The 144179-nt window shown below is 37.9% G+C and overlaps 2 protein-coding genes across 2 annotated transcripts; both read left to right on the top strand.

The window, feature by feature from the left end:
* Positions 1–403: 403 nt before the first annotated feature.
* LOC118844109 (tRNA wybutosine-synthesizing protein 2 homolog) lies at positions 404–2362 on the top strand. Its single transcript, XM_036751938.1, has one exon. The coding sequence runs from the start codon at positions 554–556 to the stop codon at positions 1898–1900; it is 1347 nt and encodes a 448-aa protein (XP_036607833.1). The 5' UTR covers positions 404–553; the 3' UTR covers positions 1901–2362.
* Positions 2363–43236: 40874 nt separating this feature from the next.
* On the top strand, positions 43237–128240 carry ZC3H6 (zinc finger CCCH-type containing 6). Its single transcript, XM_036749263.1, has 12 exons — positions 43237–43807; positions 62849–63032; positions 68126–68248; positions 88457–88709; positions 89763–89896; positions 100121–100237; positions 100661–100772; positions 101910–102019; positions 110263–110516; positions 113788–114299; positions 122488–122721; positions 125105–128240. The coding sequence occupies exons 1-12, from the start codon at positions 43722–43724 to the stop codon at positions 126607–126609; spliced, it is 3624 nt and encodes a 1207-aa protein (XP_036605158.1). The 5' UTR covers positions 43237–43721; the 3' UTR covers positions 126610–128240.
* Positions 128241–144179: the final 15939 nt, after the last annotated feature.

The raw sequence follows: 144179 nt of genomic DNA, 5'->3' as shown, positions 1-144179 counted from the left end.
GGCCACCTGACCAGAAGGGGGCGCAGCGAGGCACGGGCACAGCTGGCGGAGCAGAGGGGCCGCCCCTCCGGGAGGGGAAGGCCCGGGCCGGAACGGCGCTCGCCCGGTCTCCTCCCCGCCCACCCACACCCCCGCCCCCGAGCCTGGCCCGGTGCGAGCGCCGTTGTCCCGGTGTCAGTCGTGGCCCGAGGAGGCGCTTGACGGAGGGCTGCCTGGCGGGCCAGCGAACGAGCGAACACATGCCTCGGCTGCCGCCCAGCCGGGCCCTCTTCCTGCTTCCCAAAGCTTCTCTCGGCCTGGCTGCCTCTGGAGCAATCTGGGAAGCCGCAGCCCAGGGCTAGACGGGCCTCCGGATAGCCAGGCGCAGGGAGGCTTCAGGCAGAGAACAGGCGTGCATACAGTCAACAAGCACTTATTAAGTGCTTCCTGTATGCCAGCCATTGTGCTAAACACTGAGGATCCAGAGAGAGGCCAATTCCCAGTTTCTGACCCCAGGAAGCTCCCAGCCTAATGGGGGAGACAGCATGCAAACAACTGAGTATATACAAGATACATGCAAAGCTCTAGCACAATGGAGGCTGAAGGTGCAAAGTCTGAGGTTATTGTGGCTGTTGTGACAGAGCCTCAGTTTACACAGCGTTGCAGGGAATATCTTGAGGAGCACCAACTCCTGGATAGGCATCACCGTGTGAAGCAGCTGCCTGACGGCACCATGGCGCTACCTGTTCTGGGAGAGACTGTCAGTGAGCAGCACCTAGAAGCGTTGCAGCAGCGAGGGGGCCCTGAGAGCACCTGCAGGCTGGCACAGATCCTGAATCCTGTTCCCTCCAAGAAAGCTCAGAGCTGTTCTCCTGCCCAGAAGCTACGTCAGGAGCTACAGTGTCTGGTGGAAGGCCAGGGGCACACTTGGTCAGCTGAGCTAGAGAAGGATCTTCCCCACTCCTGGCAACGTCATGGTGACCTCCTCCTCTTCAATGAGGACAGCTTCAAAGCCGCCCTCTGGAAAAAACTGGAACCAGGTCTCTGGAAGACTGTTGCCTCTGCCCTGGGAGGCCAGCGTTTGGCAAAGCGAGGGCGCGTGTCACCAGGTGGTACGCGAGCTCCCAAAGTAATCCTGCTGCTGGGTGCCCATGGTTGGGTGGAGCACGTGGATAATGGCATCAGGTACACGTTTGATGTGACCCAAAGCATGTTCTCCTTCGGAAACATCACTGAGAAGCTGCGGGTAGCATCAATGGCCTGTGCTGGAGAAGTGCTGGTGGATCTCTATGCAGGAATTGGTTACTTCACCTTGCCATTCCTGATTCATGCAAATGCTGCTTTCGTCCATGCCTGTGAGTGGGATCCTCATGCTGCAGCAGCCCTGAGAAAGAACCTGGAGCTCAATGGTGTCGTGGATAGGTGCTGTATCCACCTCGGCGATAACAGGAAGCTGAAGTTATGGAGCATTGCTGACAGGGTGAACTTGGGGCTCATTCCTAGCTCTGAAGAGGGCTGGCCCACTGCCTGCCGGGTGCTGCGTCAGGACACAGGGGGCATCCTGCATATCCACCACAATGTGGAGTCCTTCCCAGGGAAGGAGCTTCAGCTCTCCAGCAGCATTGAGGCAGGGCAGAAGGAGCAGAGAGCTGCCAGAAGTTCGGGAAGGCAGACACTGGCAAAGATGACCAAGCTAGAATGGCAAAGGTGGGCTGAGGCTGTGGCTGCTCGCATTGGAGCCTTGCTTCTGCAACTGCACGGGAAGCCATGGGAGACCCGAATCCTGCATGTTCAGCGAGTGAAATCTTATGCTCCCCATGTGGATCACGTAGTCTTGGATCTGGACTGTCGCCCCCTCTCCTGCCCTAGCGAGGGTTTTGGTAAAGCTGAGAGGAGCTGTGGCCAGGGGCCTAAGGTCTGAGGTCTGGGGTCCAGGTGGCTGGGAGTTCTGAAGTCAGCAACTTTCTTCTACTTCTTGCCCCCTGACCCCCTAACAATGAATCTTTTACATTTTTATAAGGAATTTTTAGAGTGACTGGTTATTAGAATATCTCATTCAAGGGCTTGGTGTAAATCTGAGATTGAGCGCTCTAGCCACCAGAGTCTTGTCTTCTGCTCTTCTCTTCCACTAATTGTGATGAATCGTCTTATTCATAAACCTAGCAAAGGCAAAATAGCTTGTTGACCTGAATGTGATCTGCGGAGCCGTGCAGTTTGGCCTTAGCTCCATCTGTGTGGCTGTAGACAAGCTGCTGCTCTATTGGACTGTTGGCTTTGAGTCTCCTCATCTCAAAGATGGGGTTATCTCTGAACTACCTCATGTAGCTGTTTGTCTAAGGAGTGTGAGTTTTTAATGAATTTCTCAGAAACAAAAAAATATATATTTTTGTGCATATGGATCCTTTTCCCCCTTGTATGATCTCTTTGGGATACAGCCTTAAAAATGGTATTGCTGGATCAAAGGGTATGCATATTTTTATAGCACTTTGGATAGAGTTCCAAATTGTTCTCTAGAATGGTTGGATCAGTTCACAACTCCACCGACAATGCAATAGTGTTCCAATTTCCCATGTCTTCTCCAGCATTTATCATTTTTCTGTTTTGACAGGTTGCCAATCTGACAGGAGAGGTGTGGTACCTGAGAGTTGTTTTGATTTGCATTTCTCTAATTAATAGTGATTTAGAGCATTTTTTCATATGACTAGATATCTTTAATTTCGTATTCTGAAAACTGCCTGTTCATATCCCTTGACCATTTATCAATTGGGGAATGACTTGTGTTCTTATAAATTTGACTCAGTTCCCTGTATATTTTAGAGATGAGGCCTTTGTCAGACACACTAGTTGTAAAAATTCTTTCCCAATTTTCTGTTTCCCTCCTAAGAAAAGAAAAAGAAATTGAAGGAATTAGAATAAGCAAAAAAGAAATTAAGTTATCACTCTTTGCAGATGATATGATGATATACTTAGAGAATCAACTAAACTACTTGAAATAATAACTTTAGCAAAGTTGCAGGATATAAAATAAATCCACATAAATCCGTGGCATTCCTATATAATACTACCAAAGCCCAACAGCAAGAGATAGAAAGAGAAATTCCATTTAAAGTTACTGTAGAGAATATAAAATATTTGGGAGTCTACCTGCCAAGACAAAGCCAGGGCCTATATGAACATAATTATGTAACACTTCTCACAAAAATAAAGTCAGATCTAAATAAATGGAAAAATAGGTTGAGCTAAGGTTAAGCTAATATAATAAAAATGACAATTTTACCTAAATTAATTTACTTGTTTAATGCCGTACTAGTCAAACTACCAAAAATTATTTTATAGAGCTAGATAAAATAATAACAGAATTCATCTGGAAGAACAAAAGATCCAAAATATCAAGGGAATTAAAGAAAAGAAATGCAAGGGAAGGAAGCCTAGCCATACCAGACATTGAACTGTATTATAAAGCAGCAATCATCAAAATTACTTGATACTGGCTAAGAAATAGAGTGGTGAATCAGTGGAATAGGTCAGGTACATAAGATGCAGTAGTCAGTGAATATAGTAATCTACTCTTTGATAAACCCAAAGAGTCCAGCTTCTGGGATAAGAACTCACTATTTCACAAAAACTGCTGGGAAAACTCGAAAACAGTATGACAGAAATTGGGCATAGACCAATATTTTATTCCATATATCAAAACAAAGTCAAAATGGGTTCATGACTTAGATATAAAAGCTGATACTATAAGCAATTTGGGAGAGAGGGGAATAGTTTATCTGTCAGACTTATGGAAAAGGGAAGAATTCATGGCTAAACAAGAGATAGAGAGCATTACAAAATGCAAAATGCGTAATTTTGATTACATTAAATTGAAAAGTTTTTGTACAAACAAAGCCAACGAGCTAACTCTTGAAAGAAGCCAACATTCCAAATATGAGGCAGCCAATGTAAAAGCTTAGACTAGAAATGGAGTGTCTTATTTGAGGATAGCAAGTGGTTAGTGTAGCTGGATCGTGGAATACATGGAGGGAAATCAATTTTAAGACTGAAAAGTCAGGAAGGGACCAGAAGGTAAAAGTCTTTAAAAGTCATTTTAAAAGAATGTTAGGTTTGATCCTTGATGTAAGAACAATGGACACTATTCATACTCTTTTGAATAGTTATAGATCTCATTTAGGAGAGTCTACCATGTCCCAGGGCTTGATATCGTTAGCAGAATGCCATCTGCAAAGAGGAGCACTTAATGGACCTCACAATGAATAGGTAATGCCTCTTTCATTTGAATTCTGCATTAAACATCTTCCATGAGAGTAGTAAACACCTTTGATATGCATATTTCTTCCTCCTTTATGTTTTAATTGATATAAATATATAGAACACAAAGTTATCTCTGTTGTTACATCTTTCAAGGAATCTTGCATAATTTTAAAATATGCATGAAAAACACCTTATTGAAGAAGAAACTTGAAGACAGCATTTTTCTCTACTAAATCAAATGTGTCTTTATACAGCAAACCATAAATAAGTCCAGTAGAATTGTGTATTCTCTGTAACTTTCAGTCAATTGAGAGACTGAAAATTATGTGCTCCACTCTAGAATACCATTTGGGAAAGCCTGCCTCTTTCCTTCTCAAACCTTCATCAAAGATATCCTTGATTTTGTAGACATGGGAAAGTTGTCATATAACTCAGAAGATGCTGAAATTTTCTAGGCTGACTTTGATTAAATCCAAACTTCACAGAACAAATCCCCTTAATAAAAGGGTTGTTATGTAATACTTGAAGGTCAAATGTGGCCTCAAGGCCCCAGGTTCCCCACCCCTGGGGCTACACAGAGCTTTCCAGCACTGCAACACTAAAGAGTGGCAAGGGACTGATGGGGTTTAGACTGTGGGAGTCCCTTTGAACTCCCCTTGAATCTTGCCACTAGATGAGGCCTGAGGCCATAAGCCTTTCATTATTGCTAGGCCCAAATCTCTAGGCTAGGTTACTCTAACCTAGCCTAGCCCTCCATTGTCTGGCTAGTTTCCACCCTTGATCTTGTCAAGGTGTCTATGCCCAAATCTGTCACCCTTAAACTAGCCGAGCCCTACATTGTCTGTTGTCTCCAGGTAGCCTTTAGCTACTTCCCACCCTTAATCCCATTCTCTTTCATTCCTGATCTCATCTCAGTCCCATCAAGCTCCTCCTTAGACTCTCCATCAAGACCCTCCCTAAACCCCTCCTCGCATCACCCCAGGACCATCCTAGATCCCTCCTACAATCTTTGTGTATATGTTTCATCTTGCCTCCATGAAGGTGCTCAGATTCAATCTAGCTCATCTCAGATTGATCTGGCCCACTGGCATTAGCATCACAAATGCTCAGGTTCCTTAAGAGTCTACCCAATATGGCAAATCCTTAATAAACTTTGTCTTTTTCCTTGGCTGAGAAGGCTTGAGTCAAATTCATTCAGCAGGATCTGGCGTGTTGGTAGTTTGGGGTCTCGAGAACCCTTCAACCCCAAATCTCGTCAGGACTGTGTACCAGGGCAAGAAGAGGTTATGGTTTCAACATAGAGGTGCCTAATACAGGTCAGAGAGCAGGCATAGGTGCCAAAAGGCAGCTCTATTGTTCTCCCCCCCCCCCCCCCCCCCAGCATGGACTGAGAAGAGAGACTGTGACTAAAAGAAACTGGAGCAGAGTAGGGCAAAGAGTGGCCCTGGGCCTTACACGGTGTGCTAGGCAAAGAGTAGAAAGAAAAGCAAGCAGCTCTATGTCTCTGAATGGGGTCTCAGACCCAGCCCCAAGCCTGGTCTGAAGTTGCAACTGAATAACCAAGGTGGAAAGAAACCTCACTGCTAGCTTAACAGTATTGCTTTGTATTATATATATATATATATATATATATATATATGTATATATATATATATATATATATATATATATATATATATATATATATAAATTTGAAGACAAATGTACTTGAGCAAACAGCATAAAAATTTATATGGACCTTAAAATACTAAGTTGCCTTTGAAATTAAAAATCACTAAGAGTCATTACCTGTTCATGAACCTTCAGTGATCCCGTATTGCTTCTACTATAACATTTAAACCCCATTTGGTTGTAATTTAAAGCCTTTTACAAGTCAGCTCCAACCTATGCTGGCTGCAGCCTACACTTCCAGGTTTATTGCACACTGCTCTTCATTTACTCTATCTTGTAACCAAACTGCCCTGCTCACTGTTCTACAGACTTAGCTATCTGTCTCCCGTCCTCTGTGCCTTTACATACATCCTTACCTATACCTGGAATATTCCTCATTCCACTTGAACCCATTAAAATAAAATAAAATTAATAGTAAAAATAAAGTTAAAAACCTAGCTTTCTTCAAGGTTCAGCTCCTGTGTTACCTTCTAGAGGAAGACTCTGGATCTTAGCATTCTCTCCTTTCTCAGCTATTCATCTATATGTTTCAGTGAAAAACCCCTACCCTCCCAGTAGATTGTGAACTCCTATAGGGCAAGGATTTTTCCTAACCAAATATATATGTAGAATGCACTTGTTGGATTGAAATTGGAAGTAATTTGTCAAAGGTCACAATATTATGATGATGTCAGAGCACCTTTTATTATGGGCTATTTCCTATTAAAATCAGGGCCATCACATAAAATATCGACTCTTCAATATATGTTAGCAATTCATTGTTCTTTTTATTTGCAAGGAATGCTGAAGTGATTACTGTGGCTTCTTTATCTGTACTTTCCACACAAAATATAATATGAATAATTTACTAATAGGATGAATGAAAATCCTATATTATGTTTCCTTTTTCTCCACTATCTTGGCTCCCTTCAGTATGATTTCTAATAGGAACATAGGATTTAGACCAGGAAGGAACCTTAGAGGTCATCTAGTCCAATTCCCTCAATTTACAGATGAGGAAACTTAATGGTGATGCCTTGAATATCTGGTCTCATATTGTGGGGCTTTAGGAGCTAGGAAACACATACTGGGAAGTACAGATTTTACAAAGGATACAGTATTTCAAACATAGCATAACCAATTAGGTGACAAAAAAGCACTCCTAATATATTTGTGATATACTCTCCCACACATTATCATACCAATGAGACAGGGTACAAATGTGACCAAGGAATACGCATGCACATATCAGCACCCATGGAACCTACATAAAGAAGCATATGCCAGAAACTCATATGGCCAGGGTATATATGTGGAAGCTACATGCTTGACACTAGATGTCACACATGGCCAGAGCAACTCACAACTTTCAGTGCTACAATGTTGCGAATATCCTCTGGTCAACACAGCTCTGTTGTTATTTAAATGAAATAGTCTGTTACTATCCTTTATATCTTATTTCTGCAGATGCTCCTTTTGGCAGTCTTGGCTCCCATATGCTAAGGTGCTATGGGATAGGAATACTAGAGAGTATTTCTCTACTATGACAAACTACTGAGAGCTTTAATCATCACTGATGCCTGGCTAAGGACTGAAAAAAGTCATTTTCAGAAAAGATAGATGGAGTCCAGAAGAGTGGGAAAGATGGAGAATAGAACCTCCTAAGGTGGTCAAGCAGTGTCCTAGTAGTTGTATGTCATCTGGTCCCTCTCACCCTCTCAAGTTTGAAGCCTGAATGGGATAGGCAAGTCACATACTCTCTACACCTCAGTTTCTTCTTTTGTAAAATAAACATGCCCCAAAATGGGTATTATGAAGATCAAATGTGATAATTTAGGTAAAAACACCATGGCAGACTTCAAAGTTCTACATAAATGTTGATTTTTTTCTTATATGGCCTTATAAATATAAAATAGTAATGCTACTCCAAGCCACTGCTGTCACTGGGATTAGTCTATAATTCTGGGGAATTCCAAGATTTCTTGAAATTACCACATATACTGCTTTGCCAGTCAGAAACTATAATAGACAACTGAGAATTGAAGGGAGGGAATGGCAATGAAATTGAATGGCATATATGTTCTTGCATCCTTCTAGTAATGGACTGTATATTATCAGTAAACCCTGTATTTATATTTAATACTGTTTGGCTATCTTTCTATTCCCTTGAGCTCTAAAACAACAGTAGTTTTAAAAAACTGTTGATGTTGCTTTTAAATTTTATACTCCTTTGTATGACTGTTCACATGTAATCCTGTGTCCAGCCCTGAGTCAGGGTAACCATGAAGACAGATATTTTCCAAGAATCCTACTAGCTATTGAGGTCATAAACTGTGTGCAATGGTATTGTTTTCAGAGTTCAAAGAGAAACACCAGAAGAGGGAAGAGGAAGCAGAGTTCAAGGATTCAGAGCATGTTCCCCATTTTGAGAATATGTGCAGAGATACTTGTGCCCAGACTTGTCCACCCCACTTATTTCATGATGACTAGCTGATTGCCATTCACCATGACTGATTCTATGGGGCAAGGACAATGAGGTACTGTGGTTCTAAATGGACCTGGTTTGGTGAGGCTGCCCCATCAAAGATGTGTTCCCTCCCTCCATGATTCTAAACTGAAGAGGAAGCTATTGTGTTAATTCCTCTTCTTCCACCATCCCAAGTGTCTACACAGGAAAATAATTTCCTGCCCTTGCAGTCAGAAACTTAGCACTGGATACTATTTCCAAAGTACTAAACACTTCATCCTCTTTTCAGCTATGCTTTCTGTCCACCCTTTCATGCCATGATTTATCCCATGGATAGATTAAAACAAACAAAAAAAAACCTTAGTAAACTAAACTTGGTTTATGTGATGTTATTTAGGCAATGGGATTGGAAGAAAATGAGCCTGGAATAAGAATAGGCTTCTAGTTTCCCTTCCCCTTAAGTGAGAAGTGTAGGAGCAGCAGTGAAAAAGGACACTCCTCCAAAGTCACAAACCCTGAGGAACTGCCTGTGACTATTCTCTAAATCAGCCCAAGGCTATCATAGGAGAAATAAAAACCGAGACAGATTTGTAACCTGAAGCTATCATTTCCTAAATTAGTGTTATTTGTGAGCTAGCAGCCCAGGACAAAGGAGTGAAAGAAGGAGAGCAGTTCCTTGGATGGGCTCTTTGGGGTTCCTCCATCCCCTCACCATGTTGCTATGTGTGAGTATTCATTGTTACAAGTAGAGTTACCCTTCCACAGCAACATATGCTACATGGTGTAAATATTCATTACGTATGGGGAGTATACCCCAAAACTGTCCCCATCTGTTTGGCACATACCACAGCTATACCTGCGATAAACATAATTACTAGATCTTAGAACTTTAGAACTAATAGTGACTAAGGCATCCTGTTCAGACTAGGCCTCTTCCTCAAGAAGTATGACTAGGGTTAGGTAGACAGAAATAGCTAGAATTACTGATGATAAATGCAGAAGGTAACACCTGAATGGCAACCCCTGTGTACATCCTTATCTGACTTGCCAATGATAGGTGCATTCAAAGGAAACTGAGGTTTGCTTACACAAGTATTATAAAGGGTGCCAGGTCTCTTTATCTTCCTGAGGATAAAACAGATTAGTTTCCAAAATTCAGGAACCATTTAGGTCAGCCCTGGCCAAGTTGCCTAACACCTAAATAGATGAAAGAGAACAGGGAAGTTATCATAAATTGACAAATTCTTTATTTTAAGATCAATGAACTTATTGAATAAGCTATTGAGAAATTTCCTGTGAGCATGAACTGTGTCTTTCTTATTTAGTTGCAAATGATCCATTATAATGATCTTAGAAACCTTTTTTTTATCTTTTTTTGATCTTAGAAATCTTAAAAAACCCATTATCTTCATTTTAGAGAAGAAGTATGTTAACTAGGAATAGAGCCAAATCCTTTGATCTAGTAATACCATTATAAGGCATATGGTCAATTAGTCAATAGGCATTTATTCAGCATTGTTCAATGCCTCTGACTTTACCTCCTAGGGCTGCAAATTGCCTGAAATAAGAACTAATAAAACCAACTTTAAAAAAGAAGAGACCAAATGTCACCACTCCCTGGTCTCCTTCAGCCTTCTCTATCGGCTTTCAGTTGTTATGCAAAACAACTTATATCACTGCTTCTAGAGACTGTGCCTCCCAGTAGCTCTTCCCAGTTGAAATGTATTTAACACGGCCTTCCTTCTGTGGCCCTTTGGGCATTGCTGTATTCTGGTGTTTCATGGTGGCCCCAGTTGGAAATTCCCTTGCCTCAGTGAAAATGATGAGGTTTGGGGTTGAGGGGTGCTCGAGACCCCAAAATACCAACACACCGGGTCACGCCAAAAGAATTCAACCCAAGACTTCTCAGCCAAGGAAAAAGACAAAGTTCATTAAGGGTTTGCCCTAATATGGGTTATCTTAAGAAATCCCACCCTTCCTGATGCCTGTTTTCACAAGTGGGCCAGATACAACCTGAGCTGAGCTAGATTGAATCTGAGCACCTTCATGGAGACAGGATGAGACTTATATACACAAAGATTGTAGGAGGGATCTAGGATGGTCCTGGGGTGATGGGAGGGTCTTGAGGAGGAGTCTAAGGAGGAGCTTGGTGGGACTGGGATGAGATCAGACTCTAGGAACCAAGAGAATGGGATTAAGGGTGGGAAGTAGCTGAAGGCTACCAGGAGATAACAAGAAAATGTAGGGCTAGGCTAGTTTAAGGGTAACAGATCTGGGCAGACACTTTGACAAGATCAAGGGTGGAAACTAGCCAGATCAAGTGGGAAGATTCAAAGAGAGTTCAAGGGGGTTCCCAGAGACTGTACTCCAGGTTCAAGGGGGTTCCCAGAGACTGTACCCTCACCAAAAGGACCCTAGTTTTTCATGGTTTTGACAGTCTTCTTTAATTCAGGTTGACATATCTGCTGTCAGAAGTGGGATTCAAAGACTCCTACTGGACCAAACACTGCTTTCAACCTCAGATGCCCAGTACCAGTGATGAGGGTACAGTCTCTGGGAACCCCCTTGAACTCTCCTTGAACCTTCCCACTAGATCTGGCCTCAGGCAAGGACATAAGCCTTTAATTATCTAGGCCCAAATCTCTACCTAGCCTAGCCTTCCATTGTCTGGCTACCTCTGGACTGCCTTCTGGCTGTTTCCCACCCTTGATCCTGATCAAAATATCTATACCCTAGCTCTCTTATTGTCTGTCATCTCCAGGTAGCCTTCAGCTATTTCCCACACTGGAGTCTGACCTCACCGCAGTCACCCCAGTCCACTCTAAACCCCTCCTCTAGTCATCCCAGACTACTCAAGACCACCCCTCAATCCCTCTCATAATCTTTCTGTATATAAGTCTCATCTTGCCTCCACAGAGGCACTCAGATTCAATCTAGCAGATTGAATCTAGCCTGCTTGTAAAAACAAGCATCACAAATGGTAAGATTTCTTAAGACAACCCAATATGGTGAATCCTTAATAAATTTTGTCTTTTTCCTTGGCTGAGAAGGCTTGAGTTGATTTCTTTCCTGAGGACCCGGCATGTCAGTGTTCTGGGCTCTTGAGCACCCCTAGTAACCTATGGTTCCCAACATCATCATTTTTCTTTAACCTCATCACCAGTAGGGACCTCTTGTGTTCCAGTCCTGATTTGACTCAGCAATTTCCTTAACTCCCACCTCTTTTTGGTCAAGATCTTGGCTCTTTAACAAAGGGTTTGTTAAAGGTCCATGGGCAATTTTGGGTCCATTCTGACAGGTTCTTCTGGAAGGGGATAGTTGCTGGGTTTGGAATTATGGACTATATGTTGCCACTCTGACAGTTCCCTCTAAAAGGACAGCCGTCAAGCATATGTTTTGTATTTGTGTCTGTCTTTGGAGTGACACTTGTGTTAAGTGTGGTATGTGTTGTCAACCTGAAAGTTTGGTTAAAGGAGTAAACAAGCTAGTTAATAGAAAATTTTATATTAGTTATTCATTTATTCCCTTAAAGCTAGCAGATACATGCATGTATGGAGCCAGACAAAATCTGACTGCCTGAACAAAAAAATGAGAAGGTTTAAATGCATTTTTAGAATAGTCGCAACTCAGCATGTCTGTGTTACTCAATTTTATGATCTCCACGTATGTTTAACCAGGATACAAGAAAAGGACTTTTCTAAATTGAATAGGTTGTAAATACAATAAGATAAGAGAGTTGGCAAGGGTCAATTGAAACTACAACCCAGCATTTCTGTGTTTAATTTACCATTAACATTCCATAACATAGTATATGCCCATAAAATATTAAGCAAAATAGTTTCTTGGGTTAAGGGTCTCATCCTTAATGGCTAAAAGACAGAGGAAAGAATGCTCTTAGGTCAGCCAAATCTGGCCTTTTTGACATAGGAAGAGGTATTATCTGAGTTTACTCAGAGAACAAAGAGGTTGTTAGGTTCAGGTTCTTCTTCTGCTTAATCAGTTTAAGCTCTTCCTCTAGTTAATCAGTTTGGGGCTCTACCTCTGGTTAATCAGTTCAGGTTCTGACCCTTATTGAAGTTACTACATTGATATTAAATGATTATCTGTGTGTGTGTGTGTGTGTGTGTGTGTGTCTGTGTGTCTGTGTGTGTGTCAATGAGTAAAAAGCAGTTTGAGATGGATTTTTCTCCAGGTGCTCTCTTTCCCCTCCCCAACAAACTAATCTGAATAAGCCTCTTTCTTTTGATAATGTTGCTTACTGAGCTATGCAGATCTCTCTTCCACACAAAACAGAACTGTCAGAAATGCAATTCACACTGGGAGGCAGTTAAAGGGTGACTAGGGCTTTATTTTTACCTACTTTTAAGTAATTTGTTTCTAACTAACTAAAACTTTCATTGAGAATTGATCTTGAATATTAGAAATTATACATTCAGATTTAATTGAACTACAAAAACAAGGTTTGTAGATTATGTTCAATTTTAGTCTGGGGAACTGTCTGGCTTCTCCACTGTGAGAAATGGGAGGAGGAGTTTTGTTTCCACAGAACTAAAAGCTGTACTCCCCCCTCCCCCACCCCAGCTTTAGCAGAAACCAGGCCTCAAGGTCGGTCAGGTAAGAGGTCAGAGACTTGTACCCATGCTTTTTGAGAAGGCAGTCAGGGGAATTAGAGAGGCCAAACCGCTTGAACCAGTTCAAACTTATCTAGGCTCTGGTCTTGGTCAAGAATCCAAGCCTATTGATTTGCATAATTTGCATATGTTAAAGAGGGAAAGTAGGGGAAGTGAAAGAATGTAGTTTAATCCCAAACTAAGACAAGGAAAATCTAATTAACTTCACTTTTGCTTCTGTATCCTTATTATCCTATTTATATAAACTGTATAACCTAGGAAAACTATGTAAAAAAACAAAGATTGTAAACTAACCATGACTCTAGCAGGAGTGGAGGGAATGGTTACCCCTGCTCCTGCAGCTGCATCAGTGTGAGTGTTCCAGCAAGCACTACACCCGGTCTCTCAAGGAGTGTAAAAAATGCCTTCCTCTGCCCACTCTGGTCCTGAGTTCTTTAGGTAAGAATGGGCATATTACATGGATTTTCCCAAGGTTAAGGAAAGGAAAGCAATGAGCAGCAGAAGCTCATCTCGGGCTTACTTTCTGTTCCTGCCTTGGGGAGTCCTGTGATCCCCACTGTGATGTTAAGAGGGCAACCACTTGGGATTTCCATGGGGAACCCTGTAGTCTGCACAGCCTTCTTAAGGGGACATCACTTGGGACTGCTGGCCCTGTCTCGGGAGCCTTGTGATCTTACTGCCATTCTAAGGGGCCATCACTTGGGTCCTCCTTAGGGTCTGATCCCTAGGAGCCCTGTGATCACCACCGATTAAGGGGGCTACCACTTGGCCTTCCTCTGGGAGTCCTGTGGTCTGCACAGCCTTCCTTAGGGATTATCACAGCGTTCTTCCTCAGGACTTTGGCCCTGCCTAGGAAGTCAGTGATCCCCAAAACTGCGTTTTCTCACAATTTGGGAAAGTCCAGTGATCCCCAAAGCCACATTTCTCACATCCACCACCAGAGTTTTAAGTGTCAACTTATGGAAAAGAGAAAAGTGTGTGTGAATCAAGGACCAACCAACCCACACCCCACACCCCACCCCACCCATATAGGTCCACCTACCCCACCCTCACCATTGCCTGAGCCCAGACTGGTTGTAGATAATCAGGATTGATATTCACAATGAAGAGGAAGGAAAGATGACTAGGAATTTTTGGGAAGCCTGGAGTAGAACTTCCAACACTTTTAAAAATGAAAAAGGACACTCTCTCTCCTTTCCCTTTTCTGACTGTGGCCAAAGTTAGAGACACAGATGAGAAAAAGATGGATAAGGGAAATATTAGAAATCAGTGGAGTAAGGATTAGTTCTAGAGATAATCTGGAATGTGTTTGGTAAGGGTTGTTTCCAATCAGGATGTGAAAGGAACAAAATGGGTGCAGGTGATGAGGGTACAGTCTCTGGGAGCCCCCTTGAACTCTCCTTGAATCTTCCCAGTAGATCTGGCCTTCCCCTAAGGCCATAAGCCTTTCATTATTGCTAGCCCCAAATCTTTACCTAGCCTTGCCTTTTATTGTCCAGCTACTTCCCATCCTTCCCATCCTACTATCAATATTCATGCCTTCAGCTACTTCCTAACCTTAATCACATTCTCTTGGTTCCTAGAGTCTGACCTCATCCCAGTCCCACCAAGCTCCTCCTTAGACTCCTCCTCAAGACCCTCCTTAAACCCCTCTTCCCATCACCCCAGGACCATCCTAGATCCCTCCTACAATCTTTGTGTATATAAGTTTCATCTTGCCTCCATGAAGATGCTCAGATTCAATCTAGCTTAGATTGAATCTGGCCCACTTGTGAAAACAAGCATCACGAAGGGTGGGATTTCTTAACACAACCCAGCATGGTGAATCCTTAATAAACTTTGTCTTCTTCCTTGGCTGAGAAGGCTTGATTTGAATTCATTCAGCAGGACCTGGCATGTCAGTGTTTTGGGGTCTTGAGCACCCCTAAAAACCTATGGTTCCCTACTATCATAATTTTTCCTTAACCTCATCACAGGCGTTTTTTTGGTTTTTAGCTAAGTTTAAAAGAAAGCATAAGATATTTAAGAGTTAGAGAGAAGAGGAAATGAGTAGAAAATTAAGTTGTATAGTCTGAATAAAGGATTTTGGAGATTTGGAAAGAGACAAGTGAAAAAGGGTTTTGATCTCATTTGGATGAGGATATGGGAAACTTTATGTGGTTGTTCTTTGTGATATGGATCTTAGAATTCCCAGGCTCCAAAGCTGGGGAATGGGATAGGTAAATGAGACTAGAGACTAAGAATTGATCCAGCTTTTTTGAAGAAATAGGTGAAAAAATTAGAGAGAACTGGGAATTATCACCATGTCTTTAAAAATTAATTCATTTATAACAATGAGCTCTCTTTTGAAATACTAACAGTAGATGGGCCTTAGATAATTTAAAGTTTAAATGTTACTACTATATTATATGACCCTGATCTGATTTGGTCAAAATAGGTCCTGAATCTAATGTAGAATGTGGTCTTAAGGGTACCCCCTTATTAGAAATTATGGTAGATAGTGCCTAAACTGAAGGATTGCCACCTTAAATTTTTAACCTTAGATTAGCTGAAAATTATAGACCTTGTGAAGTGCTTGAAATAATTGGCCTTGGAAAAATAATGCTGAATAATTGAAATTATTACTTAAATATTCTGTATGATGCCATTTGGGAATATAGATCCAGGCATAGTTATCTGTCTCTTCTAGTAAGACACTTTTGATAAGTCAGAACTTATTGTACTATTTGGCATTAAGATGAAGCATTAAAAAATGTGTGGATCTGGAGATTTATTATTTGTATGATCCTAAAACAAATTACCTCAGTTTGCTGATCTGTAATATGGATAAAGATAATACCTCACACTGATTTGATAATTCATTGCATTAGAACTATTGGTAAAATGGTAAATTCTTTTTAGATCAGCATAGTTTGGGTTATAGATTAAATTGTTAAAAGAATGCTGTTATAATGCTTTATTTTAGTTTAGTTGAGAACTAGAAGTTATAAAAGGAAAAGATTCTGAAGCTTTGACTTTCTAGTCATCCAGTAGCCCTGCCCACCCACCTTTCAGGATGGTTTGTAAGAAGCTTTTGTTTATAGAGTACTTAACATCAGGCCTTGCCCATTTTATACATCAAGTACCATATAAATATTGACTATTGTGACTTTCAATGATCCACTCATTGTATTAACTCTCTGTGACAACTCTCTAGAACTTGAGATGGGGCAAGAACTGCCAACATCAAACCAAACTCCATAGTTTTTGCCTGGGCTGAAAATCAGCCCTCCACCTAGAATAATTCTGACAGCAATAACTTACAATACTAGGTCTAACATAGCTAACCTAATAATAAGAATTATAGGGCTAAACTGATAAAGCTTTGTATGTATTTCCTAGTACTCCTAATGTAAAAATTAGTTACGTGCTTATAGTGTAAAATTTGGTAACACTGACATAGTTAGAAGAATAGCATCTCTTATAATTTAGATATAAACTCAGTTGTTGAAGAGTTGTCTCAAAGCTGCTAAATATTTTTGTTGAATGTATTCAAAAATCTCTTCATTGTTTTATCTGCTAAGACGTGTGAGACTTGCTATTTGACATGGTTCTAAGTCTCGTGCAGTTCCATTGGCAACATGTAATGCTCAAAACTAAGTATCTGCTCTTCCTGTCATTGTGGAGCAGAATTCACCAAGTTCACCCACTAATCTTTGGGGTTTTAAGCAAGAGGTGTCAGAAAAGTTACCACAGGAAATACCTGACTTGTGGCAGCCAACGGTTCATAGTGACCTCATTTTCTAAAAGAAGTAAGTTCCACCTAAATCTGTTCAGCTACTAAAGAAGGGTTATTATAAATCAGGTATATTTTTAAAAGGGAAGACTAATACTTGCTGACTTTATGAATGTGTGGTGCAGTTGACAAATTGAAATCAGAGGCATCTTAGGTAGAAAGTAGAAAGGAAATTTTATTACGATCCCGTGGGAAAAGGCAACTCAGGCACAGGGGTTTTTATAGGTCCCTAACTGAAACTCCCCCTCCCAACCTCCTTCCTCTGGGCTTGTTAGACAAGATGAATGTAGAGGAGTATACATATGTGTTTCCACAATCCGGCTAGCAGCTTCTGTGGGGGTGTAAGATCCACCCACAGCCAGCACCCAGAAAGCTGCCAATAGCACAGGTTCTTTTGATCTGCTTAACTACGGAAAGCAAGGTTAAGGGGTTGGCAAGCTTACTTTAATTCAGCATACAAATATCATTCACTTAGTTCAGGGAAAAAAGCCAGCACCCTGAACTTCAGAGCAAATTACAAAGTACAAACATCAACAGACAGACCCAATACAGATTCATAGTTACCAACATCTAGGTTCAGCCCGGGAGCTCAGAACAAGGGCTGGCCCAGAGTCACAAGTGCCACCACTGCTGCGGCAAAGAGCTCCAAAGAACAGACAGCCAACCCCCGGTTTTTATATCTTTTTCAGCATCAGGGGTGAGTCACACATGCAACTCACCCACGTGATCTAGAATCATCACAAAGAGGTGGACTTAAACCCATGTGGTCTAAAAGCCTCTGCTCTCCCAGACATGTAAACTAGGCCTACCCTGGAGTTGGCCCCACCTTGGGCCCCACCTTAGGTGCCAATCCACACCCATTTGGGCCTGGGGCTTAGTACCTAGTAAGGCTCAATGAATTACTCAAAGGGAACAAAAGCCAAACTATTCAAGGGCACTTGTTGAACTAAGTGCTAAGGAGCCCATTTTTGCTTACCAACACAATATGTCTGGGTCTAGCATGCACCTGATAGGCCAATGAGTAGTAATTATCTTTAAGACCCAATACACAGCCAGTTCAGCATGTACACAGGGAGTCCAAACTAATAAATTCTATAGGTGCACCTGGCCATAGTATCAGGACGAGACATAAGTGTTTTGCTAGGGCATGCTGTTCTGTTTTGCTAAAGAGAAACTGCTAGGGATAGTGTATATGTCTTCACATTAAATTCATTTACACAATAGTCAAGTTGTAAAGAAGAATTATAACCAATGGAATGAATCATGAGAAAGAAGAAACAAAACCAAAAAAGAAGGAAAAAAAAGAGCAAATAGTTTGCTTCAATCTGCATTCAGAGTCCATAATTCTTACTCTGGATGTGGATAACTTTTTCCATCATGAATCTTTTGGAGCTGTCCTTGAACCTTATATTGCTGAGAAGAGCCAAGTCTATCAAAGTTAGTCATCAGAGATACTGTGTGTTTGTAATAGTGTATAATATTCTCCTGGTTCTGCTCCCCTCACTCAGCATCAGATCACATAAGTCTTTCCAGGTTATTATGAAGTCCATCTGCTCCTCATTTCTTATAGCACAATAGTATTCCATTACATTCATATACCACAACTTATTTAGCTATTCCCCAGTTGACGGGCATCCCCTTGATTTTTGATTCATTGCCACCACAAAAAAAGCTGCTATAATTATTATTGTACAGAGGGGTCCCTTTCCCACTTGTGTGAACTCTTTGGGATACAGCCCTAGAAGTGGTATTGCTGGGTCAAAGGATATGCGCTTTTTTATAGACTTTTAGGCATAGTTCCAAATGAGCATATCTAATCTACTATAATAAGATACAGGTGTGTAAGATCTAAACTATTCAGCCTGAAATTGTAATCCTTTCTATATCCTAAACAATTAAGTAGTTGAGTATTTGGGCTTCTCATTTGCCTGTTACTAGTTATTCATGTATAAGATAACGGTATGGGAATAATTAGACAATGTAAGACTTTGTGAAACCAGGATATAATTCTATTATTTAGTGAGATTAATATCATAAATATTTTCTGTCCTGTGTTAAAGAAAAGAATTTCAGTGCAATTAGTTATCTTAGAGGAGAGTGAGTTGTCTTGTGTTACCTCAAAGAGATATACAATTTTACTCAGACTTATTATTTAATATGAGATTAACACTTGCATATAGGCCATGCTCTGAAATGCAAGCAAATTATACAAAGGTTTAAAGAAGATTTGAGAGAAGTGGTCTATATGGATGTAACACCCAGTTCATTTGAGTATGGTTATAGACAATTCATTTTATACAATCTAGAATTATTTACTTATTCTATTCAGACACCCTACCACAGACCTTTGTTAAAATGAGCATCTTTTGAGTGAATTCATTTGTGTGCACAGAAGTCACCTACTTACAAAAGGTGTTGTCATTAGATCCTTAGCAGCATCTCATGCTCCTGAAGGGAGAAATGAGCTGTCCTTTAATGAGTTAACATTTCGTTTTCACGCTCTTGGCATTCAAATATTATGATGACTCTGTGTATTTATTTGATATTTTTTCATTGATATGTCTTCGAGCAAGCACTTCAGCAAAACAAAATATCGTTCTTTAAAAAATAAAATTTTAAAGCAATACACACAGAAGAGTATTACAACTTAAGTATCTTGGGTTCTGTTCTTTGAATGGCAGAAAGTGTGTGTAGGAAGATTGTTTTGTTTCATAATAGGATATTTGACTAGAATTTGTTTTATTACTCTCTGCTATTTTTGTTTTAAATCACATTTATACTATTTTAACCTTCCTGCTTACATTAATATTATTTTTTTCATTGCCAGGTTCTATTTTTAGCTTTTGTCTATCTACTTTTTAAGTATCATCTTAACTATGTCACTATTATGGTATTTTTAGGCAAACTGCATTTTCATATCATGTGTAACATGTCAGATTCAACCTTAATAAGGTATCTTCTTATCTTTATTTTTTCTTTCCTCTCTAAAAGGTAATTAAGTGCCCCTAAGTCTTCCCAGTAACTGAAATACTTAAAAGCAGCCCTGGTAGTATGCATACCTGCTCAAGAAATTAATGATGATTAAATTTAATTAAATCAAGATGGCTAATGAGATGAATTTTCATCACTGCTCTATGGACCAATGCCAAATGATTTAAAGGCCATCGAGACATTTCAACTGGTTCAGTCATGCTACATGCCTATTGTTATTGACAGCATGGATCAGTAAGCACTTCATTGAGTGCCTTTCAATAATTTAAAATCAAGCACATGTAAGGTTGTAATGGCAACCACATTAGCATACCCAGGATGGCTGCTAGGGCAGGTTATTTTATCTGTTTTACTAAGGAAAGATAGCTGTTTCAGGGGTCAACAATCTTTCTTTTTAATCACATAAAATACAAACACAGGAAATACAGAGAAGAGAAATAAAGACTAACAGACAGGGCTCTACTGCCTGAATCAAAACTTTACATCCACCACTGAATAGAGAGTCTTTACCTCTGAGGAGTCGGGGAGCTCTGTACATACAGCCACTCAGAGCCTCAACCAGGGAATCATAACATCTTTCTCATAAGCGAGCCCCCAAAGCAAAAGCTCACCTCTTAGAATATATACATACTCTTTCAGCTAATAGGCTCAGTGCCTAATTAGAAATTAACAAAAAGTACATAGGCCTTTATACAAGCAAGCAAGCAAGCTTCCTTTAATGGGCTCCACATTGGGCCTATTGATGGGTGGAAAAGATCTTATTCCCCATTAACCTTACAAAGGTACTGTATTAGAGAGTGGAGTTCAATTTTTCATGTGTATATGTGTGTTGGTAACCAAAAATGGGCTCCTTAGCACTTAGTCAACAAGTGCCCTTGACTAGTTTGGCTTTTTCCCCTGAACTGAATGCTGTTTGTATGTCGGATTGGAGTAAGCTTGTCGGCCCCTTCACCTTGCTTCCCTTGCTTAAGCAGATTGAAAGAACCTGTGCTTTCCCCGGCGTACCTTACACTGCCCCCTTCCCCCCCCCCCCCCCCCCCCCCCCCCCCCCCCCCCCGCAGAAGCCGGATGGTTAAAAACAGCTTCCGTTGGAGCCAGAGGCTGCCACAGCCACAGCCACAGCCGAAGCAGGAGCTGCCGGTAGCAGAGTTGACCTACGGGAGGAAGCTGAACAAGGACTTGAGGCCAGTGGGTAATCTTTTTACCATAAAGGGGAAGCATGTATATGATTTTGCTGTACACCATCATGCTTCTCTGTGGCCTCCTGGTTACTCTTGTGCGGCATACTTATTGGGCCTGGAAGCTTTTGATCAATATGTCAAAATGGGGATGCTGGTTCATGGGTTGGTTACTGTGGAGCCTAAATATATGCTTTAATTCTTCTGCCTCCTACTTTGAGAGTTTCTTATATCCAGCGGTTCTGAACCTTTCAGACATATATATGATCCTCTTTGAGATTATAAACTCTGCCCTCCTAATACAATATGTGTGTGTATGTGTGTGTGTGTGTGTATGTGTGTGTGTATGTGTGTATGAAGACCTAGAGTCATATATTGCTTTTGAGAATTTGGTTACAAATTTACCACCCTGAGAAATTATACATACATTTTGCAACTATTCATTGTCACATAGATATGTAACAGTCTTGCTAAATCATTCAAATGTTTTCGTGGAAGAAGCTGCTCTGAGAACTCACCTCTTCCAGAATGCCCAGGAGAAGAGATTTCCAGAAGACCAGATGACTGCAACAGATGTTCTTAGAAACCAAACTGCTGCAAGGGATGTCTGAGCCCTAAGATATGAAGGACTGATGAAATAGACAGTGGGAGTGGGTTACCCTTACCTTTCACTTCTTCCCCTTTTACTTGTTCTTTATAAGGCCTACTTGCCAAAGGGAACTTCCCCAATGGCTCTTGTCAATATGGTTCCTATCAAGCAGTGAAAAGAAAACTATTGAAACCAGTTAAAAAAAAGAAAAGAAACCAGTTAAAAAAGAGCCCCCCAAAGAGACTCCCCCAGCCTTCCCTAAGGACTTTGGGTTGTTACGTAAAACAACTTGCCTTAAGTCCTCTAGGAGCCTAGCTCCCAGTTGAAATGCATTTAACCCTTCCCCCCTTCTGTTCCTCTTTGGGCATTCCTGCATCCTTGGTGCTATGTGGTGGTCCTGGATGCATTTCCCTTGGTTAAAAGACTCTAGTTTTTGCTGTTTTGTCATTCTTCTTTATTTCAGGTTGAGAGCACCTATTATGTGATAATTACTGTGTTGATCACTGAAGATACAAAGAAAGGCAAAAGATAGACCTTGCCCTTAAGGAACTAACAATCTAATGAGGAAAGACCATACATAAAAAGAAGCTAAAAGGGGGGAAGACAGGGAGGACATTATCCAGGTTTGGGGATGGACAGGGGAAATAAAGAAGGTCAAAGGAATGCAGCCATATAAAAAAATGATAAGATGGCTTCCTCTGAGCCCCTTCATTAAATGGGGATATGAGAAATAATTGTCTTCCCAAGAATTCTCCCTGGCTTTAGTGAATTTAGAAAAAAAAGATTTTTATTTCACTTCATATCTGACAAGTGAGCTGGCCTTTAACCCCTTGTGAAAAAGGGTCACTTCATAGGTGCAAGCACCCCTCAAGACAATTACAAAACTCTTTTATAATCATCCTGATTTGAATTTCCTGCCTTGAATCCCATTGGTCAGCATTCCGGGGTGCACTAAACCCCACCCCCTGATTACATCTCCTCATTTTCACATTTCGATCCCCACGCTTCATCCTATATACTTTATTCTTTATTTAATAAAGAAAATACCAAGCCAAAAAAATACTTTTAGTCTCCTCTCTGTTTGTCTGCATCAGATAGCTTGAGAAAGGAATTTTCTCAATTGCTAAGAGAATTAACAAAAGCTGTGAGTTTGAAGATTTGAACCCAGGAAGTCCATGATAAAAAGTCCCATTATCTAAGACAGTGTCTGGGTTAATGTGTTATACCATAAGCGAGTGAGACACACCACAGAGTATAAGTTTTAAGTGGAGAATTTATTAGCCGGCAGCCATTGGGGAACTGCACCACAAATCAATGGCCACGGTTGAAGTGACAGGGTAGTTTATATAGGGAATTTACATGCCAGGTCACAGGGTGGTCTGGGGGTACAGGAACAAAGGCCCTGACAGATCACAGATTCTGACAGGTTATCATTAAGTGGGGTAACCTTATCTATTGACATTCCTTGGAGGAGTCACGGAGCCCAGGGATGTTTGCTAGACTCCAAAAGGTCTGAGTCCACTCTTTAGTATGCAAAACTGGGGTTTGTAGTTAGGGGCTTGGGGGCAGGGTTTTTCTAGCAATAGCTGGCTACTCAAGTATCACAAATGGACCTCATCCTTGGTGAGTGACACCTGGCCCAGCAGTTCTTCTACTATACAGGAAGAAGCCCTCCTCAGAACAAAGAAAAAGAGCTGGCTTTTAGATATTCTGATTATCAGGTGACCAACATTCCCCACTGCCCCTCCACACACAAGCAGTTTTATCTCTTACATTAGCCACCAGTATGACTTCAAGTCATGTTTCATATAATTTCTGTGAAAACAATTCAATCATCCCTTACAGGGGAATCTGAGAGGAGCCTGTCACCATCTACCCTCCACTTTCTTCTATCAAAGAGAGAGGTACCCCAGGGGCAGAGAGTATTGAGGTGAAAAGAAGTGGGATAAAACCCCCATGCACAAAAAACCTTTATATTAGCACTTTTTTACTATAGCAAAAACATTGTAAACAAAGTGGATGCTCATGAAATGAGGAATGGCTAAATTAAGTGTGGCATATAAATGTAATGGAGTATTATTACTACAGCATAATAAATGATGAAAGGGATGGGTTCAGAGAAGGCTGAACAGACTTTTATGAAGTGATGTAGAATGAACCAGGTAAAACAAAAAGAAAAATATATATATGACAATTATAGTATGGTAAAAGGGGGGCGAAAATCTATGAAAGACTTAAGATTTATGGTCACTATAATAACCAACTGTGATTTCTGAGACTGGTGATGAATTAGGCTGACCACCTTTTGGCAGAGAAGTGATAGACTAGATGTAATGATGGGGTTTAGACTATGGGATTCCCATTGAACTCCCCTTGAATCTTCCCACTAGGTGAGGCATTTGCCTGAGGCCATAAACCTTTCTTTATTGCTAGGCCCAAATCTCTAGCCTAGGTTACTCTAACCTAGCCTAGCCCTCCATTGTCTCACTAGTTTCTACCCTTGATCTTGTCAAAGTATCTATGCCCAAATCTGTTACCCTTAAATTAACCTAGCCCTACATTGTCTGTTATCTCCAGGTAGCCTCCAGCTACATCCCACCCTTAATCCCATTCTCTAGGTTCCTGGAGTCTGACCTTATCCCAGTCCCATCAAGCTCCTCCTTAGACTCCTCCTCAAGACCCTCCCTAAACCCCTCCTCCCATCACCCCAGGACCACCCTACAATCTTTGTGTATATAAGTCTCATCTGGCCTCCATGAAGGCACTCAAATTAAATCTAGCTCAGATTGAATCTGGCCAGCTTGTGAAAAAACGGCAGTACCTGGTGCGACGGTGTTCTGGGGTCTTGAGCACCCCTAGCATCAGTATGAAAGATATTCGTTCTGAGACAAGGTTAGGGATTTGTTTGTTTGTTTTGTTTTGCTTTAATTTGTTTTGCTTTGCTTTACTATTCCAGGAAAGATTTTTAGAGGGAGAGGGGAAATTATAAATAGATTTGGTGGCTAGGGAGAATGATACCAAAAAAGGGGGGGGAAGATATTAAAGAAAGTCAATGAAACATTGGAAAAAATTAACAAAACAGAAGGAAGTTCACCAGAGAACAGAGACAAGGAGAGGACTGTTTGAAGTACTTGTGTTGAATTTAATATATACTGATGAGATTCAAATAGAATGTTCAATGAGAAGTCCGTTGTCTGAAGTACCACTTAAAGTCACTTTAGGAGACAATGAGATTCCAGTAGGCTGGACAATGAAACACCAAAACTAAGTGGGCCCCCCCCCACCCCTCTCCCCTCTGCCCTGGGCCAGATAATAGGATAATAATAATAGTCCATGGCCTGAAACTCTGAAACTACAGTCCTTGGTTACCTCATCTCCACACCTATGGCAGGTTTTACTCTATAAGAATCCTTAGCCTTTTCTTGCTAGTGGGCATCGTCCTTAATCTAAGGGTATTCCCCTTAAGTGGGGGGAGTCCTCCTTACTCGAGCATCTCCCATTAGTGGGTGTCTCCCTTTATCAGGAGGCAATTCTCTGAAGTGGCCATCTCCCTTGGGGGTGGAGCTGACCCCTCTCCTTAAGCTGGGGTTTCCCTTAAGCTTTGTCTCCCTTCAGGGGCAAAGGAGCCTTCTTGGTGTTGTAGATACTTCCCCAGACCATTTTGAAACCCCAAGACTTGAGAAAGGCCTAAAACCTGGATTGGCCAATCAGGAGAGACATTATTGCCCACTCTGAGCTCAACCTACCATAATGCTTTTCCTGCTCCAGCATAACAGACATGCTTTGCTCTCTGAGTGAACTCAAAATGTCCCTTCCTGTGTCAACACTATAGAGCCAGATGAAGCTGACCAGGAGCATTCTTCTGTTTATGACACAAGGTGCCTTTACCCAGACACTATCTTGAATAATGGGACTTTTCTTATCTTAGAATTTTATGGACATATACTATGTTATGTCATGTTAATGGTAAAAGAAACACAGATATCCTGGATCTATAATTTCAATTGACGCTTTAACACTTCTCCTATCTTATTGTAATTACAATCTATTCACTTAAGAAATTCCTTTCTCATATCATGGTTAACCATATGGAGACCATAATTTTAGCTGACATAGGCATCCAGAGCCAGGAAGGGAGGGAGGGATGAGAGGGAATTGCTCTGAAGATATAAAGTTTGCTTTGTCTGTACATCTTTGAGTTCATTGTCTTGCAATGAGCTCAAATGCATATTTCCATATGCAAGTTCTGCAAGCTTTGGGAGAAATAGACACTCATATTCAGCCTAATTTTGTCTTTCTAAGAACAAACTTAGTGATGGTTGACAGTGTGTTGCATTACTCCCAATAAATGCCTATACTTGATTTTGAGACAGCCTGAGCAAAATCTTTTGAGATGACCTTGTACCCCAACATTTTGGGGTGTACCCTGAACCTCATCATATAAATTTTTTTAAAAACAACATAAAGTGGAATTTCACAATGTCTCACAATCCTCTTTTCCTGTTCTTTGTATAAGAAAAGGTTTGTGTTTGTTGATATTTGTCAAATTCAGAATTTTTCAGAAATAGACTAAATGCTGGGCTTGGAGTTGGGAGTGGCCTGGGGTTGAATCCTGACTCTGACACATTTTAGATGTCTGGCCTTAGTAGGCAAGTTGCTTATCTTCCCTGAGTCTTCATTTTCTTGACTTTGCCTTTCTTTGTATTCCCAGAACTTAATACAGTACCTGATACATTAACAAATGTTTGTTGACTTGTTGATTTTTTTACTTGTCTGTAAAATGGAGATGATAATGCTTTTGTAACTTGTGACTTAGAAACAAAGATCTAGGTTACATGGACCGAGTTCAATCTTGAGAGGGAGGGTACCTCTCAAAAACCTCTCATTTGACTTGTGTTCCCACCCAGGGTTTCCCCTGTGTTATGGTAATGTTTTGTTTTATTTTAATTATTTTATTATTAAATAGGACTTAGGTACATTTCACCAAGTTTTGGTTAACTCAAAGTCTTTCTTAATATTAACCTCACCTGACCAAAACTTGTCCCATGGAATGTTAAAATTTACTTAAGAGCCTTAGACATTCTTCAGATAAAAAGTCAGAAGAAGAATCTCAAGCGTCTTTGACTCCTTGGCAACGTATCCTCCTCCATGTGTGGGGTTGCAAGACCACCCAAGTACCCCAATAATTCACAGAGTCTTCTCAGGTAGGGACAGAAAAGGAATTAATTTTATTTTACAAATCTCGTGAGATTTGGGCATCACTTCCACTAGGACAGACTAGGCAAAGCACCAACATATATCCTATAGCAAAAGAACTCCCACCCACCACTATCCCTCCTCTCCACTGGCTGAGAGGCAGGCTTACAATCTAGGCTTGAAAAGCTAGACAAAGAACCAAGAAATCGAGTATAGTCAATCTGAAACATATCTCCTTATTTAGTAAGTAGTTGCTGATGTGGCAATAATATGGATAAGGTAAAGAGGAGGAATGAGGAAAGAGGGAGGGGGCTTCCTGGAGCAGGGAATGAAAAGCCTGTAGGCACTTATTGCCCCTGGCAATTCCTGAGAGTTAGGTAATCATATTCATACAAGGTTAAATCCCAAATCCATTCCATCCTCTCATTGCCCCTGCTCATTCCAGAAATAAAAAAAGGAATTTTTATATTTTCTCCTCTGTGAAGTCTTCACAAGAATTATCTCCCACTTGTCTGCAATCAGTCTGAGAATCCTGATATAGTTTGCCTTATTGTTTGATGGGGTTTGTTTCCTTAGGGGTTATATGAGATTATGACTCGGTTAAACTAAGCATTGAAGGAAGTTTGTGATTATGTATCTTTCTCTTTAACTTTTATGGCCTAAGAGGAATGTACAAGATTGTAATATGTAAATGAATTATTTCTCTGTTGTTGTGATATAATTTTTTCTATGAGAAATGTTGTTAGAATCCTAATGATGGGTCAGATTTTTTCTGAGGCCTGAACCTATGCTTGAGCATAATAACACCTAGGTTTTTTACCTCCATAATCTCTGTGTTGTGGTAAATATACATTTGGTAGCAGTTACCTACCACATGAACTCAAGAGAAGATATTTCGTATAATACCTGGGACCACCAGAATTTGCATCATTGTTAGTACTCAGGCTAATAATACATCCAATATAGGAGATACTTTTTGTTTCCTCTCAAAAAAATGCTAAACATTGGCACCTAAGAAGATGAGACAATTTTTCTTCCCTCTCTAGCGAGTTTTACCTCCCTAGGGACCTTATGCATTCCTTTAGGCTTACAATACTGATCTAGGGTGAGGTTCCCCCTCAAGGGAAAAGTTCTTTGGGTCACTAGACAACTTTCTCCCTGGACCTGCACACCCCACATAGAGTAATCCCTTCCACATCAAGACTTTCTCTATTGTGGTTTCGATATAGTAAGTCAGCATTAGAAATTAAATGGGAATTTAGGGGGAGTTTTGTGGAAGTCACAGATGACACACGAAGGCCAGCAGATGACATAGAAGTTTAGAAACTCAGAAATGTATAAAATATGTTTATAGTATTATATATTATCAATATATTTTATCTCTTATTACCATAATAGACTTCTCTAGTATGGAGGGTCAAAAAATTTTATGTGGATTTTATGTGGATGGTGGGGGCACCATACCCCCCCAAGGTATGGAAGGGATAACTGTAGTTCTCAGTATCAGTGAAAGACAAGGGCAAGGTTTATTCTTCCCCATCATAACTCTGCCCCTTGCTGCTGCTCTTCATCTCTGGCTCCTGCCTGGTCCTGAATTCTTCCACTATCTTTTGCCATTTCTAAAGCCACTGGTTTCCACCTCTTCTGGGAATTCCTTAAATGGGCAGGACGAAACTGTATATTATTGTCTATGTCTCAAACTTCCTAAATTATGACAGATTTTAAGTGGCAATCCAGATACCCAAACCAAAAATGTTTACAAATAGAATTTGCAATGAAATTAAACTTAGACATAGCTTTATCAAATGAAGAACTTTAAATATAATATACTTTACTATTCTTGGGTCCCCCTCAATAAATTGTGCTTTACCTAAAAAATACTTCTTTGAGGAAAATTAATTTTAAAATGCTAGAGAGGCAACCCCTCACATTCTAATGAGTTCCATCTTTACCATAAGCCTTGTAGTATTACCTTAAGGGCTCAGACTCCTTCCAGGAAGGAGACAAGATGAAGACTGATACAGAGGCAAACCCTTTCTTATTGGATGTGCACTAAATGCCTCACAGGAAGAGTGAAGGGCAAAGTCCAGGGTTTTGCTTCTTCCTATCATAATTCAGGCCTTTATTGCTCCTCCAGCTCCTTGGCCATGTTTTAGATCTCAATCAAAGAATTCTTAACTCTTTTTAGAAGGCCAAAATTCATAAACTCCAGTCACTCAGCCCAGCTGATATTCATCTCTCCACAGCTGCCACTTCAGTGACAGATTAATAGGTACCTGAAGTGGAGGTGAAACACACCAGAAAGGGGAGAATTATATCAGCTGTTCATGAGCTTCTTGGAGTCCTTTAAGTTGTTTTGGAATTTTCTGTGGAGTGAAAGAAAGGCTGTCCTATACTTAATATATATTTATAACCTAAGGGCTTAACTAGGAACTGGAAACCCATTCACTCCTACCTTTGGATATTTAGATAGAGGTTATGGTATTGTCTTTCCATGGCAGATCTACTAATTGAAAATCCAAGAATTTTCCTGCAGCCAAAGTCCTATTGCTGTGCAGGCATGCACATGCGAAACTACAATGTGCTTCTGCCCTAAAAGTACCATTAGTAGCTCCCAGAAGGAACATTGTGAGACTATGCAGGTTTCTCCTCACCTCCACACCAAAACCCAGATCTTAGGTCTTTGGTTTTGGGTGTGTATTTAGCTCTCACTTTGAACTTCCCTAAAAAGATAGTTGCGATTTTCTCAATTCCATTTTGTAGGCCCAGCACAAAAGGTTATTTCTGACCCTTACCAGCCCAATTATCAAATTATTCCCAGTGTCTGAGATGTAATTATTCATCCTAAAGGAGATATGAATGATTTGACAAGTATTCAGGACTAGAGCATGTTCTTAACTCTCTCTTTAAGAAATGCCAATGGGCATGTCCACATCCTCCACAGAGACTTACATTCAAAGACTCAAATGAAAGATCATCTTCCCCCAAACCCATCAAAACTTTGTCAATCTATCTATCTATATCTTTATTTGAATTGAAAAAAAATCTTAACACATTTTATAGTAAATATGTGATAATTGTGCACAAATATTTTTTCAGTGTATACCTATATAACACCCCTTCTGGACTACATGCCCAAAAGTAGTGACCACTACTTTGGGATTCTAGGGTTGACCTAGAATCACATCCCATTCTCCAGCAGTATGCCTCCCATTAGCAATCGGTAGACACAATTAACTCATAGCAAAGACAGTTACTAAAATGCCCTAGGAGCTGTAGTAGTTACAAAAATTCCCTCCATAAACCCGGGATGCACTCTCCACAATTACACATAGCAACTGCAAGAAGAGCAGACCCAAGTTTAGAGTACAAGTCGCATAACTCATACCATGGAGAACACAGGTGGCCAATACTATTCACTATTCCACTACTGTGAAGCCTGGAGGTTCTTTACCTCCTATCAAGCCCTTACAAAGCTTCCCATAATGTGCAATATCTTTGCTGAGCAAGTTGCTCAGGTAGGCCCTCAGGGTCTGCTCCTCTTCACAGCTTGACTATGGATTGCCCGGAGCTACCCTTTTCTGAATCCATACATGACTCCCTGCTGTATTGCCTGAAGTCAAACTCTCAGCTGCTTCCTCCCTCAAGTGACTACCTCTTTGTAGTTGTTTCTTTGAGAGCATATGTCTGCTCCTTGCTGAATGCACATTGAGATTTTATTTCAAAATGACATTTATTGGGGGGTGGGGTGGAATGTATGAGAGAGATCCTTTCTTTCCTCTATCAAGAGTGATTCCCCCTCAGAGGCTGGGTTTCAGGGTTTCTTCATTTCTGGCTCCAATTTGGACTTGCCCATCCTGGAAAACTCATTATATAAAACTATGCAATATGTTCAATTTTTGCTTATCCGATGGTTTCATTTAATCAGAGTAAGGCATTTGAAAGGGAAGGAAAGTGTAAGCACTTGTTAATGTATTAATGTCATATTTCCTTTTATGTACTTTGCTTTCTGTGACTACAACTATGGGAGGGAGGATGAATACCTCCTTCTTCCTCATCTCCTCAACATCTGTATTTTCAAAGGCATGTCATTTTAGGGATCTGACCTGCATTTAGACCAGTGTAGTGGCCCTAAGGCCTCAGTTTTTTCATCTTTAAAATAAAGAGGTTGCGATGAGGATATAAACAGTGCCTTAAGGGTTAAGACTTGCTTTTCCCTAGTTAATCCTCTAACCTGAAAGCCTCCTAAAGTCTCTTCCCCTTATTTTGAAATACCATAAAACTTCCATAAAACTGAACCATAAAATTCTTTGTCTCCCCCCCCATCCTGGGTCATAAAATTTCCCCTGTCTCCCTTATCTTGTGTTATCCATCTTCCTCACCCTGTCCCTAATCTTCAACCCCCATAAAACCTCTAAAATTACTTAACCATTCTGAAGTCTCTACATAAGCATAACTCCCCCAAATATTGGAGTCTCACTTAGCTTTCTTGCTAGGAGACCCATACTGCTTTTGCATCAATGAAGCTCCCAGTGGCTACAGAGAAGGTCTAAGTGAATTCTTTCACACCAGAACCAGCTCCACCAACTCTAAACCTCATCAGTTGGACTAGGTGACCCCTAAGGTCCCTTTTATTTCTAAAATTCTTCCTTCTAAAAATGGTAAGGTAATTTCAATCCCTAACAAAATGCCTTGGAAAATTGTTTTCCTTGTGAGCAATCACGTTTTGACAGTAAAAATTTTAGATAACTAACTTTTTAAAAAGCCAAATGCTGCCAAAAATTGTAACTGGGTCTAGCAGATCAATGAAAAGATCTATTATTTAATGCTACATTAGAAAATGCAGAATTATAACAACCCTAGTGGGACCTGTCTTAGAAGATAAGTGTTTGATTTACCTCAATAAGAATTTATATTCTGGTATCAAAGGAAAATCTCCTCAGCCTATTGAATCCAATGGGATATTTCCTTGAAATTATAGAGGATGAGAAACTGGCCCCTACTGAATAAGTTTATTTTATTCAAAGTCACTGTCTACAACAATAACAAGCAACTTAGTTGAATCATTTATGATATGTAGAAGGAACAGGCAATAACTGGTTTTCAAATTTATTTATATGAGTGACATTGATTTAACACTAATTATATTTACAATTGCATATATTTACATATATATGCACACATACATATAATCTGTAACTCATGAAAAATAATACAATTTACAACATTCTCTAGCATCAGGGAGAAAAAGAGTTCAGGAAATTTTGAGTCTTTTGAACACAGGGAAATTTAATCTTTTTGCAACTTAATTCTATTGTAATTATAATAATACCTCATTTTGATATAGAATTTAAAATTGACAATTGATAACTTTGTCTTTACATCATCTTCATTTCCAATTATTCCCTTCTCCCACTGCTTCCCCAGAAAGCCACTCCTTATAAAAAAGAATAAAAAAGATAGAAAGAAAAAAAGCAGCTCAGCAACCAGATCTTACATATGAAATGTTGCACACCCATAGTACCCCACTCATGCAAAGAAGGGAGGGAAGTACATTTCTCTTCTCTTCTCTTTTCCAGGGCCAAACTTGATCATTATGTGATCATTATGTTTACACGGTATGAATATTACTTTTTGTTTCTATTTTTTCTTATTATAGTCATTGTGGATATCATTTTCTGGTTTTGCTTACTCCATATCAATTCATGTATTTTCCCATCTAATATCTGTATTTTTCGTTCTTAATGTTTGTTGTTTCATACAACCAGTAACACTCCATTCCAATCATGCAACACAGTTTGTTTAGCCATCCATTAACAGCAAAAAATAAATTAAATTAAGTTTAAAAACCCCAGAATTAAAATGTATGTCCTTTAACTGGGAGATGGGCTGAACAAACTTTGTATAGAAATTTACAGCTCCCATGCAAACATCAAATTAACCAGACATGGAATACAGAATAGTTCATTCACACTTGAGTGCATAAACAATCACAAAAATGTCCTTTTACTTTCCAGAAAGCATCACCTTCCCTCAGGACCTATACAATCCTTCAGACTTACACACTACCCTAAATTTAAGTCTCCTCTTAAAGGAGAAAGTAGGCTTTAAACTGTGATGAATGAGAGATACTTTCTGGGTAATTGATAATCAGTTTCTTAATTAGGCTAGCTAATAATCAACAAATTGATGGTTAGTGGTTTTTCTCCATAACCAAAGACACCTTAATGGAGACACTAAATGCCTTAAATATTTTTTTGAAAGGGAATACCCCTGACCAGAAAAATCAACCCTGATTGGGAGACATTTAAATGAAGCCATGGGTGAGAAGCCTTCAGTTCCTCCTACTAAGATAATGAAACTAAGCCACCTCCAGCAATCTGGCCAGAGGAATCCATCTCCACCAGCCCACTCTGGTTGCTTTTCTCCTTCATAAGTTGGGTCACCTTAAACTCCAGTGGAGGGGTGCAATGACATGGGCTTATTTCCTAAGAGAAAAATTCACCTCGATTAGATTCCCTTTACAATAATAAACAGAAGCAGGGTCTCCTGGTTGGGTGGAGTACTGCCCAAAACAGAGGAGCATGTACCCCAAGAAGTAGGGTAATCTCCTCTTTGTCCTTCAGAGACTGGCTAACTGACCTACAGGAGCTGGTCTTTGAATGAAGAAATAAAGGGAAAAAGACTCCTAATTTAATATTTGGGATCAATAAATAGTGGATCTCTCACCTTTTTGATGTCTTAAAGTTGCCTTCAAATTTACAGTACTACTTTAAGACTGAAGCTCCCCAAAAGGGGAATTTTTACATTCAGGTTTTCAAGAGAGTCAATCCCTTTCTCAGTGGCCCTGCATGGTTCAAGTAGTAGTCAAGGTGTAGATTTATTTTTTTTAATTCATATTTAATTTATTTAATATATTTAGTTTTCAGCATTGATTTTCACAAGAGTTTGAATAACAAATTTTCTCCCCATTTCTACCCTCTCCCCCACTCCAAGATGGCAAATATTCTGGTTGCCCCGTTCCCCAGTCAGCCCTCCCATCTATCACCCCACTCCCCTCCCAACCCCCTTTCCCTTCTTCTCTTGTAGGGCAAGATAAATTTCTACACCCCGTTGCCTGTGTATCTTATTTTCTAGTTGCATGCAAAAACTTTTTTTTGTTTGTTTTTGAACATCTGTTTTTAAAACTTTAAGTTCCAAATTCTCTCCCCTCTTCCCTTCCCACCCACCCTCCCCAAGAAGTCAAGCAATTCAACATAGCCCACATGCGTATCATTATGTAAAACCCTTCCACAATACTCATGTTGTGAAAGACTAACTATATTTTGCTCCTTCCTAACCTATCCCCCTTTATCCAGTTTTCTCCCTTGACCCTGTCCCTTTTCGAAAGTGTTTGTTTTTGATTACCTCCTCCGCCATCTGCCCTCTCTTCTATCATCCCCCCTTTTTTATCTTCTTCCTCCTTCTTTCCTGTGGGGTAAGATACCCAATTGAGTGTGTATAGTATTCCCTCCTCAGGTCAAATCTGATGAGAGCAAGATTCACTCATTCCCCCCTCATCTGCCTTCTCTTCTCTTCCTACAGAACTGCTTTTTCTTGCCATTTTTATGTGAGATAATTTACCTCACTCTATCTCTCCCTATCTCCCTCTCTCAATATATTCCTCTCTCATCCCTTAATTTGATTTTATTTCTTTTAGATATCATCCCTTCATCTTCAACTCACCCTGTGCCCTCTCTCTCTCTCTCTCTCTCTCTCTGTTTGTGTATATATATATATATATACATATATATATATAAATATATATATATAGACATATATATGTATATATATATATATATACACACACATACATACACACACACACACACACACACACACACACACACACACACATATATATATATATATATATATATATATATATATATATATATATTCATACACATATATATGTATGCATATTCCCTTCAGCTACCCTAATACTGAGGTCTCATGAATCATACACATCATCTTTCCATGTAGGAATGTAAACAAAACAGTTCAACTTAGTAAGTCCCTTGCGATTTCTTTTTCTTGTTCTTTTTCTTGATTACCTTTTCATGCTTCTGTTGATTCTTGTGTATGAAAGTCAAATTTTCTATTCAGCTCTGGTCTTTTCACTGAGAAAGCTTGAAAGTCCTCTATTTTCTTGAAAATCCATATTTTGCCTTGGAGCATGATACTCAGTTTTGCTGGGTAGGTGATTCTTGGTTTTAATCCTAGCTCCACTGACCTCTGGAACATCGTATTCCAAGCCCTTCGATCTCTTAATGTAGAAGCTGCTAGATCTTGGGTTATTCTGATTATGTTTCCACAATACTCAAATTGTTTCTTTCTGGTACTTACAGTATTTTCTCCTTGATCTGGGAGCTCTGGAATTTGGCGATAATATTCCTAGGAGATTTCTTTTTGGGATCTATCTGAGGAGGTGATCTGTGGATTCTTTCAATTTCTATTTTACCCTCTGGCTCTAGAATATCAGGGCAGTTCTCCTTGATAATTTCTTGAAAGATGATATCTAGGCTCTTTTTTTGATCATGGCTTTCAGGTAGTCCAGTAATTTTTAAATTATCTCTCCTGGATCTATTTTCCAGGTCAGTGGTTTTTCCAATGAGATATTTGACATTGTCTTCTACTTTTTCATTCCTTTGGTTCTGTTTTATAATATCTTGAAGTCTGGTAACTGCCACAGCTCACTGATTCAGGGTGCTAGGGCCCACTCCACCCGGCTCCTGGTCTGGTTGGTCCGCACGGCCCATGCAGGGCTCTGCTCCACTCCACTCCCAGCTCCGTGTGGGATAGACCTCACCCAGCAACCATCCAGGCTGTCCTGGGCTGGAGCCCTGCTTCCCTCTGCTATTTTGTGGGTTCTGCAGTTCTAGAATTGGTTCAGAGCCATTTTTTATAGGTTTTTGGAGGGACTTGGCGGGGAGCTCACGCTAGTCCCTGCTTTCCAGGCGCCATCTGGGGAATCCCATTTTCAAGAGAATATTCCTTATTTGTCCAATCCAGGGGCTTCACAAGATCCAGTTTATACTCAGACACTTGAATGAGATTGTTTAAACAGCAATCTGTATTAGCATAGAAAATTATATTTTATATGCTGAATGTACTTGCATAATAATGCTTTGAGATCTCTTATAAAATCACTATGAACAAAATAAAATGAGTATAAATGTAGAACTCAGAGAATGGTGAAATATTAAATTATTATGGCAGTGGTGTTGTATTTACTCAGAATTTATTAAGTGCCTACAAAGGGCAACTGCTAGGTATACTGCACTATGCTATTAGTAAGCATATGGTAATTGTTTGCAAATAGTGTATGGAGTGCTCAGGGAAGACTGACACTTCTAGTATGATGGCTTCCTGAGCCCTTTTGTTTAGGGCTGCTCACCTCTACTCTCGCCTGTGGCTCCAAGAAACTAGTATGCACAGTAGCCACACTTCAGTAAAACCATCTAAGCAGATGGGCTAAACTTGGCATACATTAGGTGCTATATAAATTAGGTGCTATTATTATCATTATTATAATCATGGCATTGACTGGAATGAGTTTTGTCCTTTATTATTTCATTCAACAAAAAATTATTAATAGTCTACTGTGTGCAAAAAGAACACCATGTGAAACACTAGGAGGGGCAGGGCAGAGATAATACATTTATGTAAGACAAAGTCCTTATGGTACAGTAGAAAAGGCACTGGCTCTGAAGTCAGAGGATCTGAGTTCAAATCCCTCTTCTGGTGCTTATTGACTGTGAGTCTCTGGGCAAATTACTTAATCTCCCTGGACCTTGGTTTCCTCATCTGAAAAGTGAGGGGATTGAACTCAACAGCCTCTTAAGTCCCTTCCAGACATTTAGGTTTTAAGGTTACATGTCCTTTACCCTCCACATGGACATGAGGGGAAACAGTTCAGGCTCCTAACCCCATTGACCCAGAAATAGCAATGCCCACCCCCTACCTAACCACTAACCCTGCCTGTTTCCAGCCCAGGCACCACAGTCACCATGCAAGGAAGCAATTCTTGTGGAGGTATGACCCAGCAACTGTCTCTGCCAATGTTATAGTCCCTACCTCCTAAGGAGTTACTGCTACTGAAGACTGGGAAAAGAGAGGTTCTTACCTGTAGAGTCCTTGGTATAGTAAAATGGTCCAACTTCAAAGGCAGATGTGATTTTTATCAATGTGTATAATACTAAAGAAGAGGCAATCCCACTTGTTTTGCTGCTGTACTCTAAGGACCAAATGGGCTAAACCAGGTTGAGGGTAGCCAACAGATTTCAAACCTATCGGTGACTTAAGAGAATGCATACCCTATGCATGTTCCAATGGCCATGAAAATGGCTGAAGCTTGGTCAGATATCAAAAATGCCAAGGTCATGCACTACATTGGTAGTCATCTTGACTTTTGTCCTGCCACTGGACTCCGATGACTCTGGAAGAGAGAGTGAGGCTGACAACTTTTTGCTACTCTACATCACTTACATCCAATTCACACAAAAGTCAAGACTTCACTCAACATGATATCATTGGACCTCTTTGAAAACAAAGGATTAACAACAATAGTACGCATCTAAGTATCTACCGTGTACCAGGCAGTAGGTACACAAATACAAAAGTGAAACAATATCTGCCCTCAAGGAGCTTACATCCATCTGGTGGAGACATGTGTATAGTAAATATATAACATATATACCTGTTGTATACACAAAAACATATATTCAAGACAGATACAAGATGATTTTGGAAGGATGGATGGCTGCAGAAGCTGGGGAATAAGAAAAGCCTGATGTAGATATTGGAGCTGAAATTGAGTCTTGAAAAAGATTAGAGATTTTAAGAGGTAGTAGTGAGGAAGGAGTAATAATAATCATAGCTAACATTTACATAATGCTTACTATGTGCCAGGAACTATGCTAAACACTTTACAATTATTATCTCATTTGGTCCTCACAACAACCCTGCAAGGTAGGCGCTATTATAACCCTAATTTTACAGATGAGGAAACTGAGGTTAAGTGACCTGCTCAGTATCATACAGCTGGTAAGAATCTGAGGCCACATCTGAACTCAGGTTTTCCTGACTCTAGTGCTCTATCAGCTCTGCCACCTAGCTGTTCCAGATATTCTAGATCCAGAGAGCAGCTTTTACCAAGGCATGGAAAGTGCCCTGTATGAAGAATACTAAGAAGGCCAGTTTTACTGCAACACAGGTGACACAAAGAAGACTAAATATGAAACAAAGCTGGAAAGTATAGTAGCAATTTGACTTTGAAGATCTTTTCCACCCATTAATAGGCCATTTGGCCTGCTTACATCACAGGAAACCTGAGTCACATGTGGTAGGAAGAGCTTCCTGACAGGAAAAGGAAGTTCTGTCACAAGAAACATACACGCAGAGAGAAAGAGAGAGAGAGAGAGAGAGAGAGAGAGAGAGAGAGCGAGCAGTTATGGCTGCTAATGGCCACCCTCATGATTGTTACAACTGAACAGGCTGATTTAGCTGTACCGTGAGTTTGTTTTGGGGAAGACCCCAGCAGGGGGTCAGAGAGGTTTTGGGATGGCCAGGCTCCAGGTTGTTATATTGTGTATGGAATGTTTTACTGCTATGATAGACTGGATAAATGGCTTGTGGGATATGGTTCTCTGGTGCCTGAATAAATGGCTTACTTCTTCTACCTTCCATGTGGAGAATCTCATATACTTTGCGATGCAGAATTACGTAGGCATTTTGACAATTGTCATCTGCATTGTTATTATTGCCTTACTGGTACAGAAAGATGGATTGAGACTGAGTTGTGAAGGACTTTAAATATCAGAAGAATTTATAGTCCATACTAGAGGGAGCCACAGTGTTAACTAAATAGTCAAGTAACAAAGTCTGACTTGCACTTTATGAAACTCACTCGTACAGTGGCTATGTGGAGGTTGGACTGGAATGAGGGGAGCAGTGAAACAGAAAGGTCAATAAGGAAATTATTCCTATAGTCCAGCCCAGAAATGGTAACAGCCTGAACTAGGATGGTGAGTGTGTGAATGGTGTCTGACTGGGTGAAAAGATGTAAAGATTAGAAATGACAACTGATTGTATATATGGAGAGACAGCTGAATAAAGGATGACAGGTTGCAAACCTGGCTGGAAAGCACCTGTGGTGCCTTCAACAGGAAAAGTGAGGTTCAGAAGGGGAATGAGTTTGAGGGAAAAGACAATGAGTTCTATTTTGGATGAATGATAGGTGAAGAGAGGCTATGTATACAGTGGCTGGAGAGTAGGCTACTGAGGAAGTAGGCAAGAAATGAGGAAGTGACTGGGGCTTTTCTGAAATAAGGTTCCAGGAGAAGCAGTCATCAATCAGAAGAGGGCCTCGAGGAGGACTTTCCCACAGGGGTTGGAATCTGATGGGGCAAGGTGATTGGTTAGGAGACTGAGGTAGCCCTAGAGAATAGTAATAACTAACATGGTTAGTTAATACCTAAGAGGCTAGGTTTGCAAAGCACTTTACAAATATTACCTCAAGTGGCAAAGAATGGGAAACTGAGGGGGTGTCCATAAATTGGAGAATGAACAAGTTATAGTACATAAATGTGATGGAGGGGCAGCTAGGTAGAACAGTGAGCAGAGCACTTGGCCTGGAGGCAGGAGGACCTCAGTTCAAATCCGGCCTGGGACACTTGACACATGTACTAGCTGTGTGACCTTGGGCAAGTCACTTAACCCCAATTACCCTGCCTTCCCCCCCAAAAAATGTTATTAAAAAATGTGATGGAATACTATCATCCTGAATGCTTAGCAACCAACACTAATGAAAAACACATGTTACATACATACATACATGCATACACCGCCCCCCCCAAATATTCAAAATAGACACAAAATTATTTTGGAGGGATGAATAGCAATGGAAACTGGGGGATCAGAAAGGCCTTATGTAGATGGTGGTGCTAAAGCTGAATCTTAAAGAAGATTAAAGACTTTAAGAGATGGTGCTAAGGAAGGCGTAATAATAACAATAGTAGCTAATGATAATGACAACAATAATAGGTAATAGTGCTTACTACAGTGCCTCCTGATACAGGTGAAGGACTCAGAAAGTAGAATTTTTTGACATGGTCAAATTTTTTAAAATATCTCATTTTGTTCTCACAACAATCCAGGAAGATAGGTGCTACCATCCACATTTTGCAAATGGAGAAACAAAAGCAAACAGGTATTGAGTTTGCCCGGGGTCATACAATTAGTGCCAATCTGAGGGAGAATTTAAAATCAAGTCTTTCTAACTCCAGGTCTAGTGCTCTCTACCACCTAGCTGCATGCATAGAATGAGCTAAGTTTGAGATGTGACACAGACCCTGTTCCATGAACAAGACGCTCCATCTCTCAGTTCCAGGCACTATCTCTGGCTATCTACCCCAGGCCTGGAACACTCTTGCTATTCCAGCTACTGACCTCCCTGACTTTTAAGTTCCAACTAAAATCCCACTTTCTATAAGAAGCCTTCTCCAACCTCCTCTTATTCCAGTGCCTTCCCTCTTTTAATTATTTCCTGTTTATTTTGTATGTAGCTTGCTTTTTTTTTATGTTTGCATGTTGTCTCACCCATTAGATTGTAAGCTCCTTGGGGCAGGGACTTTTTGCCTCTTTTTTATATCCCCAGCTCTTAGTATAGTGCCTGGCACATAGTAGGTGCTTAATGTTTATTTATTGATTTTTTTCCTCCAAGTATTCATAATCTGTTGGGGGAAGGGAGGAGATATGTAATATCTTTACTTTTCAGTAGGGTTAAGGAATAAGGAGACCTGACCTGTGATTTAATTTTAAGGGAATCCCCAATGAGAAGACTCCTTTTTCTAATGATCAGCAATTGCTCTTCACTTTACATTCTTAAGAGTTTCCTAGAGCACTGTGAGTTAAAGTGACTTGCCTAGAGTGACACAGCCAGTATGTGTCAGTAGTAGGGCTTGAATTCAAGTCAACTTCAAGTCACAAAGCTTTGAGTCTGAGTTTTTTGTGAGGAGCACAATCTCCAAATATATCATTGTTCCAGTAGGAAAATTAAATCCTCTGAAAGAACATTGTACCAAAATATGGGGACCATCTTTATAATTTGCATTCAAGAATAAAGGTTCTAACAAGAGAAAACACTGAACTAATAAATATCTCCTGATATTTACCAGTTTTTAATAGTAACCTGGAAGGAGCATAGTAATGGTTGTGTTAGTCATAATCCAATTAACAAAAAAGCATTTATTAGACTCCTCTAATTGCCAAGCATTCCCCTAGATACTTTGTGTCCTTCGCAAAGACAAAAGTGAAAGTCACCGTATTCTGATTATTTACTTATCGTATCTCTGATGAAATACATATTGCAACCTATTCGTCTGTTAACTGTATCATGATGAAACAAAAAAGAAACAAGTAGCTTGGGCTAAGAGGTAGAGGAATCAATGAGGCTTATCAGTTTAAAGTAGCAAAGGGTTACAATAGAAATTCTAAGATCATGTAGTTTAGTGAAGCCCTTTGCAAATCTGGAGGCTTATGCAGGGGTCAGTTTTATTATTTTATGAAACAAGGAAGTTGCCCTATAAAGTGTTAAATATGAAACTTATGAAAATACACAACTTAAATACATAAATGCCAGCTGTCATTATTATTCTAAGGAACAAGCCACTAGACTTCAATATTAAAGTGTTAAGTATGAACCAGATACAAATTAGAAGTAGTTTGAGGGCCTGTTTACTTATTCTAAAATCAAAAGCTAAATTCCACACCAGTACACATAAAGGTCAGACAGGACTGAAAAAAAAAAACGACTGAACAACAACAAAAATACATAAAGGAACGTGTGCTGCTTTCATTTATAAAGATTTCATCAGCTGCGGAACATCTTATAAAGATTGCCTCAGATGCAGAACATATTCTTGAGAGCTGCAGGAAAAAAAAAAATCATCACCTAGGAGCTAACCAGATGGGCAGTACAAGTACAGCTTCGTTATGCAGGTATAATTTCTTCGTACTCCATCTCTCACAATCAATCCAGATACGACCCAGGTAAAGCACTTTGCAAGTCTTGAAGCGTTAAATAAATGCTGGTTATTATGAGTAAGTACCTAATTGTGCAGGGTCCTCTGGATGGTATTCTTACACCAAAAAAGGGAGCCACATGTCACCTTTCAGAAAGACCAGGGCTTGGGTTGTTTTCCTTGGAAAGATAAGTGCTGAGGATACTTTGTTTTTCTTGGAAAGACCAGTGTTTAGGATACTTTGTTTTCCTACAAAGACCCGTGCTTAGAATACTTTGTTTTCCTTGGAAAGACCAGTGTCTGGGATACTTTGTTTTTGTTAAGTATTAAAAAGGTAACAGTAACTTCCAAGGAGAAAGTGAGGCCTTTTCTCAGGCAAAACAAAAGACAAATAATGAAACATCGTATCTGCCGGGGGCGGCTACTTAACAAGAGGAAATTGGAGTCGGAGTGCTGTGTAGGCGTGTGTGTGTGTGTGTGTGTGTGTGTGCGCGCGCGCGCGCAGAAGCTTCCTTTGGGCTGCCCCCCCCTGCTCCCCCACCTCGCCTCCACTTCCTAGGCCTCAGGCCTAACTCAGGCCTAGTATTGCAGTCACACCAGAAAGTGAATGAGGCAGCGCCACATTCCCTAGGCCCGGTTAGATTCCCCAGGTCCTACGGCCAGGTGAAGCCCCGGGACGCGAAAGGGGAAAGCGGCCTACAACCTTCTCTCTCCTTCGTCCCCTAAGCAGGCTGCGGAGAGGCAGCGGTTTGCAGGAAGAAAGGTAGCCCGCCCATGAGACCTAGTACGGGAGAGGCGGCGGGGGGAGGGGAGGGGGTGATCATCGCTCGGCAGCGACCATGCCCCTCCTCTCCGCCTCCTCCGGCTCAGCCGCAGCCTCAAGAGGCACGTGACACGGCCCACTCTCATCTCCACCCGGAGATATCCCTGCGCCATCGCTACCTCAGCGGAGGGGGCAACCACTTTCTCTTTCCTCTTCTTCTCCTCCCTCCATCCCCTCCCTTTCCACCCCCCCCCCGACCCCGCCCAGGGTGACAGAGCCTCCATCGCCGCCATGTTGACGTCCCTCCTCTTCTATCCCCGCCGCTACCGAGGGAAGGAAAAGAGGCCCCGCCCCTAGGGGATGATTGGCAGGGAGATTTCCCCAATGGTCAATACTCTTAGCAGAACACCCCCCCCCCGGCCCCCCCCCCGCCCGCCGGGGCCGCTTCCCAGCGGAGCCCGGGCCCGGGCTTATGTGTATGTGCGTGTGTGTGTGTGTGCGTGCGTGTGCGCGCGCGCGTGTGTGCATGTATGTGTGCCTGCGCAGCGGCGGAGCGGAGGCGCCAGAGCGAGGGCCGCCCGCGGAAGAATCCTCTCTCCCCTCCCCCCACCCCACCCCTCCTCCCTGAGTCCGGGGGAAAGGCATTTCGGCCGGCGCCGTCGCCATTTTGTCGAGCTGCCTATCTCGGGCGCCGCCATGTTGGTGAGAAGAAATCACCGCCACGGCCACTATCCAAATCCCCGTGTTCCTCCACGCCACCCGCTCGCTCCCAAGCCTCGGCCAGCAGCGGCGGATAGAGACTAAAGCAGCAGCGCCAGCAGCGCCCGGCAGCGAGGGGGGCCATTGCCCTGTGTTTGCAGTTAGAGCCCCATCTTTCTGCTGTGATTGTTAATAGACTGGAAAAGTCTCTGTGTCTCTCTGTGTCGCTCACTAAGTAACCGTGAGTTTTTACCAATTCATCATCTCTCACCACCGAGTCCCAGCGGCGGCCGAGAGCAGGTGGTGATCACCGAGTCCAAGTGTGTGTGTCTCTCTCTCTGTCAGGCAGCAGCAGCAGCAGGGCGTGTGCGCGCTAGGGTCTCTGGTCGGTGGCCACAGGGCAGTTTCCTCCTCGCCACCTCCTGCTGCTCATCCCTCCACCACCACCTCCACCATCACCACCTCCACCTCCTCCACCAGCCTCATGGCCTTTGAGAGCCTTTTCTCCAAATCCCCCAACCCCGTTCTTGACAAAAACATGACAGACTCTGAACATGCAGGGGACGAAAGGTCGAGTAACCCTAATTCTTCTCTCTCTCTTTCTTTTCTCTCTCTTTCTGTCCGATAATAATAATAATGTGTCTGTGGTTCAATAATAATAGTCCTCATCCTCATGTGCCTAGTACTGGAATGTTTGCTGCGTTTTCTTCAGCCTATGTTGGGTGGGGGTGGGGGAGGGGATGGGGGGAGTAGTTGGAGGGTAAGGGGGTAAACAAAAAAAATCACCTTCATCTTCGGTGTGTAAAAATGGGGGTGGTTTTGGATTGGTGTGGGGCGGGAAGCTGGGGAAAGATTGCAGTTACATTTTGCATGATTTAAACATTTTTTTTTGTTTTGTTCCATCAATTCCATTACATGCACTCCTCTCCTCTCCTCTCCCCCCGCCCCTCCTTAAACCTTCAAGATAATTCCACGGTCATTGCAAACTTCGTTTGGTGGTGCTAGAGAAAGGTTTGTTTCAGGTTTTTCCTCCCTACCTCTCAACTAGGTTTCGTGTTCTATATTTAACCTGATGGTTTTCTCATCGGATTTGCAGCCTTCTGATTTCACGAGATCATTTTTATGCAGATTAGGGTCTGACTGACGTTTTGCTTTGCCACCCCCCCCCCCCCCAGTCCCCACACGCACACCCCAGTCATCATTTCCCTGGTTAGATGACAAGCACTTTTGTGTGTCTCCCTCTTCTGAGCACTCTTTTTCTTACATGAAGCGTTGCAGTTCCCCAATTCCCTCCTCGTTAGCTGTGGCCCAGCCCTGAAGCTTTTCTAAAGAAAAAAAAAAACCCTCAAAGTTAAATGATTAGATGCTCAATTTCAAATATTTTAAACCGTTTAATATTTAATAGTTTTTTACATATTTACTATGGCATCAGGACTCCTCCAAAAGTACACTTAAAGTTTTGCTTTTAGGAAGTTTTAAATCACCACCACCACCACCAATTTCCAAAGTGTTGTTTTCTAATAAAACCCTATTGAGGCCAGCAAGCCTGAATAGCTAGCAAAGCCAGGGAACACTGCAAAATGATAAGCCCATAGCACTTTCCTTGCAAAATCTCAAAGTTAGCCGTTCATGGATTATGAATTTATTTTGACCTCTTTGATTTTGTAAATGTTACACTTTTAACATTCCCTCAAAATAAGTTACTCAAGTACTATTTTATAAGAAGTGTATCTTTTCCATTTTAAGGCTTCGGACTTCAGTCGTAATAAAATCCTAACATTTAGATAAAATGGCAGCACAGTTTAGTTACTTCTGAAAGATTTAGGTGTTACAGTGACAGAGCAAAATCTCTTATCTCATTGTGATTTATAATAGTCATTTCAAAATCCAAAATAAGAAAATTATTCTGCACTAAATAGAAGCAGTCAAAAGGACCCTTGTATGTAAACTTTTGGAACCCTAGCTTCAGTTTGTAGTTACCTCAGAATGCTTCTAACACATTTGTAAGTTGCCAAAATTTAATACTTATTAGTAGTAATATGGCTGTTATAACTTGCTACAATCATAACCAAAGCAGTAAAAATAATAAATTAGTTTGCACTTCAAAATTTGTATTTAAATGTTTGATTATCTTGAAAAATTACTGAGGAAAAAAGGGCTAACAAATGTAAATGCACAGATTCAGTTGAATTCAGTAAAAGTCAGTTCAATAAAATGAAAGCAGTGGCCTTCCCCTCTACCCAAAAAAAAGAAAAATCCTCGTAACCAAAGGCAAAAATCATGAATATATGAATATTTTTCATATCCTTTTGCTGTGGGTGGTAGGAATTTTCTTTTAATTAAAGGCCTGTTGACAATTACAGAAACAAGCATGTTGGTTTTTAAAATAAAAATCTAATGTGTTTAGATAGTAAAAATCCCAAAGGAAATTTAGAAAGTTAAATTTCTATCTTTATAAGCTAATTCTAGAAATAATATTTTAGAATAAAAATAGAATACGTAACTAATTTCTAAAGAAGAATTCTCTACACTGACATTTAATACTTTAGACAGATTAGGTTCCATTCTTTAGTCAGAAGGAATTCAGTACTTAAGTAAAGTTATAATACCAAACTTATCAATGTAGACTCCAGACTTAAAGGTTTCTAGAGCTATTTTGAGAAATTTGTATTTGGACATCAAAATATTTTTACTATGGAAAACCAAAATCTATGTTAGTGAGAACTGGTAAATTGGGAAATTAAAGTTCAAAATCAAAATTTTACTAAACAAATTGCTTTTTAGTTGTCTTCTCAGCAGCATAAGTAATATAAAGGATTTACTTTATAAATAATATATTATGGAGTTTTTTTGTCCTTTAGACCTAAGAAAACAAAATTGTGCATCTATATTTAGAAAATGATTAGCTGGTTATTAGTGTGAGATGGTAGTTTTATTCTGAAACAATTTTTTTTTACACTATATAATTTAGTTCTAGCTTGTGTAGCAGAAAGAGCCCTGTACTAGGCTATAATCTGGAGGCCTGGTCCTGGTTCTGCCACTTTCTAGCCAGTGAATATCCTCTATTCTTTAAAGCCCCTTGTGCAAGTCTTTTAACTTCTCTAGGACTCAACTGTTTTGTCTGTAAATAAATAATAGGTTGAACTAGGTGATATCTAAGTATCTAAGTCACATGTAGCTCTGACATTCTGATTTCATATTATATTCATTTAAAATCTAGGATCTGTGTAATTAATAATAGATAGTCTTAGGGAGTTGCTTGAGGTTAAAAGAGGTCAAATGACTTGCCAATAATCACATGAATAAATATAATGGGTGGGACTTGAATCTAGGTTCTTCTTGATTCTAAGGCCAGAATTGCATTTACTGTCTCTCTGTTCCCAAAGCGTGATAGCCAAAAGTCAGTGGAAATGGAAGAGGTGTAAGAACTATGGTACTTGGAATTCAGCAAAGAAATTCTGGGTTATTTTTCCAGATATTCTATAATGAAATCTTTAGTTATCAATTACCAGTGGTGTAAAGATTTTTTAATGACATTTTTGTATTAGAGCACTAGAATGTAAGTTCAGTGAAATGAATCAATTCTCTTTACGGTTTTTTAAAGTAGGTGTCTAAAACATGCTGTATTTTTTAAAAATTAAATACATTTTTGTAATTACTATGTAAAAACATCATCCTAAATGCAAATGAAAAAATTTTTAGATTGCAAAAGTTTAATTTTAGCTTAAACCAAATATAATTTATTTTAGCTTAAAAATCTTTTTAAGTTGGAAGGATTATCTCCTTAAAGACAGTAATTTTTCAGATGAAATAAGCCTATGGAATTTCAGTTTTAAAAGGCTCTTTTAATGATATTTATTTTAAATGCTTTTGTCTTATTTTTATTTTGATATTTTTAGTTTTCATATTACATTCATTTCCAAATATATTCCCCCCTTCTTCCCAGCAAGCCATCTGTTATAACAAAGATTTTAAAAAGAAAGGGAAAATAAAGCAATTCAGGAAAACTAACCAACACACTGAGTATATCTGACAGTGTAAGCAATATTCCACCTCCTTAGTCCCCCGCTTCTATGATGAAAGGTTAGAGGTATTTTCTCTTGAGCCAAACTTGGTCATTATAATTGCACAGCTTTCAGTTTCATTTCCCTAGTGATATTTCCATAACATATAAATGTGATGCGCATCTTACTATAAATCTGATAGGGTATAGCTTATATATTTGTGAAACGTAATCTATTTGAAAGTGATATGAAACCTGGAGGAATAGCTAATGGTGGTTAGAATTCTAAAAAGATATTAACAAGCTGTGACCTTTGGGCTAAATCTAATAAGATGAAATTTGATATAGACTGAAATAAAGTCTTAAATCTAAAAATCTGACTTCCCAAATACAAGTTAGATAGCAATTTATCTGAAAAAGATCTGGGAGTTTTAGTGGAATGCCCACTCAATATGAGTCAACAGTGTGGTATAGTAGCTAAGAAAAAGCTAATGGTGTCTTGGGGCTGTGTAGAGAGGCAGAATGGTAATGAACAATCAAGCATTTATTAAGCACCTTCTGTGTACCAGATGCTGTACTGGGAGCTGGGAATATAAAGAAAAAGAATGAAGCAGCCTTGGTCTTGAAGAAGCTTACATTCCATCAGGAGAGACAACATATAAGTCAAATCAAATAAATATAAGATAATTAGGTAGGGCGCTAATTAGAAAAGGCTTCTTGTAGAGGATGATACTTGAGCTTTATCTTGAAGGAAGAAAAGGATTCTATGAGGTAGAGTTAGGTAAGAACACCATTTCTGGCATGGAAATGGGAAATAGAGTACCATAGATGTGGAGCAAAGAAAAGACTAATTAGGCTAGACCCCTAGAATGAGTGAAGTGGGGTATAAGATATAATGAGGCTAGAAAGATAATTTGGGGCCATGTTGTAAGAGGTTTAAAAGCCAGCAGAGTTTATATTCTAACCTAGAGGCAATAAGTGAGACACTGAAGTTTATTGAGTTTGATAGGGACGTAGAAAGGTGTTTAAAGAAAATATTTGATCTCTGTATAGAGAATGGACTGGGGGGGGGGGGGAGTTAGAGTCCAGGTAACTAATTAGAGAACTCTCTAATAGCTCACTACTGCAATAACCCAAGCACTCAAGTATGATGAGACCTTGCACTGAGGTGATGGCTAATCAGTAAGGGATCAGCTGCAAGAGATATGTGGAGGTAGAAACAACAAGATAATGCAACTGATTGTATACATGTGGTGAGGAAAAGGGGAGTCAAGAATAATATTGAGGAGACTAAAATAACTAGGGACTTCTGACAGAAGTAGGGACATGGGGAGAGGGGCAGGTTTTGGAGGAAAAAGAATGAGTTCTCTTTTGGATATGTTGAGTTTGAGATGACCTGTTGTACTCTCTCCTGGAGTAATCTGTTTAGTGCTGGGCACTACAGTTTGGGAAAGGCATATATCAGCTGGAAAGTGTCCAGAAAAGGGTGCCAAGAATAGGGAAGTCTACATGGTTGGCTGAAGGAATTGGGGTTGTTTAGCTTGGAAAAGAGAAAGGGGGTAAGAAGTAAAAAGTAGATACAATATCCATCTTCAAGTATTTGAAAGACTGTCGTGGCAGAGGAATTAGTTTGTGTTTCTTGGTTCCAGAGAGCAGAATCTGGACATGATAAGTAGAATTTGCAAAGAGGGGGCAGCTAGGTTGGTGCCCTGTAGTCAAGAGGACCTGAGTTCAAATTTGACTTCAGACACTTGACACTTACTAGCTGTGTGACCCAAGGCAAGTCACTTAACCCTGATTGCCTCAGGAAAAAAAAAATGAATTTGCAAGAGGCAAATTTTGGCCTGATGTCAGGAAAAGCTCCCTAAGGTAAAAGCTGGTTGATCACTTGTGAAGGAGGTTGTAATGGGGATTATTTTCTAGCTGTGGGTTGGGCTGAATGACTGCTAAAGTCTCTTCCAACCCTGAAATTCTCTGATTCTGTGGTAACTCAGTGAATTAACTAAATTTAAGATTTAAGGTATTATAATTTTTAAAAGGCCCCATAAATTTGTGTATTTGTAGGATGTTAAAACATATTGTAGAGGAGTCTTTCAGTATGGGGAGGGGGGTGGGAAAAAGTTTCTAGAAGTCTTACTCAACTTCTCCCATCACTAATTATAAAAATTTGGGGAGTGTCAGGGGGATTGAGGTTACCTGCTAGTGAAATTTAGATCATAGAGCATCAAACATATTTTCATCTTTATCCTTTTCTCTCTTCCATTTAAGCTTATCTCAGCTGAGTATTGGCTTAATTAAAGCAGTTGACAGGAAGTTGTGCTTTACTGGAGGTTATTTGTGACATCAGAAGGAGATGTGTTAGTTCAAATGAATTCCCAAATGGTTGAATTTAGAGGAAGATGTTTTTGGACTTTGCCTCTTCTAGGCAACTACTCTGTCATCACCAGCAGTCATCCAAGGAGCAGAATACATGGGATGGTCATTGTTTTGTAGCATTCATTCATTTTCATTCACTCGGTAAACATTTTTAAGTTACATACAGGGTGAAATCCTGGCCCCTAAAGTGAATCTGAACACAAGGTTCAGTAAAATTTTTCATATCTGCGGGAGGGATAACCTTATAATAATAGCAATTTATAGCTATATAAGGTATTATAGTTTGCTAAACACTTTACATAGATTTATCATTTGAGCTTTATAACAGCTCTGTGAATGGAGTGGTACTCAATATGATTCCCTTTTATAAATGAAGAAATTCCTTCTATTTGATACCAAATGAAGATTTATTAACATTGTAAGTTGAAGTTTTATTCTTGTTTCTAAAACTTTGAGTTACTAAATTATTCTCTCCTGGGTTTAGGGTTCTATATTTGTGTTCAGTTTTGAAACAGCAGCTTAATGCCTCCTTTCTGAAACTAATTTAACCACGAAACACTGTGCAATTTCAATCTAATGACAAAATGACTAAAAATGCTAGTATAAAAGCATAGGATAACTCGGGTTCAGTAGGGTCCTGAAAATTTAGATCGTAATAGAAGTTAGGCCTTTTGTTTTTATGGGGGAGGGCAGGGTAATTGGGGTTAAGTGACTTGCCCAAGGTCACACAGCTAGTAAGTGTGTCAAGTGTCTGAGGCCAGATTTGAACTCAGGTCCTCCTGACTCTAGGGCTGGTGCTGTACTCACTGCACAACCTAGCTGCCCCAGGCCTATTTTTTTTTTTTTTTTACCAAAATAACTACTCTCCTCCATAGAGTGAACTCAGCTCCGTTTTGCATAGTTACTTAGGTTTCTTTGATTATCTAGTCCCACATATATTTTTCCCATTTATTCCAAATTTAGCATTTTGTAATCTACAAAATTTCAGTTGTTAGAAACAGGAGCTTTCTAGGTAATAGGTAAGTTCCCAACTAGCTTAATAAGAGAATTCACTAAATAGATTGACATAAGAAATATACCTACACCTTCTTTTAGTTCCTTCTGAGCAGTGGCCATAGATTGAAATTTTATAGCAGCTAGTTGACCAAAAAATTATATTAAATCACTTATGCAAGTTATTTAGTTATTTGGATTCAAATAATTCTTGTATAGCAGCTCCAATGTTAGAAACATATTGAGAGATATGTTTCTTTATACCCACATTACACATTTGAGAAGTACATAAGATTCTCTTTTAGGTTTTGGCCTTTGTTTTAATGTGTAAGTTGGAAAAGGTAGCAAGGTATTTTTATCTGTCATATCAATAAGTGGATTATGGAGAGACCTATTCTCATATAGCCTTAAGATCTTATGACCTTAAACTTATCAAGTTTCTCTATATCTGGTACAGAAATTAAATTAGGTGCAAAAGTTTGGCAAAGTATGTAGAAAGTGTTGGTTTCCACCAGCTTCCTGAGAAGTCTCTCTATTTAAGATCTTATGTTATTACAGTACCTTCTGGTTTGGACCACTGACTGGGATTTTCAGCAGTTAAAGAATATAGACCCCATCTGTTTTGCAATGTTACCTTTTTAATATATATTATGTTTAACAGTTACTGAAATTCTGTTATTTTAATTTCATTTATAGGTAGCCTTTAAAAAAAATACTTGACCCACATTACCTCTTGCCCTTAATATGAGTCAGCTTTTGAATGGGTCATCTCATCCTATATAAAATCTTCTTTAAACTAGACTTAACTTAGACCAGTAGGGACACAGAGCTTTCTATTATCCTTTAATTAGATTAGCTTCACTCTTGGTAAGTTACAGAGCATCAGGTTTAAGCTAAATGAAAGGAAAAACTTCTTAACAATGAATTCTCCATCACTGGAGGTTTTTAAACAGGCAATTTAGGTGACCACATTAAGGACGTTGTATAGAGTTACAGTCCTAGTTAAGGACTGGCCAAAAGAGTTTCAGAGGCCCCTTATTCTGAGATTCTGTGACTCTTCTGGGAACAGTATGGGCACTCTTAATGGTAGCATCCCTCAGCAGAATCTTCATATGGCTGTTTTATGAAGCAGTTAGATTGTACAATGAATAGAGCCCTGGACCTGGAGTCAGGAAGGACCGAGTTCAAATATATCCCTAGTAACTTAACAGCTATGTGATCCTGGACAAGTCAGTTAACCTCTCTCTACCTGAGTTTCTTCAGCTGCAAAAATAGGAACAATAATTTCATATGCCTCTCAAGTTGTTATGATGAAGATAAAATGAGATAGCATGTATGAAGTATTTTGCAAACTTTAAAGCACTATACAAATGCTGTCAGCTGTCATCATTGTTTTCATTCTGTATGTCCAGACCTGTGCTAGGGGCCAGCTCAAACCAGAAAACCAATTATTAAATTTTTAGTTTGAGCATTTACACCGCAGAAATGCAAATCCCTACAAATCAGGGCTTGATTTTTTGTCTTGTTGATTGTTTAGACTTGAGCAAGTGTTACTCATGCAGATGTAACTTTAAAAGTATATGTTTATCACATACATACACATACATAGCGCCCATTTTTTAACCAGCACGTCCCTATATTGCTCTATACGTGCTGTTTGAGCTCAGCAGGAGTGCAGTAGAAGGCTCAGGGAATGAAATTATCACTGGACTGGAGGCCCGATAACTGTAGACTAATAAGGATAATCATAACCAGCATTTATGTAAGGCTTTAAGGTTTGCAAAATACTTTTCATCTATTAACTAATTTGAGCTTCACAACACCCTTGGGAATGTGATCAGTTTGGCTTATGTGTTCACTGGAAACCTTCATGGAAGATTTAGAAACTGAATAGATTTTGACCTGTCAGGCCACATATGAAATATTGTATTGAATTCTGGGCACTATAGGTTAGGAAGGACATTGGTAAGGTGGAGAGCGTCTAGAAGAGAGCAACCAAAAATGTAAAAGACCTCAACTCTATATCATATGAGAATTGATTAAAGGAATGGGCTAGAAGAAGAGAATTCTTAGAGGAAACATAAATGTCTTCAAGTTTTAAAAAGGTGCCATGTGGGGAAAGGGAAGATAATTAGCATTTATGTAGCACCTGCTATGTGCCAGGAACTGTATGAAGTACTTGACAAATATTACCTCATTTGAGCTTCACAACCACCTTATGAAGGACCCCATTTATAGTCAAGGAAACTGAGGCAAGCAGAGGTTAAGTGACTTTCCCAGAAAGTGTCTGAGGCTAGATTTGATTTCAAGTCTAGCACTCTATCCACCGTACCAACTATGCTGCCTTATTGTGGAAGAGGGAGGGAAGAACAAGCAGTAATTGGTGGAAGTTTTAATGAGGCAAATTTAGGCTTAATATCAATAAAAAGACCTTAACAATTATAGCTACCCAAAAATGTTATGGGCTGCTGCAGAATATAGTGGAGACCTTAAGTCTTAAAGCAAAGGCTGGATGACCACTTATGGAATATTTGTGGAGAATTTTTCAGGAGGTTGTGGATTGGGCTCTGTAGCCACTAAGGCCCCTTCCAACACTACAGATATAAAAGGTGAGAGGGGGGAACCTTGAGGAATGAGAGTCTTTTAGAATTGAAAGAGACCTTAGAGATTATCTAGTTAAATCACCTCATTCTACAAACAAAAAAGCTAGATAGTACAAGAATGGCCAACTTGGAGCCCGTTTTCAAAAAGCTGAAGGTAGAACTCGGGTCTCTCTGATTATGGGTGTGTTCTTTCCCATCATGTTTTACCTATTTTGTACCCATCAATCCCTGCCTCCAATGTAGTATCATTATAGTTAATGCTGTCATATATCACGTTGGAAAATTTATAGACATAGTGCCCTTTGTGGATCCTATTAATGGATCAAAAATGGGATCTTTTCATCATGACCTATTGTTTAATCATTTAATCAAGAGGTATTTTGGGGGCATCACCTGAGTGCTTTAGACTCAATTAAGTGTTTTTCTGTATCAGCAACTCAACTTTGGTCTCACATTCTGACCTTGCAGAATTTTTTCTTTTTCTCTCAAGAGATTTTATTCTTAAATTTTGTTCTTTTATTGTGCATGTTTTATGTGTGTCTGTAGAGGACCAAAAGTAAGAAACTTAGTTATTCTGCCTCTGAAAGTTACACAATGAATATTTTTCTGGGTTGTATAATATCATTCTTGAAGTCAAACGAAGATTTAGGACAAGAGTTCTAAACCTGGACTTATTTTTTTCGTATTTGCATTTCAACATATTTGACTTCCTTTGTAATCATATATATTTTATTTTATGAATTTAAAAACATTCTGAGGAGGGGTCCATAGTCTTTTACTAGACTACCTAAGGGGTCTATGACACAAAATAGGTTAAGAACCCCTGGGTTAGAGCTATTACCCCACCCCCACCCCAACATCCCTAACTTTCCAGAATAACATAGTTATGCCTCATTTTTGGAAGACTGCTATGTTTTTCTAGTTAGTTTCATACAGTGAAGTGCTCTCTAGGGTCAGCCTTCATATTGCCTGATTCCTATCATCATTTGTCTGCACAATCTCAGATAACTTTCAGCTGAGAAACTCATGGGAGAGGGACTGGATAAAAGAAGTTTCTCTTTGAAAACACTTTGCTCCTGGACTGAGAACCTTTGCTCACTTTCTTTTTTCATGTGTCAGTATTTATTTTGCCCACCCATTCATTTCAAATGAAATTTTTGCTGTAATGTAATATGACTTGGGAGTAAAAACTATATACAAGTTCAGGTCAGTTATAAGCCTTTCTCATATTATTCAATTTTAGCTTAGTATTCATTAGTTTAAAATATTAAACAATCTCTTCTAGGGACTGTCTGCCCTCATTCCTCCCTCTGGTGACTTCCTTTTTCCACGGGCAGACCTCAATCTTATTAGAAATTTTTGTTCTTGCTTTTCTATTTCCACTCCCGTGCCTATGCTTACTTCTTTGTCCTCTAGTTTCCTATACACCTTTTTCCTGACTGAGCCTTAGGTCTACCTTCTTTCTTTTGGAGGGAAAGCTATCCTAGCAGGCACCTGCTTTGTTAATTTAACTGGTAGTCACTTGTAAATTTCTAACTAGCCTTTTTCCCCATTATGGGTACTCATAAGCTTTCTGTGTATTTCCCAATTTGAGTTGACCATCCCCATTATCACAACATCCTGGGTTCCATTTCTTGGTTTGCTTTTCCTTTTTGTCTTCCCCGACTCCTGGGGAGCTAGTGAGCTATTTTCTCAGTATCTCTTTTCTTAATCAACTTGCCGTGTGTTTTATTTAGCTTTTTTTCCTGGCCCAATGTTTTACTAAAAACAAAACAAAACAAAACAATAACCACCACCACCAAAAATACCTTTCAGGCTTCTCAAATGATGCTGAGAGGTGAAGTTATTTTTGACTCCGTCTGGAGGTATCCCTTCTGCCTTATAGTGATAAGCACATTCCCTTCTCAAGAATTTAAGTAGTTGAAATATTCACTAGCACAGCCCTACTAAATATCAACACCCACTGTTATTTATCATTATAATTCCCTTATAGAACTGCCTTCAAACATTAGAAAAATGGATGGATGGATTAAAAAATGGATTAAAAAAAGGATGAACAAAAATTGAGGGAGAATGATGTAGAAGGCATTCTTTTTCAGGTACAAGTTGAACTAGATGGTCTCTGATGGGTTTTCAAACTCTAGTTTGGTAGTTTTTAACAGCTTCTCACCTTTTGGAAACATAGAATTTAGGTTTGTTAAAACTCTTTTGTAGCACAGCTGATAGAGCACCAGGCCTGAAGTCAGGAAGATATATCATATCTTACTAGCTATGTAACTCTGGGCAAGTAACTTAACCCTGTTTGCTTCAATTCCTCATCTATGAAATGGGCTGGAGAAGATGGCAAGCCACTCCGATAGCTTTGCCAAGAAAACTCCACATGGGGTCACAGAGTTGAACATGACTGAAAAGACTGAACAACAACAAAGTATGAATATGTAAGCTTTGAGGGAGAAGACTCTCTTAAAAGCAAAACATGGGAATTTTAATGTACATAGACTTTGTGGCAACTATTTTAACTTCACAAAGCCTTTTTTTTACTTCCTGAGTTTTGCCTAAATTCTCAAGTGCATGAGATTGCTAGATAGCCTCATTCTCTATAGGTTGTTACTGTATCAGTTTTGTTCATGTCTTAATACAGTAACACTCAGGTGTTGTCTGGATCTGTGATTTCATTGGCAAATGGAACTCCAGTGAAGAAACCAGTGGAGATCTAGACCTCCTCTTCAATTTATAGTCTTAGAGACTTGCCTAGGGTGCTGGGAAATTTAATGTCTTGCTGAGGGTCACACAACCATTGCATTGTAAACGAACTTTAACACCTGGAGTTTGTCTTCCTTACGTTGAAGCCAGCTCTCTAATCTACTTCACCTTGCTACTTTTCCTGTTACTGTGTCTCTTCTGTACCTTCTATACACAGGGTATATCAAAAGACTTAGTGTAGTTTTATGCTTTGAAAGCTTTTGATATACCTTTGTACTCTATAAATTGTTAATTTAGCATAGGACAGATTTGATTTAAATAACTATAACAAATCAGTTTCTTTTTCTTATAAAAAGTTGTTTGATGTAGCATAGAAGTAGGTAGTATGTTTCATTTTTGTTAACTACTTATTTACTACTTAAAGCTAGTTAAAACTAGTTGTTTGATGTAGCATAGAAGTAGGTAGTATATGTTTCATTTTTATTAACTACTTATTTACTACTTAAGGCAAGTATTCTTAACTTGGAACCCATTTTTTTGGTTTATTTTGTGATCCTGTGTGTTTTGTTTTATGTATTTAAAAACATTCTGAGAAGGCATTCATAAGCTTCATTAGACTGTCAAAGTGGTACATTACACAGAGAAAGGATAAGAAACCCCTTTTTAAAGGACGTATGTTGTGCTAAAATTTGTGTTACTGATCATAGAGTGATTAGCCCTCTGGTGATGAGACTTTCCAAAGTTAGCTAGGCTAATGTTTGGTTGAAAGACATATAATCCATTGCTGGGCCCATAATTGAGGCTATTTCAGCTTTGTAGGACATGCTAGAGCTTGCACTTCACTGCTTTTGCCTTTAAGAAGGTAGCTTCCCTTCCATAGTATATTAGAATAGGACTTTGGAGGCTTATAAATTAAACATGATAGATAGCTAGATAGGATGAATATATATTATATGCATAATACAATACATATATATCCTAAAATTTATAATCTGTAACATATTAAATAAATTATGTATACTATATTGTCATATGTTACATTAAGATTTTATCACTTTTGTGGTTATCTCAGAAAACTGAATATGTATTTGGATCACTGATTCATAGAATTTTAGAAAAGAAGGTACACATTAAGAAACTGAGGGTCAGATTGTGTGTCCCAGATCCTTCCCTGCTTGGGAAGGCAACTAGGAGGCTCAGTGGATAGAGCACTGGACCTAGAGTTAGGAAGACCTGATTTTAAATCCAGCCTCAGACACTCATCAGCTGTGTGACCCCAGGCAAGTCACTTAATCTCAAATTGCCTCATTTTCCTCATCTGTCAAATAGGGTAAATAACACTTAACTCACAGGATTATTAAAAGGATCAAATGAGATAATACTTGTAAAGCACTTAGCACAGTGCCTGGCACATAGTGGGTGCAATATAAATGTTTATTCCTTTCTCTTCTCCCTGCTGCCTACAAATACTTCCATGTCTCCTCCATCTCAAAAAAAGAAAGAAAAAGCTTCACTGGTTATCTTCTGTCTCTCCACTTCTGAACTAAATGCCTTGAGAAAGTAATCTTATACTAGGTGCCTCCACCTCTCTTATTTGCTTCTAAACCCCCTGGCTTTTGACCACTTTATCCAACTGAACTGGTCTCTCCAAAGTTGCCAAGAATCTCTTGATCGCCAAACCCAATGGCTTTTTCTCAGTCCTCATCCTTATTGACCTCTCTGCAGGCTTTCATACTGTCAAATCACCCTCTTCTCTTAGATATTCTCTCTCTGGATTTTCATGACATTGCTGTCTTGGTTCTGCCTGTCTGACTGCTTTTCAAACTTCTTTTCTAGACCTTAATCCAGGTCATACCCATTAAATGTGAATTTCCTGAAGACTCTGTCCTGTGCTCTTTTCTCTTTTCCCTCTATACTTTATTTGGTGAGCTCATGAGTTCCTATGAGTTCAGTTATCTCTATGCAGATGATTCCGGGATCTATTTATTTTGTCCCAACCTCTCTCCTGAGCAACAGTCATATATTACCATCTGCCTCTAGTATTTCTATAAACTTCATGTCCCATAGACATCTCAAACTCAACATGTCTAATGCAGAACTCATCTTCACTGAACCTGCCCCCAACCTCCCCTCTTCTGAATTGTCCTATTAGTGTCAAGGACATTACCATTCTCCCAGTCACCCAGGCTTTTAACTTTAGTTTCTCAATACCTTAGCTCATATATACAATCTGTTGTCAAATCTTGGTATATCTACCTTCACAACATCTCTTGTAGACATCCATATACTCTCTACTCATATGGCTGCCACCCTCCTATAAGGTCTTCATCACTTCCAACTACTTCCTTCATAGACTATTGCAATTGTCTTCTAATTGATATCCCTGCCTCAAGTCTCTTCCCTATCTCAAATTCATCTTCCATTCAGCTGACAAGGTGATTTTTCTAAAGTGTAGGTCCTACAGTGTCAACCTCCCATCCCCTCCAATGAGTTCCAGTGGCTCCCTGTTGCCTCCAAGATCAAATATAAACTCTTCTGTTGAGCATGTGAAGCTGTTCACAAACTGGCTCCTTTCTGCCTATCTAGTCATCCTACATTTCACTCCCCACCAAACACTCTGCAGTATAGCTTCAGTGGCCTCTTAAGATGATTTCTTAAGATCCCTTTCCAGCCCTAAAACTATGAACCTATAAACTCTGTAAGACAAGCAAATGTGCTGTTATAACCAATTTTTTGGATGAGGAAACAGTTTCAAAGAGATTGTGATGTATTATTATAATAATTAATCTTCAGAATAGTGACCCTGCATCATGAAGATTAAAAAGAAAAATTTCAAACATCTAAAATGATTGAAATTAAAAGTATTATAAAGCATTAAATAAGGAGGATGATGGATTCAACTTGTATAGTACAGTACTGCTTATAAAATGCTTTTCAAATCTGCAGATACCTCAAAAATAAAAATAACAGTTTGGTTTGTTGTTGAAGTGTCCAAGAAGCTTAGGCTATATTGCAAATTTATTCATACTTCCAAAAATTTACTCAAAATGCAAACTTAAAAGGATGATTTTTTTAAAACCAGAATTGTGGTATCTTTGGCATAGGAAGCTTCTGGGGAGGGTCTCCCTCTTCCATTCTCGATGTGGACCTGTTCTACATCTTATAGCCTTAGAACGTTGCCTGGGGCACTAAGCAGTTATGTGACCCTAGGCCACACAGTCAGCATGTGTCAGAGATGGGGACTTGAACTCAGGTCTTTCCTGACTAAGAAGCTGTCTTTCTATCTACTCCACCACACTGCCTTTTTGATGATTAAAAAATATAATCTTTAATGACAGTTGCCAGGGTACAAAATGATCTTTGTAATGTGCATATATACCTAGGTGCATGTTTACTATATATTTCAGTGAATTTCTAGAAAACAAGATTTTTAATTCAATTCAAGACTGGATATGCATTGCAAAATGAAGATTGTTGCTGTGTTCTTCAAAAGAATTCTAAAATGAATACTTATATTTTATTTATAACCGAATCTTAATTTGTTGGGCCATGAAACTGAATATATACTTTCAAAAAGATTTCAGTCTCCTTTGCTGGTTCTTCATGTATGTCTTGCCCACTAACCATGAGTGTCTATTCTGAGGTTCTATTCTGAGTTCTCCTTATCTTTTCCTCCTTTATAATTTCAGTTGATTATCTCAGGACTTCCTATGAGTTCAATTATCATCTATTCAGATGATACCCAGTTGTATATATCCATCCATAGCCTCTGTCCTGAGCAATTGTCATACATTACCATCTGCCTTTAAGCATTTATTGTTTGTGATGATAGTGATTATGAAATGTCTCAGATGTATTCAAGAACAAGGTAGGCTAGAAATTGAAAATGTCATATTGTTCAAAGAGCTTAGAAGAAACTTTTTGTGGTTTAAAAAATTTTTTGTTGATATTTATATTGCTATAGCCTTCTATTGACTCCTCTCACCCTCAGAGAACCCTCCCTTCTAACAAAGAAGTACTCTTAAATAAAATAAATCAACAGTGGCCATGTCCCACTTTATACAACTCATTCTGTACCTTTAGCCTACCACTGTTCCACGAAGAGGAAGGAAGCAAATGGAAGAAAATTCAGAAATCATCTAATCTGATCCTTTCATTTTATAACTAAGGAAGCAGAGTCCTTCAAAGGTTAAGTGTCTTACTGAAGAAAGTAGCATGATAGGTGCTAAATATTTTTTTAAAAAAAACTATTCCATTTTAGTAACATAGTTGAGACTAGTACTTACCCAGATGCTGAGTCTAATACCTATCATACGATATTCCCCTAATATGGCTCCACTAAAAAACAATAAGCTGGAAGGTATGAATCGAAAACCAATTTTCATATTAAGTTGTTGGAAATAAATAGGCTGAGTAAAAGGGTGGGAAAAGATGAATATAATTTTTTTAAAAATATTTCCATAAAACAGGTATATTTAATATTTTATTTTTTTAATAAACTTTAAGACTTACTGAATTTATGATGTAGGATGCAGATAGATTATATAAAATTTTCAGCCTGGAAAATAATGATAGCATCTGTTGATGAAGTGTGACGTTGTAGCCTTAACTTTACTTAATCCTTTCCCCAAGGAAAGTATAGCTAGTTTCTCAGACTGGTGAGTTAGTTGCCTAAATGACATAGACATTCCTATTTCTATGGCCAGAATGACAAATTGGAAATTGAGAGGACCCCAGATGAGAAAGTTGTACAAAATTTAAAGGGTCAATAGAAGTAATGCAGTAAAAGTAAAACAATTACAGAATGTTAGAGCTCTGAGGGATTTTAGAGGCCACCCAGTCTATTCCCTTCATTTTACATGTAAGGAAATGAGAGACTAAATGACTTGTCCAGGGTCATATGGTTAGTAATTAAGTAATACAGCCAGGTCTTGAACCCTGATAGTTGTCATTTTTTAAAAATAAAATTTTATTGATATATTTTGTTTTTATGTAACCTGTATTTTCCATTGTTTCTTTCCCACCTCCTCCCATGTAGCCATACCTTATAAGGGTGAAAAAGAAGGGAAAAAAGTAGAGCAAAACTAACCAGTATATTGAAAAAGTCTGATGCATCATTTCAGTGTTCCACGCCCATGGTCTCCCCCCAGCAAGAGAAGTGCTGCCTTATGTCTCTTTTGGGGGCAGGGGCTTAGTTTGCTCATTATAATTTCTTAACATTCAGTTTAAGTTGTTTTATATTTTTTTCCTGGTTTTGTCAGCCTCACTTTTTTGCAATTCTTGTAAGTCTTCCCAGGTTTCTCGTAATTATTGTTTCTTACAGCGTAGTAATATTCCACTGCATTTGTACACTGTAACTTTTTTAGTCATTCCCTTGTTGATGGAACCATGTTTTTTTAATTCCCAACTCTAGTGTTCTTACATCGGATAATTTCTCCTCAGCATTATCTGTAGTGGAGAGAGTACTTACTGGACTTAAAGTTAGAAATCTCTGGGCTTAAATACTGCCTCAGATTCTTACTACTTAATCTCTCAGCCTTAGTTTCCTTGTAAGTTAAATGGGATTGCTAATAGTGCCTACTATACAGGATTATTATGAAAAGCAAGTGAAATCTCACATAAATGTTACAGAAAACATTCTGCAAACTTTAGAATACTATTTAAATGTCAGCTATTATTATCATCCATCACAATCATAAAAGGTATGGCCACTGTTGCAGATGTGTTCAAGTCAGTCCATTTGGGAATTTGTTTTTGTGAAATAAAATTTCATTTTTTCAGATTATTAAGTTAAATTATTTAATTGCATCATAGAAGTCAGTGAGAAAATATAATTCATTTTGCCCCCAACTTTGAAATATACCTATTTTGTAAAGTTAGAAATACAAATATTTTACAGTAGTTGTAATTTTAAGTTATCTTAAATGCATAGCCTCTGTTGATCTCTTTCTCATACTATTGACTATAGATATTTTGCCTTACATATAGCAAAAATTAAACTTTTCCATTTTTACATAATTTTGTATTGCTACCAATATTTTATTGTTATGCCAACTTGTTCTTCTGTATCCCATTTGCTTACTTAGATTCTAAATGCTATTACTACTAAATATTTTGCCTCTCCCATCTATTTAGATGCAAATATTGATTTTTAAAAACCAGCATTTGCATTGAAAAACTAAAACTAATATTCTCATACTTGGAAACATGAAATTACTAGGATTACAATTTTAATTTTAATATTCTTGACAGAACTCAACTTTAAAAATTAATATCTTTTTTATAGCCTGAGTGTTGTTAATGCTTTTATCTATTTAAATTTATCCACTAAAATTGACTGTTTGTACTAATATATTGTTTTTCACTTTAAGCAATTCATTTAATCTACCTTCATTTTACTATGATGAGGTTTAAAGTTATTTTGTACTTATGACTTTTGTTCTCTAAGATATCTAATATAGTTCCATTTTTTGAAGTAGTTTGGCATTTTATAACTACATATCTTTGAGACAACCTTGCTTTTAAAATGTGTGGAAGAATGAGAAATACAATTTAAAATTTTGGTACAGGTTTTCTACAAAACACATACCTTGGAGGTGTAGCCTGGCCTAGTGGATAGAGAACCAACCTTGGAGTCTGGGAGACCTGGGTTCAAGTCCCACCTCTGATACATTCTGGCTTTCTGACATAGAGAAAGTCACTCAGCTTCTCAGTGAGTGCCCCAGGCAGCTATTAAGATAGGAACTGCACGTGCAGAGCCAGAACTGATATACCTTGGTTGATGAGGTTCCTCTCTAAGAGGGCTTTATACTAGTGAGATTAACAGGTCTGGACCATTCCCATATCCTCCAGAAAAGATAAAGAAAATATGTCTAATGTGTTTAGTTTCTGAATTGCCATTTAAAGTTTCATTTTTTGCCTGTTCTCCTATAGAGAAGATGGTGAATTAGAAGATGGTGAAATAGACGATGCTGGATTTGAGGAAACACAAGAGCAACCAGAAACAAAAGGGAATGACAAACAGAAAAGTGAGAGAGCCCACAGAAAATCAAGAAAGAAACGCAAGAAAGAAAAGGAAAAGAAAAAATCTAAAAGGAGAAGACGTGAGAAACACAAGGTAGGACAAAGTTACCTTTTTTATAATTACAAATATTAAGCAGCTTTCCCAGGGTCACACAACTAAAAGTGCCTGAGACCAGATTGAAACTCAAGTCTTTCTGATTCCGGGTCCAGTGCTCTATCCGCTGAATCACCTAGATAACCCAAGACAATGAGGATTGTGACTATGATGATGATGATGATAACAACAGCTAACATTTATATAATGCTTGCTGTGTGCCAGTCATTGAGCTAAGTGCAGTGGATAGAATCCCAGGCCTGGAGTCAGAAAGACTCATCTTCATGAGTTCAAATCTGGCCTCAGACAGTTTTGGTTGTGTGACTGTTGGCAAGTCACTTAGCCCTGTTTGCCTTGGTTTCATCCTCTGTAAAATGAGTTGCTGAAGGAAATGGTAAACCACCCTAGTATCTTTGCTAAGAAAACTCTAAATGGGCTCACAGATAGTTGGACACAACTGAAAATGACTAAACAAAAACAAACAATAGTCTCATTTTTGATCCTCACAACCATGCTAGAAGGTAGGTGCTATTATTATCCCCATTTTACAGATGAGGAAACTGAGTCAAACAGAGGTTAAGTGACTTGCACAGGGTCATATAATTAATAAGTGTCTGAGGCTGGATTTGAACTTAGGTTTTTGTTATCTCCAAGCCCAATGCACTACCCACTGTACCATCTTGCTTCCAGGGTCTAGGGTAAGATAGAGTAAGTATGGCTGGACAATGGTTTGAAAAAGGTCTAGGAGTTTTGGTGGACTCAAACTGAATCAGCAGTGTAATGTGAAAACCAAAAAAGCTAATGTCATTTTGGGCTACGTTAAGAGAGGCATAGCTTTTAGGAATAGAGGTAATAGTCCCTCTCAGCTATTCACTTGTCAGACCACATCTAGAGTGTTGTGTTCAGTTCTGGGAACTAAAATTTAAGGAAGACATTGATAAGCTGAAAGTAATTGTCCAGAGAAGGGCAAGCAGTATGGTGAAAGGCCTGGAGTATGTCATTTAAAGTTTGATTAAAAGAACTGGGGATGGATAGCCTGGAAAAAAAAAGAAGACTCAGGAGACATGATAGCTGTGTACAAGTTTTTTTAAGGACTTTTATGTGTAAAAGGTATTAGACTTGGTCTGTTTGGCTCCAAAGGGCACAACCAGGAGGAATAGGTACAAATTTCAAAGAGGAAAATTTAGGCTCAATGTTAGAAGAAATTTCCTAACAGTCAGAGCTGTCCAAAAGTGAAATAGGATGCTTCAAGAAATGATGGATTCTCCTTCCATAGAAGTTTTCAAGCAAAGGATGGGTGACCACTTGTGGGGTACAGTATATGTAGGATTTCTTTGGGTATGGTTAGTACTAGAAGTCCATTTGCAACTAAAAGTCCCTTCCAACTCTTAAATTTTGTAATTCTGTGGTCCACTACAAATTCGTTTTCTAACTTCGACTGGACTCTCACTGCAGCAAGGCAGTCCTTTTAGTTCTTCCTAATTGATTCTCAGTCCCATACCCCTGTTGTAACAATCCGCCTAGCAGCTGCTGTGGGGATGTAAAACCAACAACAACCAGCTCACAGAACACTGCAAGCCCAGGTTCTTTTGATCTGCTTACCAAGGAAAGCAAGGTTAAGGGGTTAACAGTCTTACTTTAATCCAGCATACAGACATCATTCACTTAGTTCAGGGGAAAAAGCCAGCACCCTGAACTACAGAGCAAATACAAACATCAACAGGCAGACCTTGTCTGATTCAAATCTCAATTCATAGTTACAAGAGTTTAACAAAGTCCGAACATCTGGGTTTACAAGCTGGAGGGCTCTTAACTACAGCTGCCCAGAGTATCCACATCAGCGCACCACCAAGAGTGAGAGCCATAAGCAAATAACTCTGTCTTCCCTTTTTATGCACTCTTTATCCATCATCAAATGTCATCTGAGAGACCAGAACTTAAGCTGTTACTATTGGCTCTGGAGTTAGCAACTCCCCTTAGGACCCATGTGACGTAAAATCATCACAAAAATGCGACTTAAACCCACGTGGTCTAAAAGCCTCTGATGTCACAAACATGTCACTCAACCCATGTAAACTAGGCTTTCCCTTGGGGCAAGGAGGTATCAAGGACTCCTAATTTAATCAAGGAAACAAAGGCCAAACTCTTCAAGGGCACTTGGTTGAATAAACGCTAAGAGCCCGTCTTGATTCCCAGCACAACCCCACAGAGGCTATTCCAGATTTTCTCTTCTCTCAAGTCTTTCACACTATCTGTTACCTCTCTACACTCTGAGTTGAGGACCTCCTCTCATACTTTATGGAGAAAAAGAGGATATTTGTAGCAAACTCTCTCTTCCCTTTTCTCTACCTACCTATTCCTTGGCATAATCCCTCATTTTTTTCCCTCCTTTACTCCAGTCTCTGATGAAAAGGTGGACTTTTTGATGAAAGCCAGCCCCTCACCACCAAGGCCAATATTGGCCCTTGATCTCATCATCTCCAATAGATAGTAGAGATTTTCCCCTCCCCATTTGTAATCCTTCCCTATTTATTGGTTCCATCCCTGCTGTCTTCAGATAAGCCCAGATCAAAACCATCACTAGTCCTTATTAACCCCTCAACCTATTGTCCTTTATCTCTCTTCTCTTTTTCAACCAAACTCCTAGAAAGAGCTGCTATACTAAGTACCTCACTTCCTTTCATTCACTTCTGTACCCTTTGCATTCTGGATTCTGATGTTATCAACTGAAATTGATTTCTCTAAAGTTAACAGTTTATTTCTTAATTTTCAGATGTAATGATCTTTCATCCTTCTTGAAATCTCTGCAGCATTTGATACTATTGACCCCTTGTATTCTCAGAATTTTCCTGGCCCTTCTCTCTCTTGTTTTTCCTCCTGCCTGTTGATTGCTCCTTCTCAGTCTCCTTTGCTGGATCATCATCCATACTCCAGTCTCTTAACTTACTTTGTTCTTGGCCCTCTTCTTTTTTTTCTGCACTCTCTCAGTTAGTGATCTCATTGGTTCCCTTAGGTTTAATTGTCATCTCTCTATAGATGACTCCTAGATCTTTAAATCTATTTGCTTTTCTCAGTACCAGTATTGAACACAAACTAACTATTGGATATTTCAAACCTGATGTTCTGTGGGCACTAAGGACATCTGAAACAGAATTCATTATTACCCTGACTCACCTCTCCTCCCAACTTCCTATTACTGGTGAGGTCAACGCTATTTTTCCCTTCAGTCACTCAATCTTACAACCTTGGGGTCATCCTCAATTCCTCACTTACCCCTACATAACCAATCATTTGCCAAATCTTATCTTTTCCATTTAAATATCTCCCTAACATGTGTCCAAACACACAGCTACTGCTCTAATTCAGATTCTCACCACCTCTTATTTGGACTATTGCTATAACACTCTCTTTGATTGCTCTGCCTCAAGTCTCTTCTCATTCCATTCTCATTCTCCATATAACTGCCAAAGTGATTTTTTCTAAAATTCACATCTGACCATGTCAGGCTTGTAATTCATTAAACTCTGGTAGCTTCCTGTTACCTCTAGGAGCAAATATAAAATCTTCCATCTGGCATTTAAATTTCTTCACAGCTTGACCTCATCCTACCTTTCCAGTCTTATTATATGTTGCAGACCTACTTATATACTTGATGGTCCTGCCAAACTGGCTTTCTTACTGTTCCTTATACTCAACAGCCCATCTTTTGTCTTCATGCCTTTGGCCCGGGGGTCCTTCCTCACCTCTCCATCTTAGACGCCTTAGTTTTCTTCAAGAAAACTTCACCTCAAATAGTACCTTCTTTGAGAAGCATTACCTGATTTCCCCAAAACAATATAGCAGCTGTTTTGTATAAACATATGTACAGGTATATACAGGCTCATGTTGTCTGCCTGTATAGAATGTCAGTTTCTTCAGGGCAGGGAATGTTCACATTTATTTTTGTGCTTTCAGCACTTAGCACAGTGCCTGGCATGTATTAGTGCTTAATAAATGCTTGTTGATTGATCATGGAGCTATAAATTGGTGTAGGCTTTCTAGATGTCAGTTTGGAATTACTAGAAAATTAGAAAATTGACTAATTGTCCATATCCCTTGACTCAGCTCTTTCACTACTAGACTTTTGCCTCAAAGAACTCAAAGATAGATAGAAAGTCCCAATATTTATTGATGTAAGCATATAAGCCCTTTTAACGGTACTAAAAAATTTAAACAAAGTTGGTACCCATCAATTGGAAAATAGCTAAAAAAGAAACTATGGTATAAGAATGTTGTTGAATATTACTCTTCAGTAAGAAAAGAGTAGTATGAGAATCTTTGAGAGACTCTAGGCAAGAGGCATACAGGATGAGTTGTAAATAAATTGTGCTCTATATCGATGGATGATAATAGAAAATAAGGATGTCCTATAGTGTATTGTAAAATTTTGCTAATATTAATGAAATCTCAATATTAAAGTCAGTTTTATATTTATCATAATTAGTATTTCTTTAGACAATTGAACTTGTCAAATGGGAGGATTTACCCAGGGCTTTTTCTATTTTCTTAGCCATTTCATTTTTTATATATTTGGAACAAAGCTGTAATGTCAGAATTTAGGTTCTCACTCATTACCGAAAGCAGACAATAGCATTCTTAGGTTATAAGTATCCTATTTAAATCATGAGGTCACCATTCTTTTTTTTAATGTTGTTTAATTTTTTTTATGAAGAGCGACCTTTTCTTTTTCCAAAGCTTTGACTACTTAGGAGGATGTAGGAGATAGTGGTATGGAGAAGAAAAGTGCTTACTTTGTGAAGCTCTTAAACAGAGAGAAGAGATTATATTTTTCCCTCTTGGGAATCCTGGAAAACTGCAAGGGATATAGGTTGGGGTAGAATGGTAGCGGATGCTGGCTTGAGGATATATCTGGTAAATCTCAGACCTCTATCTTTCTATGATGGTACCCAATCTGCTAATCAGATAACTTAGACATAGATTTGTCTTATAGGTATCAGTCAATTTTCCTTCATTATTAGAATGCTAAGAGTTTGCTTTTTCTTTGAACAATAAATTGATACTTTATAACATATTTGGTTTTTACTTTTTTCCAGCATAATTCTCCCTCTAGTGATGATAGTTCAGACTACAGCCTTGATTCGGATGTTGAACATACAGAAAGGTCCCATAAAAAAGGATCTAGCTCCTACAGGGATTATGACTCATCATTTCTTCAGGTATTGTTATTCTTTTAAATTGATTTCATTCTTTTTCCTCCTAGTATTTTAATAAAATACCTTATAAAATACATAATGCATTAAATTTCAATCCTATCACAAAGTCCATACAGTAATCTCCCTTATCCAAAATTGTCAGAAGTTGAGTTATTCTTTGTAATTTAATTTTCCAGATAATTAAAATGTTCTCCTTTAAGCACAAAATTTTTTAAAAATTGAAAGTAAATTTTAAAAAAATCAAACGTATGTTTCTTGTCATAAACAGAATACATGGATCATAATATAAACTTTTCTTCACAACTTAATGTTTTCGTTATGAATATCAATTACTTTACCTTGATGTATTATGCTTTCCACAGGGGTCATTGTTTTCTCCCATGCTAAATGCCCTTAAGCTGCCATATTTTTTTTAAATCATTTTTCAGTTTCTTTCTTGTTATTGTTCACTTCTTGCTGTTGTAAGTGTTCCTCCTTCTTTATGTTCCTTAATAGTATACTTGCTCCTCCTTCCTCTTAATGATTTGATACTTTTGATCTGTTATAAACTAGGAAACCAGGCAACACCCTAATTAGAGTTATATATAAAATAAGAGTAAATGGTATGTGAGAGCTGTTACCAAAGTATGGTGAAAAAGACATTGTGACAGCTATATTAGTGACATACTTTATGATTATTTCCTGGTTTTCAAATGTGTTCTTGGTAGATGATTTTGCTGGGAAAAGTGAGATGTTAATGTAACTTCTCCTTATTAATTTTGTGATGTATACTATTACCTAAGTTTTTTTCCGAAGATACTTTTTCTGCAGAGACAGAAGCTAGGAAAGAGAGAGGGTGGGTAAGAGGCAGAGAGATGTAGATAGGTAGATTCTTTTTTATAAAGCTGAGGTGGAATTTTTGTCACATCGGTTACAAGGGAATACTTTTACTCATCTTCACTGACAGATTGCATAATAAGTCTCTTTGCTTTAACATATGTTTTCATTAATCAGCTTTCTACTATGTTAAGAATCTAAATAATTATACCAGAATTATTCATCTGGGCCAACACTACTTTCAGTTGTACTCATAAATAGTTTTCAGAGTAGTAATCTTAAAAGAAACATCCAAAGTTGTTCTTGATCTATATAATTACATATTTCACTTGCTCCAATCTAATTTTTAAGGTAGTGTTTTCTTCAGTGGTCTTTTGGACCTCCTTTTCCATTTGGCTAATTCTGCCTTTCAAGGCATTCTTCTCCTCATTGGCTTTTTGGAACTCTTTTGCCATTTGAGTTAGTCTAGTTTTTTTTTTTTAATTTAAATTTATTTATTTGACATATTTTGTTTTCAGCATTGATTTTCACAATAGTTTGAATTACAAATTTTCTCCCCATTTCTACCCTCCCCCCCCACTCCAAGATGGCGTATATTCTGGTTGCCCTGTTCCCCAGTCAGCCCTCCCCTCTATCACCCCCCTCCCCTCTCATCCCCTTTTCCCTTCCTTTCTTGTAGGGCAAGATAAATTTCTACGCCCCATTGCCTGTGTATCTTATTTTTTAATTGCATGCAAAAACTTTTTTTTTTTGGTTTTTGAACATCTGATTTTAAACCTTTGAGTTCCAAATTCTCTCCCCTCTTCCCTTCCCACCCACCCTCCCTAAGAAGTCGAGCAATTCAACCTAGGCCACGTGTGTATCATTATGTATAACCCTTCCACAATACACATGTTGTGAAAGACTAACTACATTTTGCTCCTTCCCAACCCATCCCGCTTTATTGAATTTTCTCCCTTGACCCTGTCCCCTTTTGAAAGTGTTTGTTTTTGATTACCTCCACCCCCATCTGCCCTCCCCTCCATCATCCCCCCCCCCCCTTTTATTTTTTTTTTTATCTTCCTCCCTCTTCTTTCCTGTGGGGTAAGATACACAACTGAGTATGTATGGTATTCCCTCCTCAGGCCAAATCTGATGAGAGCAAGGTTCACCCATTCCCCCCTCACCTGCCTTCTCCCCTCCTCCCACAGAACTGCTTCCTCTTGCCACCTTTATGTGAGATAATCCACCCCATTCTATCTCTCCCTATCTCCCTCTCTCAGTATGTTGCTCTCTCATCCCTTAATTTGATTTTATTTCTTTTAGATATCTTCCCTTCATCTTCAACTCACCCTGTGTCACACATATATATACACATAAATATATACATACATACACTTTCACTTATATATATACATAAACATATATACATATGCATATTCCCTTCAGCTACCCTAATACTGAGGTCTCATGAATCATCCATGTCCTCTTTCCATGTAGGAATGTAAACAAAACAGTTCAACTTTAGTAAGTCCCTTGCAATTTCTGTTTCTTGATTACCTTTTCATGCTTCTCTTGATTCTTATGTTTGAAAGTCAAATTTTCTATTCAGTTCTGGTCTTTTCATTGAGAAAGCTTGAAAGTCCTCTATTTTATTGAAAATCCATATTTTGCCTTGGAGCATGATACTCAGTTTTGCTGGGTAGGTGATTCTAGGTTTTAATCCTAGCTCCATTGACCTCCGAATATCGCATTCCAAGCCCTTCGATCTCTTAATGTAGAAGCTGCCAGATCCTGGGTTATTCTGATTGGGTTTCCACAATACTCAAATTGTTTCTTTCTGGCTGCTTGCAGTATTTTCTCCTTGATCTGGGAGCTCTGGAATTTGGCAACAATATTCCTAGGAGATTTCTTTTTGGGATCTATTTGAGGAGGAGATCGATGGATTCTTTCAATTTCTATTTTGCCCTATGGCTCTAGAATATCAGGGCAGTTCTCCTTGATAATTTCTTGAAAGATGATATCTAGGCTCTTGTTTTGATCATGGCTTTCAGGTAGTCCAATAATTTTTAAATGATCTCTCCTGGATCTATTTTCCAGGTCAGTGGTTTTTCCAAGGAGATATTTCACATTGTCTTCCATTTTTTCATTCCTTTGGTTCTGTTTTATAATATCCTGATTTCTCATAAAGTCACTAGCTTCCACTTGCTCCAATCTAATTTTTAAAGTAGTATTTTCTTCAGTGGTCTTTTGGACCTCCTTTTCCATTTGGCTAATTCTGCCTTTCAAGGCATTCTTCTCCTCATTGGCTTTTTGGAACTCTTTTGCCATTTGAGTTAGTCTAGTTTTTAAGGTGTTGTTTTCTTCAGTGTATTTTTCAGTATTTTTTTGGGTCTCCTTTAGCAAGTCATTGACTTGTTTTTCATGGTTTTCTCGCATCCTTCTCATTTCTCTTCCCAATTTTTCCTCTACTTCTCTAACTTGCTTTTCCAAATCCTTTTTGAGCTCTTCCATGGCCTGAGTCCAGTTTGTTTTTCTTGGAGACTTTTGTTGTAGGCTCTTTGACTTTGTTAACTTCTTCTGTCTGTATGTTTAGGTCTTCTTTGGCACCATAGAAAGATTCCAAAGTCTGAGACTGAATCTGGGTGCGTTTTCGCTGCCTGGCCATATTCCCAGCCAACTAAGTTGACCCTTGAGTTTTTCAGTGGGGTATGACTGCTTGTAGAGTTTAAAGAACTGTGTTCCGTGCCTGGGGGGATGTGCCGGCTCTGCTACACCAGCACTGCTCCTTCCCCAAGAACCCCCAACCCGGACTGGGCCTAGATCTTCAGCAGGCTGTGCGCTCCTGCTGTGATCCACCACTGAATTCCTCCCACCAGGTGGGCCTGGGGCCGGAAGCAACTGCAGCTGTACTTCTGCAGCTGCCCCACCTCCTCTGCCCCCCCGGGGTGGTAGCCTAACCTCGAACTCCTTCCATTCCCAAAGCTTTTCCCACTAACCTTCTCTGTTGTCTTGGTGTTTTTGGATTGAGAAGTCTGGTAACTGCTGCAGCTCACTGATTCAGGGTGCTAGGGCAGGCTCCTCCCGGCTCCTGGTGTGGTTGGTCCGCGCTGCTCACACTGGGCTCTGCTCCGCTCCCAACTCTGTGCAGGATAGACGTCACCCAGAGACCATCCAGGCTGTCCTGGGCTGGATCCCTGCTTCCCTCTGCTATTTTGTGGGTTCTGCAGTTCTAGAATTGGTTCAGAGCCATTTTTTATAGGTTTTTGGAGGGACTCGCCAGGGAGCTCATGGTAGTACCTGCTTTCCAGCTGCCATCTTGGCTCCGCCCCCTCACCATCTATAATTACATATTTCTCTGACTTATTATGTAGTAGAAATTAAACTGAGTCTCAAGCAAAGTCTGTACCATTCATTTTCACCTCAGAAGCAATGATAGTACTGTTTTCTTTCTTGATCATGAGCATTTTCATTCTAGAAGTACACTTGACTTACAGTAATTCCAATATTCTTTTTGTCATCTTTTACCTCACTTAGCAGAATCCTGTCTACTTATCATGGGGTATTTATAGAAATTAAATATACACATATACCATTTTTGGAGCCTATATTAGAATGTAACATAAAAAAGCCCCAAGCATAATTACAACAGAACACTGACTCTCCAATTATTTCTTTTTTAAAAATAAATTTTTGTCGATATTTTCTGTTCCTTACATTACCATAGTATCTCCTGTATCCCTCCCTCTTCCAGAGAGCCATCTCACATGATGTATAGTATTTTGGGGAGAGAAAAAAAGTCACTCAGTTGTTTAGTAAATTGAAAAAGCCCCAAAACATATGCAGTCCACCTGTGGATCCCCCACCTCCTTGAAGGTTTAGGTGGGAAGTGTCTTCTCATATCTCTTCATTTGAGTTCCACTTGATCTTTATAATTTCGTCGTATTTGTTTTTTGTTTTTTAGTGTGTTTTTATTCTTTCAATTTATAATGCAGTTGCTGCGTATGCTGTTTTCTTAGTTCAGTTTACTTCACTCTGCATCAGTTCATATAGATCTTTCCATGCTTCTATATTTTCATCACACTCATTTCTTACAGCACAGTGATATTCCGTTAATTTAAGTACTACAATTTGTTTAGCCCTTCCCCAATTGATGGGCATCTACTTTGTTTCCAATTTTTAGCTAGTGCAAAAAGTGCTGCTATCAGTATTTTGGGAGTATATGGAGATTTTTTTCTTATCAATGGCTTCCTTGGGCTATAAGCTCAGTAAGTGAGTCCCTGGTTCAAAGGGTATGGACAGTTTAGTCATTTTATTTGCATAATTCCAAATTGCTTCACAAAATGGTTATACCACCAATAATGTATTGGGGTACCTATTTTTCCACAACCCCTCCAACATTGTTATTGTTGTTATTTTTGTCAGTTTGCAGGGTGTAAGGTGAAATCTCAGGGTTCTTTTATTTTATTTTTAATTTATTTAATATATTTAGTTTTCAGCATTGATTTTCACAAAAGTTTGAATTACAAATTTTTTCCCCATTTCTACCCTCCCCCCACTCCAAGATGGCATATATTCTGGTTGCCCCGTTCCCCAGTCTGCCCTCCCATCTGTCCCCCCACTCCCCTCCCATCCCCCCTTCCCTTCTTCTCTTGTAGGGCAAGATAAATTTCTATGCCCCATTGCCTGTGTATCTTATTTCCTAGTTGCATGCAAAAACTTTTTTTTGTTGTTGTTGTTGTTTTTGAACATCTGTTTTTAGAACTTTGAGTTCCAAATTCTCTCCCCTCTTCCCTCCCCACCCACCCTCCCTAAGAAGGCAAGCAACTCAACATAGGCCACGTGTATCATTATGTAAAACCCTTCCACAATACTCATGTTGTGAAAGATTAACTATGTTTTGCTCCTTCCTAACCTATCCCCCTTTATTGAATTTTCTCTCAGGGTTCTTTTAATGAGCATTTCTCTTGCTATTAAGGATTTGGAGCATTTTGTTCATATAATTATGAATACTTTGCAGTTCTTTTGAGAATTATTTGTTCATATCCTTTGTGTGTTTATCTACTGGGAAAGAGCTATTAGTCATATTTATTTGCCTTTTTCTTTATTCATTATATATCTTGGCTACTAAACCCTTATCAGAGAAATTTGATACAAAGATATTTTTTTTCCCATTTAGCCATGTCCCTTCTAATTCTAGATGCAATAATGTTGTATGTGCAGAAGCTTTTTGGTTTTAAGTTCCCTTTTCTGATGTAAACACAGTATTTTATTCCTTCAGTTACTTTAATCTTTTTTTAAGATGGCCCTCTTCCCACTACCTCATTTGATAGCCTCCCTTCATCTCCTCGCATTCAGTCATTCTTGTTATTTATTTTTCAATTTTAAAATATTTTTTGCACCCCCTTCCAGAAAGGATTTCTCTCACTCTCTTCATCATCTGTCTTCTCTTTCTGTTAACACTAGACCCTTATTTTCTAATTCACAGCACCTATAATTATCTGGTCTCTTTTTCTTCTATTCTTCTTGTAATCAGAGTTTCCAAATTATCCATTCTAGGCTGTCCCTGTGGACTTTTTCTTCCAGTCTTGGTGAGTTTGCCCCAGGATTCTCCTTTTCCATTTTTCCTCATTTCTAGAACAGTACCAATTATTGCAGGTATCAGAGAGGAAGAGGAAGAGCCCATCCCCCCACCTGATTATGCAACCTACCATTGATCTATATACACTTGTCTTGTTGACATCTTTTTTCTACATTTACTTGGAAATCTCCCTGTGTCCATGCTCTCCCACTCTTCCAAGTGCCAAGGGTTCCAATTCCCTCCTTCCTGGAACAAGTAGACTTTTCAAGCACCAAACCCTCAGTCCTCATCCAATGTAAGGTCCTCATCTCCCTTCTCCAACCATCTCTCTTCACTCATAGGAGCATTCATCAGTGGAACCCCCTTCCACCTCCAAAGTAAGACCTTCTTCTTCTGCACTCCCCACCCCCACCTTTTTCAGTCTTTCCTTCCTCTTCTTCACCCATTGTCCTGTAGGCTCTTCTCTTTCTGGAACCACGAGGTTACCTTCCCCTCGTTGTTAGCCTTTGATTTGACCCTGGAGCATCATTCACTCCTCTCTATGCCCCTACTCCCCTCCCCGCCTTTCGCTGCCTGGCCATATTCCCAACCAACCAACTTGACCCTTGAGTTTTTCAGCGGGGTATGACTGCTTGTAGACTAGAGAGTCCTATGTTCCTCCTTTGGGGGGGATGTGCCAGCTCTGCCACACCAGCACTGCTCCTTCCGCAAGAACCCCCAACCCGGTCTGGACTTAGATCTTCAGCAGGCTGTGCACTCCTCCTCTGATCTGCCACTTAATTCCTCCCACCAGGTGGGCCTGGGGCTGGAAGCAAGAGCAGCTGTAGCTGCCCCACCTCCGCTGCCCCCAGGGCTGGTAGCTGAACAGCGAACTCCTTCCACTCCCACAGCTTTTCCCACTAACCTTCTCCACTGTCTTTGATGTTTGTGGGTTGAGAAGTCTGGTAACTGCCGCAGCTCACTGACTCAGGGTGCTAGGGCATGCTCTGCCCGGCTCCTGGTCTCTCTTGTTTTCTTTCTAAAAATGTTTCTAAGTCTTCTTTATTAATGGACATCTAACTTTTCTCCTGAAGTTTAAGCTCAGATTTGCAGCATAGGTCACTCCGGGCTACATTGTGAGTTTCATTGCTCTTCAGAACACATTATTCCATACCCTTCTTCTTTTTCGTGTGGAATAGTCTTACGTTATTTGAATGTCCTTTTTCTTTGTATTTAGATGTCTTTCTCCTGATGGCATGTAGAACTTGATGTTTCTGACTTGGGTTGCTAAATTTAATCATTATTCATCTTGGACTTTGCCACCTTGGGTTTTTTTCTTGACGTGATTTGTGAATTCTTTCAATTGGAATTTTGTTTTCTATGTTTAGGAATTCTGGGCAATTTTCTTCTGTTGTTTTCTTCATTAAAGTGTTCACGTTTCGTCATGTTCTTTTGTGAGATCAAGGATCCTTAGTTTGTCTGAGATCAGTATGCTTTGTTCTGGGTTGTTCCTCACTTCTGCATATTTGCATTCCCAATCTATTGTTCTCTTTTTTGTTTCTTTGCTGAGGCTTGCTATTACAGATTTCAACTTTTTCTGTTCTATTCATTATCTTTGTTATGAAGGACATAAATTCTGCACTTGTAATTCTCATTTCTCTTTTAAACTACTTAAGAATAGTATCTTGTGGTTCCATGTTCTCCACAAATTCCACAGGGTTCTCTCTCTCATCAAATGTTGGATCATTTTCCTTTATCAGTATTTATTCATAGATACCTGAACTTGTTTACTAGATCTGAAGGCTGTATTTCTTTCTATTGTTACTGTTTTTCTTGCTGATTAATCTATTTATGTTCAAGGTCTTTGAGATTTTTTTCTTCTTTAAATGTTATTTCCTCATTATTTTCCTCATTACTTCCTTACTCTCTCCTCTCTAACTGGTTTGCTTTGGGACTGGATCTCAGAAGTTTCTTAGCTTCCTTCCATGCTGGGCAGTTCACAGCTCACTAACCTAGGTCTCTGCCCCACCTAACTTTTGGATGGTCAGAACTGGCCCCAGCCAGGTGCTGTGAATTTTTCCCTCAGGTGTGGTGGAATGCTGCACAGCCCCCTCTACACACACACACACACACACACACACGCACGCACGCACGCACCATGTCTTAACTTGGTGACTTGTCCCATTCCCTCTGTTCTTCAGTTCTCTTGCATCAGAAGTTCAGAACCTTTTTCCCCTGGCACCTGCAGTTCAGAGCTTTGCAGCATTGATGCTTATGGGTTGCAGCTTCTGGCAGAATTTTGCTCCTTTCCTGAAGAGTTGTGGCCAAATCCCAAGCAAACCTCCTCAGCCTGGAACTAAGGTCTCCATGGCACTGGAAAGAGGAGGGGAGGGACCAGGGTGTAGGAGTGCGTTTTGATGTAAACATGTCATGTCCTCGGGTGTACTAATGCAGCATTGCTACTTATAAGGTACGAGGTCAGAGATGGGTATGGAGTGAGTTCAGCATCAGTGAGCATCAATTTCTGGGTTTTCAGGTTGTTAGGTTTGGTTTTTTACCTTGTTTCAGCAGCATTTGTTAGCATGAGGGCGTGAGGGCGTGCACAGTGCGAAGTGTGCATGCTGTGTGTTCAAAACCAAGGCTGCTTTTAATTAATTTTTGGTCGTTGCTTGTTCAGAAACCTTTTACTGTTGCCAAATTTTTTGCAACCCCATGGGATTAAGACCCACAGTTTAAGAAGTGCTAACTTAGACCATGGAGACAGGTGAAGTCAGTTTATCTTTGGTACATAATTTCTGTTTCGAAAAGGTTTGAGAATTTGTAGGAATCAGAGAAAATGTCAGGTCTGCTATCTTGTTGCTCATATAACCTGGAACAATCTCCCTTAATTCTTATCTAAAAACTAGACCTTAAGGACCCATTCTGGTTGTGTTTATTAAAGTACATGAATTCTTATTGTTCTGTAGTAGCCACTTTGGGTAAACATTTATAAAAGGTAGTGTGATATAGTGGATAATGGACATATGGGTGGTTTGAGTAGAGTAAGAAAAAGTTTTCAAATTGCAAAAGCTGTTTTTTAAACATAGTATTTTATTTTTTCCAATTACATGTAAAGACAAATTTTAACATTCATCTTAAAAATAATTTTGAGTTCCAAATTTTCTCCCTCTCTCCCTCACCTCCCCTCTCCATAAGATGGTAAGCAGTTTGATATAGGTTATATATGTGCAATCATGTAAAACATATTTCCATATTAGTCATGTTGTTAAAGAAGAAACAGATCATGAGAAAAAAACTGCAAAAAAAACCCAAAGTGAAAATAGTATGCTTCATTCTGCATTCAGATTCTGTCAGTTTTTTCTCTGGATGTGAATAGCATTTCCTCAAGACTCTTTTGTAATTGTCTTGGATCATTGTATTACTAAGAATAGCTAAGTCATTCATATTTGATCATCATACGATGTTGCTGTTACTGTGTGCAGTGTTCTCCTGGTTTTGCTCACTTCACTTTGCTGATGCATGTAAGTCTTTCCAGGTTTTTCTGAAATCTGCCTGCTCATCTTTTCTTTATAGCATAATCATACTCCATTACATTCATGTGCCACAACTTGTTCAGCCATTCCCCAATTGATGGACGTCCCCTCAATTTCCAGTTCTTTGCCACCAAAAAAAGAGCTGCTGTAAATATTTTTGTACAAATTAGGTCCTTCCCCTGCCCTTTTTTTTTAATACCTTTGGGATACAAACCTAGTAGTGGTATTGCTGGATCCAAGTGTATGTACAATTTGATTGCCCTTTGGGCATAGTTCCAAATTGCTCTGCAGAGTGGTTGGATCAGTTCACAACTCTGCAACAGTGCATTAGTGTCCTAATTTTCACACATCGCCTTCAACATTTATCATTTTCCTTTTCTTTTATATTAGCCAGTCTTATAATCGTGAACTTGGTACCTCAGAGTTGTTTTAATTTGCATTTCTCTAATCATTAGTGATTTAGAGCATTTTTTCATATGACTATGGATAACTTTTATTTCTTCATCTGAAAACTGCCTGCTCATATCCTTTGATCATTTATCAGTTGGGGAACAACTTGTATTCTTACAAATTTGACTCAATTCTGTGTATATTTTAGAAATGAGGCCTTTATATGAGACATTCATGCAAAAATTATTTCCCAGTTTTCTGCTTTCCTTCTAATCTTGGTTGCAATGGGCTTTTTGTTTTGTTTTGTTTTTTGCACAAGATCTTTTTAATTTAATATAATCAATATTATCCATTTTACATTTTGTAATACTCTTCTATCTCTTGTTTGGTCATAAATTCTTTCCTTTTCCATAGATCCGGCAGGCAAGCTATTCTGTGCTCTCCTAATTTGCTTTTGTTATCACCCTTTATGTCTCAATCATGTACCCATTTTGGCCTTATCTTTGTATACAGTGTAAGATGTTGGTCTATACCTAGTTTCTGCCATACTCTTTTCCAGTTTTCCCAGCAGTTTTTGTCAAATAGTGAGTTTTTGTCCTAGAAGGTGGAGTCTTTGGGTTTATCAAAACACTAGATTACTGTAGTTATGTACTACTTAAAAAACTGTTTTTTGGACAGTTTTTTCTATACTTAATTGTATAAGGAATCCTTAAGTATATATGCTCCCACCGTCAATATAGATCAACAAATTGCCTACAGCTTATAGTCCAGACTGCTGAAAGGTTAAGTCACTCCCTTGGTGTCTGCCAGGGAATGTGTTTCTGAGGCCAGTAGTTGAATCTAGGTCTTCCAGACTCATACAAGGCTGGCCCTCTAGCCACTAGGCCACACTGCCTTTAACAAATAATTTTACATAGCTAAGGAACTCATATTCAAGCATAATTTCACCTGTAGATTCTTATTTGACACAAATCATACATTGAGAATTGATTACATTGACCCACCCTTTATTATGAACATTTTCTCACTTTCTAAATCTACTTAACATCATTTATATAAGATTTATACAAGTTTGCCCCACCTTCATTTATCATTCTTTCATTTAACTTATAGTTTATGAAATAGAATCATCATTCATGACTGTTCCTCTCTGTCTCTCTGATTATAGTAATTCCTCTGTCTATCCCATATCACATTATGAGGTTTCCATTTTGTACACAGACAAGTCTTCATCATTGTGTAGAAATTATTCTACTGCTGCCCTTATTCTCTCCAGATTAGTTATAATTTGAATCACTTTGTGGTTTGTGACCTACTTCAAACTTATTTGCAACTCCTTTCCTTTCTTTTTTTGATCGTCCAGCCTCATTTTCTTCCTTTTTCTTTATATACCTGTGTCGTTGAGAATGAAAAAAATTAATTAGCCTTTTTAGGCCTCAGCAATTCCATTTTATTCTTTTTTTATGTTTATAAATTAAGAATGGGTCTTTAGGTTCTTCTAGAAAATGAATTTTCTACTATCATTTGCATAGTCATTGCTAAAAAAAAAAATAGAATGTAAAAGTAGTACCAAAAGTTAGATGTAAATAATTAACTAGCAGCTCTTTCCCTTACTCAGTTGAAGACCTTTCATCCTACTCATTTCACAGGAGTTTATGCTAGGCACAGTACTATTTTATAAGCACTTAAGTTCTACTTCATCATCATGGAAGTAGCATGCTCCATATCTTTTTTTCTTTTCTTATCATTATTTATTTAGTTAATATTTTTAGTTTTCAGCATTAATTTTCACAAGAGTTTGAATTACACATTTTCTCCCCTTTTCTGCCCCTACCCCACTCCAAGATGGTATATATTCTGATTGCCCCATTCCCTAGTCAACCCTCCCTTCTGTCACCCACTCCCCACCATCCGCTTTTCCCTTGCTTTCTTGTAGGGCAAGATAGATCTCTATGCCCCATTGCCTGTATATCTTATTTCCTAGCTGCATGCAAAAACTTTTTTTTGAACATCTGCTTTTAAAACTTTGAGTTCCAAATTCTCTCCCCTCTTCCCTCCCCACCCACCCTTCCTAAGAAAGCAAGCAATTCAACATAGGCCACATGTGTATCATTGTGCAAAACTCTTCCACAATATTCATGTTGTGAAAGACTAACTATATTTTGCTCCTTCCTATCGCCCTTTATCCAGTTTTCTCCCTTGACCCTGTCCCTTTTCAAAAGTGTTTGCTTTTGATTACTTCCTCCCCCATCTGCCCTTTCTTCTGTCATCCCCCCTTTTTTTAATCAACTTTCTCCTCCTTTCCTGTGGGGTAAGATACCCAATTGATTGTGTATGTTATTCCCTCCTCAGGACAAATCCAATGAGAGCAAGATTCACTCATTCCCCCTCACCTGCCAACTTCCCTCCCAACAGAACTGCTTTTTCTTGACACTTTTATGTTAGATAAATTACCCCATTCTATCTCTCCCTTTCTCCCTCTCTCAATATATTCCTCTCTCATCCCTTAATTTGAATTTTTTTTTTAGATATCATTTCTTCATATTCAACTCACCCTGTGCCCTCTGTGTGTGTGTGTGTGTGTGTGTGTGTGTGTGTGTGTGTATTCCCTTCAGCTACTCTAATACTGAGGTCTCATGAATTATACACATCATCTTTCCATGTAGGAATGTAAGCAAAACAGTTTGACTTTAGTAAGTCCCTTATGATTTCTCTTTCTTGATTACCTTTTCTTGCTTCTCTTGATTCTTGTGTTTAAAAGTCAAATTTTCTATTCAGCTCTGGTCTTTTCACTGAGAAAGTTTGAAAGTCCTCTGTTTTATTGAAAGTCCATATTTTGCCTTGGAGCATGATACTCAGTTTTGCTGGGTAGGTGATTCTTGGTTTTAATCGTAGCTCCATTGACCTCTGGAATATCATATTCCAAGCCCTTTGATCCCTTAATGTAGAAGCTGCTAGATCTTGTGTTATTCTGATTGGGTTTCCACAATACTCAAATTGTTTCTTTCTGGCTGCTTGCAATATTTTCTCCTTGATCTGGGAGCTCTGGAATTTGGCGACTATATTCCTAGGAGTTTTCTTTTTGGGATCTTTTTGAGGAAGCAATCGTTAGATTCTCTCAATTTCTATTTTACCTTCTGGCTCTGGAATATCAGGGCAGTTTTCCTTGATGATTTCTTGAAAGATGATGTCTATGCTCTTTTTTTGATTATGGCTTTCAGGTAGTCCAATAATTTTTAAATTCTGTCTTCTAGATCTGTTTTCCAGGTCAGTGGTTTTTCCAGTGAGATGCTTCACATTGTCTTCCATTTTTTCATTCCTTTGGTTCTGTTTTATAATATCTTGGTTTCTCATTAAGTCACTAGCTTCCGCTTGCTCCAATCTCATTTTTAAGGTAGTATTTTCTTCAGTGGTCTTTTGGACCTCCTTTTCCATTTGGCTAATTCTGCCTTTCAAGGCATTCTTCTCCTCATTGGCTTTTTGGAGCTCTTTTGCCATTTGAGTTAGTCTAGTTTTTAAAGTGTTACTTTCTTCTGTATTTTTTTGGGTCTCCTTTAGCAAGTCATTGACTTGTTTTTCATGGTTTTCTCGCATCACTCTCATTTCTCTTCCCAATTTTTCCTCTACTTCGTTAACTTGCTTTTCCAAATCCTTTTTGAGCTCTTCCATGGCCTGAGTCCAGTTTGTTTTTCTTGGAGGCTTTTGATGTAGGCTTTTTGACTTTGTTGACTTCTTCTGGCTGTGTATTTTGATCTTTTTTGTCACCAGAGAAAGATTCCAAGTCTGAGTCTGAATCTGAGAGCGTTTTTACTGCCTGGCCATGTTCCCAGCCAACTTTCTTGACCCTTGAGTTTTTCGTCGGGGTATGACTGCTTGTAGAGTAGAGAGTACTCTGTCCCAAGCTTGAGGGGTTGCACTGTTGCTTTCAGAGCTATTTCTACATAGCAAGTTGTGCCACACCAGCACCCCTCCTCCCCCAAGAACCACCAACCTGGACAGTGACTCAGATCTTCAGCAGGCTCTGCCCTCCTGCTCTGATCTGTCACTTAATTCATCCCACCAGGTGGGCCTGGGGCCAGAAGCAACTGCAGCTGTAATTCTGTAGCTGCACCTCCTCTGCTGCCCCCGGGGTGGTGGCTGAACCGTGAACTCCTTTCACTCTGTCCCCAGCAGCTTTTCCCACTAACCTTCTCAGTTGTCTTTGGTGTTTGTGGGTTGAGAAGTCTGGTAACTGCCACAGCTCACTGATTCAGGGCGCTAGGGCCTGTTCCGCCTGGCTCCTGGTGTGGTTGGTCCTGCCACCGCCCACACTGGGCTCTGGTCCACTCCTCTCCCAGCTCCATGCGTGATAGACCTTACCCAGCAACCATCCAGGCTGTCCTGGGCTGGAGCCCTGCTTCCCCCTGCTATTTCATGGGTTCTGCAGCTCTAGAATTTTTTCAGAGCCATTTTTATAGGTTTTTGGAGGGACGTGGCGGGGAGCTTATGCAAGTCCCTGCTTTCCACCTGCCATCTTGGCTCCACCCCTCACATGCTCCATATGTTAAAATGATTATCCTGTTTGGTCCAAAAAGAGGCAGCAAACAACTAGAGTAACTGAAAAGTTTTTCTTTTGTTTTTTGTTTTTTCTTTGTATTTGTAGTAGGTTTCACTCTAACATACTGTAGTATAGTGAGATAGGTCTGAATGTTTGTAAAAGACTACCTGGTCCCTTTAAATGTTTTACCCAGGCCAGATTATTTTTCAGTTGTAATCATTAGTAAATAATCTTTCTCCATAATTGCTCCTTACATAAACATGGAGATGTTGATGTTTTATATGTTTATATGCTCTTTCAGAAAGAGTTTATGTCTATTTTATCTTCATTCAGAGGGACTTGAAAAATACTTTAGTTGGATCTTCACTGAAGAGTGCATTTTTTTAGCCTAATATGGGCATATGTAAATTGGGTATACTCCCACATACTTGATTATATATTGTGACCCCCTATATGTGCAGAGCTAGAACTAATCCTGAAAAAAGTTCCTCATTGGAGTATAATAATCATTTAAACATAATTGTAGGTGGTCTAAGCATAATCATAGGCTCAATTTAAATCTGCATTCCAGGTGCCTAATAGGAGAAGAAGATTTAGAATATCATTATGTTAAAATTCACTTTTATGTTATACTTTAAGATGTGCAAAGGAGTTTTTTATCTATTATCTCTTTTATTCACAACCACCCTGTGAGGTAGATAGTACCTAGTCTATAGATGAGGAAATTAAATCTTATTGGTTAATGATTTGTCTAAGAACACACAACTGGTCATTTCAGAGCCAAAATTTAAACACAGGTATTTCTTGACTGGGCAGCTAGACCCAAATGGTCTAGAGAGTTGGACACAACTGAACACAACTGAACAACAACAACAAATTTCTTGACTACGTATAATGTAGTCAAAAAAATAATTTTTTCCCGCCACAGTGGGAAAATATACCACAGTGTAATCATCTGCATATGTGAAAGAGCTACTAAGAAGACTGGTTGTATTGGAAGACTAGGCGATCTGGAAAAACTAGAAGATTAGTATTAGGTTTGTAAATGGAGAGAAGAAAAAATGTGAATTTTGGGGTCAGGTTACTGCATAGATAGGAAGGAAGTCTTCAAATGGATAGTTAATTGATAGTAATGTATACTTAAGATGAACAGCTAAGTCTCTGACAAAGACTACATAAATTAAGTAATACAGTAAATCTTTAAATTCATAAAGCAGTAAATTTATGTCATTAAATATTAGTAGAAAGACTTTTTTCTCATGGAAATTTAGATACTTTTAACATATAGATCTTCAGATAGACCCAAGTAGTAGGCTATTGTTGATCCCTGTTAAACATTTTCATCAAAGGTGAAACCACACAAATTCATGACTCAATTTCTTTTTTTTCTGCATAGATTATTTTATTTGATCCTCACAAGAACCCTGTGAGTTAGCCATTATTATCACCATTTTACAGATTAGAAAACTGAGACCAAGAGCAATTTAGTGAGTTGCCTAGGGTTCATAAAGCTAGTAAGTATCTGAGGTTGGATTTGAACCCTATCAGCTCTGATGCCTTATTATATATGTAACTTAGTGTAAATTTCTTGGGTTCTCTGCTCCCCAACTTTCCTTTTAAAGAAAAGATTAATTTTATTTTTGTTCAATTAAAAATCCACCCATTTTCTGTTTCACCTCTATCTCTGCATTTAAAAAGGAAGAAAAAACAAAATCCTTGTTAACAAATATGTATAATCAAGCAAAACAAATTCCCGTATTGGCCATATCCAGACATTTCTCAGTCTGTTTCCTGAGTCCATCACCTCTCTGTCAGGAGGTTTGTAATATGTTTCATCTTGAGTCCTTTAGACTCAACTTTGATCATTGTGATGATCAGAATTCTTAAGTCTTTCAGTGTTTTTCTTTATACTATTTTTATTTTATATATTGTTCTCTCCATTCTGATCACTTTACTCAGCATCAATCAGTTCATATGAGTCTTCCTAGGTTTCTCTGAAACCTTCCCCTTCATCATATCTTAGAACACAGTAGTATTCCATCATACTGACATACTATGATTTGTTCAGCCAGTCCCCGATTAATGAGCATTCTCTTAGTTTCTAGTTCTTTGCCAGCACAAGCACACAAAGAGTTGTTACAAATATTTTTGTACGTATGAATTGGGACAGGTAGGTGGCGCAATGTAAACGAGTGTTGGCCCTATAGTTAGGAAGACTTATCTTCCTGTATTCAAATCTGGCTTCAGATACTAACTGTGTGACCCTGGGCAAGTCACTTAACCCTATTTACCTCAGTTTCCTCACGTATAAAATGACCTGTGGAAGGAAATGTGGCAAACTACTCTAGTATCTTAGCCTAGAAAACCTCAAATGTGATCATGAAGAGTCAGACATGGTGAACAAATATATGATTCCTTTTCCTTTTTCTGGTGTCTTTGGAATATACATCTAGTAATGATTCTCTCTGAACTGTGACCCAATTTCTTAAAGTATCACTGAATGTCAGAGTTGGAAAGGACCTCTGAGAGCAGCATATGGTTCAACTTCTGTCTGAACAAGAATCTACTCAACAGCATAACCAAGAAATGATTTATTTTCAGTCAAAAGGTCTCCAACCTTTGATCAAAGACTTACAGTGGCATTCCTCCAACAAATACTATTACTTCCTGGGGCTGCCCACTTCCAGTTTTTTAATAGCTCTAATTCTAAGGAAATTTCCCTTTACATCAAACCTAAATCTGTCTTTTTGTAACTTCCACTTGTTACTCCAAGTTCTGCCATTTGGGCCAAGCAAAATAAATCTAATCCATTTTCCATGCAATAGTTCTTCAAATACTTGAATAGTTGTCATATTCCCTCCCTTCCCCAGTTGTCTCTTCTGTAGGAGAAGTGTACTCATTTCTTTCAGTTGATTGTCATTTGGCATAATCTTTAGGCCTTCCCCTATCCTCATTGCTCTTTTCTGAATACAATATAGCTTATCAGTCTCTTCCCTAAATATAGTGCCCAGAACTGAACATAGTACAGCTGGAAAATAATTTCTTAACCCTAGTCGCTTTGCCTCTCTTAATGTAGCCTAAGATCATATGAAAATTTTTGCTGTATTATGCTGTTGACTCATATTAAGCATACAGCCCACCAAAACATTCAGATCTTTTTCAGAAAAATTGTTCTCTAGCCATGTGTCTTCTACCTTGTTCATGTACATGGGAGGTTGATTTTTTAAATGTAAGTATACTTTATATTTATTACTGTTAAATTTCATCTTGTTAGATTTTTCCCCAACATTCTAGTCTGTAGTCTTTTGGATATCTACACATTGGATGTGCACACTCTCTATACTTTTATTCCAGGGATTAACAAAATTGTTGATTAGTGTGAGATCCTGAAGCTATCCATTAGAGACATTTTTTGAAATTGATAACTAAACCTTTAATATATACTCATTAGGTCCAGCCATTCAACAAGTTTTGAATCTTCCTAACTAAACAATTGTTGATCCTACAGTTTTCCATTTTTCTGTAAGAAAAGCACATAGGATCTTGTTGGACAGTTTGCTAAATTCTATGTAAATAATCTACAGCATTTCCTTGACTTGTCAGCTTTATAACACTAGCGGAATAGGAAATGAAGTTAGTTTGGCGTGTCCATCTTGACTTTTTCCCTCCTTTTTTAACATACATGAAAAATTTTTATTTTTGAAATGCTATGCAGTAAAACTATCCCTGTAAACACTGTTTTAAAGCAAAGTCATATGCATTTGATTTGGTGTATATGTGCTCATAACAATACTTTATTGATACAGCTTTACCAGAAATGAAACAGTGTCTTCAACCATGGTTGTAAATTTTTAAAATAAATTTTAGTTTTTTAATGCATTTTGTTAAATTTAGTGTCATTCATGTTTTTGTTTTTGTTTTTTGTTTTTGGCATACGCTAAGGCAATATTTTTGTAATACCAAAACAAGATAGTTAAGATGTAGAGGTAGTCCCACATCTCTAATGTTCCTTTCCTTTCTTTTCTAAAATTTTGTGATTCCATAATTCTTTAACAGTGACCGGTACATAGTAAATGTTTAATAAGTACTAATTGGTTGATTAATTTTAAGATGAGCCACTGACAGTTCCTTCAAGCAATATTTATTTTAAATTGTTTCTTATCTGTATGAAAAATGAGATTGGGGGCAGCCAGGTGGCACAGTGGATAGAGCTCTGGACTTGGAGCCCACAATACCTGATTTCAGTTCCAGGCTCAGACACTTACTAGCTATATAACCTAGGGCAAGTCACTTAACCTCTGTTTGCCTCAGTTTCCTCAATTGTAAAATGGGGATAATAATAGCACCCACCTCCCAAGGTTGTTGTGAGGATCAAATGAGATAATGTTTGTAAAGCACTTAGCACAGTACCTGTCACATAATAAGCGCCATATAAATGTTTATTATCATCATTATTATTATTATTATTATGTATTTCATTGACTTTAGTCATTGAGACTTGATTCCACTAGTGTTAAACTTTGAAGCCTAACATATCAGCTTTTCCCAAGCTGATAGACTAGCACTTAGTTCAGAAATAGCAAAATTAGCATTGAATATTTTAAATAATCTTAAAGTATCAGTAGACCACCAGAAAGAGCTGTTCATTCCTAGAAAGTTGCTATTTACTGCTTACAAAAGATTAACTTCTTCTAGTAGGCTCAAATACGTGTATTTTATTTTTATAAATAAAATCATTAATACATTTACAGAATATAATCCATTTAAACATAACATTTGTGAATTTCTGTAAAATGAGAGGCTTTTCACATGTTTTCTTCTTGTGCTACTCTGTTCTTTTCTCATTTTCAAAATGCTCATTGTATTATCTCAAAGAAGGAATATGATCCTGTCTATTTTAAATATCCCTGTATATACCATGCAAATGATCAGAGATGAAAAATACATGCTACAACATAAGTAGTCATATATTTTAAAAGTCAAAGACCAGTTGATTGTTTTTTTTTTAACCTGTAGGATATTTTTTGGTAAAATGAGGGGGTTGGTACTTGATGGTCTCTAAGGTCTGTTATAACTTTATAGGCTTTCTGAAAAATGATTATTTCATTTATTCCATTTCTGTCCCCAGCATCTAGCACAGTACTGGCACATGATAGATGCTTAATTGTTGATGACTTATTGATTGGTGTGTTGTATTCTTCTCCATCATGACTTTGTAAGGAACACAGTTTAGTAACTTGGAATTACTTTTGTGTAGTGTGATTGATAAGCAAAAATAAGCAGTACTAGCTAGTACTTATCACCTCTCCTCATAAGAAAGGGGAAACAAATTATTAGGCTGTGCTATATTTAATTAAAAATTAAAGGTGAAAATTTTTATTTTCCTTTTCATATAGCATGGACATTTATCAGGAAACTACATGATATCACAGAAAGGTCAGCATAATAAAAAATCAAAAAATAAAGATTATGACGAGTATAGTAACTACAGCGATGACAACTTTGATAACTACAATCAGGAAACAGAAGAAGATTTTGCTGATCAGCTTAAACAATACAGACAAGCTAAAGAAACCTCAAACCCTGCTTTAGGATCACCATTTCATAAAGAATCAGGGAAAAAACAAGGAATGAAAGGAGTTCAGCCAGGTAAGTATAAAGTTGAAAACAAAATCTGTCAGAAGTACTTTTCGATAACAGAATTAAGGAGACAGGTCTTTGGACTTAATCCAAATATGGACTCCAAGGAGAGAGATATAATGAGACAGTAGTTTGGGTTTTTTTTTTCCAGTTAGGAGGTGGCCTAATATAGTTTTTTAATATAGATAATTAAACTTAGTGCTACTAGCCTGCCTTTTTTTCTTATTATATACTAATAAATCTATGCACATCAATTCTGAATAAGAGAATTATTTTTCTTTTATGTGAATATATTCTTGTTCATTTATGGAACATGAAGTGAGTATCTAATATAAGATTTTAGACCATTAACCCTTGAATGATAGTAGAAAGAGTTTTTTGGTCTGAATCTGAATTTCATTGGTATAAGGAACTCATGGTGAGGAAACTTCCCATATTTATGTAGCTTTACAACTATTCAGAAGCTTACTGTCTTAGAGAGCAGTCTATAAGTAAGAGTTAGCCATAACTGATAAACTCCCCTTTCCTCACTTTTAGAAATTATTCCTCTTCCTTTGTTTTGCTCTGTTCTCTCTTAGCTCTTCCTTCAAAGATCTGCTACTATTTAACAATATCAAGTGAATTTAAATATTAATTTCTGTAAACAGCTTTTTTAAATTAGAAAAAAATGAGGAAGAACTGATTTGCTACTTAAAATTTTTCACTTTTTTTCATGTAACAATAATATAATCCTGAAAAGTTCTGTGTCAGTCAGATTCTTGTAAATACTATTTTAAGTGAACTACAGAACTTATAGTTTCAGGAGAATATTGTAGTTAATCTTATGTAAAGAAAATTATTTTGTGTCATTAGTTACCACCCTCTAATGTAACTGTTCTGTAAATGTGTTTTTACTCATCAGCTTTTCTTGAAGCAAAACACCCTTGTATTGTTTTTGCATATGCCGCAATATAAAAAAAATGGAGAAAGCACTATAAATCACAGATTATTTTGAAGATTCCGCTACTAACAAATGTGTGTACTGTTTTTCTGTCGCATTTCAAATATACAATTTTTTTTTAGTTGAGCAAAGGAGTAAAAGTTTTAGTGTTTGTCGTGGACGTGGTATGCCGAAGAAACTGAAACGCAAAGAGCGTGGCAGAGGAAGAGGCAGTAAAGGACCTAATGCTTTTTCTGGAACAGATGGTTTTCAAGAGGTAATAAAAATATCCATGTAAAACAAAGGAGATGCTGAGTTCTTTCCAAAAGCTCTTCTTAATGCAAAAAGGTATTAACATTTTAAGTTACACAGCAACCCGAAAGACCATAAATAAAATAAAAAGGAAATTATATTTTATTTTAGTTTTGTTTTTATCAGATAAAATATTACGATGGACTTCTAAATTGAAGGAGATATAACACTTCTAAATAAGTGGAATTGAGAGGCAGTATGGCATGATGGATGGAGGCCTGCCCTTGAAAACAAAAATACCCGTGTTCAAGTCCTACCCCTGACATATACTGGCTGTGGGACGCTGGCAGGTCATTGAACTTTTCAGTGCTCTAGGCACTGTAATCCCAGAGGACCTGCTGACTTGCATTGGTATAGGGAATTTCCTTACCTAGGAGTTCCCTATACCAGTAAAGCCACAGGTCTAGTCTTTATCCCTATCCTGTATTTGAAATCAAAACTGTAAAACCCTTTTACCTTGGTTTTTCTTCCCTTCTCAAATAGGATGATTGGGAAAGACATGCTAAAGCCTCTGTGATAGCAGAACTTTGGGGATGAAATCTAAAAGAGAATAAGGAAGTATGGATCCTGTTAGCATCATAATGATGAGCTTCAAGTCCTGAAGTGTAGAAACAAGCCCTTCCAGACACCTCTTAGTCATATTATCTCTTACATCACTTTTTTTTTATTTAAATAGCCAACATTTAATTGTACTGCCAACATTTAATGTTCCTATTTTAACTATTTTTAAACCAATTTTATAGCTGTAAGATGGTGAAGATTTTGGTTTTTTTTTTTTTGATTTGCATTTCTCAGATTGGGTGCGAACATTTTCAGAATAATTTTTAACATTTTATATTTCCCTCAAATTTTTTCTCTTCATATGATTTTCCAGTTATCCATGAGGAATTGTGTATTACTTTTGTAAATTTGTTTCAGTTCCTCACAGATTCTGTATGTTAGAATTTTATCCACTATATTCACCATTTTATTCACTTTATTTACTTCACTGTTTTATTATATTCAGTATTTTCTGCAGTCTCTTTTCTTTTTATTTTCTCAATATATTTTTAGATTTTGGTTTTGAACAGTGAAAAGAATGGCCAAACGTTCTAAGGCATAAGACTAAGGGTTACCATTCCTAAAATAACTATTCTGGCCACATGAAGGCATGGTTAAAACTCTACTTCTGACAGAATCTTTTAGTCACTAGAACAATGTAAAGAATGCTGGATCTGTAGTTAAAAGGCTCAAATTTGATTTGTTCTGCCATTTACTTCCTACATATCTTTGGTCAGGTTAGTTAAACCCTCTGGGTCTCAGTTTCCTTTCCTGTAAGATGAAGAGTTTAAGCTAAATGACCACTAAGTTCCCTTCCAGCTCTAAATCTTCAGTCCTATAAATCCCTGCAGGAGTACAGAACTAAGACATATATTTTGGTCTAAATATATAAGTAGCTTCATACCATAAATATTAATTAGAAAATTCCAGTGTCTTTGTACTCAGAGCAGGAAAGACTAATCTAGATCCTTTTGAATTCCCTGAGTAAAAAGAAAAAAATTTTTTTTAGTTAGAGGGAGTGATAGATAGCATTAGATTTGTTCTAAAAACCATTGATATAAAAGTGTTTGGAAGGTTACTACTATTGGTTTTTTGTTGGTTTTGGCAGTATCTATGTGCGTTTGTCATGGTGCTGCCATCTCCTGGTAGGTCAAGGAACTAAATACAACTTTAAAGCTAGGTAAAGCTAAAGCAAAATTTGAACAAAAGCAAATATGTATTGAGCCCTTATCAACCATATCAACAACTTTATTCATGTTCACATTCTTGTTATAAATTGAACCAGAAGACATAACAATAATCAAGTAAATGGAAATGACTCCCCTTGTAAAGGCAAGTAAAGAAATTGGAAGAGTTGGTTGACCATGCCCAAAGTAAATAAAAAAACATGATTTTTTGGAAAACCTGCTTATCCCATTGCACTGCTTATGATGAGCATAGATAAACAACTGTTAAGGTAATTTAAGGTAATTACAGTGTCATGTGTCAACATCCATTGTAGAAGATGAAGTAAAGAAATTATGTGTGCAATTTGACAAGCTCCTCTGAACCAAGTCACTTTTGTCAATACTTGGTAGCTTCAAGGCATAAGTGAGCACAAGGAATTGCAACAGAAACTTTGTTGGAAGATAACATTCTGGATCAAAGAGTATTAGAGGTCAAAGGATTGTAACCTACTGAAAAGCTTATATATCACTTATATATCATGAATACTTCAACTGTACATCACATATGTGGAACACCAAATGACAGAATAACAAAAGAAATTAACCATATCTTGAGATAAGAAGCAACTGGTTGTAAAAGTAACCATTTCAGAATATCTTTACTAAAGGCATCTTCTAGTTAGAGCAAACTCTATAAAAGTAAATGCCAAATTGGAAGAACATTTAAACATGAGAAGGTACTGTGTATAACAGCAGCTCCAATTCAATCTCTTTATACAAATAATAGACTCAGAAAAATGGAAAGAGGAAAAAGTGGAAAGACATTGTTTCTAATTAGTATTTTCTGAAGTTTTATCTGATGTGAAGCATGAAATAGTTTCTACAAGGAAAGAGCCACAAAAGCCAAAAAATACCTCAGCCCGCAAAAACAGTCTTTTTGCTCAGTAGAGATATGGCAACCAAGGGCATATACCTCATCCCCCAACTCAGATGGTCACCAACAATCTTTTAATTGTCACATCTGATGGCCTCTTCTCAATCTTAATCTTACTAGACCTTTCTGCAGCATGTAACGCTATTGACTACCTTCTAATCTTGGATGGTGTCTCCTCTCTTGGTCTTCATGACACCCTTCTCTCTAGGTTCTTTTCCTATCTATCCGATAACTTTTTTTGTTTGTTTTTTGGTTTTTTGGTTTGTTTTGGGGGAAGGCAGGGCAATTGGGGTTAAGTGACTTGCCCAAGGTCACACAGCTAGTAAGTGTGTCAAGTATCTGAGGCCGGGTTTGAATTCAGGTCCTTCTGACATCAGGGCCGGTGCTCTACTCACTGCGCCACCTAGATGCCCCTATCTGATAACTTCTTAACCCGCTGTATTGGATCATCATCTATCTAAGTAACCCTAACTGTGAGTGTACCCTCAAGGCTCTGTCCTTGGCCCTCTTTTCTTCTCCCTACACTCTCACTGGGTGATATCATCGACTCAGATAGGTTTAATGATCATTTCCATGAAGATAATGCCTAGATCTTTAATATCCAGTGCTTTTTTCTCCTAAACTCTAGTTCTGTGTTACCAACTGCCTATTGAATATTTTAAACTCAGTATGCTAGAGGCATATCAAATTCAACATATCCAAAACTGATTACTCCCTTGTTCCTAAACCTACCTCTCTTCCTAACTTCCCCGTTACTGTCATGATCACTACCATCTAGTCACCCAACCTTAGGGTCATTCTCAGTTCCTTATTCTGACTCCCCTATTCAGACAATTGCTAAATCTTCAATCACTTAAAAACATTTTTAAGCTCTTAATATGTATATTTTCTATCTCTACAACATCTCCCCCACATTTGTCCCCTTCTCTACATCTACATAGTCACTACCCTAATTCAGGCCCTTATTACCCCTTGCCTGTATTATTATTACAGCCTTCTGTTTCATCCCTCTATCTCAAGTCTCATCCCACTTCAACCCATCCTCCACACAGCTGGTAAAATTTTCCTAAAGCACTCAGTTATTAAACAGGTATTAAAAATCTACTATGTGCCAATCACTGTGATAAATGCTGAGGATACAAATAAGGAAAAAAAAGGCAGTCTCTTCCTTCAAGGAGTGTACACTCTAACAAGAGAAGAAAACACATAAAAGGAAACTAAAAAGGGGATTCAATTTGGGAGTATGGGGAGGAAGAAAGTGCACAGTATGGGATGGCCTGGTGGAGTCTAGTCCAAGAAGTGAAAACTCGTGGGAAATGAATAGATGACTAGCCTGGGAGACCTCTTGAAATGGAAGGTTGGGAGTTCTTTGCCTTGCCCTCCAGCCTTCTAGGCTAATCAGAGGGGCAGGAGGTACTGATGAGATATGAGCAGTCCTTGCAAGATGATGTTTCCTGCTGGTGAGGTTTGAGGGGAGGGGGGAAAGGGGACATGATCATGATGGAGTCTAGCTCAAGAGAGTATAGATGGTAGGAAATGAAGAGTTGGCTGGCTGGGGATCCCTTCTTAAATGGAGGTTTGGAAAGAGTTCCTTGCTCTGCCCTGAAGCCCTCCAATCAGAAGGTGCTGATGAGGTCTCACAGGGTGATCAGTTTCCTCTTGATGAGGTCTGACCATATCATGTCTAGGATCAAATATAAACTCTTATTTGACATTTAGTGCTCTTCACAAGCTGATCCCAGCCTTCTTATACTTTACTCCCCTCCCTGTTTTTTGCAGCTAGTCATACTGGTCTCACTGTATTGAGCTGTCCTCACTGGTGATACTTCATCCTATATCTCTGTGCCTTTTCCTTGACTGTGTTTTATGCCTGAAATGTATGTTCTCCCTCCTCACCTCCACCTGTTAGAATCCCTAGTTTTCCCTCAAGATTCGGCTCACCTAGCTGCATTCTGCAGGAGTCTTTTCCTTATCCTCCCAGCTGCTAGTGCTTTCCCTTCCAAGATCACTTTCTATCTGTTTGTATGTATGTGTTGTACATATTTGTATATGCATGTCTCTTTATTAGAATGTAATCTCCTTGAAAGCAGGGACTATTTTATTTTTGTCTTTATATCCCCAGTACTTAGCACAGTGCCTAGCATGTAATAGGTACTCGATAAATGCTTATTGAATGATTGAATAATCTGATTTTCACAACTCCACAGGTATGAATAGAAGATTATAAGCAGTACTGCTTGTAAAAAACACACACACACACAAAAAGTTGTTGAGAAAAAGAGCCCAAAGAGAAGATGATTTGAAATCCAGTTAAGCTAAATTATCCTGAGATCATTTGAAAACGAAACCAGGAAGACAACAAATAGATAGGCAATAGAAGATATCTGCTATTATGTTTGTAGTAATTTAGTCTTACCAATAGCAGTGAAACTACCATATTCTACCACTTCATTAATGACCTCATACATGTACCATCTGAGGAAATAGCAATGGCATTTGAAAAGATGAAGTTGGGAAGAAAAGATAGACCAGACCAAGCACAATGACCAAGAAAATATTCATTCTGGAGGCAACAAAATTTTAAAGACACTCATGGATCAATTCTCAAGATAACTCAAAAAAGAGAACCTTAAAAATGTCAACTTAGAAGACATCAGTAACTAATGATCTACATACCTGCTTTCTCATCTCTATAAAATGAGAGTGGTCTTTGCAAACATTGAGTATCGCCTTGATGAAAACATAAGAAAATGGGCAGGCTTGAAAGGCAGTATTTTGTAGCAGAAAATCAACTGACCGAGAAGTGTAGAAAATAGATGTTCCTGTGTATTTGGGGTGCTGAAGATAACATTTGGTGAGAAAACAAGGGCCTTCCTTAGCAAGGTGCCTCTTGCATATATACATCTGAACTATGTAAGACTTCATGGTGGACAGAACTTGGGAATTAACTTTATTCAGTGATTATCAATAAACATTTAATAAGTGCCTATTATGTGCCAGGCACTGTGCAAAGTATATTAAATATGGATACATATATACATGTTTTGCCCATGTCATGGATGATGTACTATGTAGAGTCATTTCATTAATAACTCATTTATTAAAACATTAAGACTTCAAAAGTACTTTCCTTATGATAATCCTGAAAGATATTTAGGTATTATAACTTTTACAGATGAGGAAATTGAGTTTTAGTGATGTGAGGTGACTTTCCCACGATAACATAAATAACTAATAAGTGTCAGAGCTAAGGCCATATCCTCCAGCTTCAATTCCAAAATTCTATATTACATGGTCTCTCTTTTTTTTTTCTTTTTTTTTTCTAATTTAAATTTATTTATTTAACATATTTAGTTTTCAGCATTGATTTTCACAATAGTTTGAATTACAAATTTTCTCCCCATTTCTACCCTCCCCCCCCACTCCAAGATGGCATATATTCTGGTTGCCCTGTTCCCCAGTCAGCCCTCCCCTCTATCACCCCTCTCCCCTCTCATCCCCTTTTCCCTTCTTCTCTTGTAGGGCAAGATAAATTTCTACACCCCATTGCCTGTGTATCTTATTTTCTAGTTGCATGCAAAAACTTTTTTTTTTTGTTTTTGAACATCTTTTTTTAAAACTTTGAGTTCCAAATTCTCTCCCCTCTTCCCTTCCCACCCACCCTCCCTAAGAAGTCAAGCAATTCAACCTAGGCCACATGTGTATCATTATGTATAACCCTTCCACAATATTCATGTTGTGAAAGACTAACTATATTTTGCTCCTTCCCAACCCATCACCCTTTATTGAATTTTCTCCCTTGACCCTGTCCCCTTTCCAAAGTGTTTGTTTTTGATTACCTCTACCCCCATCTGCCCTCCCCTCCATCACCCCCCCCCTTTTATTTTTTTTTATCTTCCTCCCTCTTCTTTCCTGTGGGGTAAGATACCCAATTGAGTATGCATGGTATTCCCTCCTCAGGCCAAATCTGATGAGAGCAAGGTTCACTCATTCCCCCCTCACCTGTCCTCTCCCGTCCTCCCACAGAATTGCTTCCTCTTGCCACCTCTATGTGAGATAATCCACCCCACTCTATCTCTCCCTATCTCCCTCTCTCAGTATGTTGCTCTCTCATCCCTTAATTTGATTTTATTTCTTGTAGATATCTTCCCTTTATCTTCAACTCACCCTGTGTCTGCTCTCTCTCTTTTATTTATTTATATATATATATATATATATATATAAATATATATATATAAACACACATATACACACATAGATATATACATACATACACATTCACCTATATATACATAAACATATATATATATATATGCATATTCCCTTCAGCTACCCTAATACTGAGGTCTCATGTATCATACACATCATCTTTCCATGTAGGAATGTAAACAAAACAGTTCAACTTTAGTAAGTCCCTTGCAATTTCTGTTTCTTGATTACCTTTTCATGCTTCTCTTGATTCTTGTGTTTGAAAGTCAAATTTTCTATTCAGTTCTGGTTTTTTCACTGAGAAAGCTTGGAAGTCCTCTATTTTATTGAAAATCCATATTTTGCCTTGGAGCATGATACTCAGTTTTGCTGGGTAGGTGATTCTAGGTTTTAATCCTAGCTCCATTGACCTCCGGAATATCGTATTCCAAGCCCTTCGATCTCTTAATGTAGAAGCTGCCAGATCTTGGGTTATTCTGATTGTGTTTCCACAATACTCAAATTGTTTCTTTCTGGCTGCTTGCAATATTTTCTCCTTGATCTGGGAGCTCTGGAATTTGGCAACAATATTCCTTGGAGATTTCTTTTTGGGATCTATTTGAGGAGGCGATTGATGAATTCTTTCAATTTCTATTTTGCCCTATGGCTCTAGAATATCAGGGCAGTTCTCCTTGATAATTTCTTGAAAGATGATATCTAGGGTCTTTTTTTGATCATGGCTTTCAGGTAGTCCAATAATTTTTAAATGATCTCTCCTGGATCTATTTTCCAGGTCAGTGGTTTTTCCAATGAGATATTTCACATTGTCTTCCATTTTTTCATTCCTTTGGTTCTGTTTTATAATATCTTGATTTCTCATAAAGTCACTAGCTTCCACTTGCTCCAATCTAATTTTTAAAGTAGTATTTTCTTCAGTGGTCTTTTGGACCTCCTTTTCCATTTGGCTAATTCTGCCTTTCAAGGCATTCTTCTCCTCATTGGCTTTTTGGAGCTCTTTTGCCATTTGAGTTAGTCTGTTTTTTAAGGTGTTGTTTTCTTCAGTGTATTTTTCAGTATTTTTTGGGGTCTCCTTTAGCAAGTCATTGACTTGTTTTTCATGGTTTTCTCGCATCCTTCTCATTTCTCTTCCCAATTTTTCCTCTACTTCTCTAACTTGCTTTTCCAAATCCTTTTTGAGTTCTTCCATGGCCTGGGACCAGTTCATGTTTTTCTTGGAGGCTTTTGTTGTAGGCTCTATGACTTTGTTGTCTTCTTTAGGCTGTATGTTTTGGTCTTCTTTGTCACCATAGAAAGAATCCAAAGTCTGAGACTGAATCTGGGTGTGCTTTCGCTGCCTGGCCATATTCCCAACCAACTTGACCCTTGAGTTTTTCAGTGGGGTATGACTGCTTGTAGACTAACGAGTTCTATGTTCCACGTTTGGGGGGGAGGTGCCAGCTCTGTCACACCCGCACTTCTCCTTCCCCAAGAACGCCCACCCGGGACTGGGCTTAGATCTTCAGCAGGCCTCCTGCTCTCATCCACCACTTAATTCCTCCCACCAGGTGGGCCTGGGGCCAGAAGCAGCAGCAACTGTAGCTGCCCCACCTCTGCTGCCCCCGGGGCTGGAAGACGAACCACGAACTCCTTCCACTCCCGCAGCTTTTCCCACTAACCTTCTCCGCAGTCTTTGGTGTTTGTGGGTTGAGAAGACTGGCAACTGCCGCAGCTCACCGACACAGGGCGCCAGGGCCCGTTCTGCCTAGCTCCTGGTCTGGTTGATCCCTGCTCAGGCTGGGCTCTGCTCCACTCTGTTCCCAGCTCCCAGCTCCATGTGGGATAGACCTCACCCAGAGACCATCCAGGCTGTCCTGGGCTGGAGCCCTGCTTCCTTCAGCTGTTCTGTGGGTTCTGCCGTTCTAGAATTGGTTCAGAGCCATTTTCTATAGGTTTTTGGAGGGACTCGGCAGGGAGCTCAAGCTGGTCCCTGCTTTCCAGCTGCCATCTTGGCTCCGCCCCCTACTTGGCCTCTCTTAACAAAAATTTTTGCTCCTATTCACAAATAGCATCCTGCTAATTGCATTGATCCCCAAAATGCTACAAAGCTCTCCCCACTGAAATTCAGAATGATGTAATTAGCCTAGCCTTCCATATTGGAGAAATACATAGTGCTTAGATTGATATAAACAAACATTTTATCAGATATGTATATGTGTGTTTATAGTTACATAGATATGATAAGTGCTACGGTTGCATAATGATCTGGAAGAAGGGGTAAAAGTGGCAAATTGAACTGGGTTCAATTTGGAAATGGTTTAGTTCCTTCAGTCTCAAGTTGCTCATTCCCTCATAAATCCTCTTTAACAGCAGTATTTTCTGGGTAGTGCTATGTTACTGTAAGCCACGAAGCAACAGGATCTCATAGCTAAAATTTCTACAACCCAAGTAACTATAGAAATATAGATAGTAAGTATTACTTGGCTTTGAAGTATATTAATGGTGGTGTGCTCAAGAAATAATAATAGCATTTATACAGCACTTCAAGGTTTTCAGAGTGCTTTACAAATATTCTCTCATTTGATTCTTACTACAACCCTTTGAAGCAGGTGCTATTCTACCCTCATTTTATTGATCAAGAAAATTAAATTAGAGGTTGATGGAAGATAGGAGCTATTATTTTGCTTATTTTATAGACGAGGAAACTGAAGCAGACAGGTTCAATTACTTGCTCAGGATCCCCACAGCTAATAAGTATCTGAGGCTAGATTTGAACTCAAGTTTACATGACTACATGTCCAGCATTCCATCTACTATGTCACCTAGCTGCCTCTAGTAGTAGTAGTCAATAAGCATTTATTAAGGTTTTACTATGTGCCAGGTATTGTGTGAAGCACAAAGAAAGTAGACCATGGCATAGTTTTCTCCAAAGATAGTAAGAGAATAAGGAAAAAGAATTACAGTGGTTGAATAGATCTGTTATGCAGGATTCTAAGAAAAACATGAATAAAAATCAAGTGGAATAAGGTATGGAGTAGTTTCAGAATGCATTGGTGGAGAAGGTACCAATACTGATAAGTTCACCAACCCATCAAATTATAAAAGTAGAATTATTTATATTAACTCTATTAAAAATAAATGAATTACAAGACTTCTTTCTCTCTAATTCAGTAAGTGTAGAGTCAGAATTTCCCATGCTGATGATTTTTGTTTCACAATTCATATAAAGTAAAGAATTATTCTAAATATTGAACTCTTGCTGCTTTCTTGAACCATGTAGATAGAAATATTTTTTAAAAAAATAAAAGTTTAGTAACTGTCACCATATCATTTGTAGTTTTAAATGGAATTTTTTTTATTATAGGATGGTAAACCTATGAAAAAATGGGTAAATATGAGTCAAGAGTTCATTAACCAGCATACAGTGGAACATAAAGGAAAACAGATTTGTAAATACTTCCTTGAGGGGAGATGTATTAAGGTAAATATTTCATTTAAAAGTACTTATATTTCTGTTTAAATTTCTACATAATTGTTACATTTTTAATGTATCATTTTTTTTCCTAGTCTATACTCTTTCATTTTATTTTAAGAAATGTTTTTTTAAGGAAATTTTTAGTAGCTACTGTTGTTGCAGTAAAACTAATTAACCTTTTACAATGCTAAACCTTATATGAAAATGCTATATGCTGACATTCATATATATAGATTGCAAAAAGTAGCAGTAAGGCAGTTTATGAAATTCAGCTTTGTAAATTAGCTGCCACCTATTCTTTTTTGAGGTTTTAATTAATTTTTTGTACTATGAGTAACTCTGATTATTGGAACATTATTGAGATTTTATTATACTGAAATAATCAAAGTACCCAATTTTCAAAATTATTTTTCTTTCTCTTGCATACAGGGAGACCAATGTAAATTTGATCATGATGCAGAGTTGGAGAAAAAAAAGGAAATCTGCAAGTTTTATATACAGGGATATTGCACCAAAGGGGAGAATTGCATTTATATGCATAATATCCTTTGCTGAAAAGAGAAAACTAAAAGATTAAGGATAGAGTGGGAGTTGGGGGGGATGGCAGGGAGGGAGAAAGCAACAGCCTTTTTTAAAATATAGTAATTGAATATAACTAACAATGGTTTTATTCTAAGTTTGGGAAGGATATACTATATAAAACCAATTTTATCAGTCTTTCTATTTAATTGAATGCTTTGAATTTCATAAATATCATTGATTAGAGAAAAGAAGGAGGTCTTTTAGAGAAAAATCTAATAAAGACTTTTCACCTCTGAATCTCGGATCCAAATAAATCTTTTCTATTTAGCATGGTCAAGCTAAAGTTTTTGTGGAAGCTTTGTGTTTGTACCAGGAAAAGTTGGCCTAATTTTTGTTGAATAACTTACCCCTTTAGTTTTTCCATAAATTATAGGGATTTATTGAAAGCTTACTTTCCACATGTAAGAAAGTCTTATGTTATTACCAAAAATAACATTTTTGCTTCTAACCTGTGTTAAGTTTTAAAAAGGTATTTTTCTAGTCATGCCAGAATAAAATGGATGTTAGGAAAAAAAACTATTAGAAATCATGTTTTATAAGTTTTTTTTTTATATTAATGACTTAGAAAGTAACTTCATGAAATACTATATTCATAAATATTGCATTTGTATATATAAATATGTAGTTATGAATCATGGGTAGCCAACAAAAGCTCACAGAAATGTGGTTTCTAACACTTTATTTTAGAAATATATAAACATCCTGAAATTTAAGTTAAATATATTATCTAGATAAAAATGTGTATTTAATCGTCTTTCCCAAAAAATACTTAAACTGAGGAAGGTTTAAGATGTAAGGTTCAAATTCTGTTTTTACTATTTAATTATCTGTGTGACCTTGGCCAAATCAGTTAACTTCTTGTTCTCAGACTCCTTAAATATTAAACAATGAAATAATAATACCTTTCCTCCCAACCTGGTTGTTAGGAGGATCAAATAAGAAAAAAATACATAAATATTTCAAAACAGTACCCAGATAGATATGTGGTATTATAATTTCAGAAAAATCAATGCAAAGGAATAAGAAGTCTTCTTCAGTCAATGAAATGGTCTTAAAATACTGTAGTAAGACTTCTCTTCCTTAATACTATTTTTACATGAATTTCCTTGCAAATTTTATCACACGGGAGCAAAATGTTACCAAGGAGATAAGTGCAAATTTTCCCATGCACCTCTCACTAAAGAAACAAAAGAACTTCTGGACAAAGTAAGTAGTATGTATATACTGTAATTCTTGGTATATTACCCTAAATTGATTTGACTGATATTCTTACTTTTTTAGCTGCATATTTTTTTATAAAGAAAGTGATTTATCAGTCAAATAAGCACTTATTAAGAAGCTACATTCTGTACAGAGAAATTAACAAATGTTGGCAACACAAAATTATAGTTTTAATTATGGGGGAAAATTTTTTTGCCTAAGACTGTAATTTGTGTATTTTATTTATCTCATTAAAATGAATTCACCTGTGTGTACTTTTTTCTTGTCCAGTTCACATTATCTACTAATAATTTGACCCTTATTCATGCGGATTATCTTTTGGTTCTTGATGCACTCTCTATTATAAACCTAGAAGTATCCATTCTAGACCTTCTTCTTAAAACATTCCCACTAACCCTGCTGCCCTCATCCCCAGCAGACTGCTTCCTATTTGTTGAGCTTCCTCAAACCTTTATGTAGCTTCACCTTTCCTTTTATTTAATTTCTGAGCAAGAAGCAGCCCTCCTCCTTGCCAAGATCATCTTCTGTAACTTGGCTTGGCCCTTACTCCTATCCCTTCTCATCGACATTGGAAGCTGTCATATATCATTTCCTCCTTTTTCATTTTCACTCTCTTATTTACTGACTCCTTCCGTGTTTCCTGAAACACGCCCCAGTGTTTCTCAACTTTAAAAAAAACTTTCATTTTACCCTACCATCCCCTCAAGGCTATCATCTTAAATTTCTTTTCTCTTTCACTGCCATATTATTTTATGATCTCTCAGTTGTCAGATCTAGTGGCCTTTTCTCAATTCTCATTCTCCTTGACCTCTCTGCAGCCTTTGGCACTGTTGATCACTCTCTCCTCCTTGACATCTTTTCACCTTAGGTTTTCAGAACACCACTTTCTCCTGATTCTTTTTCTTTTTTTTTTTTTAATTTTTTTTTAAAATTTATTTAATATATTTAGTTTTCAGCATTGATTTTCACAAGTTTGAATTACAAATTTTCTCCCCATTTCTACCTTCCCGCCCACTCCAAGATGGCATATATTCTGGTTGCCCCGTTCCCCAGTCAGCCCTCCCTTCTGTCACCCCACTCCCCTCCCATCCCCTTTTCCCTTCTTCTCTTGTAGGGCAAGATAAATTTCTATGCCCCATTGCCTGTGTAACTTATTTCCTAGTTGCATGCAAAAACTTTTTTTTTTGTTGTTTTTGAACGTCTGTTTTTAAAACTTTGAGTTCCAAATTCTCTCCGCTCTTCCCTTCCCGCCCACCCTCCCTAAGAAGGAAAGCAATTCAACATAGGCCACATGTGTATCATTATGTAAAACCCTTCCACAATACTCATGTTGTGAAAGACTAACTATATTTTGCTCCTTCCTAACCTATCCTGCTTTATCCAGTTTTCTCCCTTGACCCTGTCCCTTTTCAAAAGTATTTTTTTTTTATTACCTCCTACCCCTATCTGCCCTCCCTTCTATCATCCCCCCTTTTTTATCTTCTTCCTCCTTCTTTCCTGTGGGGTAAGATACCCAATTGAGTGTGCATGGTATTCCCTCCTCAGGTCAAATCTGATGAGAGCAAGATTCACTCATTCCCCCTCCCTTGCCACCTCTTCCCTTCCTACAGAACCACTTTTTCTTGCCACTTTTATGTGAGATAATTTACCCCATTCTATCTCTCTCTTTCTCCCTCTCTCAGTATATTCCTCTCTCATCCCTTAGTTTCATTTTATTTTTTTAGATATCATCCCTTCATATTCAACTCATCCTGTGCCCTCTCTCTCTCTGTATATATATACACATACATATATGCATACATACATACATACATACACACACACACACACACACATATATATATGCATATTCCTTTCAGCTACCCTGATACTGAGGTCTCATGAATCTTCCCCTGTAGGAATGCAAACAAAACAGTTCAACTTTAGTAAGTCCCTTGTGATTTCTCTTTCTTGATTACCTTTTCATGCTTCTGTTGATTCTTGTGTTTGAAAGTCAGATTTTCTATTCAGCTCTGGTCTTTTCACTGAGAAAGCTTGAAAGTCCTCTATTTTATTGAAAATCCATATTTTGCCTTGGAGCATGATACTCAGTTTTGCTGGGTAGGTGATTCTTGGTTTTAATCCTAGCTCCATTGACCTCCAGAATATCATATTCCAAGCCCTTTGATCCCTTAATGTAGAAGCTGATAGATCTTGTATTATTCTGATTGTGTTTCCACAATACTCAAATGGTTTCTTTCTGGCTGCTTGCAGTATTTTCTCCTTGATCTGGGAGCTCTGGAATTTGGCGACAATGTTCCTAGGAGTTTTCTTTTTGGGATATTTTTGAGGAGGCGATCGTTAGATTCTTTCAATTTCTATTTTACCCTCTGGGTCTAGAATATCAGGGCAGTTCTCCTTGATAATTTCTTGAAAGATGATGTCTATGCTCTTTTTTTGATTATGGCTTTCAGGTAGTCCAATAATTTTTAAATGATCTCTCCTGGATCTATTTTCCAGGTCAGTGGTTTTTCCAGTGAGATATTTCACATTGTCTTCCACTTTTTCATTCCTTTGGTTCTGTTTTATAATATCTTGATTTCTCATCAAGTCACTAGCTTCCACTTGCGCCAATCTCATTTTTAAGGTAGTATTTTCTTCAGTGGTCTTTTGGACCTCTTTTTCCATTTGGCTAATTCTGCCTTTCAAGGCATTCTTCTCCTCATTGGCTTTTTGGAGCTCTTTTGCCATTTGAGTTAGTCTAGTTTTTAAAGTGTTATTTTCTTCTGTATTTTTTGGGGTCTCCTTTAGCAAGTCATTGACTTGTTTTTCATGGTTTTCTTGCATCACTCTCATTTCTCCTCCTAATTTTTCCTCTACTTCTCTAACTTGCTTTTCCAACTCCTTTTTGAGCTCTTCCATGGCCTGAGATGAGTTCATGTTTTTCTTGGAGGCTTTTGATGTAGGCTTTTTGACTTTGTTGACTTCTTCTGGCTGTATGTTTTGATCTTTTTTTGTCACCAAAGAACGATTCCAAGTCTGAGTCTGAATCTGAGAGCATTTTTGCTGCCTGGCCATGTTCCTGGCCAACTTTCTTGACCCTTGAGTTTTTCGTCGGGGCATGACTGCTTGTAGAGTAGAGAGTACTTTGTCCCAAGCTTGAGGGGATGCGCCTATTTCTATACAGCCAGCTCTGCCACACCAGCACTCCTCCTCCCCCAAGAACCACCAACCTGGACTTGACTCAGATCTTCAGCAGGCTCTGCACTCCTGCTCTGATCTGCCACTTAATTCCTCCCACCAGGTGGGCATGGGGCCAGAAACAACTGCAGCTGTAGTTCTGTAGCTGCACCTCCTCTGCTGCCCCTGGGGGCAGTGGCTGAAGTGTGAACTCCTTTCACTCTGTCCCCCGCAGCTTTTCCCCCTAACCTTCTCTGTTGTCTTTGGTGTTTGTGGGTTGAGAAGTCTGGTAACTGCCACAGCTCACTGATTCAGGGCGCTAGGACCTGCTCCGCCTGGTTCTCGTGTCTGGTTGGTCCTGTCACCGCCCATGCTGGGCTTCACTCCCCTCTGCTCCCAGCTCTGTGAGCAATAGACCTCACTCAATGACCATCCTGATTGTCCTGGGCTGGATCCCTGCTTCCCTCTGCTATTTTGTGGGTTCTGCAGTTCTCGAATTTGTTCAGAGCCATTTTTATAGGTTTTTGGAGGGACCTGGTGGGGAGCTCACGCAAGTCCTTGCTTTCCAGCTGCCATCTTGGCTCCGCCCCCTCCCGATTTTTTTTCTATCTATCTGATTCCTTCCTTGCAGTCTGCTTTGATAGATCCTCATTTAAGTCATATTCTCTAACCATAGGTGTCCCACAAGGTTAAGCCCTGGGCCCTCTTCTTCTTTCCCTCTGTACAACTTCACTTGATGATCTCATTAGCTTCCATGTCTTTAAGTACCCTCTCTATGCTGATGATTCTCAAATCTACCTATTCTGCCCCAACCTCTCTGCTGACTTCCAATCTCATACTTTTAACTATTTCTCAGACATCTCAAACTGGGTGTTCAGTTAGATATCTTAAGCTGAATGTGTCCAAAACCAAATTCATTATCTTTCTCCCTAAGCCCTCCCTCCCCCCTACCTTCTCTATTACTGTATGCTTTCAGGCTCACAACCTAGGTGTCATTCTGGATTCCTCACTATCTCTCACTGCTGATATCCAAGCTGTTTCCAAACCCTGTCAATTTGACCTTTGCAGCATCTCTCAAATATGCCCCTTTCTCTCCTCTGACTTTGCCACTACTCTAGTGCACACTCTAATCACCTCAAGCCTAGACTATTACAATACCTGCTGGTGGTCTGCCTGCTTCAAGTCTCTCACCACTCCCGTTCACCCTCCTATTCAGCCACCAAAGTGATTTTCCCAAAAACACAGGTCTGACCACATCACCCCTCTCCTCAATAAATTCCAACGGCTCCCTGTTGCCTCCAGGATCAAGCACACAGCCCTCTGCTTGGCATTCAAAGTCCTTTGTAACCTATCCCCATCCTACCTTTCCAGTTCTTCTTATACCTCACTCCTCACCATGTACTCTTCGATCCAGTGACTCTGACCTCCTGGTTATTGTGTCGACAAGATACTCCATCTCTTAGCTCTAAGCATTTTCTCTGGTTGTCTCCCAAGTCTAGAATGCCTTCCCTGCTCTTCTCTGCCTGTCTTCCCTGACTTCCTTTAAGTCCTAGCTAAAATCCTGTCCTCTCCAGGAACTTTCCCAACCCCTCTTAATTCTAGTGCTTTCTCTCTGTTAATAATTCCCTATTTATTCTATATGTAGCTTTACATATTTTTCTTTACATTTGTGTGTGTGTGTTTGTATATATTTCTTTGCTTGTTGTCCCCCCCATTAGATTGTGAGCTACCCCATTGAATCAAGGTCAGAGACTATCTTTTGCCCCCCAAAATCCCCCTAAACTGGCCTGTACTCCTTTCCCTCCATATGACCTCTTGCTTAATGATTTCACACACTCCCATAGGTTATCGTCTCTCTACACAAATGATTTCCAGATTTCTATTTCCAACTCTGATCTCTTTCCTGAGTTCCAAATGTTTATCGTAGGACATTTTCTCTTGAATTTCCCTTTGGCATTTAAAACTCAACATTTCTGAAACAGAACTTGTCATCTTCCTTCCCATAAATCCACCCCACCTTCCAACTTTTCTTTTGAAGGTCGACATCCTCCTGGTCATCTAGTTTCATTCTGATAGAGTCATTCTAGATTCTTCCCTCTTCCTCAACTCTTCATATTTAGTCAGTTATCATATCCTATTTATTTTACTACCACTACTCTCATGTCAGTTAATTCATTGTAATTCAACCCTCCTTATTTGGCACAGATATCTCCTTCTCTTCATTTATGTGGCTATAATCCTTGTTCAGGCCCTTATCACATCAAGCCCTATCACATCATGACTATTTTAAAGCCTCCTAATTGGTCTACCTGATTTCAGTCTCTAATTCATCATCCACAAAGTTGCCAGAATAATTTTTCCAAGGCACAGGTTTGACCGTGTCATCAGCCTTTATTCAAAAAATCTCCAGTGACTTCTGACTGCCTTTAGGATAAAATGACAAATTCTTCATCCAAGATTTTAAGGCTCCCTATAATCTGACCCCAGCCTCCCTTTCCATTCTTATTTGACATTATCACTTTCCTTCATGTACATTCTAGCCAAACCAGACTGCCATTTCTCTGAACTTGACCTTCTTCCTTCTCTCTTTGTACTTTTGCATAGATTGTTCTTCTCTCTGAAATATACTCCCTCCTTATCTCTTGTCTTTCAGAAACATTCAGTTCCTTTAATGATTGAGCTAGTTAAGCACAGTTTAGGTGTCACTTCTCCATGAAGTATTTTCTCATTTCCTAGTTGTGTTATTTCATTTGTTAAATAATTTTGTATTTATTTGTCTATGTACATGTCATATTCCCGCAGTAGAATGTAACTTCCATAAGATCAAGGACTCTCTTTTTTGTCATTATATTCCCAGAATGCCTTGCACAGAATAGGTATTTAATGAATATTTGTTTAATTGAATTTAATTTGGTCCAAATTGGATTGAGTTTATTATGCTTTTGTTGATAGTTTGACAAAAACTCTAAAAATTGTTCTAAGAATATTTTTATAAATTAAAAATTGTTTCCCTTCCCCAGGAAAATTCTTTAAGAGAGGAAGAAACTATTGGAAATTTTCAGTTCTTCACTGAATTTCATAATTTTGAACAGATTGTATATCTTGAGATATGATGTGTCATTATAGTCATCAACCCTTTGGTGTTTTCAAAATTAATAATTCATTCTGGATACATGATTTCAAGAATTACCATCATTATTACTAGTTTTGTGACAATGAGCCTTAATTTCTTATCTGCAAAATGAAAGTAATAAAATATCCACTACTGTTTCATTGGTTAAGGGGAAACATTTATATAAGTGTGCGTCATTACCATCATCATGGCTCAGAGTTCCATTGCATTATGCATGTGTTAGATAGTTAATGAAAAAGACCTGACATTTTTAGGTAATTAAAATAGACAGGAATGATTCAATAAATATTTGACATATCAATTCTGACAATATGTGTTAAGTTCCTCCTACTATGAAGAAGGTATTGCACTAGGTCCTGGGGATATATTGATAGGTATGGCATAAGCCCTGCTCTCAAATTACTTATAATCCAATGGTATAAAAAGCTAGTACACAAATAAATGTAATACCATGGCAAGCAACATAAATACAAAGTCCATGCAAAATACTATAAGAAATTTGAGATTTGGAAGGTCAGCAAAGGCTTCAAGGAGCAAGTAGAATCTGAGCTGAATCTTGAAGGAAGGGAAAGACTTTAAAAAATGGGGGTAGAAAGTATAATACAAAGCCATGGAGACAGGAGAAGGAAGAATATGAATGGGAGAGGTCAGAGTAATCTTAACTGGTTGGCATGTAAAAGATATAAAGTTTGGCAATATGAACTAAGACTGGATTAGGTAGTCTTGAACTGGATTGTGAATGGTGTTAGATTCTAATATCACGAGTTTATACTTTATAAATTAGTAGTGAGCCATTGAAAGTTTTTAGTAGAGATGCATCAAAATTAGGCATCAATGTGGAGGATGGATTGTAGAAAGGATAGAATGGAGGCAGGAAAACTAGTTAAGAGACTATCACAATATAAGAAAGAAGAAATAGGCACCCAAATAAGGGTGGTTGTTGTGGGAGTAGAAATGAAAGGCCAAATACAAGAGAAATTGAAGGAGGATTGGTAAAACTTAGCAACTGTTTTGATGTGTGGAGAGGGAGGATGAGGGAGAAGAAAGAGCCAAAGACAGTTCTAAGATTATGAGATTGGGAAAGTGAAGGCATTGTTGCCAGAAATAGGAAAACTAGAGAGAGGACCATGTTTAGGGAGGAAGATAATGAGTTATGTTTTAGACATTTTATTTGAAGTATAAATGGGACATAGAGAAGTATACAGTAGGAGTTAAACATATGGTTTTGGCCCTCTGGGGAGAATTTAAGAAGTGAAAATATAGATTTGGGAGTCATCTGCATGAAGGTAATCATTAAATCCATGGGGGATAATAATAGAGAGAAAAGAGGACCAAAGACCATAAATACCTTAAGGAAGACCCCTGTTTTAAAGAGTGAGAGGAGGGTGAGGATCCAGCAAAAGAGGCAAAAAGTATTGGTTAAAAATGCAAATTAGCCATAAGAGTACAGCATCAAGGAAGCCAAGAGAAGGGAAGGCAATCAAGGTAATGGCATGGTCCACAGAGTTACATGATGCTGAGTTCAAAAAAGATAACAGATAAAAAGATGATAGGGAATTTAGTGACCTTGACAGAGTTCACCAGAGTAGTAAAGATTGAAAGTAAATTACAAGGGATTGAGTCAATGGTAGAAACAGCAAGTAGTATTCTTTACAGGAGTTTGATAGAAAAGAGAGCTGATAGCTTAAGGGGAAACTGGAGGAAATTAAGGAAAGGTTTTTTGTTTTTGTTTACGATAATGAAGCTGTCTGAACATATTTGTAGACTGAGGGGAAGGACTCAGGAGAGAGGGAGTGGAGCAATATAAGATGATAATATATTTAGTACGAATAATACAACATTAGGAATTGTTCAGAGGTCAAATAATTCCCTCATCAGGAGTTTGTTTTTATGATAGATTCAGTTGCACAAAAGTGATGATGTAATTTTCTTTTAGGTCCTGAATACTGAAGAAGAACCACAGAATGAAGATGAAAGAGAGTTAGAAGAACTTAGAAGGCGTGGCATTGCTCCTCTTCCTAAACCGCCTCCGGGAGTTGGCCTTTTACCAACCCCGCCAGAGCATTTTTCATTTTCAGAATCAGAAGATAATTTTCAAGGAGATCTTTCTGATGAATTTAAGAAAATTCCTTCTCTCTTTGAAATAGTTGTAAAACCTACTGTGGATTTAGCACACAAAATTGGGAAGAAGTAAGTCAGAATTCTAATCATAGCAAAATATTGTGCTTTCAAACAAAGGTCCGATTCTCATGTAAAATGAAACCACCTTCTCTGCTCTCCACATGATCCTTATACCTAATAGTTCACTAAACGAACAAATGTTAAGTTGTTAGTTTTATTTTCTTCATTTTAACGAATAATTTTGTCCTTTTGATTTCAGCCTTTATTTTGTTTTGTCTAGTCCTCCCTATAATGTTTTTTCCCATGATTTTTATGCAGCAGTGCTAGCTTGGAAGATACCAGACATTTTAACATGGAGATGAAAGCTCTTTTTCATGAAATTATAAATGTGTCTTTCCAAGGTCTGGCAATATGAAGGGTAGCTAATGATACCATCTTTTACCTTTCCTCCAACCTTCCCCATTTCAAGGCATCATCTAACAGTCTAGCAACTTGCCAAAATCTGAATCGTTTCTGGCACCATCATTTACACTTCTCCAGTACAGTACTAGTAAAGCGTTTGTGGCAGCTCTTAGAAGTTACACTGCTAAAAAACTATACTGAGACTTCTCTCTAAGAATTACAATTTTTTAACTACTGCTTCAGAGTGCTGAACTTGGAGTCAAAGGACTTAGATTCATATTTCAGCTCTGCCAATTACTTGTATAAACTTAAGACTGCTAATCTCTCTGAGCCACAGTTTCTTCAGTTACAAAATGGTAATACTGATATTTTGGCTACCTACCTACTGACATTATGGGATTTAAAACTGAAAGAGACCTTAAAGATCATCTGAGTCCAACATCTTGATTTTACAAATGAGATCTCTGGGGCCCAGAAAGGCTATGACTCTGCCAGGGACAAACAGGTAGTAAGTAGTAGGTCCAAGATTTGAACCCAAGTCCTCAGATTCTTACAGAATTGTAAGGAAAGTGCTTTGTAAAGTGTTGCCTAATCGTGAATAATTTTTGTCATCATCATCTAATAAGCAATCTTCTTCCATGGTATTATTAAGATATTTCTAAGCTTCAGTAGCCTCAAAATAGCCATTGAGGCTAGTGCTTAAATTTCTGCGTGTGGCAAGAAGCCTTTATTTGGCTATTATCAGGATTAGGGAGAGGGTCAACCATCAGATTTTCCAAATTTCCTGCATTAGTGATATTTTTAAAAGATCATAAATAACTTCCTTCTCCTTTTGGAACTGTTTTTGTAAGTTTAACATTTTCAGCTGTTAGCTACCTTTGATCTTATATGCCCTAATAATTGGCTCTGTGGCATTCAGAAATTACTAAATGCTCCCATTTCCTCTTCTCCAGACTGCTTCTGAAGAAATAGAAGGAAGATTAAGCAGCAGTGGATTCCAAAGTACCATAACATTGCTGTTCTTTTGGTCCAAAACATGTGACTACTTAAACCAATAGATAGCAATTATTATAACTGAACATATCAAAGATACTTACAACTACTATGTAAAGCTTGCCCTATATACTGTTAGTCCATCCAGATTAATTCAAGTAATGCCAGGATGATAGGTTCGATGTTGGTACTGTGAACAGTCAGTGAAATTTCCTATTCAGTGGCCCAAATGATAGATAGTAAATAATAAGCTGATGAATAACTATAGAGCTGTTCATTATCAGGAGATAACCCCTAAAAGGCTTAAAAAAGATGCATTAGTTAAGAGGTGAACAAGTGTATTAGGATAGGACTAATTCTAATGTGTATTTTCCCTTACAGTATATATGATTCTTACAGACTGAAAGAAAGAGAAAACCCCCAAAAGTTAATTAGGTGGCATCCAGTTATTACAGCACTAATAACAATCTCTCACAAGACACTTTGAGTCTTACAGAACATTTTATATGTATTTCATATAATCCACCTAATGTCAGTATTGCTGTGTCCACCTTACTGATTAAGCAGCTGAAGTTGAAAGAAGTTAAACCATTTTCCAAAAATCACATACTAAGTAGATAACCTAAGACTTAGTTAAACTCTAACTCCAAATCCAGTGCTTTTTCTGCAACACCAAAGTGCCTTCCCCAAAGGATTATGAATTATTTAAACTGTATATGTTCCTAGCACTTATCAAAGTGCTCTGCACAGTGGGTGCTAATAAATTTTAAATTAAATTGAAGAAATTTACCAGTTTTACACATTATAAAAAATATCTCTAACATTTCCATTTTTGAAACATCTCTGAAGGTTGGATAGTGTGCTTAATTAGCCTGACAGATGTTTGACTAAAAGGAATTTCTAAATGTTAAATATCCCAAAGTATCTTAAAGAAAGTATAGAACCAACTTGAAACATCCTCAGCTTTGGCATTTATTTTGAGACATTTAATCTTGGTGAAGAAGCAATGAAACTAAGAATTTTAGTCTTTTTATACTAATTGTGATTACATTTTTAGAATAGTTCTCTGTGTATTAAGTTTGACTGTATGTTTCTACTGTGTGTCAGTGAAAATGACCTCTATCACCACTGCTAGATTTTTTTGTAGGGAGAGAACAATAATAAGGAGGACTTAAAAAATGTTACAGTGTATTATAGTGGATATAATACTACATTTGGAATTACGAAAACTGACACTTAAATTGCAGTGTTGACAGTCATGTGAACATAGGCAGGTCACTTAATCTCTCAAAGTACATTTTCTGCTCTGTAAAAATGAGAATACCTAAGTCTATTGAGGCTTAAATAGAAAAATATATATAAGGCAATTTGTAGACTTTCTAGTCTTACATAAGTGTAGTTATAATAAACATCATAGTTCCTTTCTTCAGAATATATTTATCACATATGGGTAAATAAGGAAGAGGGTTTTTTTTTTCATTTTACAAACACAAGAGACAAAATTTATGCTAAGTTAGCAATGAGAATTTGTTTTAGACTCCATTGTCCACTGGGGCAAATATTAAGAAAATAAGTGCTATAATTTCTATCCTATGATATGTACTGTGATACATAATGATGGTATATTATAATACAAACTAGGAAAAATGGCTTTTGAAAATGTCTAGAATTTTCATATGTCTATTCTATAGCTAGATCAAGAAGAATTTCCAATGAAGTAACAGGTTGTCAATAGGAACTGAGGAAGCAATGGAAATAAGAAAAGCAACACAAAAAAATCATGTAAATGTTAAGCAAAATTAATACTTTAAAAAAACTATATAGGTAATACTTACTGTTTCTATCTTTGGTAGACAGTGCTTTTGAATATTCATTTAGGTATTTACACTTTTTTTCCTCAAGATCTAAGTTAGGAAAAACATTAAAATATTTTTTCTTTTTACAGGCCACCAGCATTTTATAACAGTGCCTCACCACCAGGACCACAGTTTCAGGGAAACAACCCACATCCTCAGAATATGTACAATTCAGGGTCAAGTCCAGGTCCTGGTCCTAACATGTCTCAGGGACACAATGGTCCGGCAATGCACCCAGGTTCCCCTGGACACCACCAGTGTACAGGTCCTCCTGGCCCAACAATGCCACATAGCCCACCATTGCAACCTGGTCCACCTGGATTTTTAGGGCCTCATAATCAAGCTGGAGGACCCATTCACCCAGGTCCACCTTTAACACCACCTGGTATGAGTGGTTCCTATAACTCTATGGGAGTCCAGGGACATATGATGAACATTGCTATGGAAAATCACTGTTCTTCAGGTCCATCTTACCAGCAAGGTCCCAGTGACATGCAGCTCAATGCCAACTACGAGTCCCTACAAAACCCAGCTGAATTCTATGATAATTACTATTCACATCAAGCTGTACATAATTTTCAGACAGCCAGTAACTCTGGTGGTAAGTTTATCTTTGAAATTCTATGTTTAGTTCCTTGTTTATCATTTCAAGACATTTTTTTATGTGTGGTATTTGTTGAATAATAAATAAATTGTACTCTTAGGAGCAATTATAGATGGAAATACATAGTAAAAGTATGTTTTTCATAAATTCAATTAGATGGTTTAGTGGCAGTGTGGCAGAGTACTCTTACATAGATTTAGGGGGTAAAAATCAAGATCTTTATTACTTACTTTCAGCAGTGACTTAGCTATTAAAATAGGAGGTCTTGTCAACCAAGTAGTTAGCAGAACAATAGAACAGTACAAACATGGCACATCTTACTTCTTCCACATATTTTATACAGTTGCACCAGAAAAAGAAAAATTATTTTAAAGTATATTTGTGCAGTTTGTAAATACTTGGGAATTATGCATGGTAATAAACTGCCACCTTTTTGGTGTGTGCAGAAGAATTATATACTTAAGCATTTCTGAGTAACTGGCTAATATTTCTTGGGAAATAAATTACATTGAAAATTATTTTTTATAGTAAAAGGTTGTCAGCAAATGAAGAAACCACAGTCAAAGCATGATTTAATGTTTTTATTTCAAAAATTGGCCAAAATTTATGTTTTATTAGTTGGGTTTTTTTTAAATCAAAATTAAACAGTTTTTGGATAGGAAATAATTTTTTCTACCACTTGGGTTAAATAATTATATAACAAAACTTATTCCAGTAACTTCATAGAATTATAGATCTAGGATGAAAAGAAACTTTTGAGATTATCTAGTTCAGTCCTCCTGTTTTATAGTTGAAGAGACTGAAGCACAGAGAGATGTAAGTGACTTGCCTGAGTTCACAAAAGTAATTAATAGCAGAGCTGGGATTTGTACCTAAGTCCTCATACTGCAGATATGGTACTTTTTCCACTACACTATTTTTCCATCAAAATCTATTTTGCTTTATTTCGTTGTATATATCCTCCATGCTTGCTCGGGCTAAATATTATTAGAATTTAAGTTTTGATTGAGATAAAATACATGAAATGTCAAATATATCATTTAACACTTGATAAGTTTAATGTTAAGGTAGATAGTGAAAATATATCGTAAAATATGATTCAGATTTTTTAAATGAAAGAGACCAGAGTTCATAGGCTGCTCAGAAGTGTCATACCCATATATCATAAAGTTTCTCTTCAAGAAGAGTCAGCATGTGCACTATATGTATTGGGCACTATGTAGCATCAATAAAACAATAAAATTTACCATGTCTTATAAGTGACAGAAAAAAATTGGTTACTATCTGCTATGAGTTATTTCAGAATCAGTTATATATGTGGTATCAGACCACATCTAATTATTATATTATAATTAGAGAAAAAGTAAAAATCAATGTCAGATTTGAAGACTGCAAATAAATACAGTGCAAACTGACTTGCTGACACAAGGCACTGATGCTGAAAAATGGGAAATGGAAAAAGGTAAAGATAATTAGTCAGTTAGTATTTATTAAGCATCTGCTATGTGCCAGGATACAAAGAAAGCTAAAAGCAAACAAACAAAACAGTGCCGCCTCTCAAGGAAATTCACAGTTTAATGAAGGAGACATCATGCAAACAAAACATAGATAGATAGATAGACATATGTGTGCGTGTGTGTGAAACAAATTGGGGGTAGTCTCTAAAGGAAGGCACTAAGATTAAAAAGATTGAGAAGGGCTTCTTTCATAAGGTAGGACTTTAACTGATGCTCAAGAAAGCCAGGAAAGCAAAGAAGTAGAGATGAGAGGGGAGAGTGTTCCAAGGATAGCCAGCAAAAACACTTGGAATTGGGAAATGGAGTATCTTGTACAAGGAACATCCAGGAATCCGGTATTATGAGATCACAGAGTAGGTAGAGGATGATAAAGTATAAGAAGACAGGAAAAATAGGAAGATGCCAGGTTATAAAGTGTTTTAAAAGCCAAACAGAAGATAACATATTTGATCCTGAAGGTAATAGAAAACCTCTGGAGATTATTGAAATGTGAAGGGAGGTGGTATGGTCACCTTGTGCTTTAGGTGGATCAGTTTGATAGCTGAATGAAGTAGAGATTAGAGTAGCGAGAGACTTGAAGCAGAGACAATAACAAACAGACTCTTCCAGTAGTCCAGGAGTAAGCTGATGAGGGATTGCTCCAGAGTGGCATTGTTTGAGGAGAAAAAAGAGTATATGGGGGATGTTTTGAAGGTAGAAATGATGAGACTTGGCAACTGATTGGATTGGGGATAGTGGAGTAGAGAGAAAGAGTATGGAGTTGAGAATGACACCTAGGCTGCAAGCCTGGGTTACTGGGAGGACTTTGACAATAATAGAGAAGTTAAAAAGAAGGGATGGTTTTGGGGGAAAGATAATGAGTTCAGTTTTAGATGTGTTGAATTTAAGCTGTCTACAAAGCATCCAGTTCAAGATTTCTAGTAGGCCAGTTGGAGATGTGAAACTGTAGGTCAAGAGAAAGGTTAGGTATGAGAGTCATCTGCATAGAGAGTATAATCAAATCTATGGGCATTGATGATTATCACCAAGTGAAAAGAACCCAGGACAGAGCCCTTCGGGATACCCACAATTAATGGACATGACCTAGATGAAGATTCAGCAGAGGAGACTGAGAAAAACTGATCAGACAGGTAGGAGGAGAACCAGGAGAGAGCAGTGTCATAAAAACCTAAAGAGGAGAGAATATCAAGGAGAAGAGGGTGATTGACAGTGTCAAAGGTGAATCTATGTCAAGGTCAAGAAGAATGGGAATTGAGAAAAGACCATTAGATTTGACAATTAAGAGATCATTATTAACTTTGGAGAGAGCAGTTTCAATTCATTGATGAGGCTGGAAGTCAGATTGCAAAGATAATCACTTTTCTGTAGAATTTTAACTTACGTACAATAGTCACCACAATGAAGGGCCAAAATGAGCCTAGAAGCCACCATAGCCAAGCAACACATGATGTCCTTGCCAAGGGGGAAGATATGTCAGCTAGGAGGCAATAGCAAATTAAAGTCCAAATTTACTTGTACAACATGAGAATAATGAAAAAGAGTATGAGCATTACCTGGTTTGTAGTTAATGATGAATTGATAAAGATAGGTCATTATGAAAATGCTGACAAATCTATGCTGTTTTCTGACATTTACTATTCTTTTGTCACTTTCATCTATAGATGGGCTCACATAACTTCATTGGGTCTCACGTCAAGCTTTCTACACATTTGTTTTCACTTTTACTGCTTTTTTGCTCTTTTATAAGATAATGCTCTTACTCTTTTTTCATTGAGGACTTCGTGTAAAGAATACAAAATCCCGAATATCAGAATTTCCAGTTTGGAAGGTACTTTGTAACCATCAAGGCCAATAAAAAACCTGAAAAAGAATTCCCTCTACAGTATACCTGATAAGTGTTTATGTTGCCTTTTTGAAGACTTCAAGTGAGGAGTAACCCATTACTTCCCACAGTGTACTTTTTGATAGTGCCTGATGTTAGAAAGTTTTTTGGAAATTTTTTAACATCATGCCTAAATTTGCCTCACATATTTTTACCCATTGCTTATAGTTCTTCCCCCCATGGCCAAAAGGAACAGATCTAATCCATCTTCAACTGAAAGCCTTTCAATATTTTAACAGCTATCATGTAACTCTTGAGGCTTTTTTCTTCAGGTTAAGCATCCCTAGTTCCTGCAGCTGATCCATATAAAGCATGAAGATCACCATTCTGTATGTTGTCCTCCTTTCCTTTTGACTCTTAACAGTTTATCGCTGATCTTCCTAAAATGTTTCATCCAAGGCCCCAGATACGGTCTGGACAAAAAGAGTACAATGAGATTTTTTTTCTTGGTTGGGGAATTGGGGTGTTCAGACCTGTGACATCACTATGGGAAAGTCCTATCCACAGATAGAGATGATCTAACTTTTTGCCATTTGGAATAGACTTGATCTTGGTTACTCCAGTACTATATGTTAAATGCAAGACTTCAACCCTATTTTTTTGATGCCATAGCTTTCTAGTTAGATTGTAAGGACCTTGAATATAAGGAATGTCTTTTACTTCTTTTTGTATCCCCAAAGCTTATCATAGTGCCTAGAACATAGTACATTCTTAATAAGTGTTTATTGATTGATATGTATCACAGGACTTTTACTTCCTTATACATGGAAGCTATGATTCCCTTAGTATGACTTAAAATTGCACTAACTTTCTTGGTTCCTGAACATGTTGAGCTAAAATATCAGTCCACTAAAATACCTATCTCTTTTTTAGAAAAGTGCCTCTTTAGCCATGCCTCTTCCATCTTGTATATAGCGAAGGTGATTTTTTTTTTAACCCATCTAAAACTTTATATTTATCCCAATTTCATCCTTTTTCAATTCAGTCCACTGTCCTAGTCTGAAGAGATACTTTTGAATTCTGAATCTAATCCATTACTACTTCTCCCTCACAACTTTGTATAATATGCAAATTTAATAAGTACACTGTCTATGCTGCTATCCAAGTCATTGGTTTTTAAAAAAGATCATGTGGACTTGATTAGCCAAAAAAAGAGTTTGACTTGGTAGGGCAACATGTTGTCTTAAAATCTCCTCAACAAGAGGTCTTCAGTGCTTGTATTAAGATCATACAACCACAGAAATAAGTGTTTAGTGATCTACTTGTTATTAACATCAAGCAAGGTAGAAAACATGAAGACACAATGTCACCAAAGGTCTGAACCATTATCACAAAAAATTTCCTCCGAATGCTCCTGTTTGCAAATGTCTTTGTATTAATTGCATTAAGTCCAAGAATAACACACTTTGAACACATGAACAGTGATGTTCATGACTTTATTCAATGACTAGCTAAAATGTCACTATTCAAAAAAGGTTAACTTCATCGCCTGTATAGGAAAAACAAATGTATGTTGTCCAAACCATGGACCTGTTGTCTGATGATTGGTACATATCTAGGATAGGCACTGCAGATAGACAGTGAACTAATCACAAATGAATGGAAGGAAGAAAATAGGCTCGATTTTATTTGGGAATTTAGTTCATAACAGTGCTGAGCTTTTCCCAGACACAAAATCCATCTTTTTAATACTGGTTTTCTAGTGAAGTTGTATATTTGTGAATCCTATAACGTCACAGTATCCAAAGTACAAAAATTATGGGTAATACAGAAGGCAATGGAGAGATGCATGATTTGTTTAAATAGGCTATAGAATAGTTCAGTCAATGACCTATGCACAAGACATGGCATAAAAAACATTTGGAAAATGTGTAATTGGAAAACGATTATAGAATCTTGGATGTATAAGAGACCTTAGAGATCAGAGAGGATAAGTAACTTGCCCAAGGTCACAATCAATCATATAAACATTTATTAAGTATCTACTATGTGCCAGGCACTGTGCTAAGCTCTAGGGATACAAAAAGAGGCAAATGATAGTCCCTGTCCTCAAAGAGCTCACCATCTAATGACGGAGACAACATTCAAACAAATGAAAACAAAGCACGCTATATACAGAATAAATGGGAAATAATTAATAGAGAGAAGACACAGAATTAAGAGGGTTTAAGGAAGGTTCTAGTAAAAGATAGGATTTTTGTAGAGACTTAAAGGAAGCCAGAGAGGTCAGTGGGCAGAGATGAGGAGGAAGAGCATTCCAGACATGACGAACAGCCAGAAAAAAATTGCCCAGAGCCTAGAGATGGAGTGTCTTTTTGGTGGAACAGGCAGGGGTCTAGTGTTGCTGAATCGGAGTAAAGGTTGGGGAGTAAGGAATAAGGAGTGTATAAAGGTAGGAGGGAGCTACATTATGAAGGGCTTTGAATGTCAAACAGAGAACTTTGTATTTGATTTTGGAGGTAATAAGGAACTACTAGAGTTTTTTGAGTTGTGGATTGTTATGTTCAGACTTGCACCTTAGGAAATTTACTAGATGGGAATGAGGCAGTCATACCCATCAGCAGAGTATCTCATTAATCAAAGTGTGAGGTGATTAGGGCCTTCACTAGAATAATGATGGTGTCAGAGGAGAGAAGTGGGCACATTCAAGAGATGATACAAATATGAAATCAAAGGGCCTTGGCAACAGATTGGATATGGGAGAGCAAGAGACAGTGAGGAGACCAGAATGAATCCTAAGTTGCAAACCTGCAGCACTGGGACACAGTAGTGTCTGAGTAAGAATTTGAACACAGGGTTTCTTGACTCTCAGTCCAGCATTCTGTTCACTTGTTGGGATGCTCATATAGCAAGGTGAAAATAGATTAAGTTTGATTATGGAACCAACAAAATACAAAATAACCTAGAACAAGGCTCACTGTATCAGGTAGAACCTTTGTGGAGAACATGAATAAGAATTGCCCAGAATGAGAAGTCGTGGATGGGTTTTGGTCAGCGTTGATAGTAGAACAAGTAACCAAGTTGATGAGATTGCTGATCCACTGAAATACTGCGATATATGCTCTCTTTTGATTAGATTTGATAACTTTTAGGAAGCAGGAAGGGAACAAGCATTAAGCATCCATATGTGCCAGGCACTGTGCTAAGTAAGCATTTTACAAATACTATCTCATTCTATCTTCACAGCAGTTGTGGGAGGGAAGTGCTGTTGTTATGCCCATTTAGAGTTGAAGTCAGGCACAGGTGCAGTGACTTGCCTGAGATCACATGGCCAGTAAGTGTTTGAGTCAGATTTAAACTCAGGCTTTCTGACTCCAGGCCCATTCGCTGCTACCTAGCTGCCTCCAGGGATGATGCTTGTATACTTGCGCATTTGATCATCATAAAATATTTATTTACTTCAGCATTTAACAGGACCTTGTCTATTTAGAACAGTCCCAAAAGATAAGAATCAGGCTGACCTCCTTGGACGGCGATATACTGCTCCTTTTTTGCTGCCACAATACCAGTGCTTTTCAAGGTAACCTTACCAAGCCCTATTTACTTTTGAGTATGGTTGTCACAAATGATGACAACCAGCATTGGCCAAGGTGTCAGCAAATGAGTCATGGGAATGGGCAGCATTCAATAACACTAGGTCCATTAAGTGGAGAAGTGAAGAAATTCATTCCTTCATGAAATGAGGTAACAAGTGGCAAAAGAGGCAAAATTAGGCTAGTGACCTTGATTTCTAGGCTGTATTCACAATGATTAAAATATACCAGAAATATCCAAATGGATATAGACCAACCACACTGTACCATTCATTATATAATTATGCTGTGTCCAACAAGATCAAAGATGGGGAAAGGTTGACTATAGAGTAAGATCATCGTAGCACTTTTTGTGGAAACAAAGAACTGGAAACACAGTGCACCCATCAACTAGAGAATGGCTAAACAAACTGATATATGAATAGTGAAATATTATTGTTCACTGAGAAATGTGAGGAATTAAGAGAAGCATGGGAAAATTCATATGAATCGAAAGAACAGTCTGCACAGGTGATATAATGAAAGCAGAATGTAAGCTTGTCAAAGGCAAAAACTGTTCGTTTTTATCATTATATCCTCAGTGCTTAGCACAGTGCCTTGTACATAGTAGGAACTTAATAGGTGTTTGTTGAATTGAAAAATATAAATGAAAGGAAAACGAAAAGGAAACCCGTTGCTGAGTAATTGTAATATTCAGTCTTGGTCCTAGAGAACAAGTGATGAAATGGAGGAACATAGTGACAGATTTTTATATACAGTGTCAGATGCTGTCACTATATCTTATGTTTTTGCTTAACCATTTTTTCTTTTTTACAAAGGAGAATTCAACTCCTTTTTGCCAAAGGAAAACAATTGAACAAAAACAAATGACAGTGACTGCATCTGACAAAATAGATAACATTTTGTTCTAATAGTCCCTTATCTCTTCTATGAGACACTAAAGGTTTCTATCTTCTAGGGCCTTTGTGGATTTTTTAGTTACTTAGAGTTTATCTTCCTTTTAGTAATCTTGAAGATTACTAAATGCCTTTAAAATTTATCCAAAAACATCAAAATAATACAGCTTTAAATGCTTTCTTGTTGTTTTTAGTGATTTGATAAAAGTATACCTTCAAGCTTAAGATTAGGTGAATATTTTCTTAAAAATTCACTTATTGTTGGGGAATCCATACCGTGTAAAGCTGACAATTATCCAGTGATTTTTTATATATTATCCAGTATTTGTTTCTTTTATTGTTGTTGAATACATGCAGATGGAATGTGGCATGGTGAATTTGCTGAACATCAACCTCATATGGCTCAAGACTCATTAAACAGTGGAAGTGAGTCAGATTGCATCAACACATCAGGCCATAAAACTGCTATAAATGTACCAGATTTCCTTCCTGCAATGCAGAAAGCCCTCTTTGTAAGACTTAGTCAAAAACATCAAGAGGATGAAGAACCAGTTGGTCACCAATCTCAAAGGACATTAAGCAAGGAAGAAGGTAATATCCAATACGATAAAATTTTACCTGTTATGCTACCTCTGTGACTAGAGTGATCTAAGTCAAAATTTGGTTAGTTCAGTTTACCCAGGATTCCTCTCCTCTGCTTAACTCTGCCACTGCCAACCCACTACTCTCTGCCCCACTCTAGGTCCCATTTACTGCCACAACTGTGAACCCTTTGAGCAGACACTAAAATGACAAGAGCAGCGTATGATTGGAAAAGGAGGTTGAATGATCATGTAACAAGAGTTAACAAATGGACAACCCAAGCCCAATATTAAATGGATCAGAGTTGGAGCAAAAGGCTCCTGGGGTCAATGTGAAGAAATAGGCCTTTAACTTCTAGTTCCCCTTCAAAATAATCCAGTTATTCTGGAAATCTAAATGGATCTCCAGTTAGAAAACTGCTGAACAAAGTTATAAGTACTAATTTGTTATTTAAATTATAATATTTGTGTGAATTCACATTCCTCATTTTCTGGGGTAGTGAACATGTAATAATCTCTACTGCTTTGTTGAATATTTGGGAAAATTTCCTGTTCTTTCTATATTATGAGTAAATGAATGAAAAAGCATTTATTCAGTGCTTACTATGTGCCAGACACTGCTACGGGCTGTGGGTACAAAAAGAAAAAGCAAAGTAATCCTTGCTCTCAGAAGACTTAATAGTCTAATAGGGAAAGGAAATATACACACACACATACACACACACACACACACACACACATACATATATACATATATGTGTGTGTGTGTGTGTATATATGTATATATATGCGTGTGTGTGTGTGTGTGTGTATGTATATATGTATATAGGAACTTGGTGCCAGGGAGAGATGTTTTTACATAACATATTTAAATGATCAAATAAAGCTGTGTTGCCGGCAGGTGATTTCTAGCTGTTTTTGTCTTGTAGAAACTTCATAGAAATAGCAATACTACCTGTTTCTCTCCTATAGAAACTATATGATGCTAAATTGTCTTAGTCATTTCCTGATAAATCATAGCAAAATAATGCCTCATTTATTTGGAATAATCAGATGTTGGAGGGGCTTCATATAAGTGAATTTTTTACATAGCTGAATTTGACCCTTTTAGCTTGAAAAATTGACTATTTTTTGGTGGAAAACATTTCAAAATTCATCTGGGCTTCCCTTATAAATAGTATATGGAACATAAACCTTTATTTTTATTTTTTCAAGGTCATAATTGTGAATATCAATAATTGTAGTATGCCAAAATATAGTGAAGCCTTAAGGGGAAATTAAGTTGTTTTCCCCTACACTAAGGGCCCGATATGCTTTTTGGCTTCTTCTAGCTTCTTCTCTTTAGGTAGGACTCTTCTCCTTTGAAATAATATTGTAATTACTTCTCATGGTTGTCCATGTGCTTACTTATAGTGCTTTTCTTTATCCCTACCTCCTAAATTGTGGCTTTCAATCTGCTATAGGGTGAGAAAATAGATAAGCAAACTTATTAAAATTGTATATATTCTTATTTTCTTGTAAAATCCTCTATATATATCTAGGTCAGGTATCCATATTGACCTTATCTTGGTAAATGGGTGTGAGATATTGGTCCATGCCCAGTTCTGCCATACTGTTTTTCAGTTTTCCCAACAATTTTTACCAAATAATAAATTCTTTTCCCAAAATCTTAAGTCTTTACACTTGTCAAATACAAAGTTACTATGTTTATTTGCTGCTGTAAATTGTCTGCTATATTCCATTGATCTGCCTTTCTGTTTCTTAGCCAGTACCAGATAGTTTTGATAATTATTGCCTTATAACACAGTTTAAGACCTGGTACTACTAAACCTCCTTCCTTTACACTTTTTTTCATTATTTCTTTTGATATTCTCGACTTTTTGTTTTTCCAAATGAATTTTTTTATTATTTTTTCTGACTCAGTAAAATAATTTTTGGTCATTTAATTGGGATGGCATTGAATATATAAATTAGTTTGGATAAAATTGTCGTTTTTATTATATTAGCCCTGTCTAACCAGGAACAATTATGTCTCTCTAATTATTGAAATCTGGATAATGTTAGTATGTGGTTTTCCAAGTCAATATGCACCTACAGGGATCCTTATGTACAGTTTAGTGGCTTCCATTTCTATTTGATTTTGACATACATTGCTCTAGAGAAGTCATTGACTCTGGTACTATAGTTAGCAACTATGCAACCACATGTGTTCAGCATGTATATGTGTGTAAGACAGTCTAGTCCCAGAAGAGTACATTACTCTAGATTTTATTTTTACATTTTCTTCATTGTTAGTTCTGCTTTAAGTGAACATTATTTATGTAGAGACCATGTGCTTTTTTGAAATTTTAAATTTAAATATGACCTTTTTTTAAAATTTTGTTTGCTTTTAGATGATAATGTTAACTGGTATTCCAGTAGTGAAGAAGAAGAGGGAAACAGTGTCAAATCTATATTGAAAACTTTACAGAAACAAACAGAGACTCTAAGGAATCAACAACAACATTCCACAGAGCTTGGTACTCCTACTGATCCAAGACTTGCTAAAGACAAAAATATAGGAAGCCAAGCTGTTGATCCTAGACTTAGGGCTGTCCCAAGACAAAGCTCTAGAAAACCTTCTGATTCTGCTCCTTTTGATCCTAGACTTACACGAGATCCTAGGAAATTAAAACTTAATGAAAGTGGTCATGCAGGTCCTTCTGTTGGTGGAGGAAAGTTTGACTTACACCATACAAATTCTGGAGTTAAAGTCAAACAAAAAGGAATAGATGAGGAAGAAGAAGAAACAGAAAGAGAGCTGAGAGAGAAAGCTTTCCTAATACCTTTGGAATCTTTACCTGGTATAACACTACAAGATCCAAGGTCACAGCTTAGACAATTCAGCCATATTAAAATGGATATTATCCTGACCAAACCAAACTTTGCAAAACACATTGTATGGGCTCCTGAAGATTTACTTCCAGTGCCCTTACCTAAACCTGACCCAGTTTCATCAATCAACTTACCTCTTCCCCCACTTATAGCTGACCAGAGGCTAAACAAATTACGTAATATAAATAGTGATCTTCATCAAAGTACAATGCCAGCTGATCCAAGATTAGCAGCAAAAGCCAAAAATAATACTACAAGAAGTGGATACTTGGACCAACCTGGAGAAATCCATAGTCCAGGAAATAAATTAGGGGATCCTAGGTTGCAAAAAAATATTGATCCTAGACTTCATAGGCTGTCCAGTACAGACCCTCATCATGGTATTGCAAAGGATCCTCAGCCATCAAAATTTGATCCACGTTTGGCCAGACCTAGTCCTGGTTCATCACAGACCTCAGGGGCAGCAACTAATAAATCTGAGTCTGATCCTCTTCCTCCATATGCTCCTAAACTGTCAGCTTCAACTGGTGTTAGACTAGGAGCACCAAGCTCTATTCTTAGTGGCATTAGTTTGTATGATCCAAGGGAACATGGTTCATTGTCTTTATCAGATCCAGCACCACTTTCTTTGGGAGAGAATGGAGAGAACCAGAAAAAAATCAGTGGCTTACAAAATAATGGCAAAAATGAGCCTTCTCCTTCAGAAGCTTTGCAGAAGACCACTCCAAATTTGGAAAAGACTACAGATGGACCAGTTGATCCACAGTCAGATAAACAGAACAATACTGTTAAGACTCAGGTTAAACTTGGGTCCCCACACTCCAGTACTGCACCAGCAGTGCACAACCTTCCGATCCAGGCTTTAACAGGATTGATAAGACCACAGTACAGTGATCCAAGACAGACAAGACAGCCAGGACAGGTGAATCAAATGCCAGATAATGATTCAAATGGAGAATCAGATGATAAATCCCTGAAGGATGTTTTTAAGACTTTTGATCCAACAGCTTCACCATTTTGTTAGCAATTGCTTTATTAAAAAATTCTTTTTACTGTTGTAACTATTGCAGTTCTCTGCTGTTTTGTAACTGGTTTACCTCTATGCTTTATTTATTTTTAAATTATAATTATCAACACTTTTTCAGCTGCTAATTCCAGAACCACATGCAGTTATATGCTCTAATGTTTGCAAAGATGTGGTATTTTCTACATATTTTTTCAACTTCAGGGAGACTGTAATAATTGACACATAGAAACAGGTGTATCACATTAGAGCTGATGAAAGCACTTTTTGTTGTAAATAAAACATCATGAAAAACTCAGCATTCAACCTATGTATGTGCAAACTGTCTTTCATAATCAATGTTTAGACAAATAATTGCCACTTTTGTATGATGTATAGTTTGGAGCAATACAGTGTACATTACTTTGAAATAAATATTTCAGACTAAGATCTGGATTTATCAGGCTAACTGAAATATAAACAAATGAAGTAAAAAAAATCTCAATTCTCATGTTTTAGAGCAATTGATGTTAAGGACATCACTTTTATTCATTCTGTCAATATTTTTTGTGTAAATCATAACTATATCATCTAAACCATTTAAAATGTCATATCTTTTCAAAGTATTTTCTTCTATATTGTATATAAAATTTGTGAAGTATGTAACTAAAATGTTGTTAAAAGGTGAGAATACCTAAGTTGTTTAATACAAAACTTTTTATTTAATTTTTCACATAAAACAATTCTGAATTAGTGCTATAGGTTACATTGTGGTGTTTATGTATTTCAATGTATTTTTGTATTCAGCAGCTTAATTTGTATTGCTTTTTTTGTATTGATGTTACTGCAGTACTTGTATTCATCGTGTCTTCAGCATTTTTAACAAATTTTAAAAAGATATAGTGGGAGTCTATTAGTGACTATTAAACTGATAATGTTCTAAATGACCAGGTACCGTATTTTTACTCATAACTCTTGGAAAATAGAAACTACCTGAACTGATCTTATACAGAGATTACTGATATAATCAACTGTAAACAACTACCAGAGAAGAACCTCTTTTAAATCTAGCCCAGTGGGCCTCAACCGTAAAAGGGACTATCTTGTGTTTTGAGTATTTAATGTTCTCATGGTTTGTAAATCTCCTAAATTGATTAGAAATTGTATTTTTATAAAACCTTGTATTCTTGTGTATTTATTATAGTGTACAAATAATGGCTAGCCTATTTGTTTCAAACTTTGTCATGCACATACTCTTTAGAAGTGAAAAATAAGTATTACATTGATACTCATATATCCTAAGCTAAAGACATATGATAGTGTTTGCTGGTAGCAAATTCAGTAGGTAACTTTGAAAGGAGGATTTCATTATAAAATATAATGAAAGTAAAAGTTAAGATTTTTAAACTTAGCCTAGAAATTGGTCCTCAAATAAAAATGACCACTTTTACTAAGTAATTTTTAAAATTACATGGCTAATTGTTTCTGTGGGAACCTGTCACCTTTGTACCTAGGTACTCAGATAGTAGCATAAGGTTTAATATTAATGCATGTACACTCCTTTTTGTTCATTATTTGTTATTATTTGACCTGATTACATTTTATACTGAAACTGAGTTGCATTTAAAATAACAAATGTATGTCTATTCCATGATAAGAATTTTTTTAATGGGAGAAGTACTATATTATTAAGATATAAATGTGATTGTCTACTGATTCTCTTTTGATTGCTTGATAGCTATGGACAGCTCTTTTTGGTTAAAAAAAAAAGTCAGTCTTTAAGCCACTGTGACAGTAGTCATCATATTACAAATTCTGCTTTCCTAACTAGGGAAAAAAATTGTCTTAATAAAAAACACTCAACAGAGGGTGTAAGATTTAAGTCATATATATTTTTAAATATATATATATATATATATATACACATGTTTATTTTTGCGTGGTTAAAATTGAATACTAGTTTTGCTATATTGAGCTTCACGAAGAGCATCATTGCATTTTTGAAAATTTTGAATTACTTAATAGTGATAATTAGGTCATCCATGTATCTCAAGACTCCTCATAATATATTTAAATACTGCACACATTTTAATAATATATGAAAAGATAATATCTGTTGATATTTAAGATAGGATCTAAGCCAGTAGTCTTGATTCCACCCTTTTGAATAATAGAGGACTTTTCTTCTACTAAAAAGTTATCAATAGTAAGGATTAACATTCAGGAATGTAAATAAGGTTGCTCAAGTGATGGTTATCTGGACATGTTGCATAGGTCGGATTTTGGTTATAGTTTAAAATGTAAGTGAATACATTATACAAAGGATGCTTTACATTTTAAAACACATTATTTCACATATAATTACAGTTTGATTGAGATGTATCTGGCTAAGAAAGAAACTGCTTTCTCACACTGGCATGTCAAATACACTGGCCAACAGAGATAATTTTAATGTATTTTTGATATTAATATAACTATAGTTCTTTAATTGTGTTTGGGACATTTTAAACAAAATTACAAAAAATACAAAGGGAGTCTATTAATGACTGTCAAACTGATAGTATTCTAAAAGAACAGGTATGGTATTTTTTTATTTGCAATATGGCAAAATAGACAATACCTGAACTAATCTTATAACAGGGATTGTGGATAAAATCAGCTACCAGAAGAGAAAATTTACTATTCTTATTTTTTCCTTTTATACTCTTTTTGAGTGTTTTTATTAATAATTAAGTTCCCTTAAGAAAGCAGAACTTATAGGATGTGATGACTACTTTAATCTTTTTTCCTTACCAAAACTTCATATGGAGCGATATTCTCTGATGTATAAGCCACTTTATAGGGTCAAGTTGGATATTCAAGCCGTTAGTGTCCTGTAAAGCAAATTATATCCTTTTTCCTCAGCATCCATGAAGATTCCAGAGGCAACTAGGAATAGGTTATGGCCTTGAGGAAAGTCTGATTCACAAGTTTCTCCATCTGTACTACTTTATGGCATAATGGTTCTTTTCATAGTTGAACACTTGTGTGCTTTAGTTCTTAGATGGATATAGTTAGTTACCTGTTATGATCAGGATTCTGAACTGAGTACAAAAAATCATAATGTATTTGAAGATTGCTCTTTCTCAAATCTGATTTGGCTATTGCATATAGCTTTGGACTTCATCTATCTTTGGAGGATTACCCAACTTTGAACTAGTCTTAAGTCTTACCCTAAGGGCATAGGTTTCCTCAAACTGTAAGCTTAAAATGTTTAACACCCCCAGATTCACCCTTTGCATAGATTCTAAACCCCAAGGTTTTAAATATTTTATTTAAAATGTAGAATGAAACCAAATTTCATGGGTAAAAAGTAATGATGTCAAGTTTTCCCAGTGCTTCCTTGCATTTGATCTTTTTTAGAATTTCCATCTTTTCTTACTGTCAATCCGATTTATTTTGAGAGTAGAAGGACATTTGATTAGAAAAGAAAGGTTCATTTAATTCACCTGTATAGTTTGTTTTTTTTTTAATGATGTGGTAGTGTGGTACATCAGGCTGAGTTTAAAAATTATGAATTCATGTATTGGTTCTAAATGTATTTGCCCTAAACAAATGAATTGATTTTTTGTCTATTTCCTCATTTATGAAATGAGGATAATATGGCTGCTCACAGATGTTGGAAGAAATAATAAATAATTATTGTAAAGTATTTTGTAAATAGAAAATTGCTTTATAACTACATCATAAAAATGATCCATATATACCTACTGGGATGAATTAAGTTGTGCAACTTGGAAAGCAACTTGTGAAGTTTCAATGGTGTATGCTGAAGTTATTTTAGAGTCTTCATTCATATTTCTTAAAGTCACAATTGCCTAATAATTTACTTCAAATAATTTCAACAAGTACCAGTTTCCTAAATTATAGTTTGTATAATTTGTCAACAGAAAAAAAATCCTTGCTCCAGGGTTTTCATTGACTCTGTGTGTGTGTGTGTGTGTGTTAAAAACAGGACATTTATACAAATTTACAAAGCATGATACTGAGTGGTGGAGTTTTTTAATTGCTATAAAAGGCTGCTTCTGTGTGGTGTGCTTGGTAATACAAAGTTTGTCAGAGGTAACAAGCTCAATCATTGTGTTTTGCCTATGGCCCTTAGAAACCAGGTCGTCCCATTCTGTGCAGTACATTACTTTCTGTGTTCACGTGAAGCTTGTGATAGTGCTATAAGTATTTCGGAAAGGTAATGTCACTTATATCAGAATGACCATTTGATCAAGCCAAGTATTATTATCTCTGTCAAATACAGTGAAAGCCATAGATTGTTTAGAATGTTGGAGATTTCTTGGGCCTGTGACCTTGAGGTCTTAGACACAGCCAGAAAAGGTCTGCTCTATGTATGACACAGGACTCTGTTGGCAAATCTCTTGTCTCTTTTCCTTGCGCCTAGTTAGTTTATTCCATTCTTGTTATCTGTGGAAATGCAAGGACAGGCTTATTATTCAAGTGGTCTTCAAACTATCAAGTCTCTGTGCTTCCTCTGGTAGTCTGCTTTTGTGAACAGTGCTAAAATGTAGGTTTTCCATGTTTTTGGCTGCTCTTTATAATCAACTTGGTGGAAATGAACCTAAAGTTTTACCTGTTAAATTTCTAGGCCACTAGTAAACCGACATCAGTTCAGAGATATCTTTGTGTAGTAAATATAATTTATGTGTAGCAAAGAAGGCCTTTAATTTAATATTTTAAAATTCTCTAATGAGAGCCAATGTCATTAGAATACCTTAATCTTTTGAAAAATGTGTAATGTCATCAGTGTGGATTCTCCCTCCTGAAGCAGATCCAACCTCCCCCGCCCACATTTCATGAAATTCTGTAGCTGAAGATTTCCTCACTTGGTGGACACTTTTCTGATGATGAACCTCACTGCATTTAGACAGCCTGATACTCAGGTGACAGAAATCCAGCCAACTGCCAGGCCCATACCTAAAGTCTTTCTAGCTTGGTAAAAACCTGCTAGAGCTGTGCTTTACTGGAATAGCCTTTGAGAACTCAGGGTCAACTCCATACCACAATGAATCATCAGGGTAGGACTTTAGTGGAGGATCCACTGTACTTTCCTACAGGTAGCTTAATATGCTTTTCAGAACCAGTCTGAATGGATCCTGATTTTCACAAAACTCCAGTAATGAACATCATACTTCTTAGTTAGATTTGCAATGCTTAACTAGTTGTACCACAGCCTAATTTATCCTTTTGGGCACTTTTTCCTTAAAGGGGTACAAAGCTAAGAAAGGGCTTTTCATCTTTCCTCTGCTTTTAATGCTTATGTAGGATAATCTGTGTTTTTAAATAAGAATAAATAAAAAGCACATTTGGAATTAGCTTGTACATGGCCTAAGGACAGGAAACACATCTGCTATACTTTTTATATACTCCACAGGAACAAGCTTAATACTGGCCATACTGTAAGTGTTTTATAAATGCTTAATTGATTGGTTTCTTAATGCATTAAACCCAAGGGTTAATGCTAAGATAATATTTTATCAGAGTAGTAGGGACAAAATTATTTTATGGCAGCTATATATTCTTGATTATGTTCAAGGACAAGCTACCTTATGAATTCTCTTCACCAATAAACAGAGGGCACCTTCTCCATCCCTACTTTCCCCAAATAAATAGCTTGAATCGTGTAGGTCGTAGTGGTAATTCAGTTTCCTCTGTATTCTACTTTGTGGTACCATACACCTCAGAGAGTACTGGAATACACTAAAATAATCTGTGGATGATCAGGCAAATCATGTAGATAAAAATGACTTTTTCCCATTGGTCTTTGAGGGATTCTTGATATACATAAAAAGAAACAGCTGTAATCATAGATCAGTATTTATCCCTTGCCTTTCTTGGGTAATTCCCCCAAATTTTCTAAAGGACTTAAGCCAGCATCTTTTTAAATTATCTTCCTGAGAGGAAAGTAAACACTGTGGATTAACATCTTGGTGGCTAGGTTACTGGGTAGAATAACAATCAGCATTCACAAGGAATAATAATTCTCCCTTTGAAATTTTAAAATTCAATATTGCTTTATTCTAACAACAAATTTCTAATTTTTTTTTAGTTCGAAACATCTTCTGACCATTATTACTATTTTTAATGGAATGTCTGTGTATTAGAGTGTTGATTTTCTTTTTGGGCTCAAACCGCATTGTCATTTCTTAGAATAGCATATTATAACATTATTTGCCTTTTAGTCACTAGGCATTCAACTTTGTGTTTTTAAGGAAAAACTAACAAGGTTGGCATGTTAGCAGCAGTTAAGTGGATTATCAGCTCCCATGTTCCCTTCATGGTCACCATTTGGGCATTTCATTAGTGGTTAACATTTCTACCCTGGTAAAATCTTGAGAGGAAGTGAAATTTGCTTTTTACTTTGCTACATCGTCAGTAGATACAAAGTTTACTGTAATATAGTCAGAAGTAAGAAAAAATTAGTATTTTGCATTATCCATGTACCTTCACTACCAGCAATATTTGAGAGTTGGTTGTATAGTATGTTGAAGGGTTTGCGGGGGCAGGGGGGGTTAGAAAACACAGGATACACTTGAAAATAAGCTAAATGCAGGATAAGTATTACCAGAGTTTTCATCCATCCTTAATTTTATTAGCATTCGCACTTCAGATACTTAAGAGGGAAGTCACTTGACTTGAGATTTTTTCAAGCAATGGAATGGCATTCCCTTTTAAGAGTGACAATCAAAAAAGTCATTCAGTATGCCAAATTGCCCTAGTTCTTAATATTTTTATTTCTCAAAAAACTCTGAAAGGGCTTAGATGTAGAATTCCACAATAGTGGGTTGTTATTTTTCTTGTTTTGAGCTGTCAGCTTTTCCAGGATCGAAATGTATTAATGTCCTTTGTTGCTTGGGATATAATGGATGTGTTTAGACTCATGATATGCTATTTCTCTGCCAGTTTCACAAGCATAATTTTTTGCTATGCAAACCCAAGTTGCTCCAATTCAGTATTAGGTATTCCTGACATTCTGCTATCATTATTTGGGTTCCCCAAACTATCAAATGCTGGACCCATGTCACCACATACATTTCTCTTTAGGGGCTTTTATTGATTGCACCTTTGTGAACTGATAACTTCTGGGTGTTCAGAATCAATTATCATTTGGTTTTGACCCTTGTTGACATTGGTAACAGGCCATTCTGCTACTTCTGACCTAACTGAAGGCATGTTCATTTGACTAAATCAGTGAAAACTTCTGTTTTCTCCTCATTCGCTGTTTCCGGATTGCATCTTGTTCTGTTCCAAGTTTCTGTAATTTCTTCCTGTAACACTTTCCATTGTCTGACTTGAAATAAAGTTATTTCTAATCTCTCTCCTAGTACTCTTTTGTTTGCTTGCCACCAATGAAACTTTAAAGTCGCCTCCCCTACTTCTTTGATCACAATCGGAAGCTTCGCAACAATTCAGCTTCTGCTCATTAACCATATTTCTTGGAGCTTATTCAGTCTCTTTTCCTAATTGTGCTTTGCCTAATAACAGTATTTAAAGCTATTTTCTTGATATCTTGATATCAATATAAGCTTTAAAAATCCATTTAAAATATTCCTTGGATATAAATTTTCTTGCTTCTGAGATTGCTGGTAAAATGACCATTTTTAAAGAAGGGCAAGAGCCATGCTTTGCTCAGAGTTCATACTGAATCTTAGTAAGAGACCTTAGATTTCCTTCAGTCTAGTATCCGTAGCATCGTTGAGAGATGGTCCTTAGTCTCTCCTCCTACCCAAGTATCACGCCTTACCCAAGTGATGAAACACCGGTCCATTCTATTGTTGGACAGCTCCAGTTTTAAAAGTTTTCCTTTTTCTTAAAAAGAGCAACAGCAGGGTGGCACAGTGGATAGAACATGGGTCTGGAGTCAGGAAAACCAGAGTTCAAATATGACCTCATACGTTTACTAGCTAGGTGACTCTAGGCAAATCACTTAACCTCTGTCTGCCTCAGTTTGCTCAACTGTAAAAGAAAATAGCATCTACCTCCCAGGTGGTTGTGAAGCTCAAATGAGATATATTCATAAAATACTTAACACAGTTTCTGGCATATAGTAGTAGTTGCTTAATAAATATTCTTCCTTGAAATAAAATATGCTAACTGATCATTTCTATCTACTGGTACCAGCTCTGCCCTCTGGAATGGCACAAAAAAGTCTGTTCTTTCCCAAACATGACATCATTAAGAATTGCAAATGCTTAGAATATGAACAATGGCATGATTTCTTTTACATTAGTGATTTCCAACCTTTGAGAGGTTACAAGTCAGATAGTCTTTTGACTTTGAGCAAACACATAGGTTAGCAAAAGTGTTTTCCTCACCTCCCTGTAAAGTTGGCGGTGCAACTTCTCTCCATTTGACAGATAAGGAAACCGTACCACATAAAGGTTGTGATTTGCTCATAATCACAAAGATAAAATATCTGAAGCAAGATTTTAACCCAGCTCTCTTGAATCTAAGTCTAGAACTCCCTCTGCTGTGTTTTGCTACCAAGTACCCCATGGCATATGTTTAATAGTATTAAAATGAATTAATTTTTTCAGTATTTTGAAAATCTTAATATGTTCTTTGAGATAATAGGAGACATGAAGATTTTAACCAGGGTTGAGAATCAGTGTTTTAGAAATAATATCTGGGCATTAATGTTAATGGATCCATTCACAGTGGGCTTCTCAGTACCACATTGATTTTCCAAAGGTTAAGTACTGTAGTATAGTGAAAAGGACATCAGAATTGAAGTCAGAATACTTTGGTTCAAATCCCAGCTCTGTTACTACCTGTAAACTTGGATAATCACCCTGAATGTATTTATCTATAAGAGAAAGTATCTGGACTCGAACTCAGGTTTTCTGTATCTAAACCTAGTATTTTTTTAATTATACCCTAGCTTCCTCCCATAAAGACCACAAGTGAAATAAATATGGTATTTGGGCCCTCTTGGATAAATATGTACACACACACACACAAAAGGAAACATGAAAAACACCTGTACTGTGGATTGACAATAGCAATATACATTTAAAATCAGATTTATTAGGGAAAATATAAGCAAAAACATGTTTTAGCAGCTTTGAATACAGGTAATACCATAGATCTACTGAAGCTTAATATAGTCTCTAATCTATCCTAACTAGGTTCATATGCCCATTCTGCAGATTGAGCCATTGGTACACAAAGAAACATTTCCTGAAAAACCATTCTGCTGAGAATTGTGGGAAGTTTGCACCATACTAGAACCCAGAGAAGTCCCTATCTGCCAAATATACCCCACTAAAGTTTCAAAACTTCACCAGATAGAAAAATGATAAAATCAAAGAGAATTGGCTATAAATGCATCTATCCAATGCCGAACAGCTCAAAAAGAGCTGCCAGAATCTTGTAGAAGTGCAGAGAAGAGACAAGCTAAGGCAGATGGAAAGATAAAGTGCAAAACAGTCCAGTCCCATAGCAGTATACAGGGACAAAGCAGTCCCTGGCCCATGGTGACTTAGGTACCCCAGCCATGGCAAAAGATAAGTGTAGACTAGTGTCCAAGAAACCTTTGCTCAACCCAAAATCCCAAAGAGTAACTCTACGAGTCTAAGAAGAAACTCAGAAAAAAAAATGTCCTCTCTACAAGGACTATAATACAAAAGATACAAAATGGAAGAGCTAGGAAGGATAGAATGGCAAGGAAAATAATGCCCACAAATAGATGGTGGCAAACCTTGCCCAAGAATTGAACTCCCTGAAAATTAAAATGGGCCAAATAAAAAACAAGTCCATGAGCCAACAAGGAATATTAAAATTAAAATGTTGACATGAAAACATAGCGTATATATAAAAAAGAACTGACCTGGGAAAAAGGCTACAAGATAAGAATCATCAAACTAACTGAAAATGATTACCCTCCCTCTTCCCTACCCCTAAAAAACCTTAGATACCATGTTTCAAGAAATCACAACTGAAAACTCCCCAGATCTCTTAGAACCAGAGGACAAAGTGAAACCTCAAAATGAAAACCCCCAGGAACATGATGGCCAAAATCTAGAGTTTTCAGGTAAAAAAAAATACTGCAAAAAAGAGAGTTTAAGTGCCAAGGAGTCACAGTTACCACCATGAAGGTCAGGAGAGCTTGGAATATGATATTCCAAAAAGCACACAATAAAGGCTTACAACCAAGAATAACCTATCTGGAAAAAAAAAAAAACCAGTAGAATCCTAGAGAGGGTGGAAAATGGACCTACAATGAAATAGGATTTTCAAGCATTCCTGATATAAAGACCAAATCTGAGTAAATACTTTGAAATGAAAACACAGGAGGGAATGAACATTTATATAGCACTTATTACATTCCAGGTATCATGAGACAAGAGAAACATTAAAAAGTATACATCTGATTAATTGGAAAGGAACTATGTGAGGATTACGCGTAGATAATGGAAGAAGAAATAAGTATCGTCTTAGAACCCCAATGTCCCAGAGAAAGTGATATATAATAGATGGCATTGGGGTGGTTTTGTTCTTTTTTGATGTCTTTAAGCAAAGAGGGAAATAGGAGGGATAGGGAACTATACTGGAAAGAAAATGAGGATAAAGGGAAAGATCAACCATCTCACATAAATAGCATTACATGAGATGAAGAGTATATAGGCACAAAGGACCAGGCATCCCATGATGCCTTTACCTGAATTGTACAAAGGAAAGTGGAACACAAGCGTACACACTCACAGTGTATTGTAGAAATTAATTAGAAATAGGGAAGGGGAGATGGGGGGGGCAGGTGAGGAGATAGATTAGTATGGGTGAGGGTTCAATCATAAAACAATAGGAAGGGGTGTGTGTGAAGAGAAAATTGAAAGAAAAAAAGAGCAAAAATCAAGAGTGGGACAAGGAAAAGAGGAGAGGGGAGTAGAAAGGGAAAATAGATCATGTCCTAGAAAAGGGAGCAGAACTTAGCTCCCCACCCCCTTAGGCTCAAACCAGAGCTAGCTTGAAACTGTCCTCAAAGAAAACTGGGATCTCAGATTCAGCCCCCTGAGGACTCTGTCACTCTGAACCTTTAAAGTCTTCTAGTTAGCCCACATCAGCCAAAGGCATACTGGAGCTCCACCCAGGGACAAGGCTAGCTATGTTGCCCACACCCAGACAGACTCTTGAGCCTAGAAAAGTCACAACCTTCCTGGGGCTAAATTTCCTCTTCTATAAAATGAGGAGACTGGACTAGCTAGCCTTAAACTCTCTTCAAGCTCTGATTCAATATAATTCGGTGATCTCATGGGCCAACAATTTTTTTCTTTTCTTTTTTTTTTATTTTAGACAAATACTAAAACTTAAGTAAATAATAAGAAAAGAAAAAGAAACATAAACTTAAATATAAAATAAGAAAAGAAAAAAAATGTCATGTGCACAGCAGAACATAGGAGAGGGTTCAGAATATACAGCAATAACTTTCCATTTCGAGAAAGCCCATATATTAAATACTGCTCATTATGCTGAAAGCTGTCCATCTTTTCTTTGCTTCTTTGTAGGTTTGCTTTTGTTCTCTGCTGTACACTTTTCACTTTGTTCTTTTCCTCCCCTTTTTTCCCTACCCCCCAGGCTACAATTAAGCATGGATATATTTATGTATAGATATTGATATATACATAAGGTGTATATATATACACACATACATACATATACATATACTTTCTAAAAGATTCTACTCCTAATCTTTATTATGTCTGTGCATATCTTTTTCTCTATCTCTCCTAACTCCTCTACTTTACTTCTATCTGCTACCTTTCCCTCCCTTTACTTAACCTACTCCTCTTCCAGCAATCCCTCCCTTATCCTCCCTCTCCCATAATCAGGACACCCTTTTGTATATCCCTTTGACCTTGTGTGTTTGTGGTCCAATCTACAAGCTCCAGAGTGAAATGAGTTTAAGGAAAGAAGGAAGGAAGGAAGAAAGAAAGAAAAGAAAAAAGAAAGAAAGAAAGAAAGAAAGAAAGAAAGAAAGAAAGAAAGAAAGAAAGAAAGGAGGGAGGGAAGGAAGGAAGAAGAAAGGAAGAAAAGATAAAAGGCAGAAAGAGAAAGAATGAAAGAAAGAAAGAAGGAACAAAAAAGAAAGAAAGAGAAAGAAAGAAGAAAGAAAGGAAGAAAAAAAGAAAGAAAGAAGAAAAGAAATCTAGGCAGTAAACCCCAAATTAACTGGGCAGCTTTTGGCCATCAAAATTTACTTTCCTTTGGAGAGGAGGACAGGGAAAGAGAGAGGATGAGCTGAGTTACCCAACTAGCTGGGTCTCCATTCAGGCAGCTCAGACTACTCACAGGTTGTGTTTGTCCTTCGTTTTTGAAGAGGACCATTACACCAGGGAAATGATGACATGACTTACAGTTGACTTTGATTTGAGTGAGGGAAGACTGTGCAAGGTCACCAGCCTCACTTTCTCTTCCAGAGCCATCTGGGTCCAGTGACCAGATATTCATCAGGATGACTAGAGGTGGCCCAGGATGCAATGGGACATGCTGGCCCTTTTATATGTATTTACATGCATTTTTCCCTTTTGAATCCATTCCCAATGAAAGTAAGTTTCACCCATTTCCCCATTTAATTTCTCTGTATTGGCTCTTCCTCTTGCACCTCATTTGTATAAGACAATTACTCTTTTAACTGTTCTTGAATGGTTTTACTTTTTGAAGTCATATCCTACTCAGGTCTACCCCAATCTTTCTTATAAGCTACCTAATTACTAATAACAATCTTGGACATAGGCTTTACATTTTACATAAATAAAAGGTAAATAATCTATCCTTATTGAGTCCCTTGTTTTTGGTCATTGGTATGTACCTTACATTTCTCTTGGCTCTTGTATGTCAAATCTTCTTAAATTCAGGTTGTTTTTTTTTAACAAAGTCCTGAAAGTCTGACAACTCATTAAATATCCTTTTTTTGTTTTTCATTCAGAATTATGCTTAGTTAGCTTTGTTGGGTATGATATTTTCAGCCAGAAGCCCAATTTTTTTGCTCTTTGATATATAGTGTTCCAAGACGTGCAATATTTTAGTGTCACCACTGCTGGAGCTTGTGCTGCTGCCGTATGTAATTTTTTTTCCTTATTGCTTGTAATATTTTGTCCTTGAGCTGGGGTTTTTAGAATTTGACTATAATATTTCTGTGAATTTTCCTCGTAAGATCTTCTTCAGGTAATGACCAGTGGATTTTTTTCTATTTCTACTTTCCCCTCTTGTCCTAATACTTCAGGACAATTTTCTTTAATTATTTCTTGTCTTATTCGATCAAGATTCTTCTTTTGATCATAGCTTTTAGGTAGTCTGATTATTCTTATATTTTCTCTTCTTGATCTGTTCTCCAGATCAGTTGTTTTTCTTATGAGATGTTTCACATTCTCTTCTGGTTTTCATTCTCTATATTTTGCTTTTTTATTTCTCGATCTCTCATAACTTTGCTGGCTTCCCCTTGCCCAATTCTGGTTTTCAAGGAGTCATTGTCTTCCTTAAGAATCTGGACCTCTTTTTTCAATTGGTTGACTTTCTTTTCATATTCTTGTTTTACTTGGATTATTCTTATTTTTCTTTTTAGTTTTTCCTCAATCTCTCCCATTTGATTTTTAAAGACTTTTGAGTTCTTCAATGAATTCTTTTTGAGCAGGTGAACATTTGATGTTACTCTTTGGGGTAGAAGAGGATTTCTTTGCTTCACTATCCTACTTTGAAGATGAACCCCAGTCTTCTCTATTCCCATAGTAGCTCTCTATGGTTGGATTCTTTCTCCTTTGCCTGTGCATTTTTTTCATAATATTTTAATTTTTATAGTCACCTCTAGTCCTGGGATATGGGGGATGGTGCCTCTGGACTCAGATCCTCTTCAGTTCTCCCCTCTAACCTTGAACTCAAACCAAGACTTCCAGCCTCTTATAAGGGCCCACAGCCATCAGTGTCCTGCCCCACTGCTTCTGCACTCACTGGGCATGGTCTGGTTCCTTCTCCCCCACTGTGTCTCTGCAGCACAGCTGGGTCTGGTGTTCTTTGTCACCAGAGGTTCCCTAGACCGTCCCTGGCTCAGATGCCCAGCTCTCCTTATTGTCCCTACAGGAAAAGTTCCTGTGGCTGGGGCCAAGGCAGTGCCTAAAACTAGCTAACCCCAGGGCTTTCTGCTTTTTTGAAGTGGTCCCTAGGCTGGAGGTGTTCACTGTTCACCTGGACCAAACTTCATCCTGGGATTTCCCTTCAGATGTCCAGTTGTCCCAGGAGGACCCCTGCTCTGCCCCTACTCTTATTTTCACCACTCTATGTTTGCCCTGAGGTGCTATTTTATCCCTTTTGTAGAGGAAAATCTTGAGAGCTTGAAATTTTCTGACCTACTCCACCATCTTCCCAGAATCCTCTCAGGCCGACAATTTTTTAACATGTGTTTTCCAGGCTATTAAAAGATGGAATAAAGAAGCAGTTTTAGACAACAATGAGGTACGGATATTTTGCTTTTTTTTTCCTTTGTCATGAAGAAAGTTTTACAGAGTAGGTCTGACAAATGACTATAATATAAAGATTTTTAAATCAATTTAAAAATTTTTTAATTTATTTATTTTAACTTACCTTGGGAATAAGAAGTCATGAGGGTTGAGGGGCAGGGAGTATTATTTGGTATTGCCTAATGATTAACTGAAGAGGCAGTGTTGGGTAATGAATAAAGAACCAGTCTTAGAGCCAAGTAGACCTGAATTCATATCCTGACTGGCTTCCTAATAGTTAATTCACTTACCCTTTCAGTGCTGTAGGCAATTCTTTTAGGAGATGAGTCAAAAAGAAGGTGCATACTTGCATCATAGAGGGAGTTTCCTCGTTTGAAAATCTCCTATGAGGCAATGAAAGGTCCAATTCATATCCCTGATGGTTAGCTATACAGCGTTAGGTTAAAAAAAAAGCATAGCACATTACTTTATCACTGATCTAACCCAGTAAATGTCCTCGGCTGAACAAAAGGAGGGCTAGCTTGAGAGGAACATTTCATAAAAAGGTCAAATGAATATCACCTCTCTGAACTTGTGGAACTATGCATTCTTTTTCATTTCAGTCTCAAGGTCTTAATGTTAACCCCAAGGTTATAACATACAATGCTGATAGATAGGGGGGGGGGGTTGTCCAGTGGCAATTGTTTGCTAATTATTAACCCAACTTCTCAGGTTTGGGAGGAGTGGTGTAATGGCAAGCAAAGTGGGACTTTCTGCTATTTTTTCTTTTGGAATGCTTCTCAGCACTGAGGCAATCAAGTGCCTTTGATGGAGTCTTTGATTGAATCAAGAGTCTTTGATGACCTGCTTAAGTCACAAGAAAGCCTAGGTCACACAAATTTGAGTCACATGGTTGTGATACCCTCTGACCCTGAAGAAGCATGTATATATACTTGGAGGTTAGTATTTTGCTTTGGGGGCTCACTCAATGGAAGAGCATTCCTGTGATTTCACCAGACTCTGGGTAGCCATTAAGTAGCCCCCAGCTTTGAAAACCCAGATGTTGGTGCTTCTCTCTCTGGTAACTATGTATGGATTGTGATGGACAGACAGAAACCATGTCTGCTGATTTGTGTTATTTGCTCTGTTTATATAATTTTTGCTTGTAATTTCTGTTTGTGTTTTCTCTGAAGTGCAGGGTGCTAACTTTTTCCCTGCACTAAAATGATATATGTATGTTTAACTAAAGTGAGATTGTAAATCCCTTAAAGTTGCTTTCCTTAGAAAAGCAGGTCAAAGAACCTGTGCTGGCAGCCCTCCTGTGTGCTGGTATTATTTATCTTACATCTCCATAGCAGCTGCAAGTAACATTGTTGTTACAAGGGGAGAGGAGACCGGTCAGCAAGAATAAAAGGGCAGGGAGGGAAAGCCCAATCTTGAATTTATGTAGGGTTTTACAAAATACTTCCCTCATGCAAAATGAGGTGTCACACATCCTCATTTCATAGACTACAAATTGAGGCTCAGAGAGGTCACTTTTATGTAGCACCCCTTCTGAGGTTACTACTCCAACTCCTTTTGTAGAGGGCAGCCCACTACTATTTTTAAAGTTCTAGGTGTAACCCTGAGGGACTAGGTTCCTAGGGCTGTAGATCACAAGCCCCAGTCAGTGTGTCCACTAACAATCACACTCCTCCCACCTACAACAAGAAGAAAATTCCAAAGTATAGTCTCCCACAGATATAGGGTCTTCTGGGAAAGCAAAAAGGCAGTGAGGGAATTCATAACCCCCAGTTACTAGAAGCCCTTTTCTCTCTTCAGTCTTTCCAAAATCCCCCTTAAATGAAATTCCATATTTGAGCCTTTGTAGAATCTCTTCCCCATGAGAGGTTGCGTTTCCTAAAGCTGCCTCTCCTCAGGAAACTAAGTGCTCCCAGCAGGACAAGTTCACCTCCTACTGCTCCTTTCTTTCCACTGGCATGGTCAGTTAGTGTCAGGAAGAGAGGGAGAGAGGGAGGGAGGAGAAGGAGAAAATAACTCTCCCTGTTCTCTCCTCACAAAAAGTAATTCCCTTGGCTTTGAACTGAAATCTCTGACCTGGAACTCTCCTACCACCAAGTCAACTGTGGTACTTATCTTTTTACTTAAAGGACCAGAGGATTATTTGATTCTTTTAGATGATCACAAAATGTTTTCCCATGCAATGTCATCTGCCTTTCATCCAGTGGCCAAAATCTTCTCAAGTTGATTAAGGATTTATTCACAGCTAACTTATGCATGAATCAACTAATTTAGTCAAGGGCTCTGGGCTTTCTGATTACAGCAGCCAGGGTAAGGGACAGAGTTGTTATGAGGAAATTACACATCTTAAAAGTTAGGAGCACAATGTACAAATATACATTATTACAATGTTTTGTTATTGTTGAGTCAAGTCCTACTCTTTCATGACCCTGTGGACCAACTGTTCATGGGGTTTTCTTGGCAGAGATCCTGGAGTGGTTTGTTATTTCCTTCTCCAGTGGATCCTTGTTTCAACAATCTGGCTAACAGCTGTCGTGGGGGTGAAAAACCAGCACAAGCCCAACAACAAGAATGCTGCAAGCCCAGGCTCTTTCTATCTGCTTTACTAAGGAAAGAAACGTTAAGGGGTTAACAATCTAACTTTAATCCAACATACAAATATCATTTACTCAGCTCAGGGGGAAAAGGCAGCACCCTGAACTTCAGAGCAAATACAAACAAATTACAAACATACAGTTATGAACAGACCAAATACAATTCATAGTTACCAAGGAACCATCAACATCTGGGTTCAGCCGGAGCACTACAAGGCTGGCTCGGAGTCACTCGCCACTCCTACTGTGGCTCACAGCTCCAAAAGAGAAAGCCGACCTCTGGGTTTATATATATCTTGTTCGGGGTCAAAGGTGAGTCACACATGCGACTCACCCACATGACCTAAAATCGTCACAAAAATTCGACTTAAACCCGTGTGGTCTAAAAGCCTCTGATGTCACAGACATGTCACTCAAACCCATGTAAACTAGGCTTTCCCTTGAGGCAAGGAGGTCATCGAGGACTCCTAATTTAATCAAGGAAACAAAGGCCAAACTC

The sequence above is a fragment of the Trichosurus vulpecula genome, chromosome 3, assembly GCF_011100635.1.
Source record: "Trichosurus vulpecula isolate mTriVul1 chromosome 3, mTriVul1.pri, whole genome shotgun sequence".
Lineage (NCBI taxonomy): Eukaryota > Metazoa > Chordata > Mammalia > Diprotodontia > Phalangeridae > Trichosurus > Trichosurus vulpecula.
This window is presented reverse-complemented; position numbering and strand designations above follow the sequence as displayed.

Bases quoted from the DNA above. Each gene is read 5' to 3' on its own strand.
- LOC118844109 (XM_036751938.1), top strand. From the start codon at position 554: ATGCAAAGCTCTAGCACAATGGAGGCTGAAGGTGCAAAGTCTGAGGTT.
- ZC3H6 (XM_036749263.1), top strand. From the start codon at position 43,722: ATGGCCTTTGAGAGCCTTTTCTCCAAATCCCCCAACCCCGTTCTTGAC. The intron at 88,710-89,762 runs GTAAGTATAAAG...ATTTTTTTTTAG, and splicing joins AATGAAAGGAGTTCAGCCAG to TTGAGCAAAGGAGTAAAAGT. The intron at 114,300-122,487 runs GTAAGTTTATCT...GAATACATGCAG, and splicing joins GACAGCCAGTAACTCTGGTG to ATGGAATGTGGCATGGTGAA.